This window comes from Pyrus communis, chromosome 5, assembly GCF_041283825.1.
Source record: "Pyrus communis isolate YQ-2024b chromosome 5, ASM4128382v1, whole genome shotgun sequence".
NCBI lineage: Eukaryota > Viridiplantae > Streptophyta > Magnoliopsida > Rosales > Rosaceae > Pyrus > Pyrus communis.
This window is the reverse complement of record NC_142569.1, coordinates 35,017,230-35,159,285: the sequence shown is the minus strand read 5'-3', so window position 1 is coordinate 35,159,285 and position 142,056 is coordinate 35,017,230. Positions and strand designations below refer to the sequence as shown.

Below are 142,056 nucleotides of genomic sequence, written 5' to 3'. Positions count from 1 at the left end.
CACAATCATGTTTACAACTAGTATATGGTCGCATCACTTTAGCTAGATCATAGAAATGTCTGGAGCATCATTCTGAAAGGTAGAATACATTGCACTTGCTTATCATACTTGTGTGATATGGAGATCAGGATAAGACATAATGGGCCACATCCACGCTAATTTGTGGCGTTCTTAAAAGACATCGACATTCTTATCTCCCCTAGTGTAAGGAAGATTGTCCTATTAAAATGACAATCTGCAAGATAAGAGGAAAATAGATCGCTTACAAAGGCTCTAAAAAGCTAGTGCAAAGGAGAATTGATAAAGATTCACATTCTTCTTTGAGGACCCATAATGATACGTTGCATCGTACAACTTGGTATATAGGGTGCACACCTAAACACATAAGTATGAAGCGTTAAGTCATACCCAGTAATCAACTTTAACACCAAAAATAGTTGGGTGGCAATAAGATTCAGGCAGACCAACATACTGTCGCACAGCTAGCAAGTAGGCATTAGAGGGGCAAAAGAACTTCCAAAATGTTTCATTGGTTATTGACCAAGCACTCTGGGGTTAGGAGTAGGAAAGACATGTGTCTAAGTAGGATACACTGCTCTAGGATTGTAATTTCTGAAGCCCTGATTAAATCTACCTTTGCCTTTGTTCTTGTTCCTATTATAAGGTTTAAAACCTCCCAAAGCAAACTGAGACTGACCAATGGTAGCAGGGAATTGCTGAGAAGGAAAATTTGTCCTTTGGACCCATATTGATTATTATTAGCAACCATAGCAATTAGAAATGGTGCATTAGAAGAACTCTCCACAATTACTTATTCAGCAAGTAATTGTGATCTAAAGACTTTCAGTGATACGACACTCTCTTTTCCCTTCACTAAACACCTAAATGTGCTATACTCCACAAGTAATCCATTTAGAGTTAGAATTACTGTATCCTCATCAGCAAAATATACTCCAACAGCAGACAAGTAGTCTCTAGCCTCCTTGATTCTATGAAGATGCTGAGATAAAAGGTCTGAGCCCTTTTTAATTGTCTGCAAATTAGATTTCATCTGAAAAATACTAGTCCTAGACGCTGTGGAACATTGTTCCTTTAACCGAATCCATAGATCTTTGGAACTTGTACTACTAATAGCACATGACATCGCAATAGGACTTAATGTGGCATTAATTAACTGCATTATAGCTCGATCATGCATTTTCCAAACAACAAAGTCATCATTCTCAGCAAAAGTATAGGAGTTTTGAGAATTAGTACCAGATTCACCAGATTAAGATGCATGTTAAGGAGGACAAGGAGTGAAGCCATCCACAAAGCATATAATTCCATTACTTTCCAGCAACAGTTGCATCTAAAAGTGCCAATTGAGGTGGCGTTAACAGATGTGGAAATCGAAGAAATGAGAGCTGTGATCGGAGATTGGGAAAGCTGAAGTTGAGATGTAAACACCATCTTTGCTAGATCAAAGATCGTAAATTCTTGAATTTAGAGAGAATCTCAACTGGGAATTGCAACAAAATCCTTCTGCACACAAGAATTAAGAAGTTGAAGAAGAAGAATAGAAGTCGTCGGGCAAACAAAATGAAGATTATTCAAAATAATCGAAGTCTAAAGTCATAGAAATAGAAGCAAGAGAAGATTGAAAATCATACGTCAGCAACAATGGCTCTAATACCATGTTAAGCTATATGAATTGAATCAATATGTAATTTGTAATCTTTACAGAAGATGTAAGAACATGAGAGAGAGAGAGAGAGATAGAGAGAAAGAAAGAAACAAGAGGGAAGAACAATTCTTGAATAATTTTCTTAATGAGGAAGTTAAACAAAGAAATAGACTTTATACTCTCTTACATTACAAGCTTCATAACTAACTAACTAACTAAACCTCTAAGATGAAGACAAGTGTTAGAATCTAAACATCCATTCATATAGTCTAACATTGTGTGTGTGTGTGTGATTTTTTTTGTTCTTTGGTCAAATGGGTGGGCTTGGGTTGCTAATTACTGTATACATATGTTCTTAGATGTTTGTAGGCCCATCTTACATAGGTATACCAATGAGGATGTATCATTGGGTTCTTGGTTCATTAGACTTGAAGTTGAGCACGCCAACGATCACTCCATGTGTTGCGGGACCCTTCCAGCCTCCTGGTATGACTGTGCTAATCACGGAGTAACACTAATGCTTTGGCTCATTGGATAAATTAAAGAAGAATTAAAGTATAAACTGTGATTATGATGTGATAATAAATTGAATTTGTGATTCATGTGTTAATTAATATGGGTTATCAAGAAAAGAAAAGAAAAATAGCACAAGTGGGATTTTAAGTAACAAATTCGTCAAAACTGCCTGTGCATATCAGCTGACTTTGGAAGCAAGTTGCAAACAGATCATAATGAATTAGAGAATGAGCCTTAGCTATAGATGTCTATTTTTTGGAGAATTTCTTGGATTATTAATATCATTTTCCTAGAAGAAGTTATGGCCATTTTAACACTGAAAGGTTCACAAGAGACTGGGCAACTTGTAACTGCAATGAAAACAATAAACCCAATAAATCTAGCATCCAAAACTGATGCAGCGAAGAACAAGCCAGGTGACACCTATTCAAATATCAAAGGAAATGGAATTAAGTTCGTTGACAATGATCACATGCTGCACAAAACTCGTACGCATCCTTAAACAAACTAGGCCAATAAAAACCACTCTCTAACACCTTAAAAGGCTATCCTCTTTGCTCCAAAATGGCCGCCACATGCATAAGAATGACAAAAGTTTGAACAGATTTAATCTCAGATTCAGGGACACACCTTTTAATCAATTGATCAGGGCAATATTTCCACAAATAAGGATCATCCCACTCGTATTATTTGGCGATTTTGACAAGCTTATCTTTCTGAGCACGTGTAAAATCATCTAGAATCTTTTTGGTGACCTTGTAATTGATAATATCTACATACCAAGGGTCATTGGCCTTTAATGAAAACAATTGCTCATCCAGAAAACTCTCATGTAAAGGGATGAGATCTTCCTCTGTGTTTGAATGCACAAGTCTGCTAAGATGATCTGCTACAACATTCTCACTCTTTCTTATCCTTGATCTCCAAGTCAAACTCTTGAAGCACAAGTATCCATCGGATGAGTCGCGGTTTTGCATTATTTTTTGTGAGTAGATACTTCAAAGCTGAATGGTCAGAAAACACAATAACTTTAGTCTCAATCAGATAAGATCTAAATTTTTCTAAAGCAAATACAACAGCTAGAAGCTTCTTCTTTGTTGTTGAATAATTCAATTGTGCATCATTGAGTGTTCAAGATGCATAATAGATGACATGTGGCACTTTGTCACCGACAACATAGTCTAAAGCATTGGACATCAACTCAAAAGGTAAACTCCAATCGAGTGGCATAATCACATGACCTGTTGATAACAACTCCTTAAGCATGTTGAATGCTACCACACACTTTTCATTCATATCAAATGTTGCATCATTTTGAAGCAAACGGCACAAGGGTCTAGAAATCATTGAGAAGTCCTTCATAAACCTACGGTAGAAACTTGCATGTCCAAGAAAAGAACGAATCTCCCTGACAGTAGTAGGGAGGGGTAAAGAACTAACAAGTTCTACTTTAGATTTATCAACTTCAATTCCCTTTTCAGATATGATATGTCCCAGAACTACTCCATGCGAGACCATGAAATGGCATTTTTCCCAATTTAAGACTAGATTAGTTTCTTGACAATGTTTTACAACTAGGGACAGATTATGTAGACATGTATCAAAAGAATCACCATAAACTGAAAAATCATCCATGAACACTTCAATGATTTTCTCAATCACATCAGAAAAGATACTTACCATACACCTTTGAAATGTGGTAGGGGCGTTGCAAAGTCCACCAAACCTGCTAATTGACTCATTTGGCGCTCAGGGATTTCAATTGCAAAGTCCACCAAACCTGCTAATTGACTCATTTGGCGCTCAGGGATTTCAATTGCTTTGTCTGTTTTCTGTTGATGAGATTAAGTAGAGTTAGCTAAAGAATGAATTAAATCCTCAAAGAGACTTACTTGGAGCTTATTGTTGTTGAAGTTGAAATGGTACCTGCGGTCTTGCTTGAAAGAAGCCAAGTGGACGGTTATAGTTGTTGGGAACAGATTGTTGTCCGTTGTCTTGATTGTTCCACTTTAAGTGTGGATGATTGTGCCACCCCGCGTTATAGTTGTTGGAGTATGCATCATACTTTTGCCTTTGTTGTCCCTAAAACCCTCTTAACGCATTAGCTTGGTCAAGAAAATAAATAGCTCAAAAATATAAGGAACTAACTAAGAAAAAACAAATGGATTTGATGTAAAATATATATAAATATGAGCTTAACAGCTTCAAAGCAGCCCCTAACTACTAAAAATTTAGTTACACATAATTCTTAAATTAAACCAAAAGTACAACATGGGTTTGAGAAGATAAAATTGAAAGAAATCGAGTAAGGCCTCCTCTTCTTTCCTTCCTTCCCTAATGTTGCTGCCTTGCCTTTTTTTCTTCCCTTGCACTGCAACCTGCTTTTTTTTTTTTTTTTTTTTTCAAAATTATTTATGTAAAACCCTCCTTTATTCCCTCCCCCAATGTTCCTTTAAACCAATTCTTGCTGCATCATTTTCTTCTCCATAACTCCACCCACTACTAGCAATTTAGTGATGACAATAAGTGAGAGAAAATGGTAAAACAATTGTAACTCTTTGGGTAGCCTTTATTCCAATTACTCCCACTTAATCCTCATCTTTAATTCCATTTCCTCTTATATTTGAATAGGTGTCAGATGGCTTGTTGTTGCCTGCATTAGTTTTGGCTGCTAGATTTATTGGGTTTATTGCTTTCATTGTAGTTACAAACTGCTCAGTCTCTTATGAACTTTTCAGTGTTAAAATGGCCATAACTTCTTCTGGACAAATGATATTAACAATCTGCGAAATGCTCCAGAAAATAGACATATGTAGCTTCCAAGCATATAAGGCTCATTCTCTAATTCATTCTAAGTTGTTCGCAACTTGCTTGCACAGGCTATTTTGACGAATTTGTTACTTAAAATCCCACTTGTGCTATTTTTCTTATCATTGCTTGACAAATCCTACAAAACACAAAAACAAAGTATATAGCTCAAAAATATAAGGAACTAACTAAGAAAAGACAAGTGAATTTGATATAAAATATATATAAATATGAGCTTATCAGGTTAAATGTATGTATGTATGTACATACATACATGTATGTACATATGTATATATGTATGCATGTATGTATGTGTGTGTGTATGTATGTATGTATGCATGTGTAGATTACGGAAGGAGTGCAAAAGCAGGGAAAGTATGCGTGGTGTCATTTGATTGGAAGTGAAGTGGAATATGCAACTCCTTGGCGAGGATGAAGGACGTAACTTGTGCGGGGAAGAAAGTGGTGCTGTTTGGAACGTTAAACTTTGAGTTTTAGCTTTCACTAGAAATTGAACCCGCACGATGCTGCGACTTTTAAAACTATGTTAAATGTGTAATCCATGTCAAAATTTATTTACATCCTAATGTTCAATAAAGAACCAAAACAGTCCACAATCATGCTATTTGGCCCCTCAATATGCAGACGCCATCCCCATCCTCATTCTACAAATGAATTTATTCATTTTTCTATACCGAAATGAAAGCTTTCTTAAAAAGCATTAATTTCATGAAAACCATTCTTACATGATGATTTTAGAGATATATGCACCATAACACAACATTCAGACATCCAGTAGTTGAAAGTGCAATAATCTGTTGCAATTGGTAAGTAATACTTAGTCACTCAACAACTACCAAATGGACCAAATAATAAAGAAAAAACAATCTTGGTTAATTCATTTTACTAAGAAGAAAGGCTATGAAGTTCCTAAATGAAAATGCAACAATCTTTTGGAATGTCAAGACTTATTCATAATATTTAACCATGATATACAGATTCTCTATGTTTTCATCTTCTGGATTACATGGAAAGTAGTGTTACAAAATATGTTAACATCAAAACTCATGATTTGGCCTGAAACCACTAAAATTCTTTGGTTATATTGGAAAAGGGTTTAACAAATTAGGCATGATTGAGGACACTAATTCAAAGGATGGTTAAAACTCTCTGACAACTATAAATTTCATACAAAAACACTTTAAAAGCTCAATAAGATTACACAATATCTCAACACAGATCACACGAATGGAAAACATCATTCAGACTTGCAATGCCCAACACTACACAATCCTACAATACTGTGTGAAAACCCGACCAAATTGTTCAACATTATCAAATTGAGCACAGTTCTGATTGATTTTATACATAATTCAATGATCCAGAACACCGCAACCATAATTTGAACAGTCTGCATTCAAATTTCAGTAACTAAATAAATAAATACCTTTTTCCTCCTTTTTCCCACCCATATGTTATATATTCACTTTCTAGAGAAAAAAGTACCAGTGAATTGAAAAATTAAGAAAAACCGGAATGAAAGAACCGGAATTTTCATGAAGAGGTCCGAGCTATGCCACCTTTTGAAACGGTTGTTTCAAAAATCCTTGTGGGCATCTTCAATTTGCTGAACCTCTTTTGGTGTTACAATCTTTGGGTGGAACTCCCACACCTAGGACTTGCAACCATGTTTCCAATTGCTGCATCTCGTGCATCCCATCCCTATTGCTTAAGGGAAACATGGTTGCAATTGGAAACATAGCTGCAAGTCCCAGTTGTGGGAGTTCCACCCAAAGACCTAAGCATCTTAATTGGATTCCCTACAATTTGGTAGAGGTTCATTCCAAGTTATTGGAATGGATTTTTCCTCTCATTGTACCCTTGGTAAATATAAATAATCATTGGAGACCAAGCAACACACACTCATCAATAAAAGATTAGCAACCTTTGGCTCAGGATAAACATAATGCATACAGAAAAATAAAACTATAACAAAAAACTTGCACACAAACTTTTGCACTGAAGATGATGAGAATTAAAAATATCACACCAGAACTTCCACTTTCAAAAACAAATCATGGACCTACAGATTAGGGAAAAACCTTAAGGCACTTCATCGCATTTGTCTGGGTCTGATATCTGCGAGCCGTTCACATATACCTATCAAGGTGAACAACACCATTAAATGCTAGGGTTGACATCTATCTGTACATCCACAAAATAGAAATAGTGAAGGAGACACAAAAAGCAAACCAAAAGTAAACGAACTCCAACCAGGAACAGCAGAAAGTAAACGAACTAATATCTCAACTGATTGGTTAATGTCCTGTAAACCTTCCACTTGTTGTTTATATGAGGATATCACTGCAACAAAATCAAATATAGTTATAATAAATTCAACCAATACGGCATGAAAACCATGGGAATTAATCATATGAATTGAGTCAATTGCCTGAAAAACACAACACAAAACATATCAAACCACCAACAAAACAGATCGATGTCCAAAGTTTGCAATGAAAAACACACAGAGACTTAAAAATTAACAGGAAAAAATAGTGACAACCATTGTTAAAAATACACTCAAAGTGTTGGTAAGATTAGATACATAACATATAAGCATTCATAAAACAACATGAATAAATAGAGGAAAAATTAACAACTCACCCTATAGAAATTAATCAAACATTGTAAGCCTGCAATGAACAAAACAAACAGTGAAAATTTAAAATAAAATAAAAAATCAAACATGCAAAAATTCAAAACAAATCAAACATGCAAGAATAAAAATTAAATAAAATTAAACACCACATCAATCCAAAACCCAAATTTTATTTCTTTTCTTTTCCTCCAAATCAGACCCCCCAAATCCAAAATGGATCGAGCCTAGGGGAGCTGCAATTTCTCACCGGTTCCAGAACTCGCATGCCCTGCAGTGCTGTAAAGGAATTGTGACATCCCACATCGCCCAGGAGTGATTATTATATGTATATTCCCATCTCTACCTAACACGAGGCCTTTTGGGAGCTCACTGGCTTCGGGTTTCGTAGGAACTCTGAAGTTAAGCAAGTAGCACGCGAGAGCATTCCCATGATGGGTGACCCACTAGGAAGTTCTCGTGTGAGTTCCCAGAAACAAAACCGTGAGGGCATGGTCGGGGCCCAAAGCGGACAATATCGTGCTACGATAGTGGTGCGGGCCTGGGATGTGGTGGACCCCAGGCCAGGATGTGACAGTTTGGTATCAGAGCCTAACCCTGGTCGTGGTGTGCCGACGAGGACGTCGGGTCCCTAAGGGGGGGTGGATTGTAAGATCCCACATCGCCCAGGGGAGTGATCCTTATATGTATATTCCCATCCATACCTAGCACGAGGCCTTTTGGGAGCTCACTGGCTTCGGGTTCCGTTGGAACTCTAAAGTTAAGCGAGTAACGTGCGAGAGCACTCCCATGATGGGTAACCCATTGGGAAGTTCTCGTGTGAGTTCCCAGAAACAAAACCGTGAGGGTGTGCTGGGGGCCCAAAGTAGACAATATCGTGCTACGGTGGAGTCGGGTCCGGAAAATGGTCCTGCACGGGTCGGGATGTGACAGGAATCATCACATATTACTCAATGAATATGCATACTATAGACTACAGAATTTCTAGAAAATAAACTTCATAAATTATGCATAAAAACATTTACAAATGGCAAAGATTCATATTTGCAAATGGAAAAATCCACAAATTCATTCAAGCAAAGAAAGCAATAATTTCAAAAGAAATGAAAAATTGTAGAGACCAATGATTTATGGTAATAATTATTATGAAGAAAGAAATTGTTTTTACTTTTCTACTGGCTATCAATGCTGTTATAACCATTGATAAGATTTTTTAAGAGCTTTCATAGTTGTTAAACTAATTGACTTTTGCTGTTGAGAAGGGTGCCTTCTATAGGAAGAAAACAAAATATAAAGTTAGTTATAAACTTAATGCACAATATAATGAATGTGTGAAATTACATTAACTGTGAACTTACCATTGATACCATTAAAAAGGCATACGGACAATAGTTTAAAAAATTGTAGGTTGCTTTCTTTCTTCATGTGTTTTAACAAATTCAGTGATGAATGGTGTGAAGGTGAGGCCATAAAAGATGAAATTACCATCAGGAGAAGCTTCCTTTTTAAAGTCTTGAATGAAAGTAGAAAGAAATAATTCATACTGCACATCATGCCAAAGCTCATACAAATTCTCATGAACACACATCAATTTCGTTTTAAAAAATTACACATGAATTTCAAGAGAATCTAATAATCCACGAATAAACTAATCTCAAGCAAAAAGAGTTCAGCCATAAGTTTTACCTCCATGGTAATAGACAGTAGGTGGATAAGCGTTCGAGAGATAGCAAATAGCGGATGTACGAAATCATGTAACAAAGGGGTAACAGAGTGCTCTGATGGGATCTGTCCATTTGCATTATTGATTTACTATGTGATTCCAAGGTCTTTCCGGTTCTGCATAATAGAGAAGATCAAATAAAACTCCTGATTACCTGCTGTTGGAAACAGATAATAAATGTACAGGGAATTTTATAGAAAATTAGGATTAGCTTTTAACGGTTCTTACCCAAATTTGGCCAAATTCAAGCCTACCCTCAACAATTCTAGTTCCTATAGCCTCAACTCAGCATCACACAGAAGAATGTTAAACATGCAACACGAAAATGAACCAATTCCCTAAACTTTCGAAATTGGGGATGATCTGAATATGAAATAAAACCTAGAATAACTTACCATGAGTACAGAAGGTTTTAGAAAACAATTGAAGCCCATGATTTAACGCAACAGTGGCCCCTAGTGGTCGTGGTGGTTCCGCTGCAAGAGAGAGTAATTGAAATATGCAGAACAAAAAATCATAGAAACAACAGAAAGAAAAACTTAAATTTTTAGTAAAATTAAAAACAAAAATCACTAATCACACAACCAAAATTAATAGAAATAAAAAATCAGTATGCACGAAAGACCATAATAATCTTTGTGGGGGAGGAAATCGATGAAACACCGAACCTTGAGAACTTGATTTTCAGGGCAGTGAGTGGAAGAGCAGAAACGGGCTTGAAGGGGGTGAGTTCGGTTGGATTCTAAGGCTTGATAGGTGTGGATGCAGTCGAAATCGGTGATGGGGAGAAAATTGATTTCGTGCAAGAGATTTTTTGTTTGAATCAAGTCGAGCAGGAAGGAATAGAAAACTGAGTTTCTCGCTTCAGGTTGCTAATCATGGTTTTTAGCAAGAAAGGGAGAAATAGAGAAAGAGAGAGAGAGAGAGAGAGAGAGAGAGAGAGAAAGAGAAAAATAGATAACTGGAGATCGGAGAGCCATCAGAACACAAAGAGCTTTTGTTAGGCAGAGATCGAAATCGGAATCAAAAAAGGAAGGCTCGAGAACTTCTGTAACCATGCAACGCGTCGACGTCTCATAGAAGCAAAGGACTCGTGGATGATATTAGGGGCTCGGCTTCCTGAAGAAATCGAGAGACTTCTATTGCACGACAGGGACAAAAATGCCATTTTACTGTATAATAAACACAACAAGTTAAACTTAAAGAACAACTAAATGGCAAAAACGGAAGAACACTAGTTGAATGAACAATAAAAATGACACAAAGGGAATTAATCAGAAAGTTAGGCGTTTAGTATATACTAGTAATTGTGTCTGTGCATTGTTTCGGGTTTTAAAAGTGTGTAAAATTTGTAAAAAGTTGTACATATATGTATATGTGTTAATCATATTTATAGCAAGGAACAAACATATAGGCATAACAGATGGTTGGGGAATTCATACAGATCGAAAAAACCTTACTCACATCGAGATGAGATCTTTTGGAAGCCGGACAAAGTAGTCATGTGGAAGATCAAAGCTGTTATGTAAAGGAAATAACAAAAAACTGAAAAAATCATAACTTTAAATTACAACTAAATTAAGCAATGTCAATAATTAAAGGTTAAAAATTTGATCTAAAGGATCAAAATTTGAAATGGATATGGATGCTTGCGGGTAATTGTTGTAGGATAGATCGAAAATTTGGACCATTGGGTTGTATGTAAATTCCTTTGCACAAAGTTTAAAAAATATGGCAGTTTGTGGCATCTGTTGAATGACATGGTTGAAAGATTTAAAACTGATATGTACAATCAATTTTTATGTCTAAAACTATAACATTAGCTAAAGATGTTGGGTCTATATACCAATATCAATCATGTGTTATTAAAAGTTTATCGACCTATATAGATGATTTCAAACATGTGATAACAAAGTTCCCTGTAAGTTTGCTAGGAGCGGGAGATGTATTCAGTTTTTGGAGGTAAGACAATTTTTAACTCTGAGTTTATTAATCAAAAAACTCTATTTGCTTCCAATTGCTTTATTGCTAACTGAATCCAGTTCTTCTCTTCCTCTTTCTCTAATTGAAATTGAATTATCTAGTGAAGTTTACATAAGCGTCAAAAATGAACTTCTTTGCAAGAGAACACAATAATTTATGATGAAAATCTATAAGTACCAATCAAAATTATATAGGGGAAAGAAACCTTATCAAATTTAAGGCACAAATGATCAAACTTTGAAGCCCTTCATTTCATAGTTTTTTTTCCACAAACCAAATAAACTTTAAAAAAAAATCTATAGAATCCAGAGCAAGCATGATAACAGAAGGATATAAAAAAAATGATTTACCAAAATATATATAGGACAATCACATCTTTACCTATCCCTATTACAAAATTCAAGATACAAAACTAACAAAAAGTCCTAAAAAACTGTAGTTTTAATGAAAAGGAAAAAATAAAGGTGTAAGTGAATAGTATCAGGAGTGACTTTTAAAGATAAAAATGTCATTTTCATTAAAAGTGAACAATACTGGGAGTGTTTCATTAAAGATCCTATAAAAATACTGTGTATAACATTCTCTCCAAACAATCCATTGTCAATATTGGTAAGTATTGTTTTTCTACTTGCTCTTTATTATATATTTGTTCACATTCTACTATTTTGGAAAACATTTTGCTATTATAAACCAATTTGGTTCATTTTTGACAATTTGATATTTCCAATTCGATGGATATGTTTTATCAAGAGATCTGGCCACAGTTGATCGTCTATGCACAGCTTTCAAATTAGTTAAAAAAAGAAGAAAACAAACGCTTGTTTAAACCTTGAAAAAACATACAAACTATTGACCTACACACAGCTTTCAAATTGGTTCAGCAAAAACAAAGCCAACACATTCTTTCAAGTTTTCAGCCAACTATTTTGTTATCTAAATCTTACCCTGAAATAGTTTAAAGATTGAAAAGCCTCAGCAGGGGGAGATTGCTGCGAGTAGTGCGAGATCTTCGAGGCAGACTGGTCAGCCTAGTCAAGAGCGTGGTGCACAGAGTTGTGGTGGCTAGACAAGTAAAGGTCGTGGTGGACGGCAGCAGACCCAGGGGCGTATTCACAACATATCTCTGCGGGACACTCAAAATAATCCAGATTTGATCATGGGTACGTTAAATATCCTTGGTTATTTTGCTAGAGTATTAATTGACTGTGGTGCTACACATTCTGTGATTTCTCATACCTTTGCTCAAGTGACGCAACCTCACCCTACACCTCTAGGGTAAGATTTAGAGTTTGCTATGCCTAGAGGGGAGAGATGTATTGTTAATTGTGTGTATCCAGGGTGTCCAATGATGGTGGAGGATGTTATTATGCCAGCTGATCTTATCCCGTTGGATATTGTTGACTTTGATGTGATTTTGGGCGCGGATTGGTTGCATTTCAATCGTGCCAATATTGATTGTTACGGGAAAATAGTGACCTTCCATCGTCTTGGATTACCTATGGTTACTTTTGTGGGCGAGCAGAGTGGGGTGAGATATGGCATTATTTCTGCTATGCGAGCGAAAAGGTTGTTATCGAAAGGTTGCCAGGGATACTTAGCTCATGTGGTGTTGAATGTGAAGGATTATTTTGAAAGATGACATGTTCATTTAAGCAACATCATTAGCATGCAATTAACAAATTAAAGGCGGAATCATGCTAGCATGCACTTAAAAACAAAACATTACCCATGAATGTTCAAAGCCTAGTAAAATGGTGAACCAATAATCAACTCAAAACAAAGTGAGTTGAAATATATACCTTTGTAGATTCCTCTTTGTATTTAAACAAAGGCTAATCACCCAAAGAGAGGGCCTTCATTCCTTGCATCTTAGATCTATGGATTTGGATGGATGAAAAAGGTTTCTCCAAAGTTCCCAAAATTGAGAACCTCTAATGATTCATCACTAAGGCATAATGAAGAAGAAATGAGTGACCTTGGAGGAGTTTGATTGCTAGATGATCCCTCCAAGGTGGCCGAAATTTTAGAGAGAAATGAGAGCTTGTGTTCTCATCCTTTCCCCAAAAACAACCCTTTATGAATTTTAGGCTATAAAGTCCTTTATATAGTCCCTTCAAATAAGTGACCTAATGGACCAAAAGCCCTATTCTTCTAACATGGCCGGCCTATAGGGTTTATTGGGCTTTCAAGCCCTTTGTTTATTCAAGTTGTCATACAACTTGAGATAATGGGCTTGACATTCAAATCCCATTGGGCCTTGCGGCCCAAAACTAACCCGAGGTCTTTAACGAACTTATTCGTTTGATTAATTAACATATTAATTAATCCTAGCCTTAGATAAATAATTAAACCATTTAATTATTCTTACTCATCTCCGTTGTTTCTTCAAACTCTACCTTACTCGGTGAACGATCCATTAGGTTCCTTTTAGCGAGGCAGTGGGCGATTAAAACTCTTTCTAATCGATTGTGAATTGAAACTTACTTTCGATTCTCCCGTTAGTGATAATACACTTTTAGGGCTTCCACAAACCATGGTTGACGCCTAGCAACATGTCATGGTTACCCAAGCTAATCAGAAGAGGTGGAGAACCTATTCAGTTTTAGGATTACAAATGCAATACGGTCTTTCTCTAATACAATACTCTTGACCACATTGTTTGGTTTGATAGTTTATTCATGTCTACTATCCAATGTGAGTCTTGTGCTTATATGATTACCTTGAATGTGATTTGGAACACATTCCTAAATCTCATTCATACTTTGGCCAAAGATTCTTAATCATATCATAGAGTATTCTCCCTCAAACAGTTTGAAGGTTAGAGATCCCTTGTTGCGCATTCACTTGCCTCCATGGCTAAGTGGCTTAACCCCAACGATGCCGTGGACACCCTCCTGATGGAGTGACTTTGACATAATCAAAGATTAAGGACCTAACCACAAGACAACTGTGATGCCTCAGGTCAAAAGACTAATTTGCATTATCCCAACCATGAGTTCTCATGTGACATGAATATGAGAACTCTTTGTTGATCGTGTTCAGTGAACTCATTCTCTATTGAGCACCTACGTACTTGTCTTGATGTCACACACACCAATGACTCGAGACTAGTCACTCTCCCTGAGAGAAGACATAGCACGTACTGATCTTAACGGACTGTCAATGCCCAATTGACTATCCTATGATCAGGAACGTTTAGGATGTGTCAACGAAAGAATGGTCTCATGAATCTAACTTCTTTAGATCGCATTCTTCCAATCACATATTCCTTGGACTTATCGTTTAAGCATATAACATTTATATGAGACAGCTCAAACAATAATCTTTGCCCTTTACATTTAAACTACATTAGTCTAACTTTGTGAAATGTCCGTAAAGTATCATCATATGATTGGTTTTATGGCACATTTCCAACAGAATGATGTTGCTCCTAGTAGTGTGGAGGATGTAAAGGTAGTCAGACATTTTCCTGATGTTTTCCCCGATGATTTACCTGGTTTGCCGCCAGACCGAGACGTGGAGTTCACCATTGATTTGCTTCCAGGTACTAATCCTATATCCTTGACTCCTTATCGTATGGCTCCTGCTAAGTTGAGGGAATTGAAAGTTCAGTTGCAGAAATTAATGGATAAGGGTTTTATTCAGCCTAGTACGTCACCTTGGGGAGCTCCAGTGTTGTTTGTGAGAAAGAAAGACAGAACTTTGAGGCTATGTATTGATTACCGGCAATTGAATCGGGTAACGATTAAAAACCGTTATCCATTGTCGTGTATTGATGATTTGTTTGATCAGCTTTGAGGTGCTTGTGTATTTTCCAAGATTGACTTGAGGTCTGGATATTATCAGCTGAAGATTAGTAGGGAGGATGTTCCTAAGACAGCTTTCAGAACTCGTTATGGTCATTACGAGTTTCTGGTTATGCCTTTTGGATTGACGAATGCACCAGCTGCTTTTATGGATTTGATGAACTGAGTATTCCAGCCATATTTGGATAGATTTGTTATTGTCTTCATTGACGATATTCTGGTATACTCTAAGTCTAAATCGAAACATGTTCGACATCTTACTTTGGTGTTGAAAAGGTTGAGGGAACACCAACTGTATGCTAAGTTTAGCAAGTGTCAGTTCTGGTTAGATCAAGTAGCATTTTTGGGGCATGTCATTTCAGTTCAGGGTATCTTGGTGGATCCTCAGAAGGTGGCAGCAGTGGAGAAGTGGGAGCAACCGCGAACCGTCACTGAGGTGAGGAGTTTCCTTGGTTTAGCGTGGTATTATTGACGGTTTGTGAAGGATTTTTCCGTGATTGCTTTACCACTAACGAGGTTAACGAGGAGAGATGTTAAATATGAGTAGGATGATAATTGTGAGCAGAGTTTCTAGCAATTGAAGTATTGTCTCACTCATGCACCTGTTTTGGCACTCCCGGACGATAGTGGTGATTTTGAGGTTTATAATGATGCTTCCTTGAATGGTCTAGGATGCGTGTTGATGCAGCATGGTAGGGTAATTGCTTACGCTTCACGACAATTAAAGCCTCATGAGTTGAATTACCCTACGCATGATTTGGAGTTAGCGACCATTATCTTTGCGTTGAAGTTATGGGGACATTATCTTTATGGAGAAAAATGCAAGATCTTTACTAATCATAAGAGTCTTCAGTATCTTTTCACGTAGAGGGATCTTAATCTTCGCCAGCGGAGGTGGTTGGAACTGCTTAGTGATTATGATTGCACGATTGATTATCACCCTGGTCGTGCAAATGTGGTAGCTGATGCACTTAGCAGGAAGTCACAGGGCCGTATCAATGCGTTGTACGCTAGCCATGTTCCTCTTCTGGCAGATTTAAGATCAACATGAGTGAGATTAGAGGCAGAAGATCAAGAGGTGGTTTTACTTGCTAATTTTCAAGTTAGGCCAATTTTAGTTGATCATGTGCTTGAAGCTCAGATAGATGATGAGGAGACTCAAGAAATAATCTAAGCAAGGAATCAGGGGAAAAGGAAAGACCTCAGAGTTCGTGAATCGGATGGCATGCTTATGCAAGAGGGTAGGATGTTTATGCCTAATAATTTGGATTTAAAGAAAGCAATTCTCGATGAAGCACATATCTCGGCTTATGTTATGCATCCAGGAGCTACTAAAATGTATCATACCATTCGACCATTTTATTATTGGCCAAGTATGAAAAGGGAGATAGCTGAGTATGTGAGTAGATGTGCTGTTTGCCAGCAAGTTAAAGCTTAAAGGAAGAAGCCGTTTGGGTTGTTGCAGCCGTTTCCCGTTCCAGAGTGGAAATAGAAAAACATTACTATAGATTTTGTGTACAAGCTTCCGCGTAGACATAATGGTTTTGACGGCATTTGGATGATTATTGATTGGCTTACTAAGTCAGTACATTTCATTCCAGTGAGGAAGAAGTATTCTTTGGGCTGATTAGCTGAGTTGTTGATCTTGAAGAACGTGAAGTACCATGGTGTCCCTGTGAGTATTGTCTCGGATCGTGACCCAAGATTTACTTCTAAATTTTGGGTGGCTTTTCAGGAAGCTTTGGGTACAAGGTTACTTTATAGTACGGCATATCATCCTCAGATAGACGGACAATCAGAGAGAACCATTCAGACATTGGAGGACATGTTGAGATCTTCGGTGCTACAGTTTGGCGATGATTGGCACAAGCGATTGGATTTAATGGAATTTGCCTACAACAACAGCTTTCATTCGAGTATCAACATGGCACCATTTGAGGCATTGTATGGTAGATCTTATCGTACATCCTTGTGTTGGTCAGAGGTCGGAGAAAGAGTTTTGGTAGGCCAGGAGATTGTTGAGGAGAATACTCAAAATGTTCAGGTAATCAAGTCTAACTTGAAAGCGGCCCAGGATCAACAAAAGAGCTTAGCGGATCGGCATGCTACTGACAGAGTGTATGAGGTTGGCAATTGGGTATTCCTGAAGCTTTCACCGTGGAGAGGTGTTGTACGGTTTGGAAAGAAAGGTAAACTGAGTCCCAGGTATATCGGACCGTACATGATCACTGAGCGAGTTGGTAAGGTAGCTTACAGACTAGAGTTGCCTTTTGAGCTAGCTAAAGTACATAACGTTTTTCACATGTCTATGCTTCGACATTATGTTGCGGATCCATCTTATGCAATACCTCCTCAACCCTTGGAAATTAATCCGGATTTGACTTATGATGAGGAACCAGTGACGATTTTAGATTGCAAAGAAAAGTATCTGAGGAACAAGACTGTGAATTTGGTGAAAGTTTTGTGGAGGAATCATACAGTGGAGGAGGCTACTTGGGAGACTGAAGATCGGATGAGAGGTTTGTATCCTCGGTTGTTCTTTGATCGTTAATGGTTGGTGTGAGTGGTTGTTATGAATTTTGGGACGAAATTTTATTAAGGTGGATAGGTTGTGATAGCCCGTCTCGGATTTTTCGTACCGTAGGGGTAAAATGATGGTTTTGCCCCTAGTGTTTTGTTTCGTTGTGTGGTCATTTTGGGGTTTTGGTGGGCTGATTTTGGACCACACACGTACCCACACACTTTCAGTCTCATCTTCTCCCTGTCCCGAGTCTCTCTCTCTTCCTTCTTCTTCATTTGTGTACGGACATGAACCATAGTGCTCAAAAACGTGGTAGATCGAGGAAGAAAACTATACATTTATGCTTATGAGGTTCATAGGAGTTCAACCATACCCATTTCAGGTAAGGATACCTTCGTTTTCACGTCGAACTCGAGATGTTCAAATCGGGGTATTGTTCATGCACACGTAAATTCATGTGTTTTTGGGAATTTCAAGCTTGTAGGAAGCTTGGTAAAGTCCTTAGGAAGCTCAGGGTGGTTTGTTTAAAGGTTTTGGATGTTAGGATCGTGAGTTGCAGGTTTGGCCGGATTTGGTGAAGTTAACTTTAACGGAATCTGTCAAATGTAACGAAATATTCCTAACGGCATTAACTGACGCCGTCACTGTACCAGGCACTTGCCTACGCATGTGGCCGTGCCTTGGCCGGCGCGTGGGGGCGCGTGCAGTATCGGAAAATTATTTTAAAAATATGGGGATGTTCGTGAGGTTGAGTAGATCACGTTGGTGTGTTCATACACCCCATTTGAGCATTGTATGAAAAGTTTTTACCTAGTTTGGGTTATGTGCTTTAAATTAACATTTTTATAGTTGTTTCGCATATAGGTGAAACCTATCCCGAGGACGAGCGCAGTTACTCGAGGCAATGGGGTTACGACCCTTCTACATACCAGTGAGTGGGCTTTTGGTTTTCCATATATACCTATATACTTGTGATTTTCCCAGAAAATGAAATGAAACGTTTATGTGTTTTAAATGCCATGCATTGCGTTTGCCTATTTAATTATGCATTAGTAGTTGCATATATGTATGTTTGGTGCTGCGGACGCACGGGTAAGTGCCAGGTAAGTTATGTTTTATGATTGTGATTAGTAGTGATGTGAGATGCGTACAGAGCTCATAACCTGCACCCCCGGTGTTAGTGCTCCCGCCCAGAGTAGGGCACAATCCTTCACGTGATGTTCACCTCTCGCACCACATGCTCATCTTGGATCCAAGTTAGGTGCACAGTCCTGTCGTACATACCACTATAGGTGGTTTCGACTTGTAGGTGACCCGTGATTATTCGCCCAGTCTTCACGTGATCGTAGCACTTAAGCGTACTTATTTTACACTCAATCCTGTCGTACAGACCACTTGAGGTGGTTCTGACTTATGTGCAAGTATAGTTAGTGAGTTGGGGATTTGAGCTTTAGATTCAGCAGTACAGGTCACATTAGGTGACTCCGGCTGACAAATTATATGGCATTGATTGACATTACCTTAGTACTTGCATTTTATTTAGAGGCATTCGTCATGGCATATTTTTGAGAATGTTTTATATATATGTGTATATTTTATTTTCTGGGAAATTATACAGGTTTTACGGCGAGGGGTTAGAACTTTTGTTATTGAAATGATTTTGAAAAGCTTTGTTTTTGCCTACTCACGCTTTCTGTTTTGCGCCCTTCCAGGTTCTATTTTGGATAGCTCTTTTGGTGGCTCTCAAGGGATTCACGGCATATCTGACAGATTGTCACCAGAGTAAGACCACCTCTGGGTGTGTTTATTTAGTGTTTGTTTCTCCCGGACTGCTCTAGGTCTTCCATCCTCTGAATATTGTTTTCACACTTTCGCTTGCACTTGTATGTTATCTACTTGGTGTATAGCTTAGTTTTTATTTATTTGTACTTTTATTATTCTTAGCTTCCGCACTGTGCACATGGTTACATCACCTTCGCGTGACGGCTAGCACGCCCTGATCTCGGTCGGGGTGTGTCATCAATGTTCTGGAAGGTAAAGATTTTTTCATGTCTTTATATTTTTCTTGAACAAAATTATTGGGGTTTTTTTTTTAATAATTTTCAAAGTTTTCCATTTTTAATCTCTTTTCCTTAGAAATTTTTTTTATTCCAAACTTGGTTTGTGAAATGATTAGGTTTTGATTACCCAGAAATATGAATTGCTAGGTCCGAATTAATAATTCTCTAGAGGCAAAAACAACAATTTCTTGTAAAGGACAGATCAAAAGAGCAGAAAAATATTTCGAACCCAACCAAATAGCAGCAGAAATTAACAATTCGAACAGATAATCGAAGACAGCAAAGCAAAAGCCTCAAGATTTTGAACAAAAAAAACCTACAAAGAAAGAGGGAACAGATTTTAACAATTAAAATTGAATAAAACCAAGTCCACAAATTTGGAAAAACAACTGGCAGATGCAAGAATCGAATAGCTCATAGGAAAATGATGAAGTCGCAAAACCACTGAGATCGACATAGAAGACAGCGAGAGAGAGCAAACGACGGCAAAATCCGAGAACCAAAAAGAGCGAAAGAATAACTGGACTTGATCGTTTTTTGGAAGAAAGCAAGACAGAGCGAGAAGTAGAGGTCGGAGAGCAAGGCAAACTAGTAGGAGGCACCAAGGGAGGACAAAACTGTAAATTCAATGTTCAAAACAGAAAAAAATAAAAAAATAAAAAAAAATAAAAAAATAAAAAAATCCTCAAAATCACCAGCAGGGAAGGGCTTTTTTGCCATTTTACTGTCCATAAACAGTACACCTGAGTTTGGGTTTTAGTATATGAATAATATAATATAATTTCATTTCATGTATAATTTTAAAGAGACAAAGAGGGAGAGTTGAAATGAAATCCTTAACAGTATGGGTCCCGAGGTTTTTGAGGCCCAGGACGATGCCAAAACTGTGCCCTAACTTCAAATGAGAAAAATGATTTATTTTCACACGTAAGATTTCAATAAAATTATACTTTGAAAAACACTTTAAATTCAATAATTTATAAACACAAAAAAACCCAATTTATTTTGTATTAACAAATGTGACCAAAAATGTTTTCACACGTAAGATTTCGATAAAATTATACTTTAAAAAATAATTTGAGGCACGTTAATACATTTTTCTTAAAGTGATATTTGTCAAATTACAAGCTAAGGTTTCTACAGTATTGGAAAAAATACATGATGCAGTTGTGAAATGTAAATCGACCACTGTGTTAATTATCATCATGCTCGTTACCATAAATCTTGTCTATCACGGAATTGGATTCCATCTAAATCCACTTTGTAGGGATCCTAAGGATCTCTGCATCTTAGTCATTCATCGTGTATCGTGCAATCAAAAATCATTTAATTTTTTTATTTAAAATTAAACACAAATAGTATCTAACAAAAACTGACCGTACATTATATAATAAACGATTAGAATGTGAAAATCCCTAGGATCCCACAAAGTTAATCCGAAGAGGATCATCTTCCGTCCATCACCATCCATCAACGCGCCTTATTTACAAGAAGTCTGGTGGTGGTGGGTGGGGGACCGGGCCCCGGGGTTGTTAATTCGACAAAGGAAAACATTCAACACTTTCTTCTCCCTTTTTTTATTTTTTTTTTAACTTTTAATTTATTTAATTTTGGTGGGTGAAACGGGGACCCTCGCTCCTCAGCCAGAGGGATTTGGATCCTATTCTAAATCGTGAAGATTTTAAGAATCATCACATTTTAGTCATTCATCGTGTATCATATGGTAAAAAATTATTTGATTTTTTTATTTAAAATTAAATACAAATAGTTGCACGATGTACGATAAACGGCTAAAATGTAAAAATCCTAAGATTTCTGAGAGAGGATCCTCTTCCCAGCCAGAGTGCCAAGCCACTACAAACAAACCAATCCCGGTCTACCCACAACCCCTTGAATAAAGGGTGGTGTTGGACCAAAACTAAAGCAACTGATCGAGATTAAGAGAGGTGCATTTTAGTCATTTTGTACACAGTCATGACTTCATTTGCTCCCTCTCAAATTTCTGCGCTGCGCTGCTCTGCTGAGATCCACAAAGAAACCCTCTCTCCCGCCATTATAAATAAACTCATGGTCGACTATGTATTTTAGTTTAAATGATGTTACAGCCAAATACAATACCAACAGGCAACAACCGTCATCTTATCCATTACTCCAATCTGAATCTGCATCTGATAAATGTAAAAGGTTGTATTTGGTCCTTTCTTTGTGTTTATTTATTGTCGTTATATCTAATTTCCAAATAATCTATTCATCGCTTCTTATTTTATTTTTTATGTTTATGGAATTTAAAAACTCAAGTCATTATTTTAAGTAGGGTGGTGCTTTCCAAACACCCCATTTTTTTTATCTTTCACACATTTTTATTGACCGTCAAATCGAATGAATTGAAGAAAATAAAAAAATTTAAATTAACAAAATGTGTGTTAGAGGTAAAAATGAGTGCGAATAGCACCACCCTTCTAAGGATAAGTCTCTTCAGGCAGGAGGCTAGGAGCACATTGCGTCCAAGAACTACTTATTATCCAATAGGATCCTCTTCAGATCCTTTTGGTGAGGATCTTGGGGATCCGTACATCGTGTGGTCGATTTTTATCAGGTACTATTTATATTTAATTTTAAATAAAAATATTTAAAATGATTTCTGATCGTACGATGTACGATGAACAAATATGATTCATGGATCCTCGCGATTCTCACAAAAAGGGTCTAACGAGGATCCAGATTCTACTTATTATATCGAAGAATTTATTTATTTATTATAATAGGATGCTAGAACAAGGCCTACTCACATAGAATTAGACAAGATTAAGAGGAACGAGGATTCTCTTCAGATCCTCTTTGTGAGGATTTTCTCGAGGATCCTGAGAATTCTCCAATCACATTCGTTCATCGTATATCATGTGATTAGAAATTATTGTAAATCTTTTTATTTAAAATTAAATATAAACAGTACTTGGCGAACAGATGTGATTGGAGAATCTCCAGGATCCTCACAAACAATTCAAAGAGTAGAGAGAGGGTCAAATGGAGAAAAATATAAAATGGATTGGGATTGTGTGCAATGACTACAAATGTTTACAGATAAAGAAATGCTAAAGTGATTATTTTAAAATATGACTTTTCGCTATTTTATATTTTTAATACAATATTTTATAATATAAAAATTATGTCAAAAATATAAAATAACGCATAATATATGAAGAATTTTACTTTTAGATACTCTACTTAACATTCTCTTAAAAAACAAAAAAAAGAAGAAAGAACACAACTTGTAAAAGGCACGCACACCTGACACATTAGAGGCTTTGGGTAGTCTCGTCTGCGTGCACTTAGTCAACATAGTACAGGTGCACAGAGAAAGGATCGGGATTTCCCCTCACTGCGCTTTTTTTTTTTTTAGGATAATTCATAATTTGAAGTTTTATTATGATTGTTTGAAGAATATAAAAAATAATTCAAGAGCTTATAAGTTGAGAAAAAAAGCTCGCATTTCTGTATTTGTCACGATATACTTCATTAATATGAGTTGTGTAATTACTTTGATGTCTACATCTCATTACCAAATTTTTCCTAAAATATTATGTTCAAAATGTTAGGTTATCAAAAGAATAATTGTAGGTAAGTGGCGATTTATTAGAGCAAGCCCAGCATTGCTGGTTGCTCGGGGGACGAGCAAGAGAAAAGGGGCCCAAGGCCCTGTGGACCGGCCCCAGCGTTGGAGAGCCCGAGTGGAGGTGGAGGCCCGAGCTCCGGGCCCGTGGAGAATTGCCAACCCAAGAGCCCGAGGCCCTGTGACGCCAGTGCTGACGTCAACCTGACGTCAGGCCTTTTTTAATTTTTTTTCTGTCAGGCGCGTGCACCTCACTCGCGCGTGGGGGCGCGTCGCTGACACAAAATCAGAAAAAAATTTGTTTTTTCAGTTACCGTTGGGAAGCCACGTGGCTTCCCACGGTCCATTCGATCTCAATGGTCAAAAAAAAATTCTTATTTAATATCCACCGTTCGATCTGAGATCAACGGTGGATATTAATATGCTTTATAAATAAAAAAAATAAAAGAAAAAATAGTTTTAAAATTAAGAAAAGTTACCGTTGTGACACGTGGCACAATCTGGAGTGTTGGAATTCAAAATTTTTAATATCCAACGGCAGAGATTAATTAGTTGAATAAAAATTTTAAAAAAAATTGTAAAAAATTCAAAAAAAAAAATCTGAAATTTTTTTTAAAAAAATCTGAAATTTTTTTTAAAAAAAATTGTTTTTACTTTTCTATAATTTTTCTATAAATTCGAAGTGGGGAAAATTACTCGGATCAGGTAACAATATATTATTTATTTGATACCCAAATTTACATTATAATAATTTGTTTGTATTATTTATTTGTTACCTACTTACATTATAATTATTTGTTTGTATTATTTATTTGTTACTTATTTTCATTATAATTATTTCTTCTCCCGCATTGTGTAGGAACTTCAAGCACAAGCTTGGTACGCTGCCAAAACCAAAAGCAAAAATAAATCATTCAACCGGCGGGAATGTTGGAATATTGTCAAAGATTGTCCTAAATTTAGAGTTGTGCCAGTCGGTCCAGAAGTTTTCATGAACAGTACCCCTCTACACTCTACAGCCGATCATGTCTCGCATGTTCATGAAGATGATGTAGAAGAAGTGCCCGAAACGCCCCTTCCTGAACAAGCGTCGGGTTCGACCTGTTATCCAATTAGGCCTCAAGGTAAGAAGGCTTCAAAGAGAAAAATGAGTGCTTCCAAGAATGATTATGCAAAGTTCATGGAAGAACTTAATTGCCAAGGTGAATTGACTTTGGCGAGGGAACTGGCGAAATATGAGGCTGATAAGCTAGAGAGGACGCAAAAGCTGCAGCTATTGAGAGAGAATTTCAAGCTAATGAGAGAGAAAGAGAGCTACTTAGGCAAGAAAGGGAACATGTTAGAGAAGAAAGACGGGCTCAACGAGATCGTGACATTATGAACATGCCTTTAGAAGGGAAGTCTCCAAATTCTAAATTTTTTTGGAAGTCAGAGAAAGCGGACGTGGTGCAAAGGAGGCGTGCAAGAGAAGCGAGAGCAAGCCAAGATGGTCCTAGCACCACAAGAGAAGATCATCTTAGCACCACAAATTGGTTAAGTGATGATGAATAAAGTAGTTTTTGTAATCGGAGCCCATAATTTTCCAATCACTTTGGGTTGTAATTTATTATTTATTGAATATAGGTCTAGGTCTTGTTGTTTCCAATTTATTGAATATTTATTCAAATGAATTTCGTAAGTTATTTATACTAAGAGAATATTTATTGAAATGACAAAAACACACCAAATAAAATTACATAAGCATACCGAATAATAAAACACACCAAATAAAATTACATAAACATACCAAATAATAAAAAACTCACTAAAAAAATTACATAAACATACCAAATAATAAAACACACCAAATAAAATAACATAAACATACCAGATTCAAAAAAACACACTAAATGAACTTAATTATCTTCAGCTTGTTTCAATGCCTACTGGTGCTCTATCAAGTCAATTTGCCGGGCATTGTGCATGTCTAGCATTTGAAATGCAATATATCGTTGAATGAGCTTTTCATTGTAACGTCCATCCCTTTATAATGGCTCATGTTGCACGGGCTCATCGGTGGCGTCATGAGCACAATATATACGTGTTCTTGAATTGTTCATCGTGTTTGGCTCATATTCATCAACGGCTTCATAATCGTACTCATCTTCCACAATCATGTTGTGAAGAATGATGCACGTCATCATGATGGATCGAAGCGACTCTGCATCAAACAATCTGGCAGCACCCTTGACGATCGCCCAGCGAGCTTGGAGGATACTGAAACAATGCTCCACATCCTTCCTGCACCCCTCTTGACAACTTGCAAAGTGTTTTTCCTTTGCACTTCGCGGACATGGCACTATTTTAACAAATGTTGACCATCGCAGGTAAATGTCGTCAGCTAGGTAGTATGGCCCGTCGTATATACGTCCGTTGACCTCATACGTGACTTTTGGTGCCTTTCTTTGCAGGACATCGTTGAACACTGGGGATTGGGCAAGGACGTTGATGTCATTTTGAGCTCCCGGAACCCCGAAAAGGCGTGCCAAATCCATGTATCAAAAGATGCCACCGCCTCCAGAATGATACTTTTTGCTCCTTTTCTGTCCCCATAAGCGCCTTGCCATGCACTTGGACAGTTTTTCCACGTCCAGTGCATACAATCAATGCTTCCAATCATCCCAGGAAAACCACGCATCTCGCCCTTCTTCAGCAGCCGTTCCAAGTCCATGTTTGTAGGTTTGCGGAGGTACTCAGCGGTGTAGATAGATTCGATTGCTCCGCAAAACCTCATCAGGGACTCAAGAATGGTTGATTTCCCCATCCTCGTTATCTCATCCACTTGGTCTGCAGATGCTCCATATGCAAGCATCCGCAAGGCAGCAGTAATTTTTTGCTGAGGAAGGAGACCCATAACACCAAAAACATCCTTCTTTCATGGTTGCAAACAGCAATCATGATTTTGTTGAACAAATGTCGTTCCATTCTAAAACGACGTCTAAAGTACGTATCAGGGAATGCACTATTAGGGACAAAATAATCGTCCAAGAGTTCCATACCTCGTCGTTGCCTGCTTCTATCAAGGTTTCTGGAACGGCTGGGCCTGCAGATCTGAGCCACAGCTTGGATGACTCGACGGGAATGTGAATCTCTGCCTATTCTTACTTCGTCATCTCTCATTTTACGCTCATCATCCTCTTCCCTCTCATTTTTTGCCCCCTGGTGATTGAACATTCCTTCTGATTGGTTAAACAATTCTTCCTCTTCCTAATCGAGTTCCTACATCATCCTTGAGGAAGAAGAAGACATTGTAAGAAAGAAGCAGAAACTATGAATAATGATACAGAAATTTGTGAAGAAGAAAGCAGAAACTATGAATAATGATAGAGATCTTGAGAAAATTGGTGTGAGATTTGTGAGGATGGATGGTGGATTATATAGAGGATTCAGAAAGGATTAGGTTGTACATAATGCCACGTGGCATGCCATCATTCGTTAAAAATCTGATGGAAATCTATCCTCAAATATTGTAAACAGATTATGACACGTGGCGCAACGTGATTGGTTAATAATCTTATCAGAAATCCATCACCAATAATTGTATTTTCGGATAACGACACGTGACATAACGAGTACGATTAAAAAATTTATCGGAAATCCATCCCCAAATATTGTTTTTTCGGATTTTATGACAAGTGGCGCAACGACAACGATTAAAAATCTTATCCGAAATTACAAATAAAATTATTTTGTATTATTTAATAATACTTCGGATAATGACACGTGGCGCAACGAGAACGATTAAAGATCTTATCCGAAATTACAATTAAAATTATTTTGTATTATTTTATAAATAAAAAAAATACTAATATTTTATTGCCTATTGCTTGTCAGGGCTATTGAAGTGTAACGGTGGAGATGCAAATGCTATTGCCAGAGCTATTACTGTTCATTAAGGGCATTTACTGTTCATAAGGTGGATTGAATAGTGCATAGCCTGGGGGGAGGGCTCTAACGCTGGAGTTGTTCTTACAATGATGAAAATACATTGAGATTTTGCATGACGCCGTGAGTTAGAACTTCGTCAGTGAGGATAATCTAACATCTAATCTAATAAAAATTTATTGTGACAACCCGTTCCGAATTTTACGTTTTTATTTTATTTTAAAAGCGTGAATTTACTAAATTGCCCTAGAGGCAAGGATTTTGACTTCCGTTGACCATCGACTTGAGAGGTGTGAGACTTATTCTTTAAGCATATCCTCGTAGTACTCTTTGGTACGAACGTATAGGCGAAAACCGTTTGCGCGTCCGGATTATAACGGTATAGTTACGGACGTTCGAAATTGGTTATTCAAGGTTTAATGTGTATTTAAATTAAACCCCAACTTTGTGGGGGAAGCCCAAAATCAGTAACGGAGGGAGGAAAAAAAAAAAAAAAAAAAAAAAAAAAAAAAAGGAAGAGAGCTTCCCGTGCACCCATACCCGCGCCACCACGAGACCATCTTCCAAGGCCGATTCCGGCCAACTCCGGTGGAGTTTTTCGATGCCACCACCTCCATCTTGAAGCTCTCATTCCCCTCTACAAAACCCACCCAAGAACCACCTTGATTGACCATGGTATGAGGCGGTTTGAGGCCACGAAAGTTGACGAAAATCAATGGTGCTCCGGCCACCCTTTTCGATTTTCCGGCAAATCGGCAAAGCAATGGCCGATGCCACCACTTGGGCTTTGTAGCCCATCATCCCAGGAGCAAAACCCAACCAACCTTGACCCCGTTGGACTACCGTAGACGACGAATCGACGTCGGGAAGTTTTAGGCATCCGCCGGCTTCGTGGGCAAAATTGACCATCTTCCGTCCACTTTTGGACTTCGTGGCAGGTATAAACGTTGCTCCACTCACTGAGATCTTCATTTCTGTAAAGTTTGAGAATTTTTGGAAATAGTTGGATTTTCCGGCGAGTCGGGGCGGCCGACCGCCACCCGCGGCGGCGCGTGCGGCGGCGCGTGGCCAGTGGGCCGCCAATGCTATTTTTAGGCTATGTCAAATGTCTTGAATTCAGTTTTGTCATTTGAATGACGTAGGTTGATAGTTGGAACCTAAATTCGTTACGATACGTTACTTGATAAAAATGTGAATCGATGATCCGACCGTTGGATCATCACCAAAATGGGATATATTATAATACGTAATATTTAAAGATTATAGGAATTTACAGATCGGGAATCCGACTTACGGATCTTCCTGAATTGGATTTGTAAGTTAGTAAAATAAATGTTCATGGCCACTTGTTTTAGGCAATTGGCGGAGATCTGACCGTTGGATCGTAATGAAATTTTAGTATGTTATTCTTGAAACATATTGTGGATCGTTGGGAGTTGCGGATTGGAAATCTGATATGCGGATCTTCCGGGTCAAGTTATACAGGGTTGTAAACCCTACCATCGATCTTTGATCGACGGTTGACTTGTGGTCAATGGGTATCAAACTATTTTAGAATGTCGTTGAGGTTGTGTTTTATGTGAATTACGTACTCTTCGGATAAGAGTTCTGAGATGTGATTTGATAATTGGTCACAGGGACCAATCATTCAGGACGCCTCGATGTGTGCGCTAGAGAATCATAGCGTGGACTCCAAGTAAGTGGATCTTTTCCTTTTTATCGTACATATTATTGAGACTTCTATCGACACTTTTAAATTGATTAGGTATATTACTTTCATATTTAATTATTGTGAATGCTTGAAGTACGATATGAACTACGAATGGCTTGATCCCTATTTAGGGTACGTAGGCAGTCTAACGAGACGTTAGATGCAGCCATAAAATATTTGAGACCAAAGCCTTGCTTGGGAAATTGAGTAAGGCGAAGGAAATTGGTAAAGGCAAGTTTTAGTTTTATGAATTAGTTAGCTAAATTAGTGTTAATTGGGTCGTCATGGATAATTATCCCTGAAAATAAGTAGTTTGGGAGTAATGCGTTATTGATTGTACACTTCTCACTGTATTGTTTATAATTGAACATGCTACGACATGGTTGAGTATTAGTTTGCATCATAGTATATCAATATGTATATTACTTGCATATAATTATTGGGAATGCTTTCAAGTGCAAAGGTGAACTCAGGACACCCAGGTAAGTTCAGGTGAGGTTATGGTACTAGTTGAATCGATTGCGTTATAGCATGACTACAGTTATGTGTTAGGCAACTTCGATACTGTCGTACTGGTTGCCATGTGTTGCACATGTTATATTGAGATGCATTGAGAGCTCATAAACCTGCACCCCGGTGTTAGTGCTCCCGCCCGTGGCCAGGGCACAGTCCTTCACGTGATGTTCACCTCCCGCACCTTATGCTCACCTTGAATTCAAGGTAGGTGCACAGTCTTGTCGTACAGACCACTTTAGGTGGTTCCGACTCGTAGGTGACCCGCGATTATTCGCCCAGTCTTCACGTGATCGTAGCACTTGAGCTTATTTATTTACACACAGTCCTGTCGTACAGACCACTTTAGGTGGTTCCGACTCGTGTGCAGGTATACTTATTGAGCTATATGCTAGCCAGGATTGATGAGATATGGATAAGTCGTACAGGTCACTATAGGTGACTCCGACTTATATGCTAGCCAAGATTGATGAGATATGGATAAGTCGTACAGGTCACTATAGGTGACTCCGACTTATATGCTAGCCAGGATTGATGAGATATGGATAAGTCGTACAGGTCACTATAGGTGACTCCGACTTATATGCTAGCCAGGATTGATGAGATATGGATAAGTCGTACAGGTCACTATAGGTGACTCCGACTTATATGCTAGCCAGGATTGATGAAATATGGATAAGTCGTACAGGTCACTATAGGTGACTCCGACTTATATGCTAGCCAGGATTGATGAGATATGGATAAGTCGTACAGGTCACTAGAGGTGACTCCGACTTATATGCTAGCCAGGATTGATGAGATATGGATAAGTCGTACAGGTCACTAGAGGTGACTCCGGCTTATATGCTAGCCATGATTGATGAGATACGGATAAGTTGTACATGTCATTTTAGATGACTCTGACTGATATATCACTTTGTATTGATTTAGTTAATTTGGCCTACTTATTAATGTATGGTGGAGTTAATGGCAAACCGTGGTTTTGGTCATTTCTGAGTATGGTTTGGATATATGTATATATGTTGTACTGTCTTATGGAAAACGATACGGGTTTTACATTAGGGCATTACTTTTAGAGAGGTAATAACTTTGGGAAGCTTGGTTTTATTGCTTACTCACACCTTCTGTTTGGTGCCCTCCAGGTTTTAGCTGCTGAGTTTGTATCGACAACAATCTGTGGTGAATCTTAGTATTAATGGATATTTTTTAGGGTATGATTCTTACCCATACTACTGTACCTTACTTATGCTCTGACATCGCGTGTGAAATGGGTTCGCTCCCACTCGTAGCGCACTCTGGTACTTAGACACTTTTAGATTCAAATTTATTCACTTTTTATACACTATCACATTTTATGGCTTCGTCACCTTCCAGGTGTCGGCCAGCACAGCTCGATTCAGGGTCCAAGTGGACTTTCTGGGTCGGGGTGTGTCATTTATCATTTGACAAAAAAAATTAATAATTATAGAAAATATTTTCTCATTTAATCCTAATTTAATAAAAATAATACCATTAACACTTTCATTTTGTTTTTTCTAATGAGTTCAATAAAATTAATAAATAAATAAGTAAAAATAAGAGTGCGATCAGCACAAGAATGAGAAGATAGAAAAGCAGAAATGTAGAAAAGTGGGGATGGAAAAAGAAACAGAAAACAAAAGAAAAATCAGGAACCGCCTTTCGAAACCTTACCAATTCTAAAATTTAAGATTATTTTCTTTTATTTAATATAAATAAAAGTAAAAAGCAAAGGAAGCGACCCAGTCAAATCAAACATCCAAGATTCAGAATTCAGTTGCTCTTCTGCTCTTGTTTTAATTTAATCTAAATTCTTAAAAATACTAGTGCGACTTGCCTCGATTCGATTCGATTCGATTCGTCTCGTCTCGCCTCGCCTCGCCTCCTACCTCCTACCTCCTACCTCCAATCTTGTTAATATAATTTTTTATTTTTTATTAAAGATGTTTATTTGAATCTGTGAATCTCTGTGTGTGGAACTCTGTGAACAAGGTTTTCGAATTTTAAGGCACCAAACACCAAATCACTCACAAAATTAAACAAACAAACAAAAAACCAAACTACGAAGCCAGATCTACCATGGTCATCAACGACAGACCTTCCAAGCGCGCCAGGAGGAGGGTCACCGCCGATCTCCCCGACTTTTTCACCTTCCCCTTCCCCCAAAACCACGAGGTCGAGCCCCTGCCCTTCCGCGACAGCGTTCGCCGCTTCCTCATACGCCACGCGCATGTCACGTGTCCATCCTCCTCGCTGTTCCCTTCCCTGGTGACGTCGCAGATCTCGCTCCGGCTCGGGCATCCGGGCGACCCGACCGCCGTGCTTCCCTTGGACGTGGTGGAGGAGGACGTCACCCGCTCCAGACGATCCGTCTACTGCGACCAGTGCCGAGTCGTTGGTGAGTCCACTCACCCACTCTCGTTCTCTCTCTGTTATTGATTAATTTATTAATTAATAATTATGTTTAGGATAATGTTTTACTTAACGTTGGTTTGGCAAAAATACAAACACGAAGGTTGGAGCGGGCATCCGGTGTGCAAGAAGCGGTACCACTTCATAATAAGAAGAGGGGCTGAGAGCGGTGAGAATGAACAGATGCAGAGCAGCGGCGGCAGCAAGTGGTGCAACTCTATTAGTGCCACCACCACGACGGCGGAAATGGATGCTGTGGAAGAGTGGGCGTATATTCAGCTTCATGACAACACCCACCTCCTCCACGCCGTCATTCACTCCAATGGCTTCGCCCACCTTCTCACCCTCAACGGTAGACAAGGCGGCTCCGCCATTCTCTCTGGCCGTCATATTTTGGACTTTTGGGATAGGCTATGTCTAGCCCTCTCCGTCAGGTCCTTAATTCTTTCCTTTACTTTGTTATATTATTCTGCAAATTACGTTTGATTTGGAGATCAATGGGAAACTGAATTGCATTACTTGTGTTGAATTTGGAATTACATTCGACAGGAAGGTAAGTGTGATGGATCTGTCAAAGAAGTACGGGATGGAGTACCGAATGCTGCACGCTGTCACCAGCGGCCGTTCTTGGTATGGCAATTGGGGTTATGAATTTGGTGCTGGGAGCTATGCTCTCACCCAACATTTTTACCAAAAGGCAGTGGATACCCTGTCCAGCTTGCCTCTTGACCCTTTTCTATTCCAACCAAGGAAACCCCGGACTCGCCTCCAGTCTGTTATTGCCTTTTACCAATCTTTATCCAATATCCAACTCCTAACAATCAAGGATCTTTTTACGTTTATGTTGAGTCTCATCCATAGAGCCCGTGTGCATACATCATCTAACAAGAAACCCGAGCAGCTGTACCCTTCCAATGCTTTATGTGCATGGACGGTCAATGATGTCGAACATGTGCAGCAAGCTATGATCAAGCTGCTGCTTGCAGCAGTTGGTACTGGTGGGGTTAGCTGGGTGTCAAAACGAGCTCTCAGGGGTGCATTGTACAAGAATTCCTCTCTGGAGCTTCTTGATTACTGCCTTAAACACCTAGGAGGGAAGTTGGCACCCAATGGTATGGTAGTTAAGGCCCGATTTAGTCCTGCTTCAGTTGACGTAGAATACAGGTAATTAGAGACCATCATTGTTTGGTTCAGTTGCTTTTGTCAACTTAATACATTCTTTGAGTGTTGTCCTGACATTAATTATGGTAACAGGCTTGAGTCATCAAGTGTTCAAAATGTTGATGGATCTGAGTCGGATTTGAATTTTCCATCAGAAGAGCAAATCCTTTGTGACCTCAAATTTTTATATGATTCCATTCTCCACCCTGACACCATGCTAAGTTATACACCCCAAGTGATGAGGGAACGCATTATCGATGCAGCAACTAAGCTTCTTGATTGCAAGCAATTCGTGAAGGACTATAAGCCTTACAAAATGGCAGAGGAAAGCTCCTTTGGGATTCACCTCTGGTGTCATGTAGCGCTTTCAGACGAGTCCAAAGATGATTTTGTCCTGCCTCCGGAACTCATTGTCTTGCCCTTGAGTGCGACAGTCGCTGACCTTAAAAGGGAAGCCACCACAGCATTTCAGGAAGTATATGCCATGTTTAAGTGGTTTGAAGTAGAGGAATTGCTTGGATATGGCTCCATAAAGGATTCATTTACAGTAAAACTTCTGCTTGGATCATGTGGCTCAATTCCATTGAAAGGGAGATGCCTTGCTAAACATGGGCTGAACCGTTTCCGGATGGAGAGAGGAATTGAAAGCTGGACCGTTGATTGCACATGTGGGGCCAAGGATGACGACGGGGAGAGGATGTTGGCTTGTGATACATGTGGTGTTTGGCAGCACACCAGGTGTGCCGGGATTCATAGCTCTGATGAGATGCCTGCAAAGTTTGTTTGCATGAGATGCGTGAGCCAAGAAAGCCCAAAACACCCATGAACAAGCCAAGGGAGTTAGCAAGAGTGTTTCTCCAACTCGGCTTGCGGAGCAAAGCAACTGACGGTCCCAGCGTGGCATCTGACGTGAACATGGCATTCGGTGTTGGTTGATTTGTAATTGTAACCTTCTGTACAGTTAACATTCGCGAGTTTTTGGATGGGGGCAGGTTTTTTGTCGTCTTAGCAGTTCCTTGCATGGCAGTTCCTTGTGAACTTGCCTCATCGTGAACCTTTTATTGAGAAAATTTCTCTGTAAATAGCTGAATGGAGAAAGAAAAGGCTATTTATTCATTGTGTGCCTTGCAAAACTTTGTTTGTCGTGATTTTGAAAAAGGTAACTGATCTTGAAAGTTGCCCCTTCAACCTCTTTGATCAGAATTCTTATCTGTTTCCTCCGACTCTGTCAACACTACATTTCTGGCTTCTAAACCAGTGGCATGGGGTTCAATCCTTGAAAAAGAAAGGTTTCCAACAGCCGCACAGAGGCTCGTGTACTTGGTAACCACTTCCTTATACGCGCTTAGCAGTCTTTCGACGTCTCCAACTGTCAAATCTCCAGCCTCTTTGTCCACACAAGGGTAATTTGATGAACCTGTAGTTTTCAGCAGAATGTTTAAATCATGGTCGAGAGTCTGGAAGGGTAACTAGCAGAAACAAAATAACAAAGTATATAAACTCAACGGATAAACATATTTTCACAATGGTGGATGCATTTATCTGTTACGTATGGATTTATGGATTGGAATATGACACCAAACTAAAAATATACGGTCCAAAGCTCCAATTATTCGAGCATACAAAAGCAAAAATAAAGCATGCGGCAGTGACGAAGTCAGAAATTCTGTCAAGGAGGGTCAAATCAAATTATGATAAATTGACCTTATAAATGAAACTTGCTTCAGAAAAGATCACAAGTATCAACTTAATTAGCATAAAAATACTCCCAAGTTTCCAGCCTTGGTATCGTTATCATTTAATTAATTAACATTATAGCAAATGATGCTTTCCAACAATGGCAGAAAGCAATCATGCCTATGCATTTTGGTGCAAATTCGAATAAAAGTAACTGGATATGAGTATGAGGACAAGAAATTTAATATCTTTTATTTGATTAAGAGGCAAAGAATGATATTATGAAATTATGTATTGGACCCTCAACTATGAGCAAATTACATTTGTGAGGAAGGCCAAACTATAACTATAAAAGCCAAGCTACATGAATATAGCACATATAAATACAACATTTCCAAATTGTGAGAAGGGTCAGGGTCATATGACCCTCCTAGGTTTTAACTGGCTCCGCCAGTGGCAAGTGATATATTATTTTGTTGTTTGCACACCGTTATACATTGAAATTCATCTAACCCAATCCAATCCAATGCAGCAAACAAAGCCAAACTAATATTGGATTACCAAGATAAGGAATCAAGGTTGTGAATGAATCACAAGTTGAAATAGATATCCTCATTCAATTACATACTTTATGCAACGAAGGTAGATCATTGATTAGTCATGCCTCATGAACGTAACTCTTCCCTTCTAGCTTGGTAGGATTGGAATGGATTAGTTCCCTACATAACTAATCCATCTTCTAACTTCAACTTGGACAAGATTTTCAAGTTGATATTCATTTTCTTGCTTCAACATACATAGAATCTAGTGAATTATGCAAACCAACCCAGTCCAATCCAAAACGAGGCCTTAAAGTTATCAGGCAGTGTTGATTAATGCAAACACCTCAAAATTAAGGACTGACGAAAATGTAACATTTATGGTGCGTTTGGATGAGGAACTTTAAAGTTCCATGGATCTAAGGGCAAATTGTTTAGGAATTTAAATAGAGACTTCAAAATGACTAAATGCAATACATTTGAGACAACTTTCAAATGACTCCTTGAAAGGTGTCATTTGGAAGTCTTTTGTTTAGCGTCTTTGTAGTGCATTTGTAGTGGTTTAGTAGTAGCTTTGTATTGCTCTAGCAGTTAATTGGTAGTGCTTCTTCTCATGCATTTTTAACAATTGAGTCTCAAGTTCCTTGAGACTTTAAAAGTTCCTCAAGACTTTGAAAGTTCCTCATCCAAACATAGGGTTAGGAAAATGAGTTATAGTTTGAACCTTACCGCTTCTTCCTTTATAATGTGATGCCGCTGATGAACCAGGATCTGTCTGACCTTGTGAGGTTGTCATTTCTTCCAAAGTGTGCGTGGTGCCCTTTTCTGTAGCATTATTGTCAATCTTGCAGCTTGCATACTCTTTTCAAATTCAATTTCATCAATAGAAATAGATTTAGCATTTAACTCAAAAATAAATGTTTTGGCCGAGACAAGATTGGTGAAGTAATAAGCCGGTTCCGACACAAGTTTTGTCTGCCTTCGATATAACTGAATAAATTTGAGGTTGGAATGCAACTGTGGAGGATTGACCTGTTAGTGCAAAGCTGAAAGAGTTAGTAAATAGTGATGTAGCATATGGAAATCAAGCTTTACAGCTAACACAGCACTTCTTATAAAACATGAAAATGATTGATCAAAAACTAGCATCAAATAAAATATCTTACTTAGATAACACAAAACGTCTATGAACACCAATTGACAAGTTATGACCAACTAAAACACTCTGATGATGCTGACAAGGCAATCAATAGTAAGGAAAAAAAATTAACATTTAACACACTCCAGGACCAAACAAATGAGGTAATAAAACCAAATATCTTTAGGCATGTACGATGTGACCTCACACTGTTAAAATCTGAAAAATTAAAACTGGCACGATTGACAGAATGGCTTATTACCAAGGGAACCTTGATCATGACATATATAAGGACAGGAAGGAAGTCATCAGCTCCTGCTAATACATGATTCTCTGACATTGATGCATTCAGCAACAGATTGTTAATGACCTTGCAACAATTCATAATACACAGAAGCTTTTCACTAGGGGCTTTGAAGGCATTGATTTTCCTCAATTCTTTTTCTGCAAGCTGAGTAGAAAAGAGAGAATTTGTGGCTAGTCCTTGGTTCTTACAAGGAATAAGTACAACATTTTTATATCAAATAAAAACAATTTACAACTCTAAATTGATAATAAAAGGAAAATAGAGAAGCTGAGTAATGCAGTTATAAAAGATCTTGAACAATCTAGTTCTCTGGATGACCATTCATCTTCATAAAACCAATCCATTCAAGGGGAGAAGGATACTATCCAATATTCTCTGCAATAATTCCTACCAAGGAATTTCTGTTCAGATTATTTATTATCTCTCAAACCACACATTCACCTCCAAAGGAAAACTAAAAGGAAAGAGCAGAAGCAGAAATTCCTTTTATTATCAATATCGGAAATGGCTGAAATCAAAAGGCACTGTTAGGATTTAAAAAGTGTGACTGCATATGTATATATACACGTATTTAGCTTGAGTTTTCAAGTCTGATGCTATGCACATTCTTTCATATGTTAGTTTCGTTGTGTATCAGGCAGGGCAACAAGGCTGTTGTTTGGTGCACATAATTAATAAAGAATTAGAGCAGCTCTGCTGGAAAATGAATTGCAATTGAGGACTACTAATCCTAAGAAAATGTGTCTGCTGAAGTCACAATCACTCAAATTCAAAATACATGATGAATACATTCAGTCCTGAGCTGGGAACGAAAATTTCGAAACTAAACCTGATTCAGTATTCCAAGGAAATATAATCATTGAGATAAAAGTGAAAATGTGAGCCTAATTGACATGTCTTTTATGGTTGATTTACTTATTTAAGAACAACCAAGTATTTAGCTGGAAGTCATGACCTTCAAATTAATATAATGACCTCTACTACAGCGCTTGGTAAAACAGAGATAATAGAATAACCTTGTAACTATGAATACTAAATCTAAAATGACAAACAATATACAGAACATTGTATTAGCATAACTAAATGGAACTAAATAAGCACTAAGAAGGAATGCAGTGCCAGCAGTTCCAACAATCAGTGCAAATGCAGCACACACACCATCCCTGAAGCTTCGTTGCGCAGAACTACTGGAATATCCAGATGCTCAGGCTTCAAGAAGGTCTGCAGCAAGTGTATTTTGTGCGAGGTTTCAAGGTCAATCTTTGCATCCTCGGGTGAAGAAGCAAAGGTCCGGGAAAACAACTTTGTCATGACATATTTCTCCAAACCCTGCAGTAGCCATAGGCAGACACACTCCAAACTCAATATTCCACATGTTAAAAAGATAATTTGGTTGTACATTCTACATTGTCTTCCCTTAATTTGTTAACCAAAAGGGATGCGATGTAAGGAGAAACTGTTTATTGGGTGAAGCGAATTTTGAAATTCTTAAGAAGACCAATATAGACTGAACCAAATTCGTCCACCGTGTTTGAATTGAAACAAACAAGGAGCGAGTTACAGTACCTCCATTGCACAATTGAATTCCTCATCAGTGGCACCTGCCCACAAAGGATGATCCCTAATAATATCTTCCATCTTTGCGTAGAATTCCTGAACCTTTTTGCCATCACTTTCAGGGTTGGCCGCGTAAAACGACAAGGAAACGATAAAACTGAAACAAATATAAAACCAAACAATTTAACTGGTGATTCGATTCGATTCCATTGATTAGGGTTTAAGTTTCAGGCAGTACCTTTTGATAGATCGGACGAGATCGAGGGAAGCAGGGTCTCGCATTCGATCGAGAAAGTCGTAGAAAATAGCGGATGAGGAGGATGAGGATGAAGAGGACGAGGATCCCTCCATTCTCTCTTTTGGCAATGGACAAATTCAGTTTCAGAGGAGCACTGCCGCCAAAAAAACCACCGCCGCTGCCGCCATCACTCTCTGTCTCGAGAATTTGAACAAAAGAAGAACAAGGAGGAGGAGCAGCATAGTCTTTACCAGCGTATTAGATTAGCGGTTGATACGACCAACCACCGTTGAAGGAGAGAGAATTGAGAACTAGGAAGAATGTTAGGTTTTACTTGCGGTTAAATGTTAAATACTACCTTTTCTTTCGGTTTCTTTCGCTAACTGATCTGTGAGACTGACAGGGGAAGGGGGCGGTGGCATATAGAGAAAATACAGAGAGATGTGTTTGTAAAGTTGTGTAGAGGAATGTGTGTTATTTTTTTTATGCAGTATCTTTATTTATAGTAAGCGAGATTATATTCAAATCTCAAATTACTTCTCCCACACTCTTTTAATTTTTTAATATTTCTCTATCAAGTGTTAGTGGTGTGTAGAAAATATTAAAAAATTAAAAGGGTGTGGGAGAAGTAATTTGGGATGTGTGAATATAAAACCCTTCTTCCCCAAAGAATATCAGTCCATATATGAAAGAATAACTAGAATCAAATTTAATCTAGGATTTACAGAATCATACTTAAACTAGAAGTTTACAACACTTCCACTTGAGTGTGTAAATACTCAAGTAGATTTGGCATCATGTAGAAGTTGAGGAAGTCAACTCGTTGGCACTAATTGTGGGAACATGCTATTCTCAATAAGGTAGGAACTTGCATAAGGAAGCAAGTCTCACAATTCCAAATAGAACTAGCAATGTTACAACTCAGAAAGTTTACGCATACCTATGCTTATGAAACGTCGCCTTAGGTAGTGATTTGTTGAAGAGGTCAGCCACATTGTCTTGTGAATGGATTTGCGTGACTTCAATCTTCTGATGCTCTTGTTGTGGATGTGAGAAGAAGAACTTTGGCGCAATGTACTTGGTATTGTCTCATTTGATGTAACCCTTCTTGAGTTGTTCGATGCATGCTACGTTGTCTTCATAAATCGTCATCGGGACATCAACAACGGGGTAAAGATCACAGGAGCTTCGAATATGGCCCATAACTACTCTCAGCCAAAAGCATTCCCGAGTTGCTTCATGTAAGGCAAGAATTTTAGCATGGTTATACGAAGTGGCAACTAAGGTCTATTTAGTTGACCTCTAAAAGATTGCGGTGCCTCCAACGGTAAAGACATAACCTGTTTGAGAGCGCGCCTTGTGTGGATCAAATAAGTATCATGTGTTGGCATAACCAACAAGGCTAGGATCGACTCGAGATAAGGGAGGTGCAGCATCATTCGAGGATTTGTGGGGATAGAACATGCCCAAATCCATAGTACCCTTAAGTTAGCGGAAAATGTCTTTAACACCAATCCAGTGTCTGCATGTTGGTGTTATTGACCCTAAAAATTACAAAGCCTACGTGGCGCACAGGCCGAGTAACTAATGAGCTAACTACGTCTTTCGGTTGATGCGAGGTGTGCCAACTCGTCGACCGAGCTTGGCCGAGGAGTAAAATTTGTTGATGTTGTGTTGAACGCACTACTGACTTCTTAATCTTGCAATTGCGACCGAGGAAAAAACACATCTCGGCCTTCAGGTTCTCGAGCCTAAAGACAAGGCTACTAGTTCTGCGAAGTTCACGAATCGTCGACACCGGGTTCAGTCACGGGGATTATATTCGTAAGAGTATAAGCAAGTCGAACTGGCTCCAAATTATACGGACACAGGTACTCAAAAGAGATGCATGTCTTGATGGTAAATGTGGTTTTGTAAGATCCCACATCGCCCAGGGGAGTGAACCTTATATGTATATTCCCATATTTACCTTGCATGAGGCATTTTGGGAGCTCACTGGCTTCGGATTCCATCGAAACTCCGAAGTTAAGCGAATTCGTGCAAGAGCATTCTCATGATGGGTGACCCCCTCGGAAGTTGCTCACGAGTTCCCAAAAACAAAACAGTGTAGGCATGGTCGGGGACCAAAGCTGACAATATCGTGCTATGGCGGAGTCGAGCACGGGATGTGGTGAGGGCTCGAGCTGGGATGTGAAAATTTGGTATCAGAGCCTAACCCTGGTTGTGGTGTGCCGACACGGACGTCGAGCTCCTAAGGCGGATGGATTGTAAAATCCCACATCGCCCAGGGGAGTGAGCCTTATATGTATATTCCTATATCTACCTTACACGAGGTCTTTTGAGAGCTCACTGGTTTCGGATTCCATCAGAACTCCGAAGTTAAGCGAGTTCGTACGAGAGCATTCCCATGATGGGTGACCCCCTCGGAAGTTGCTCATGAGGGCGTGGTTGGGGCCAAAAGCTTATAATATCGTGTTATGGCGGAGTCGAGCCTGAGATGTGACAGGTTCGGCCGTCAGAATGCCGAACTTTGAAACTCACTTGTGAGTATCCAATCATAAAATCACTTGGCGTTTAATGTGCCGAATGTAGTAAATTGTAACACCTTACTTCGCCGAGAAAGCTAATAAGATGACATCTGCCAATAAGGATCGGAAACCCTTCTCGACCGAGACTTGGATAGGTAACCAATCGGCCCCGACGCAATGCTGTTTATCCAAACTGAAGGTGCTCCGAGAACAACTGATTCTACGGCAACAATGTTTTTTATCCAAACTGAAGATGTTCGCCGGTTGCCTTCACAGTGCTGTTTATCCAAACTGAAGGTGTGTTGGCGAAAAAAGAAAATAAAAAATCTCAAGATGTTTGAGAGGTTTACGTAGGGCAGTTGTGTGTTGAATTTGGAGAGGGCTTCTTCCGTTGCACCAAGTCTTGTATTTATAGGCAAATGGATGTTTGACGACCTCATTGCAATTAGTACGAAAGCTGCCAACAATATTCCTAAGAATATCCTTTACTAACCCCACGGATTACCATCACGCCATTTGGCTTAGTTTGTGGCCATGTGCATGCAATCCAATTTTTATTTTCAATTCTTTCATGTGATGCCATTTAACAAGATTCTTGGCAGGATGCCAAAGATATTCGGTCCCACCATCACTTTATAATCTTTATTCATGCATGCAAGCTAACCTTCTACCACATCACATCACCATTTCCTTATCCTATTTGTAGGCTAAAGCCTATCATGACCCACATCCCAGCCATGCCACGTGATAAGAGTGCCAACTCGAACTGTGTTGTTTACTACCAGATCACATATATAGTTTGCATGGAACTTTATGCGTATGACAACTCTGTACACTTTAAGGATATTTTCAAGATAATTACTATGATAAAAATCATAATATTATCCTTGAATAATAACAAAATTATCTTCACTTTTTCATTCGACGACTGAAAGCTATACTCAATCAACGACCTTGATTGCGCGGGCCAATGGTGTAAATTTGAGTATAAACATTGCCCCTCAGTTTCCTTGAGCTTCAGCTCATAAGCCGAATGGTCAAGGAAATTACTTGTCAACGCACATCAAAAATTTCCTCAACTTCGGCTAGATGGCTTTAAAACTCACAACTCTGCTGAATGACCAAGAAAAACATATGGCTGAGAACTACTGAGAAACCACGGAGATATTAAAACAAATTCCCCATTTTCAAGCAGGCTTTCAGGGGCACGAACTCCAAAACTGGCCTCAATTTTTTTATTTTTTTTTAGTTCGGCCAAGCCCCCATTGTGGGGATCCCATTCGATTTGCAAAAACACAACCAGACCACTAGCATCTTCCTTTTACTGTAGAAACCATGCAATGGAAAAAACCCCATGATTTCATTGCCGAGCACCAACTCATGCTCGCCGAGCTAGGCAAACATTGGCATACATATGTATATATATATATATCCCAAAAATTGGTGAAACCATACCATAAGGGTTCTGTCTTCCATTATTCGAGAGGATGCCGCGTGTATACACTGAATGGCCACAAAAAAGTGGCCTATTTGTTAGCAACAACTCGGCAACTTCTACTAAGATTTTATTGACAAAGGCATGGTATTTTCTTGGTCGAGACGTACACACCAAAAATATTGTTGAGCTCAACAAACACCCATCAAATCAAACATCAAGTTTATCATCAGAGAAAAGGCTGCTTCGAGCAGCAGCAGCAGCTGCACTTAACCTTTAAAGTCGAGCTCGAGTAACTTATCATCTCTATCTTCGATGACCCAAGTGTCAACAAACAAGAAAGAAGCATGATGGCGCTGCTAATTATATATATATATATATATATATGTTTGGGCCCAAAATAATATTTTGGGCCAAGCTTAGGTTCGCCCCAAAGCTTTTCCAAATATATTATTGCTGCCTGGTGGCCCCGGGGCTGTTCAGTAAAAGTGGTCAAGTTCTATTGCAAGAAAGAGTAGTTTGGATGAACGGATAGGCCGAAGAAGTCTTAATACAATAAGGGGTCTTAGTGCAATATGGATTTTCGACCGGCAATGAATATGGCCTGAAAAGGGGGTGAGTTCAAAGTCCTAGTAAGAGTAGGGTTGATCGAGACAAAGTTGGATTAAAATAACACAATTGCCCTGTGCAAACCTCTCAAACATCTTGAGATTTTTTTATTTTCTTTTTCCACTGACACATCTTCAATTTGGATAAACAACACTGTGGAGGCAACCAGCGAACATCTTCAGTTGGGATAAACAGCACTGTTGCCGTAAAATTAGCCGATCGAGGAACACCTTCAGTTTGGATAAACAGCACTGCGTCGAGGCCGACTGGTTACTTATCTAAGTCTCGGTCGAGAAGGGTTTTTGAATCCCTGTTGGCAGAGGTCATCTTATTAACTTTCTTGGCAAAGTAAGGTATTACAAGTTACGACATTTAGCGCATTGAGCGCCGAGTGATTTTATGATTGGATACTCACAAGTGAGTTTCAAAGTTCGACATTCTGACGGCCGAACCACATTTACCTTCAAGACATACATCACCTTTGAGTACTTGTGTCCATATAGTCTGGTGTCGATTTGACGTGCTTATACTCTCACGAATATAATCACTGTGACCGAATCCGGCGGCGACAATTTGTGAACTTCGTAGAATTAACAGCCTTGTCTTCAGGCTTGAGAATCCAAAGGCCGAGACTTGTTCCTTCCTCGGCTGCAATCGTAAGATCAAGAAGTCAGCAACGCGCTCAACGCAACATCAACAAATTGTACTCCTCGGCCAAACTCGGCCGACGAGTTGGCACGCCCCGCATCAACCGAATGACGTAGTTAGTTCATTAGTTACTAGGCCTGCACGCCACGTAGGCTTTGTAATTTTTAGGGTCAACATTTTGGCACGCCCAGTAGGACCCAGTGCTAAACCTTCGGAGTTCATGACCATTGAGACACGGTCCTTAAAAAAGAAAACAGTCATGGGAAAGTCAACAACCGACCTGCCGGTACAGGGCCCTAGACAAGATTTGTCACAAGAACAAAATCCCCTCATTATTGTGCCACCCGAGGCTGCAAGTGCGACACACCGAGAGAAGGAAGTTTATCTCGACGGACAGCCTCGCCACCCAAAAAATCCTAGCAAAACTGCAGGCATTTTCATTGAAGGAATAGTGGAAGATTGCGACGAAGATGGTGGGGAAGGTTCTGATCCCCCAACTAGGTTGTTTTTTCGAAGACGACTTAATGAATAATCTTAGCAGGTCGACCAATCGATTAGCCAGAAAATGAATAATTTGCTCTAAGCAATACAAAGTAATAGCGATACGCAGACCAAATTGCTTGAACTATTAGTCAATAAAGCCTTCAAAGATGGCCATGTCGACCAACCTCGGCAACTTCCATGTAAGAATATTCCACTACAAGCTGAGATAAGATCCGCTCAGCTCCAACCAATTGATCTGAAAAAAAAGAGGGTTAAGCAGTAGATCTGATGAACTCGACCAGGGAGAGGAGACAACACCCATCAATATGATCGAGGTCCAAAGGATGATAGACTCGGCATTAAAAAAAGGGTCGAAGTTCCCAAAGTTCATCCATCCGTACCCGGCTTATGTGGAGAGGTTCGAATATCCTAAAGGCTTCAAGATCCCGGACTTTAATCTTTTCCCTAGAGAATCATCTTTATCCTCGTTGTAACATGTAGCTCAATTCACTGCGCAATGTGGAGACGTTTATAACGACTTCCATAAACTACGGTTATTCAACTTCTCACTAGTAGGATCAGCATTTGCTTAGTACATCAACCTTCCACCTAACTCCGTCCAGAGTTGGGAGGAACTGGTCGAAAAATTCCATGAACAATTCTATCGACCAGGGATGGAAATGTCATTCTCATCATTAGCTAGAATGGCTCAAGCCTCAGACGAGTCGCCAATGGAATACTTGACAAGGTTCAAATCGGCCAGAAATTGTTGTCGAGTACCTCTCCCTAAACTTAAATTCGTCAGAATCACTATAAATGGCCTGTATGTGGAATACAAAAAGAAATTCTTGGGGGCGAATATCCGAGATATGTATGAATTGGCTCAACACATTAAGCAGTATGATTATTTGCTTTGAGGGGAAAAGGTCTCAAAGTCCCCATCCCGGGGAACAATATACAAGAGTCCTACAGTTAGTTACGCATTGGCCGAAAGCGCGGATCCCCAATACGCCAATGTAGATGAGGCTGAAATAGTTATAGACAAACCATATGTTTGCATTAGCTTAAATCAATTCCAATGATGCCAAAACCCGCTTAGCCTCTAAATGGACGATTAAAACATCAAAAGTCTATACTTTCGATATCACTAAAGCTGATGCAATTTTCGATCAGTTGTTATTAGCAAAGATCATAAAACTTCGGCCAGGACACAACATCCCTAAGGTTGAAGAGTTGAGGGGCAAAACATATTGCAAGTATCATAATTCAAGCAAGCATACCACTAATAATTAAGTCGTGTTTCGTGACGTGATTCAGAGTTGGATTGATAAAGGTAAGTTAAAGTTTCCTGAGAAACAGATGGCGGTTGACGTCAATCCCTTTCCATTAACAACAATTGGCATGGTGGACGCTTATCTACCTAAAAACAAAGGGAAATGGAAGGCCGAGTTCGTCCCGTTACAACATATCCGTAAGCAAAACTCTCAGCCGAGGCTCAAGATTGATTTATTTTCAAATGAACCGTCCACGGAGTCTTCGGGACTGGCCATAGTCGAACCTATGTTAGGTTCTAGTTTCGAAGAAACCGATGAACCAATGGTTTTGTGCGGCTGCTGTAAAACATGAGTTGCCCTAATTGAACTTAAAGAGATAACACGTCAGGCTACAACTTCATGTTAACCATCCACGGCCGCAGTAAAACCTCTGAAGGAACTCGATGCGAGGCAACGCCGACAAGTGTTCGAGAGACTCAGCCCACAGGTACGAACAAAAGATCCAACCCCAGTCAGACGACGTCTTGACTTTAACACGCCATTCTATAATGAGGATTATTACTCGCGTAACTCCAGCAGTTTAAGTTCATTGATGGGTCAAAATACCTTCAAGCCACCTAAGCCACGCGACCAACGTTGGTACAGTTACAATTCTCTGACTGGTATGTATACGGTGTTATCCAAGTCTCAAAAAATTTGTCGCCAGCGGATAGACTGCATGGCCCGACAATAGAAAGCACAAGCTAATTCGACTACCCGGTGGTAGCCAAAAAAAGCAGCAAGAAGCGGTGACGACCGACCTACCCCGACCATTATGGCCGAATTACTTCAAGAGAAAAAGGCAGTTGGTCGTAACTTTGAAACCAACATTGAAGAGTCTAAAAAACGCATCAAACTCCTTCTTCAGCCTGGAGAGATGAAAGCTCATCTCGAGCATTTCAAACAAGAAGCCGAAAGCAAGCTTCCCTCGTTACCATCACAAGAACCGTTAATAAAAGTACAGCAAAATCTACACCCTCCATTTCTCGGTGAATCCTTGGAGTACATGTAAGAATTTCATAAGAAACATTCCGCCAATGACTTGTACAGACTACCCAAGGCATGTCACGAAGCCCTTGACCTAGCACTAACTTGTCCAAATGCTGAACAGATTATCCAGAAAACCATTGATCTAGCAATAAAAGCTAGGTTCCAGCATATACGTGAAGCTCGAGTCCTCGGCTTGGAGGTCTACCCATACATAGATATAGAAATTGTCGAGCTACCGGTTTTCCTCGAAAACCTTCAGCACTTACAATATCATTTCGAAGTCTTCTCGGCCATGTCTCTCTTCGGCTTTATGACCGATGAGGAGGAATGTGTGTTGCGTTTAGATGCATACCTGGACACAAGGAACGCCCGAATCGCCTACGAAGAATGCGCCCGTAAAGCATTACAAGAACAAAATCACTCTTCAGCAACAAACAAGTTCGAGGACGACGACCATAATGAGATAGGTTCAGTCAACGCGCACAAGAGCAGGTACATAACGGGGCAAAAGATGATCCGGTTGAGGTTACTCCAAATACTGATACCACACTCGCTAACCTAGAATACGACAACCAAGACCTGATGGGTCCTTCGATCCTTGAGCACATGGAAATCAGCATGGTCCATGTCCTACCGGCTGAATTTCAACCAACCCCCCACCAATCAAACTTCTTGGATGGGGATGTGGTTGCCGAAAAAGCTACACAAGTTGATTTCATCGTTACCGAAGAGGATGGGGAAATCAGTAAAGAAGACAAGCTTAAAGCAGCCTTGGCCGAATTGTTTCCTCGCTCTCCTTCTGTTAATCTCCAACATCTAAAGCTGTTATACGTTACGGCTCATATTGAAGGATACCCCATTTCCAAGGTATTTATCGATTGTGGAGCCACAGTCAACATCATGCCGATTTCCATTATGAAGGCATTACGCCTCTCCAATGACGAGCGCATACCGTCAGGAATAACAATGAGTAGCTTCATTGGTGACAAGTCCCAAACCAAAGGAGTGCTCCCGTTAAAAGTAAGTGTTGCAAGTCGCAACCACATGACTGCATTCTTTATAATGGACTCAAATATCGAATATAATGCATTGCTTAGCCGCGAATTGATCCATCAAACAAGTTGCATTCCTTCATCGCTATACCAGGTTCTTATCTTTTAAGACGGTAAATTGGTGGTAGTCTATCCAGCCGATAATCAGCCGTTCGAGACCAACATGATTCAGGCCCGTTGTTATGATGATCACGTCGGCTACATTACCCTACAGGGTTTTAATGAGGACGAACGGCTGACTCGGATCTCAGTCCAAAAAGCCATCGAGGTAGGCGCCGAGACTATACACCAGGATTCAGCGAGACTCGGCTTGGCAGACCTAATCACCAACACCGATGACTGACGCCGCCAAACAAGAAAGGGAACGTCTGCTGGCTCATTGGTATGCTACTTCCAAGCAACCACACTTAGGCATAAACTTAATCAAATTTTTTGCCGAGGGAGATAACGGCCCAGTTTTATCGTTAGACAAAGTTCAGGCTGCACTAGCCGAACTTGAAGACAGTGGGCCCCAAGTCAAAGACCCATTAGAAGAGCTAAATGTTAGCACAGTCGATGAGCCTCGACCGTTATTCATCAGTGCGTTGTTGCCTCACCCCATGAAAGTTAAACTTAGTAAATTACTCAACGAATTTAAAGATTGTTTCGCGTGGAATTATCATGAGATGCCAGACCTTGATCAAAACCTCATCGAACATAAGTTACGCATCAAAGATGGTTGTAAGCCTTTCTGACAACCCATCTGCCGATTCTCGATCGAAGTACAGCTCAGCATAAAAGATGAATTAGTTAGACTTTTAAAAGCCGGGTTTATTCGGACCGCTCGATACGTCGAGTGGTTGGCCAATGTCGTCCTGGTGCTAAAGAAAAATGAAGCCTTAGGCATCGGCATCGATTTTTGTAATTTGAATCTGGCAACTCCCAAGGATGAATACCCGATGTCGATCTCGAATTTGTTAATTGATGATGCAGATAATCATGAAATATTGTCCTTCATGGACCGCCATGCCGGCTATAACCAGATCTTTATCACTGAAGCTGACATTCACAAAACCGCCTTCTGTTGCCCGGGGGCACTTGGCACATACGAATGGGTCGTCATGCCATTCGGCCTTAAGAACGCCGGTGCCACATACCAATAAGCTATGAATACCATATTTCATGATTTGATCAGTACGGTCATAGAAGTATACATAGACGATGTGGTAGTGAAATCAAAGAGTCGCCGAACACATTTAGATGATCTTCGGCAAGCATTCCTTCGTAAGCGCCAGCATAATCTCAAAATGAACCCAGCCAAGTGCGCCGTCAGTGTCTCGGCTGGTAACTTATTGGGTTTTCTTGTGCACCATCGAGGCATTGAAGTAGACAAAAATAAAGCTCGTGCAATCATCAGTGCCCCAGCTCCGACGACCAAGAAGCAACTCCAGTCATTACTCAGGAAGATAAATTTTCTCTGCCGATTTATAGCTAATTCGGCAGGGAAACTAAAAGCGTTTTCTACGCTCTTAAAACTTAAGGACTCAGACAGGTTTGAGTGGCGAGAAGAACATCAGGCGGCTTTCACGTAAATCAAGGTTTCCCTTACAATGCCACCAGTCCTAATACCGCCTCGACGTGGTAGACCTCTCAAACTGTACATTTCGGCGGCCGACAAGTCCATCGATTGCCTCCTCGCGCAAGATAACAATGTTGGGCGTGAACAATCCTTCAAACATAAAACCATGCATGTTACATGCATCTCATCTCGATCCCCAATTCTTAAACATACATATATACACATGAATCCTTTTGAATTCGATTGATAGATCGCAGCGGAGTTAGAAGTTCTCTTCCTTAACCAAGTCTAACGATGCAAGTGCTTGCAAAAGTCAATATTCCAAACCATAAGTTTCAGAAGCAAACCAACCCAAAATTATTAACCAACTTTCACTATAAAACAAGCAATACATGTATGTATGTATGTATGTATGTATGTATGTATGTATGTATGTATGTATGTATGTATGTATTCTGGCATATATAGAATTGTAAAGAAAAACAAGTTAATTGTGATATAAAATGGCCTCAGGCACAGAGAGTTGTAAACGGAACTTGGGGCCATCATAGTGGTAGAGTATTGGCCTAAATGCATCCTCTTCTAGTGGCTTGCACATTTCCTTCACTCTAGTTCTAAACTGAAATTAATCAAATCCAATTCATTCTCAATTTCAAATGACCAAATCAAAACCTTAAATAAATAGTATGTCAATTGAACTACTAATTGACACCTACTAGCACTAGACCTGTGCTGGAAATTTTGATTCTCCTTTGCACTTCTTGTCTTGCCATGTCGTTGGGTCAATGTTTGATCCTCCAAAGCTTACAACCTTTTTCACAAAAGGTCACACAAAGGTAGTCAATCCAATTTCTCAAATTAAGGATATATATATATATATATATATATATATATATGCAGTTGATTATTTGATTATATAGATATAGTATTATACTATAAAACTTCCCGCGTGTTGTTGTGGGTTTTGAAACCATAATGTAGGACAAGCATAAATTATTTCGACAAAAATATTAATAGATGTATGGTGGAGATTGGTTTATGATTGAATGGTGGAGATTGGTCTAGTAAGAGTTTGTTAGAAGATTAGAGTTAGTTACTTTGTAGGCTAGTATAAATTGTAAATTGTCTCTCATTTTCTGTAATTTGTTCAACTATCAAATACAAGCTTTGATTTCCTTCGAAACCTGCTTCTTCTTCTTCTCTGTAATTTCGATAGTTTCATGCCTCTTCCAATGTAGTTAACATGGTAGGTTCGAGCCCGTGCAAGCCATCGAGCTTGTCACCAAGAAGGAAACAAGCTAGGACTCTTAACATAGAGCCGGCCACTGAGTTTTATTGAAAACAAGTTTGGACTCCATTGGAGCCGACCTCTAAGTTTCAATTACCGATGTGTGGATCTCCACGTGTGAACCACTAAATGGGGTTACACGTGAAGGGGAGTCCCACATCGATGGGTGCAAAAGAAACAAAAAGGGTTTAAATAGGATTACCCTACTCTAACTAATACCACCGAGGCCTTTTGTGATAAAACCCCACACCTGACGGACTGGGCAGGTGATAAAGTTGGGGACAGTATTGGTGTCGTTAGAGTGGGGCGGGGCCGACGATCCAAAAATCCAACACGGTATCAGAGCAGAAGAGTCATATATTGGAGTCTGAACCGAGTGCAGGGTAGACCACTTTGGAGATTGCAAAGAGAAGTAGATGTCTCAAATTGTAGTGCTCAATAGTTTATCTCATACTCACTTTGCTGCAATCTCAAATTGTGATACCCTAGTTGAGATTGAGGGGGAGTATTAATAGATGTATGGTGGAGATTGGTTTATGATTGAATGGTGGAGATTGGTCTAGTAAGAGTTTGTTAGAAGGTTAGCATTAGTTACTTTGTAGGCTAGTATAAATTGCAAATTCTCTCTCATTTTATGTAATTTGTTCAACTATCAAATACAAGCTTTGATTTCCTTCTAAACCTTCATCTTCTTCTTCTTCTCTGTAATTTCGATAGTTTCATGCCTCTTCCAATGTAGTTTACAAAAAAGACAGAAATTGTTGATGATGGCATGTTTTAACGAATCATATTCAAACGACGCCTTAGAATAAGATTTGAAAGTGCATTGAAGATGTCATAGAGTATGGAACCATCACAAAAATTGCACCATTCTAAAACTTGAAGACAATCCATAGGAAAGTAGAACCACAAAAATAAACACAACATTGTAGAATCTGAATTCAAATGTAAAACCAGAACCATAAATAGACATTGCATTGTAAAGTCTGACTCCAAATGTAAAAGTATAACCAAAAACGGTGATTGCAAGGCAGAGTCTAAATCCAAATGTAGAAGATAAACTAGAAATGAACACTACAATGTAGCGTCTAAATCCAAATGTAAAAACAAAATAAAAAACAGAACCAGGAGACAAACGTATTGCAACGTAATATCTGAATTCACAAAGTCATGCGAGGTGTGAAGTGTAGGAGATGTGTAAGTGATGCATAAGATTGACCTGATTCGAAATCAAAAGATTTGCACGCTAGCAGCTGTAGTGGCATGAATTAGTAAATTTTGTTGTTATAGTGTACCTTAAAATCTCATTGAAATTTGATTAAATATTGTCAATATCATAACATTATATTAATTTTATAAAAAAAAAAAATTACTCTAGAAAATAGCCTAGGCAACAAGAGCAAAGAGTAGATGATGATCAAAGACAAAGTAGATGAAATGGATGAATCTTGGAGAAACGGAGCCATATGCATTGAGCAAATTATTCATGTCATGCATGTGGCATACTATAATTAACTAGCCTAAGCCTACACTCGTGGTTGGTCTCATGCATGGCTTGATAACATTGTACGTCAAAGAAAATGAAATCCTCAGATTAAACAGCTTAAGATGATAAGTAGAGAGTAGACCCGCACAGAAAGGATAATAAATAAATCAAATCACAATAAAACAGAAAGGAAGAGTGCAGTTCAATCAAGTGACTTGTTAATCTGAAGCCCTTGAAGTTGAAGGTCATCCCCCTACATACATCATACATGTGCGATCGATCTCTAGCCTCGAGCTATGGCGACTGCGTCTCCAATTGTTTGATATTAAGATTTAAGACCAAACCCAATACCATTAAACCTAATATGAATATTGCCAATAATGCATATAAAATTGCAGCCGTCCAATCAAATGCGAAAATCCCAAGAAGGCATAGTAGCTGGTTTTCCAAGCATTGCTTTGGAAACAATCAAGTATCCCATAGTTAAATTTTGCTTCTTATTTTCTTGGGATCGTTTATTGCTTTAAATATATAGTGCCCTTAAACTAACCAGAAAACTAGTTAACAAGAGCTACTCCAAAGTCACAATGGAGCGCGTGGATTGTATATGATCAATAAGGATCAAAGTTCAAATTTGATGGGGCTCGTTGGCTTAAGTCCTAGTTTGGTACTGAGATGATTCTGAAAAAAAGTGGCTATCAAAAAAAGTTGGGAGCTTTTTTATGTTTGGTAAACATTCAGCTTTAGCTTTTTTTCACAATTTTGGGTGAAAAAAAGCCAAAAACACAAAACTGCAAAACCCAACTTTGAAAATCCAGTTTTTTTTCACATTTATTTTACATAAAAGTTTATCAAACACTATAATATTACTCCTTTTTTTTTTTCAAAAGCACTTTTACAAAAAGGTTTACCAAACACTCTGCTGCTTTATTTCACAGCTGCTTATTCTCACAACACAGCAAACCAAACCAGCCCTAAGTCTTGATTTAATTACTTAACACTTTTTGTATGTGCTTACTTGAAAATGGAGGAAATCATATGAATCGACATGAGTAGGTATATGGAACAGAAATGAGTATGGGTGGAATGACATCCCCTTACAGGATGGAAAATCCTTGTATGGACACTACATTGCATCCTCTCTAATAAAAGTTAGACCTACTTATATTGGTGAGTCGTAAATCTATTAGAGAAAGAGTACGTACAATATAGGTCTTCCTAATATATCATATGTTTGATTGATAAGTGAAGCAGGTGATTATGAATGATGAACGTTGATGGAAAGTTTGGTACAGATAATCAAGGCTTGATAAAGACTTGGTGGAGTACTCTATTGAGAGACAGACCTTCTTTATGTTCCTAAACACCAATAGCAACACCAATGAAACAAACAGGTCGCCAATTGTAGTTGTATTGCCTCTAATGATAGAAGGAGACATGCTAATTATGTCTCTATAAACAAGATAGAGACAGTTTCACATATGTAGCTATGTCATGAGTTGAATGGATTAACTGATAGATCAAATCAAGGACAGTTAACAAATATATACCACATATGAACCTATATACGTACATCGAACCGAAGCTAAGAGTTTTATTTCTGAAAATAATGTTCCTTTAAACTTCAATTGGTAACCAGATCTCTACATACCACATGAAGCTGTGACCCAAAATGCCGCATATTGTAACAAAAGGCCGAAGAGTAAGGTTATCTTGGACAGTTCGAACTAAGAATTACTTAGTCTCTTATCCATCACGCAACTCGCGTTCAGCATTGGGCTTAACCCCAGTAGCTTGAAAGGTAATCTTTTTGTTTTTAAGTATTATGAAACAAAAAAAGAAAAATTAGTATCCGGTCCCTAATTACTAATGTTTATTGACTGATACCTTATTACTTAACAAATTTTGATTGAAATCCCTAGCATTAATGTGATAATGAATTTACATGTTAATTACATAATTTTTTTAAATAAAAATTAGTAATTGATTTAGGGTTTTAATACTCACACCTCTATTAAACTCCTAATTAATTTTCGATTCAAACATTTCCAAAAAAATAATAATAATAAATTAGAATAAGTTTGTACCCATTAGTTTTTTTTTTATAAAAAGATTCTCAATTTTTTAATCTTAAATATACCCATTCATATAATTTTCAATTTTTTTTAATCTTGAATGTACCATTCTTAAATATATCAATTTGTTAAATGTAAAATGTACCCTTTTTTAAAATAAAATTTACCCAACTTTTTAATATAAAATCCATTCAAATTTTTTTAATCTATTTTTAAAATTATATGGGTACATTCCTTGTCGTTGATTTGAGAATGTATCTATTTCAAGTTTAATTGAAGAAATTTACTAATGTTATTAAGCCTAATATCTTTTTTTTTTTTTTTTTGTGGTTTTTGAAGAATGTAACTGACACACCCCGATCGAGATCACGGCATGCTGACCGTCACGTGGAAGTGACGTAACCATGTGCACAGTGCGGAAGCTAATAAAATAATAATACGAATAAATAAAATAATAATACGAATAATTAAAAACCAGTTTTACACAAAGTAATAACGAACAAGTGCAAGCGTAAGTGTGAACACTAAGTTCAGAGCACGAAAACCTAATGCAGTCCGGGAGAAAACGACACAACAAAAGCACACCCGAAGGTGGTCCTACACTGGTGCTAGTCTGTCAGATATGTCGGGGAAAATCCTCAGGGAAGCCACCAAACGTGCTAGCCAACTAAAACCTGGAGGGGTGCAAAACAAAAGTGTGAGTGGGCAAAAACAAAGCTTTTCAAAAATCATTTCATAAACAAGTTCTAACCCCTCGCCGTAAAACCTGTATACTTCCCAGAAAAATAATATACATATATAAATCATGCTCGGAAAATATGCCATGCCAAACCTCGAATGTAAAATGCAAATACTTAGGTAATATCACATCAATGCCATGTAATCTGTCAGCCGGAGTCACGTAACGTGACCTGTAAGGCTGAATCTAGAGCTCAAATCTCCATCTCACTAATTATACCTGCACACGAGTCGGAACCACCTAAAGTGGTCTATACGACAGGCCTGGGTGTAATATAAGTACGCTCAAGTGCTACGATCACGTGAAGGCTGGGCGAATAATCACGGGTCACCTACGAGTCGGAACCACCTAAAGTGGTCTGTACGACAGGACTGTGCACCTAACTTGGATCCAAGATGAGCGTGTGGTGCGGGAGGTGAACATCACATGAAGGACTGTGCCCAACTCTAGGCGGGAGCACTAACACCGGGGGTGCATGCTATGAGCTCTCTATGCATCTCAAATCACTACTGAATGTAAATATAAATCACAACTCACCTGGCACTTACCTGTGCGTCCGCAGCACCAAACATATATATATATATGCAACTAACAATGCATAATGAACGGCAATATAATGCATGGCATATAAACGAATAAACGGTTTAAATCAATTTCTGGGAAAAGTATAAGTATATAGGTATATACGGAAAACCAAAAGCCCACTCACTGGTATGTGGAAGGGTCGTAACCCCCTAGCCTCGAGTGACCACGCTCGTCCTCGGGATAGGTATCACCTATATGCGAAACAACTATAAAAACGTTAATTTTAAAACACATAACCAATCTTAAGAAATAACTTCTCATACAATGCTCAAATGGGGTGTCTGAATACACCAACTTGATCTACTCAATCTCAGGAACATCCCCATATTTTTAGAAAAAAATTTCACCGTTGCACGCGCCCCCACGCACCGGCCAAGGCACGGGCACGCTGACGGCGTCAGTTAACGCCGTTAGAAATATTCTGTTAACTTTAACGAATTCCGTCAACGGCATTAGGAATATTTCGTCGTCTTCTCCGGCGAGGCTCCGGCCAACCTCGAAACTCACAATCCCGACGTCCAAAACCTTCAAACGAACCACCCCGAGCCTCCTAAGGACCCCACCAAGCTTCCTACAAGCTTGAAATTCCCAAAAACATAAGAATTTACGTGTGCATGAACAGTAACAAAATCGGGGTATCCCGAGTTCGACGTGAAAACGAAGGTATCCTTACCTGAAATGGGTATGGTTGAACTCATATGGACCTCACGAGCATAGATATGTACTTTGTTTCTTCGATCTGTGAAGATTTGGGTGGTTTCTATATAGGTCCGTACAAATGGGATAGAAAATGGGAAGGGAAATGGCACGGGACAGGTGCAGGGATAAGGGGAAGGGTGAGGGAAAATATGGGAGAGTGTGTGTGGTCCACAATCAGTCACACCAAGCGCAAAACAACCACACAACGAAATTTCACACTAGGGGCAAAATTGTCTTTTCACGCGTACGTTTTAAAATTTTCGGAACGAGCTGTCACAGTAACCATGTGTTGATACAATAATTTTTTTTTTTTTTTGTTAATTTGATGAATGTACCTCTATATATATATGTGTGTGTGTGTGTGTGTGTGTGTGTGTGTGTGTGTGTGTGTGTGTACACACAATATAATAGAGAGTATAATTTATATTTTATTATTTTTAATCCCACAAATTATGCGTTTTATTTAAAATCTCATTAATATAAACAAGTACACATTTCAATTTTTAATTTTTAATTTAAAAACTATAGTAACTTACATTATTACATTAATGTCAGGGACTTCGATCAAAATCTAAAAATAGACAAGGTTTCAATAAAAAAATATTGATAATTAGAGACCGTATCCAAAGTGTTCCAACAAAAAAAATAATACAAAGTAAAATCTCCAAAGGTGCATGGCGCTGTTATTGATGAGTAGATTGGACGAGAGTGTAGCCACCCTCCAAGTTAAGCAGGTGAAGAAGATCGCACAAAGTGTAAATTATGGCGAAAAAGCCATCCTAGTCGTCTCATTCCGTAGACTTGAGCTTTACGATACCTTTAACCATCTCCGTTGGCGTCGTCACCGGCCGTCAACCATTTCCCATAAATCATAGCCCCCGTTGACAATTAGAATGATATTTAAGCCCCATGACAACATCCCCACATAAAATTTGATTCATTGCTCAAACTCAGAACACAGAGAGAGAGAGAGAGAGAGAGAGAGAGAGAGGAAGAGAGAGAGAGAAGAGCTAAACCTCTATAGCACGAGCTAGCTAACTTAATTGTTTAGTGCAAATATCTATTTTACATTGAGATTGAATCGTATATACATATTTGAGATTGGTATAAGTGAAGATTGATGGCTAATTCATCGAGTGGTGGTGTGCCTCCGGGATTCCGATTCCACCCCACGGACGAAGAGTTGCTTCACTACTATTTGAAGAAGAAGGTGTCCTTTCAGAAGTTTGACATGGAGGTCATTAGAGAGGTGGACTTGAATAAGATGGAACCTTGGGACTTGCAAGGTATGAAAACTTGTTTATGTTTTTGCAATTATATTAATTCTACTTTGAGCTCAATTACGATCTAGTTAATTTGCTCAAGAGCTTCGTTTCTAATTAATAAGCTGGTCGGAAACACCTAATAAGCTTCGCTTCTAGTTAATTGAGATTAATATATTCAACTTTGAACTTTGTTAATGTTTTTCTTCAAGATTGTCTTTACTCGATCTTAATTGGTTTCGGTCAAGATTTTTTTAACATAATTGTAGCTGGAGTAGAAAAAAATTTGATACAAAGAGGAGGAAAAAAATAACGTTTAAAAGATTTGAACAAGTTTCTCAATTTATGCAATTCTATTAAAAGTAAAAGGGTATGCTAGAGAGGTCAAATTCTTAAACCAAATTTTGTAAATCGAATGATGTGATTGTTAATGATTGGATTATTATTAAGTGTTGACTAGCGTGTTTATTTTCTATTGGTGACACATTATTTAATTTGCAAATTTATTTTAAAAAAAGTAAAGTTAAGGAGGCTAAATTATATCAATATTGGTTGAGTCTTGACTAATAGGCTTTGACAATTAGATTCAAAGAACACCTTGGTTTGGTTGAACAATTTATGTCTGATTATAAACCAAGGAATATTAACAAATGCATCATATAACTTGACACTCACGAGCGGGAATTTACACGCTAGAAAAGCTGATGGAATTAGTAAACAAAAATATTATTTTTACCATTTATTTATACCATTATTTATTTGTACTATCTCTATTCCATATATGTTGATGAGTCACATCTCTAATAGTGAGATAATACACATGATGGTATAAATAAATCGTAAGTATACCATTTCTTGTAAACAAATAATTAGCTGGTCTTCCTTGAAGGTGTTTCTGATGCATTTTTAACTTAATGACACACACATAATATATGCACACACAATAAAAACCCTAAATCCTATATAATCTGTAATTTTTTTTTTTTTTTTTTTTGGTGCAAGTACACAGAGAGATGTAGGATTGGGTCGACTCCACAAAACGAGTGGTACTTTTTCAGCCACAAAGACAGGAAGTACCCAACAGGGTCGAGGACAAATAGGGCTACAAAGGCTGGGTTTTGGAAGGCAACAGGGCGGGACAAATGCATCAGAAACACCTTCAAGCAGATTGGCATGAGAAAAACCCTTGTTTTCTACAGAGGCAGAGCTCCCCACGGCCAAAAGACTGACTGGATTATGCACGAGTACCGCCTGGAAGATAGTGATGATCCTCATGGAAACCTATCTAGTGTATGCACTACTATCTCCATCTCCATTTCATTTTCATCAGTCTATATGTTATCTCGATCGTCACTTTATGTTATATTATATATAATAAGGAAATTAATTAGATAGGGTTTAGGATTTTTGTTACCTAATATATCTTTCTTTAATTCGGAGATTTTAATTGGAAACGATAAATATTGCAAACACATGCAGGAAGATGGGTGGGTGATCTGCAGGGTTTTCAAGAAGAAAAATTTATTCAAGGTTGCAAATGAAGGAGGAAGCTCTAGCATGAACTCTTCAGACCATCAGCAGCTCAAAAATACATCAAGCAACAGCCAATTGCAAGCTCGCTCCTTCATGCATAGCCACGGAGACAACCAGTACTTACTACGCCAACAACTCCATGCAGCAACCCAAGCATTCGAGCTAAACAACAACCCAAGCCTTCACTACGCCCACCTGCAGCCACCCCCTCACTACTCTCCTTTCCAATCCCAAGCTCTTATCCCGACCCTCGCCCACAAGCCCCTTTCCGCCTACGACGACTACTCATCCCAGCTCCCCTCCGACGATTCACCTAGCCACGGCATGGTCAAGCAGCTCATGACAAACCCTAGAGACTGTGAAAGTGGCAGTGAGGGCCTCCGGTACCAAGCGTGTGAGCCAGTGTTAGAGGTTGGCACGTGCGAACCAAACCATCAACTGAATACGGTTGCAGGAGGAGCTGGAGCAGCTGGCGGAAGAGATAATAATCATGATCACCAGGGGATGAGTGAATGGGCTATGCTCGACCGCCTGGTTACTTCTCATGACCTTGGAAATGATCAAGATTCGTTGTCCAAAGGAGCAGCCAGGTATGAGGATGCAAATGCACCCTCTTCTGTCAACCAAATTAACCCCCAGCACCTCTCATTGCGTGGAGAGATGGATTTTTGGGGCTATGCAAAATAATATGGATTAGAGCTAATTAGCAAACCAAAATGGCTCTAACCATGCATATTTTATATATAAAGGGAAATATACCAAATTCGCCAGCCATGGAAGGAATTTATAGTTGTTCCTTTTAGAGAGAAAGTAAAATATTGGACGTTTTTCTGGTTCCTAATGAATTTATTGTGAATTTTCAATTAATTATTTTAATACAAAAGCACTTGATTGAAATGGTTGTCTGCATAGGCCCCTGCTGTTTGTTAGGAGTATTAAGTGAATGGCTAAGATGTTGCCAAATCTCAATAGATTAGTCTTGCAGTTATAAGGTTGGTAGAAGATAGCTTAGTTAGTAAGCTACCTTAGATAGTATAAGTACCCTTGTAATGAAACAGTTATAGATGATGAAAAACATTTCAATACAATTGAGATAAATCTTTCTCTCTGAGTCTTCTCTCTTATCTCTCTCTCTCTTTCTCTCAATCTTCTTCTTCTTCTTCTCTAATATATGTGTAGCTTGGTTTATATGGTATCTTCGCCGGAATAAGCATAAAGCTTTACGGTTCATCGATCTGGGAATTCTGTATCTGCTTCCGCTTCTGCTCACACATGTATGCGATTCTTTCCTCTATATCTTGCTTCTTGATTTGGGGTTTTTTCTGCTCAAATTAGGGTTCTTGAATTCGTGTTTGGTTTTACGCACACCAAGTGTTCGACCTTTGTTCTCTGTCAATTTCAGTGAAGCAAATTTACAACAATGGTGACCGTCTCTCAGTTGCAAATCTTGCAATCGCCTATTACATCTCTTATCTCCTCTGTCTCTACATCTGTAATCATGAAGTTGGATGATACCAATTACTTGACCTAGCATTTTCAGATGTTGTTTTTGTTGGAAAGTTATGGAATTATGGGGTTTGTTGATGGGTCTACTCCTTGTCCTCCTCAATTTTCCGATGTGATATCTAGGGATTCTAAAGTTGTTTCTGATAGTACTACTACTCAAGTTGAATCTGATGCCTTCAAGATTTGGAAAAATGCATGACAAAGCTTTGATGCAACTCATTTTTGCAACCTTTTCGCCTCCTGCAATTTCTTGTGCAATTGGGAGCACCAATTCTTTGGATTTATGGACCCGTCTGATGGAACAATTTTCCATAGTTACTCGAACCAGTATTTTCCAAATGAAATCTGAGCTGCAAACTATCAAGAAAGGTAATGATTACATCACTTTGTATCTTCAAAGGATTAAGGAAGCTAGAGATTATTTGTCAGCTGCTAGTGTTTATTTTGAGGATGATCATATTGTAATTCTTACATTGAATGGTCAACCTTCTGAGTTCAATACCATTCAATCAGTCATTAGGGGTCGAGATACTGTTATTTCATTGAAAGATCTTCATTCCTAGTTACTTGCTGAAGAAGTAATGCTTGAAACTATGAATGTTGCCCCTATGTTTACTGCTTTGGTTGCTTAACAGTTTCCTTCAAAGAACTCTGGTGGTTTTCCATCTCAGAATACTAACTCCAATTATTAGTATAACAGTCATCGAGGTTTCAATAACAAGAATAAAGGCAGGGATAGGTTTAATTCTAATAACAGGTTTGGAAATAAAAAGCCATTCTTTCCCAATTCTGGACTTGGAATTTTGGGAAACTCTCCACAACAGTTTGGTTCTTCTCCGTTGATGACTTGTCAAATATGTGGCAAGCATAATCATCTTGCAGACACTTGTAGATTTAGAAATGCTCATGTCTCTCAAGGCTGCCAAATCTGTCGAAAAAATAATCACTTTGCTAATATTTGTCGTTTTCGAAATGCTGGGGGTTAATTCAGGGTGTCAAATCTGTGGGAACTTTAATCATAGTGCTACTTTTTTCTTCTAGAAGAATTCTAGTGTTTCAATGAATGCCATGTATACTCACACCAACTCTGGACCTTAGTCTCATTCTCCACAGCCATCTGCTTCATCTCAGCAAGTATGGCTCACCGACTCAGAAGCAACAAATCACATGACAACTGAGTTGCAGAATTTGTCTCTTGCAACACCTTACCCATCAAATGAGACTATGCAAGCTGCTAATGGTGAAGGTTTAGGCATATCTCATATTAGCTCCATAGTTCTTTAAACTCCATTACATTCTCTGAAATTAAATTCCGTTTTATGTGTACCCAAATTAACACAGAATCTGCTGTCAGTTCATCGAATCTGCTTGGATAATAATTGTTGGTTAATATTTGATGCATTTTGTTTCTAGATTCAGGATAAAACCATAGGGAGGATAATCTACAAAGCACTGTGCAATAATGGGTTGTATCATATTATCTCACCAACATCCAGTGCTTCTTCAAAACGTGCCTATGATGCTGCTTACCTTGGACAGCAACTCAATTCAAGATTATGGCATAACAGACTAGGTCATCCCTCTAATCCTATAGTATCTCAAATTTTAAGAAAGTCCAAAGTGTCTTGTAGTACTGATTCACTGTCTATGTTGTGTTCTACCTGTTTGGAAGGAAAGTTTACAAAACTTCATTTTCCTGTGTCTCAGTTTAAGTTTGTAAAACCTTTTGAGATAGCTCATAGTGATGTGTGGGGCCTAGCTCCTTGTTTGTCCATTGAAGGGTTCAAATATTATGTAACCTTCATTGATGAGTGTACACGATATACTTGGATTTTTCCAATAAGCAATAAAAATGATGTTTACCCTACTTTTGTCTCCTTTTATCAATACATTACAAATCAATTTGATGTCTCTGTGAAAATATTACAAACAGATAAGGGAGGGATGTATATAGGGAAATCCTTTCAAGCTTTTCTTTTGAATAAAGGGATTCTTCATCATATGTCTTGTCCTTATACTCCTGAGCAAAACGGCTTAGCCGAGCAAAAACATAGCCACATCATTGAGACCTCTATCACACTGGTATAAACAGCTTCCTTACCACCTTTATTTTGGTCATATGCAGCTCAAACCTCTGTTTATCTTATCAATAGAATGCCATCTTCTACATTGAATAACACATCTCCATTTGAGCTACTCTTTCATGTAATTCCAGAAATTCAACATCTTAGAATTTTTGGTTGCTCTTGTTACCCATAACTTAGACCTTATAACAGTACCAAACTCTAACCTAGAACTACAAAGTGTACTTTCTTAGGGTATGCTTCTAAGTTTAAAGGGTACTTATGTTTTGAGGTTACTAAGAAAAGGGTTTATATATCAAGGCATGTGATCTTTGATGAATTTGACTTTCCTTATTCCAACCTAGTGTCTTCTGTTTAACCAATCACTTCTCCAGTAATTACCTCAATAGTTTATCATCCTGTTTTGGTGCCAAACAATGATAATGTGATGGTTATGCCTTCTGCTTCTTCTCCTAGTCTTGTTCAGTCTAGTTCCTCAGAGTTTGATTCAAATAGTTCAACGGACTGTTGGAAATGTGCCCTAAAACCAATCATATGATGATACTTTACGGACATTTCACATGTTAAACTAATCTAGTTTAATATAAGGGGCAAATATTATTGTTTTAAGCCGTCTCATATAAATGTTACATACTTAAACGATAAGTCCAAGTAATATGTAATTGGGAGAATGTGATCTAAATAAGTTAGATTCATGAGACCATTTTCTTTTGTGTACATATCCTAAACGTTCATGATCATAGGATTGCCAATTGGGCATTAACAGTCTGTTAAGATCAGTACGTGTTATGTCTTCTCTTAGGGAGAGTGATTGGTTTCAAGTCATTGGTGTCACTGACACCAAGACAAGCATGTAGGTGCTCAATAGAGAATAAGTCCACTGAACATGATTAACAAAGAGTTCTCATATTCATGTCACATGAGAACTCATGGTTGAGATAATACAAAGTAGTCATTTGACTTGAGGCATCATAGTTGTCTTGTGGTTAGGTCCTTGATCTTTGACTATGTCAAAGTCACTCCGTCAGAGGATGTCCACGACATAGTTGGGGTTAAGCCACTTAGCCATGGAGGCAAGTGAATGCGCAACAAGGGATCTTTAACATTCAAACCGTTTGAGGGACAATACTCTATGATATGATTGAGAATCTATGGCCAGAGTATGAATGAGATTTAGGAAGTTTTTCCAAATCACATTCAAGGTAATCATATAAGTAAGAGAATCACATTGGATAATAGGCATGAATAAACTATCAAACCAAACAATGTGGTCAAGAGTATTGTATTAGAGAAATACCGTATTGCATTATAATCCTAAACTGAATAGGTTCTCCACCTCTTCTGATTAGCTTAGGTAGCCATAACATACTATTAGGTGTCACTCATGGTTTGTGGAGGCCCTAAAGGTGTATAATCACTAAAGGGAGAATTGAAAGTAAGTTTCAATTCACAATCAATTTGAAGAGTTCTAATCGCTCACTGCCTCGCTAAAAGGAACTTAATGGATCGTACACCAAGTAAGGTAAAGATTGAAGAAACAACGGAGATGAGTAAGGATAATTAAATGGTTTAATTATTTATGGCTAGGATTAATTAATATGTTAATTAATCAAACGATTATGTTCGTTATAGACCTTGGGTTAGTTTTGGGCTGCAAGGCCCAATGGGATTTGAATGTCAAGCCCATTAGCTCAAGTTGTATGACAACCTGAAACACAAAGGGCCTTAAAGCCCAAAAAACCCAATATGGCGGGCCATAAGAGTGAGGGATAGTAAACTTGGCTTAATTGCAAGTTTGCCACTTCATTGTGAGGTGGTATAAAGGCAACTTTATAGCCATTTCATCCTTAGGGTTTTCTTTAGGAGAAAAAGATGAGAACACGAGCTCTCATTTTCTCTCTAGGAGGCTGGCCACCTTGGAGAAATTACTAGCATCTATTTCATCCAAGATCACTCATCTCTTCATCAATGCTTTCCTTAGTGTGAAGACTTAAAGGTTCTTCATTTAGGGAACTTGGAGAATCCATTCTACCATCATCCTTCAAGAAATCCATGGAGCTAAGAAGAAAGGAATGAAGACCCTCTCTCTTAGGTGATTAGCCTTTGCTTATGCAAAAAGGAATCAACAAAGGTATAAGATTTCTTAACTCATTTTGTTTTGAGTTGAGTCTTGGTTCACCATAACTACTAGGTTTTGAATTTCATGGGTTAAGTTTTGTTTTTTAGTGCATACAAGCATGATTCCACCTTTTAATTGTTAATAACATGCATAGATATTGCTCAAATGAACTTATTTTCACAAATATTTCCTTCATGGACACTAGGAGTCACCCTATACCTACAAACAACCTGTCAAATGAATCTAGTCTGTCTATGCCATCTGTCACATCAATTAGCAATTACCTCACTGGTGATCTCAATGAAGTTGTAACCATTACTGGCACTGCAGATCAGTCATTATCCTATTCTATCCTTGTGGTACCTGAATTCCAGCCTGACTAACTCCAAGTAGTCATACCTGTTCCAACATTCAATTTGCATCCCATGCAAACTAAATCGAAGAGTGGCATTTCTAAGAAAATTGCATTCCTGTCTGTGATACATGAACATGGAGGGGCTAATCTCACCAAAATGGAACCTACTACCTATAAATCTGCTTTAAAATCTCATGTGTGGTGTGATGCATTGAAAAAATAACTCACAGCACTACATAATCAAGGTACTTGGTCCTTGGTACCTCTTCCTCCTCACAAAAACTTAGTGGGGTGCAAATGGGTGTTCAAAATAATAAAAAATGTTGATGGATCTATAGGAAGATATAAGGCCAGATTAGTTGTAAAGGGATTCAATCAAGAAGAATGAATAGACTATGGGGAGAATTCCGATCCAATGGTAAAACCAACAACTGTGAGACTAGTTATTGCTTTGGCTGCACACTATGGCTGGTCTTTAAGACAATTGGATGTGAAAAATGCTTTTTTACATGGCATTCTTCAAGAAGAGGTATATATGTCCTAACCTCCTGGATTCCTTGATTCTAAACATGGTGATTATGTTTGCAAGCTTCATAAGTCATTATATGGTTTGAAACAAGCCCCTAGGGCATGGAATGAAAGATTTACCAAGTTTCTACCATTATTGGGGTTTCAGTCCACTTACTATGATTCTTCTCTATTTGTCAAGCATGGTGGTGGTTCTATTGTGATCCTCTTATTGTATGTTGATGATATCATCATCACAGGCAGTGCAAGTCAATGTGTTAGTGAGGTTATTCATGCCTTGGCAAATGAGTTTGATATCAAGGATTTAGGACCATTGCATTACTTTCTAGGCATACAGATTGTACAACAACCAAATGGGATATTTTTGTCTCAAGATAAGTATGTCACAGATCTTCTCACCAAGTCTGACATGTTGTCTTCCAAGCCGTGTGCCACTTCCTGTTTACCTTACAATAGGTCATTGAAGGATGATGGGAAACCGTATAACAATCCAGCATTGTATAGAAGTTTAGTGGGTGCTCTTTAGTATCTCACTTTCACATGGCCTAATATTGCTTTTGCAGTACATCAAGTGAGTCAATTCATGCAGGCACCAATGCAATCTCATTTTCTGGTAGTCAAGAGAATTCTTAGATACCTTCAGGCAACATAGGGTTGTGGTATTCAATATGTTAAGGGAGACTTGGATCTTAAAGCTTTTAGTGATGCAGATTGGGCAAGGGATCCTAATGATAGGCAATCCGCCACTGGTTTGGTTGTTTTCTAGGGTTGAATCTGATATCATGGTCCTCCAAGAAACAACAAACAGTCTCTCGGTCATCCACAGAGGCCGAGTATAGGGCATTATCTTCTTCTGCAACTGAGATTGACTGGATTAAACAGTTATTGAATTTTCTGCAGGTTTCAGTTTCTGATACGCCAACTTTGTACTGTGACAATCTTTCAGCTATAGTCTTAACATTGAATCCTGTTCAACATCAACGGACAAAACATATAGAGTTTGACATACATTTTGTGAGAGAAAGGGTTGCCAATTAATTACTCATGTCATGCATGTCCTAATTTACTACCTAAGCCGACACTTGTGGACGTGTCTGTAATGAAATGGCCCCTCATCGCATGCATAATATGTAAAACAAACTCTTAAGAAGTATATCGAAAATCAACTAAAAAAAACAGTTTTAGGGCCTTACGATTTAGTGGTATTAATATCTTCTCATGTGTATGTGAGAAGTTCAATTTTAGTCAAAAGCGAATCAAATCAAATTCAATATATGCCTTAAGTTTTTTAAGGCCCGGATCAAAATTTCAAATGATGCCCCATTGTAGATAGAAGAATTGATATTTTTTTCAGCAAATTGATATTTACTTTGCAAAACAGAAATTTCTAGTCCATGTAGTTGTAATCCTTGGAATCCTCGTTGTTATCGTAAATCCTATTGCTTTTGGGAGAATACATAAGGGATTAAAGGGGCGAGTCAAGGCTCGGTCCATCTTGTCACGGGCCGGCCCGAACAAGCTCAAAAAGCCCTGGCTCGTGTGGACCGGTTGAGTCGAGAAAAACGGCAAGTCGTCTCGATATTTCAAAGGTATCAAAGCAGAAGTGCAGAAGCATGAGCAGTGGCATTCCCCACCTCTCTCTCTCTCGAGCAACAAAGATGTTGAAGGTGTTGCGCGTCTTGTCCTCTTCCACCGCGAAATTCAGGTACCATTTCTCTTCCCGTTTTTTCTTGTACGAATTTCCTTTTTTCTTTGAAAGAAAAAGGAAAAACCCTTACAATTTATCTGTTTTTAAAACCCTGAAAAATATACCCTTCAAGTTCAAAACTACCTGATTGATCGAATCTGGCTGCCAAGAAATGAAAATTTGGTTCCTTTTTGCAAATCGATAGGTGTATTGGATGTGAAGGCTGAAACTTTGAGTGGCAATGTTTTGTTAATTTCAAAATCTAATTTAATCTGGTATCATTAAATTCTGCCAGTTTATCTGTGTTGATACTAGATACTATCTACTTCCAGTTATTTCTGGTTCCCATTGGTAAATCCGTAAAACCCAATTCTTGTAATAGAAGAACATCTCCAGCCCTTTTGCTGTTGTTTTAATTTAAGGTGAAAATCATGCGATAATTCTTCTTAAGAATGTAAGTTTTTGAATGGTTCTTCCATTGAATCCCGTTCCTAAGATTACGCTCCATTCTTCCGTCTCTCTTATTATTGTTCTGATTTTCTTTGTGGAAACCAGGAGCCATTTCTGCACTAGAGATGCTTTATCAATGTATGCTTTTACTCATATCACCAGATTTTCAACTGCCACTCAGAAATTTTCTGTTAAAGGTAATTAGTTTATGCAGTTAGTATTTCGAGTTTTACCTCTTATATGGTTTTCTCCTCACAGATCAAGTTTTACCTTTTGATCCTGAACCTTCAGGTCCCAGTTCTCATCAAGTATATGCTTCTTTTGATATCTTCAAAGGCAAAGCTGCCCTCTCTTTGACTCCTGTTCTTCCAACATTCACTAAATTGGAAGTACGCACGTCTCTTTTCATTCGTAATTTCATTGATCTCATGTCTTTTGAAGGGAGACAATACCATATCTCCTCATTCGTCTCCTTTTGTATTGCATAGTCTGGAAGTCTTGTAGTTGATCGGCGTGGTTCTGTCATGTTGAAGTTCACTCCTGCCATTGGTGAACGTAAGTATGACTGGGAAAAGAGACAGGTAACTTCTGTACCTCTTCTTATTTACATTATGTAGATTTATATATTGTTTACTTCCCGAACTTCTCTCTCTTCATTCAATGACATTTGCTTCCAGATGTTTGCTTTATCAGCTACAGAGGTTGGCGCTCTGATAAGCTTGGGTCCCAATGATTCTTGTGAACTATTTCATGATCCCTCAATGAAATCAAGGTTGATTTTCCTCCCACTATTGTGGAAACATATGTAACAAGGGTTTATTTCTTTTTTCATACGTCATGGAAAGAACTGGATTTTGATCAAAGTTCAAACCAATTTTCAGATGGCATAATATCGATCATGGTGCTTTAATATGAAAGCGTCACTTTTTTATCCTTTCTTTTTTTCCTAAAATTGTTATTATTTTTGGAAATAGATAGTTAGACTTTAATGAGCAATCCGTGCTACAGTAATGCTGGTCAAGTGAGGAAGAGCTTATCGATTAAGCCTCATGCGGATGGCAGTGGCTACTTTGTTTCCTTAAGTAAGCATGTTATATCTTCTCATATTCTCGTGTGTACTTAATGAATGTGAAGTCCCTAATAAGTGGATTATCTTCTCGTATTTGTTACTTTGTACGTGCTTTATATATAATAAGAATAATATTTGAAGTTGCGATATATCCAGGCATCGACTTAAAATCTGACCAAGTGACTTGGAAGTTTTGATGTATTGATTATCACATACGTGTGCTTTTTGGTTACTGAAACTTAATATAAAATTAAGTTTTTGAGTCATTTGCTGATGTGGGGATTAATGCTATCTGAGTTTGACATTTTCCTCCCGTTTTCATTGGCAGCTGTTGTCAACAACCTGCTAAAGACCAGAGAGAGTTTCTCAGTTCCTGTCACGACTGCTGAATTTGCTGTTATGAAGACTGCTTGCAGTGTATGACATGACTATAAATTTGAAGTTTTCTATAACTGGAAAAACAATGATTGATATGCACTTTAATATTTCAATAAAATTGTAATGCTTGTAAGAAAATGAATATTTCTCATGCAGTTTGCATTGCCCCACATCATGGGTTGGGATAGATTGACGAACAAGATGCCAGCAGGTGGTGGTGGTGGAGGAGGGCAAGAATCAAAGGCGGTTCCACAGCTTTTGGAGGAGTGGGATAGATGAAGTCCGCCTCTCGAATCTCATCTTTATGACAAGCTAAAGGAACTTGGACTTGCAAATTTGGGTTCCTACTAGGATGGACTTGTTATGGACTTATGGTGGTGTATGGTGTATTTTGCTGTGTTGCCAAAAGCTTATTTGACCTGGTGTAGGCTTTTCTTTTGGCTTAGAACGCTTAAGTGATTATTTTCAGCATGATATATATGTAACTTTAAAGCTAAAAGTAGGGGGTTTAAAGTGAGTTAATAGATTCGGTTGGTATCTAATTATATGATATTATGTACTTGTTGAATTTTGATAGTTCAAGTGCCACCAATTGTTGTTATATATCCAACAACAGGAAGCAAGAAAGTGATGGAGTGAATTCTTGTGAGTCAATTGAGCTCTCAATGCATTAAGCAATCGAAAGAAAACAACAAAACTGCTAATATGTTTCAACGATTTTAGTTTGAGTGACCCGTCGGATAACCCACCAATCCCAATCCCTCCTGACCAACAGCCCACGGTGGATGCCATTGCTTCAGTCATACACCCTAACTTTGCCAACACTCTCGTTTGGTAAGCTTGGTTTCCTTTACTGCCGGCAGGCTATGTCCCAATTCTTTACATTCTTTCTTACTATTGTTTGAACCAAATAGCGCCGCAGGAAAATCTCCGACACCTCAAGCAGGGTGCACAAGAAATTTGTTCAAGGAGGTCTCTCTCTCTCTCTCTCTCTCTCTCTCTCTCTCTCTCTCTCTTTTATCTCTTAAACCCTAAACCCCCTTTTATGAGAATTAATTCCTTTCCAATTCAATTTTTACAAACAACAAAAACAAGAAACCAATTCAGTATAGTTGATGCATTGAACATCTTTTTACTGCGAATTGTGTTTTTCGGTCTATACCATATGCAGTTTATTCTGTGATTCATTAAGTATTCATTTTATTCACTGCAACTTTTCTAATTATTTTGAATAAAAATGATAAATCTTAAATTTATGCTAGTTAGTTATTAAAATGTTATGTTTGAGTGTGACCTGGACTCGATTAAAAAGGGTTCATCGGTAGCAAATTGGAGATGTTCATATTCTTAACCAATGAACAAGATTTTCTTCATTGCATTTCATTGGTCAGACAAAAGATTATTTACTGAGGGAAGGGCCGTAGAAGATTGCCTAACCACAAGGCTCAAAGCAATTAGTCAAACAAAACTACACCTCTCTATGGTGGATTGGGGCGTTATGTCCTACGTTACCTTTAATATCCTTGCAAACGTGTCTATCAGAACACAATAATCATCAGCTTGACCAAATGGGGTATGAATCTCTTGTTATCCTAGCATATCTACAAAAATCTGTCTAACAATTGTGCACATTTCCAACTCCTACTTGATATTGCCCTGATGTGGGGGGTCATGGTGACCACATTGTTCTTACTATCTTATCTTTGGGGTGTATCAAATACACCGTTGACTATCAGTTTACTTTACAGGAGAAACTCAGTCGTTTGTGACTATCAGTTTACTTTGCAAGTATGCAGCATCATCAAAAGACGAGTGGGAAGAACAGTGCAAGGTATGGCACAAGTATAAGGCATTATATGGGATGGATAGATAAAAGTTCTTTTTTATCTGCACCTCTGCAGTGTGGGTTTGTTACTTCCTTTTTCTGCTGGGGGCTCCTCGTTCTGCATTCCCAGAACACAAATGCCAAATCATATTTGTTTAATATTGTCCTGACTCGTTTTTTTGTTTGTCCTTTACCTTTTAAATACAGTAATATCGAAGGCATTACTGGATTCAGTGAAGAGGACTCACATTCGGTCTTCAGCTTCATGAAGTATGCTATTCAGTTGGCAAAGTCTGGTGATAATTCGGTAAAGTATTACTCTCTCTCTCTCTCTCTCTCTCACACACACACACACACACACACAATTATATTTGCTCGATCTCATATCAGCAATGTGCTTTCAGTAGTATTTATGTCATGCTTTTCTGATATGCTTTTAAATATTCAAAATGACGCTACTATTTTAAAAATTCCTAAATGAAATGGAAGGGTTAGGATGAATTTATTTTTGTTCTCTCTTGCAGTCTTGTTATTTACTTATTTTTCAGCCAGTACCCTGTTGTAGTCTTAGTGCTACTGCTGTTCGACATGCATGGATCAGCATCAGTTTGAGGACAATAATAGCATACAATTGAGGAGATATTTACTTTTCCATTTAAGAATAATGATAAAAGATAATGACCTTAAAGGAGTTGATCATAATCTTGATTCTTAGTTTATTCTACGCTATGAAACTAAGTTTTATACTAAACTTGTAAAAGTTGATGTAACGCTTTACAACAAAATGTTGACCGACTAAGTCTGGTAATTCCTGACACGACCCAATAATCCAACACGACACAACACAAAATGAAAAAGTGTTCGGGTCGACACGATTACAAATCGGATCGTTATCGGATAAACCTGATAAGCACATGTTAAGATAACGGATTGTTTGGGTATATAGGTGGATAACACGATACACGATAAGCAAAATATTAATTTTATAATTTTATACCCCTAAAAAAGTACTATAATAATTATATATATATATATATATATTAATTTAACAATTTTATACCCCTAAAAACTATAATAATTATATATATAATTAAATTTAAAAATTTGGTGACCATTAGATCGGCTGAGATTTAATCTCAGTCGTCCATTATGCATTAGGTCGGAGGCTATCCTACTCTTCTCTCTCATTCACTCTAATCTCTCTAGTCCAGACTTACTCATGCGCCGTCTACTTAATCCGCATCTCTCTCGCATCCTCCTCCGTTCACTTCCTTCAACTCGACTCCGGTAGCCACAAGAGAACCACGCACAAGCAAGCACATGCTAAAGGTATGAATTTTGTATTTTTGAGGATATGTTATCAGGGGATTGGGGAGGTTAGAATTCAGGTGGCCTGTGAGGCAGGTAATGACAGAGTAGTGACGCCCCACCTATTTTTGTTTTGTTGTAGTAGATGCAATGTCTTAATTATTTGTATGGAATTATTTGTCCCAAGTATTGACAATTGGTAGGCAGGTCCTTTTTTTTATTGTGAACGCCGCGAGTTTATTTGTATCTATGTTTCATTTGGGGTCTATTTACTTGAAATTAATAAGTGGGGTCTATATTTGTTTTCCAACTTTGGAGATTTGGAACAAGCAAAGCAATTAAGCAAGGCTGCAACCTGCAAGTGCAAGGTATTTTTAATTGAATTGTGAATTTGAAAGTAAATTTGAATTGGATTGTGATTTGTGGATATGTGAATTGGATTTTGAAATTGAATTGGATATGTGAATTTGAAATGGATATAGATAGGTGAAATTGAATTGGATATGTAAAATTGAAATTGAAATGGATATGTGAATTTGAATGGATATGGATATGGATATGGTTTTTAATGTTTGGTTTTTTTATACTTATTTTATGCGGAATAGAGTTTTGACGTGGAAAACCTTATTGAAAACATCATCAACATAACTCTTGAAGGCAATAGATCAAGCCAAAGTTCCAATACAATTTCCTCATAATGATCGATGAAAATTGAGGATTTTGTAAAAGGAATAACATGCAAGCTTTGAATTCCATTGGCAAGGTTTAAACTTTTGAAAAAGACGTCACAACCTTGAAAATAAAAACTATTTCATTTTGCATATCCTTGCACATTTAATATTTTGTAATAGACTAGTAGTGTATGGATATTTTTTTTATTAGGCTCTTATTTTCGAGTGTAGATGTAGTACTCAAACGACAAATGTGTTTTAATATTTTGAAGTAATATTTATGTGGCAATGTGTGGTATGTGCAAATTTAAGAAAACAAATATTTTTTCATAACAAGTCGGGTCCCGACCTATTAAGCACCCATTAAGATAATATGTGTTATACGAACACGACAGACACGACCCGTTTGCTAGGCCTATTACCGACGCATCCGTTCCCAAGTGGTTTCCCTAAGCAAAACACGTGGATTGGGTGATGTAAAACATGTGTGACCAAACTGGTCTTAGCACGTGGATGGATTACCTGATATCATATCTTGTGAAAGTTAAGCAATCCAACCTAAAACTAAACAGCAATGGGTGGAGGGTCCAAGGAGTTCATTTTGTGCAATGCAAGGCCTTAAATTTTCGATATAAGATTTAACATTAATTGAAACTTGTTTTAAATTCTCCCAGGCAGAGGCACCCCCTCTCTCCCCCACTCCCCCAACGCACACAGAATGCCACCTCGTGTAGTTTTTCTTTTTCTTATTGACTTTTTAAGTGTCCTTTTAGGAGTTTTTAGAAGAGTATTCATTTCCAGATACCCCTTCTGGCTTTGGATTGGACATATAAGCAGGTTTTCCTGAATGGTTTTTTGGTTCAATCTTACACTGAAACTTAAGTCTGGGGTTGCAGGGGATGTCTCTACTTTTTCTTGATATTAAATGAAAAACAATGTCGTCGGAACATTTGAACAGGTTTTTATGTTTCAATTTCGTCTAGCTGACCTACATTTGAGTCCTCATCTGGTGTATCACTTGTATTGTTGACTGCCAAGTGTTCATTAGGTTGAGTGATAGGGAAGGAGACTAAGAATTCATTATTAGCACACCACTGAGTCTTTGCTCGGTGCTTGTGTCATAACTGTTGAGGTCAATGCTGCAGTTATAAACAGGTAATCGCTAAGGCATATGATCAAACTTGTTCTTGTTATAATCCCAAAAACGAGATCACCCTTGACACCAGCTGCAGTGGAAAGCGGGAAACTTGTGTTTGTCATAGCAATACGAACGGTGTATTGAGCCGTGAAGAGCATTCAAATGGCTTTCCAGATAAATCAGAACAATTGTACAGTGATGTTTCTTGTTTGAATCCTTGAGGATGGTCTCAGCAAGAATCAGACACGAGTTTGCATTATTGCCACCCTTTGCGTCACACTGCATTGTTGCTATTGAATCTTCTGCTGCCAGGGACAGACTTCTTTTCCCCAGCAGTCTTCTTCGGCAGGCTCTCTGGCAAAAAAACAAAAGGCCAACTGTACTAATGTGAGTTGTTTCATTCTTCTTCACATAATTTAATTTCTTATGTCCCTGATATTGCTACCTCACAGTAGTTATTCTTAAAGAGTCGTCTTATCACGTATTCATCAGGTTAATGGAGACGACAATCTGGATGTAGATAGCAAAGGTTGTAGCAGGTCATTATCAGCGAGGCCTTGCCTGTGCACAGGTTTCCACATGTACCTAGTTTGGGAGCCATGCATATTGTAAGTTATTGAAACTGATCGAGCCCTGAGTTTAGATTCCTTTGTCTATATGGTTCAGTAATAATAATAATGATGATGATGCTGCTGTGATTGTGAATGTATGAAGGTGTGAAATGGCACTTGTACACCAGAGGATCATGTGGATATTCTTCGCATGCCGAAATGCAAAAGCAGGAGCAATGGGGAGTGTCCACAGACTACAAGGCCGAAGAAGCTTGAATCATCACTATGGTGTTTTCAGGGTCTCATTAGGGACGGACGGTTGAAACTTCAACTCCCCCATTTTAGCACTGCTACAAACCACTGACTCTCAGCAGACTGGACTGAAGTGGATTGGATCGGATCGGCCCAGCTCGGCTCTTATCTAAAATATTCAGTTCATGGTTTGATGGGTTCATGTTACTTTGCATTCCTCTCCATTGAAAATATGTCGTAAAAAATCCGATTCCCTCTTAACAACTCTTTTAATTTATTTGCAATATTATCGATGCCGCATCATCATTATAGTAAGCAAATGTTCCCTTTGAAACGGTTTGCTCGAACGGTTGTGCATGCCAGCCACCCTTCTCGGGGCGAGGAACATGACCGGTTAATGCAATGGTCGGAATGCAAAGATTATAAGTATTTGCCTTGTTGGTTGGAAGCCATCCATTCTTCCCCGACGGTTAGGTCAAGGAAGAAACCAAGAAATAGGAAACATAGATGGCTTTAAAATGAACAAATATTAAACAAGAAAAAGGTTAAGCAAACGACTTTCCAACAGAACGCTTCATTCATTGCATGGTGATGATGATACGATACACAAAGCACTACCAAAAATCCCAGCAGCAAGTACAAGAGAATATTATGAAATTGCATAAAGGCATCCAAACGCTCCCGACTGACTCACAAGTTTATAATTTTCTAAATCTGCATATGCACAAGAAGCACAGAAACTGTAGAACCAACTATACAACAAATTCCTCCACCATCTGTACCTTCAAATCAAATAGACGCAGAAACATCATTCAGAAGGTTAACATGCGACTCCCGTAGACTTCTCTGCGACAACTGTTTCTTGATGACATGATTTTCCACCTCTCCAGTCACGATCTCAAGCTCCACTTTAAACACCGATCACAACATATTCAACGGATGCACTCGATACCATGACAAATAAGTAACCAAATCACAAACAGTATAACACAAACAGCTGCATCAACGGCAAGGACAATTCGCACTTGGCGGCACCACTTCTTTCGAATGCTTTGAGACCTAATCCTCATTGATCCCAAATCCTTTTGTAATGCAATTGAAGAACCTGCTCCAGCTTGGTTATTGGAACCCGAATTAGCTGAGTCAATACTGACTCCTCTATCCGTAGATTTCCTATGTTCCTCCAACTCGATGTCTCTCATTGCAATCACATGCTCTTTAGCCTTCTTCTTGTCTTGCTTGCTGGACTTCCCCAACAGAGGGGCTTTTGTAGAATTGGCAACTTCAATTTGACCATTTGCACTACTTGGTGAAGGAGAAAGACCAGCATGAAGTGACGGAGAAGCTTCAGCTGTCCAATTACTACCACCATGAGAAACATTCTCCAAGGAGGTGATCAAGCGGTGGATAACAGGAACTAGCTGTTCTTGTATGCCAACAGAACTCATAACACTCGACAAACTTCCCCTTGCACCCTTCCTGGCTACCTTCTTGAATTCGTCTCTCAAATGCTCTAAAAACTGAAGAACCCCGGTATTGCCCAGACTATCATCAACAATTGTGAAATAAACATAGGCATCTTCAATTAAGAAACCATAAGTCCTTTTACCCACCGTCTCAAAATACCACCTATGAAAAGGAGGAGTCTTTTCCAAACACAAGGAAGCCAAGTTCTCAATTTCACCATCTCCGCCACTATACACGTAGAGGATCCGGTCACCCCTTGACACACAACAGTAGTAAACTGTATTTTGAACGGAACCCATCACTAGTACACCGTTAGAGTTGATACTCAATTCCACTTGTGGTCTGCAAGCAAGTATAGTAGAACCTCATGCTCAGCATCACCAAAACCGCCCTGGTCTTTCATTCTTTTTACCTAATGTCAGACGATGATTTGAAAATTTGATTCCTTAAAGGGGGCAAGATATGTTTTTATGTTGAACTCAAACTCAAGGATCCGAAGACCATAAGCTATTTTCGTCATCAAAGAAGCAGGACCAAATGAAATGCAAACAACACATCCGCTACAGAATCAAAAGCATATCCAGAAAAATGCAACAAGGGTTGTTGTTCAGCTAAGTAGTTGACGTCGGGAATGAAGTTCAGGGTGCGTCGTTGTAGGCTTGTCTGACTCTCAGGAGCAAGATGAGAAACTAGTCTCCGAAGGCACTAATCCTAATCCGTGAGTACTAGGAAGAGAGAGCAAAAGACAATTACTAATGAAATCAACACAGGACCCTAAAGTCTAATTGAACTTATCAGTACAAGTTAAACAAAGACAGGACATTGGAAGGAAGGTTTCAAATTAAACAAAGACATCAGGTTTGGGGTTTTCCACAAGTCTAAACCCCAAATTAAGTAAAGGCATGATACGAAATCGAATCCAATGCTAAATTCAAATTGGTTATTGGTTGAGAACAATATAGCAAGATGGCAGTCAATGAGTGTTTGGTAATTGGTACGGAGAAATAGTACAAACACAGGGCGGTGTGAGTTTACAAGATTAGAAACAGATTTCTCATCGACCAACCAAACAGATCGAAAAAAGGTTCTAACAACACAGAGATTCAGATTTACCTCCCAACAAGACAAGCCTTGAGGATACGGTGACACGTGACGGCTGACTGAGGAGACAGACACCTGGTGCCTCCTGCTGCTGCTGCTGCTGCTGCTGTTCAAACTTCAAACGCCAAACTCCAAACTCCAAAGTTCAATCTGAGAGGATTATAACATGCGATGCGATGCGATCCGAGTTACAGAAGAAGTGAAGTTATGTAGTATGCTACGCGTTCTCTCCGGTTGACATTTGACCTGTCTTGCTTTGGTTCGTCTTCTTTGGGTTTGGCGACTTTGGTTGGGTCTTCTTACTAACACAAATACAATACGGACGCGTAACTACGAATTGAAAATGACATGATAAATGCTAGCTTTTCACACTCAATATATTCGTTGTTTTTTGTTTGATTTTCGCTATTCTCCGTAAAAATCATTTTCATGATTTAACGAAAAAATAAAAGAAAGACGAGGGAACGAAATGACCATATTCACATTTTGTAATTACAATTTGAGATGAAATTGTTCGTTTGGAAGATTTAAATGGTCTTATTTGGGTGTCTAATCTAATCTATGCTCAATGCTCATGAGTCTGAGAGAAACATATATCTTCTGATTGTCGATTGGAAGATTTAAATAAGACAATATTCTCAATTAGTGAGACTACGCAATCCTTGCAAAATACCATACAATGCTCGCTCTCAGTGCACAGTAAACCCTTGTTCAAATCACGTCTTTATTCTCATACGCCAAACCACTGACAATCACATAACAGTGGATATCGCTTATACTGTTCATTCAGCAAATGAGAATCGTACCCGCTCACAATGTTCTTGGGCACGGGGATAAACTTACCTACAACCAAACCAAATTTGTTAACTACGTTCCCACCCAAGCAAGACCAATGCCAGATCAATTTGGAAACTCCGCAACGAAGATGTGGTTTCCTGTCTGAAAGCATCGATATACTTGATTGTTCCTGCATTCATCAGTTGTCCTTGGTACCTCCCTCCATGCTGATGCGGACGTCTAGGATGTCTACATCAAAAGAAACAACATCTTGTTTGCTTTACTTTAGCTGCTTCTTGGCTTCTACATACAGAAGCACATGGCCAAATATTCTCTCAACATATGGCATGTTTGGAAGCTTTTATACTCACCGCCGCATCTCACTTGGATACTAGCATGCAGAATGCAGCAATTGAATTCTTGATGCTACCATCAGCTCTAATGCCTCAATTCAAGTCCATCTGCATGGATAGACAGACAACCAGATGTCATTAGCTGAAAATTTATCATATGGAATAAAATTAGTATACTGGTAGGGAAGGAGACAATTTGGACAATCTTCCTGACAACTGGTTTGGGAAATGACTAAAACCAGATTTTATTATCTGGCGATCTACCCAGACAAACAATCAGCAGTGGAGGCCGATGCTCAATTAGATAAACTCACTCGACTTGGGGGATACAACAGATTAATTACTTTATTACTTTCTGTACTACTTGCAAGTGCAAATGAGAGGCATTTGTTAAACATATTCACAAATGAGAGTTAGTACAAGAAGTTGTGTCTCATAATCTTAAAGTTAAAGACAAAAAATAAGAAAAAGGCACAATGCGCATCACCATACGACGTTCAGTGGAAATGTAATAATCAAATTATGCTAATTGCATTTAAATAATAACAGAAAAACCTTTTTTTAGCAAACTGTTCTGAAAAGGGGGGGCAAGAAGGCAGGAAAAAGAAAATCAGTTAAGCTAATCTTCAGCAAATCACAAATTACCAGATGATCCACCAGTATGCTGATGTACTTGAGTTGCATTTCCTGCATCCCTCAATCCTCTCTTGCAATCAACCCACTCAGAACTTGCATCTTCTTTGGAACTGTTTTGGGGGCTTGTTGGTTCTCCATTCCTCAACCCAGAAAACTCTGTAGCTTTTGTTTCTTCACAAGCCTGAGGCATCTGTAGAAGAGATGTTACACTACTATTCACCGCAACAGAAGATTCATGACTTGGTTCCACTAGTACATCAGGCGATTCATTTTGATATTTATGGGCAGAAAGGAGGGATGAGCGGCACAGTGGACAAGTGCTGTGGGTAGAAAGCCAGCTGTCAATGCAATCAATGTGAAATGTATGGCCACAGGATGGTATCTGTTGAAGTCTATCCTCCGCTACATAGTCACCCAGGCATACTGAGCATCTGCAAAAAAATACAAAAGGTGCCTCATTTGTTGAGAGAAAGCTTAGATTTGAAGGCACTATTTTCATCTAAAAATAGCACACTATATTGGAAGTAAATTTGAAGCTATTGTAAACTACTGCAAACACATCATGCTAAATATAAAATTATGGACAATAAGCGTTCTAGTTTAAATATGATAAATTATTCCAAAGTCTAAACAACCAAAAGATGTCACCATCACCGTTACTTTCCTATTTTGTTTTGTTTTATAGTAATATCCTGAAAATATAATTCCTTATCATCAAGTTTCAGTACCGATGAGAAATCAAGTTAGGGGTGAGGGGTTGGCTGGTTGGTATAATTGCATCGCAGGAAAATGATTCAGAGAAATTAAATCATACTTATTTGGAAACTAAAGCCTGTGCCTCAAACAACTATTGATTTTGCACAAACAATCATTCACATAAGTCATTACTATAGCATTGTTTGTTTCAATATTCCTTCTTATGGATTTTCATACAGCCAACCCCACTTGGTGGGATAAGGCTTGGTTTTTGTTGTATGAAGTACCTATACGCTCATTGTTTCACAACTCTTGTGATGTAGGACAATAAGAAGGAATAGAGAAATAGAACAGAACTCACTCAGGCCTGTGGCATCACACGAAAGGTGTATTGAATCACTCCAATACAGAAGTTAGAAAAATTCCGGCATCACATCAGCCTTCAACTTCACACGGAAGGTGCCTTGGAATCACTCCAAGGTTGTTGTGCTTCACACACAAGCAGGAAACCTAGAATTTCCGTTCTCTAACACTTATTTCAAAAGCTTACAAAGTAGCCCCTTTTATAGGCTAATTGGTACATGAATCTGGAAAGATTCGCATTATTATCCTTAGGAATTCTGAAGACTAATTTGTGGATAGTCATCTTGTCAACTAACTATATCACTCTTGGTCTCTTTCTGTGGCATAATATGAGATTACTTAGAATAACATAATGACTAGTGATCTCACTACTGGAGTCAAATCTCCACACACGAAAAAATGTCAATAACTCATTGTTATCATATTGAAATCAATGAAACGTAAAAACAGTAGCTTTTAAAATGTTATAATCAACTGAAAACTAAAAGATGAGAAAATATAAAAAGAAGCAGCTCCATATGATTCTTTCCATGAATTACACAAGACAAATTGTTAATGCTCATCAGGAAACATCCAAATATGGACCCTTTGCTTCAGTAAAGTTCTTCCAAGCTTGAAGAATGAGATTTACACTATGAATCTATGATATTCCTTTTTGGCGACTACCAAACATAGCATATGTCAAGAAGGATGAACCGATACGCAAGCTATAACTTTCTATTATCCCCACACCAAAAACTGTACTTAAAATACCAAACTTGACCTCATCTGTATTGCTTTTACCACGTTCAATGAAAAGCATTTCTGTCAATTTCAAATTCTAATCATATTAGAACTCATCATCTATATTGCTCTTACTGATTATATCATGTTGAAAGCCAAGCTGATAATTTTCTTATGAGCTTGGCCTACAATTCAGTTACCTTATCATAAAAATGATAATTCCATTGATTCATTCCATGTTTCCAGGATACTGAAACAATCAATTGCATTCCGATTCCTCCAAGTTAAATAATAAAAAATAAAAAACAATATTAACTAAGAATTAAGGAAGGAAAAAGAAACCCCACTCACTGTGTATCTCTGACGGAGAAGCTCTCCTTATATACAATAATGGGCAGCATCTCCCTGAGCTCTTTCTTCAAACCCAACTCAACCTGACAGTTGCAGGCAGGAAGCCAATTTAAGAAACATATATAAATAGATGAATGAATGAATGAAAGAATGAGGTAACACTTACAGTGGCAAATATGTGAGTGTGATTCCCTGGAGGCGGAAGAGATGTTGTCGTTCGGAGGGAGGACCAATGGAGGCGTCGAGGGCGAAAATAGAACAAGTAGAAGACGAAAAGGAGGATGAAAGTGAACAGGATGGGGACGCAAAACACCAAGAATTGGTACATCTTGAACCAACTTTCCTCCTTTGATGATGATGACTTACTGTTGTTGCAAGATTCTGAATTAGCAGAAGAAGACCTCGGTTATACATGATTATAACACATCCCTCCTTCTTCTTCACTACAAATTTAATCTAATCGAATCCAATCTAATTATTACTAATATCTTGAGAAATGTTTGTTGAAAAAAGCAGAATGAACGCATATATACAAGTGTGACCAAGATGTCTGATGGAAGTGTACACAGACAGTCTACAGATTCACAGGGAAAGAAGCAAAGAAAGAAAGGCAGGCAAGTGGGAAGTGAGAAGTAGCAAGTGAATAGGCAGGCAGGCTGGCAGATCTCATCTACGGATACGATACGATGGCGGTCAAAACTCAAAATATTCATGACACAAAGAGTATCAAAAAAAAAAAAAAACGAACGAGGAGAGAGGTGAAGGTGGGGGGGGGGTGGTTTTGGGTGGGTGGGTGTGGGGATAGTGCTCCTGTACGAGCAACTCCACTTAAGGGCGGTAATTGCTCAGGTTATCATGCAATCGGCAATTATTGTCTTTAGTGAACCTTAATCGTCAAAAGGTATTTTTACTCTGTAAATGAATTATCCGAACAATTGGCATCCAAAAAAAAAAAATTTAATTTGAGAAAGATTAATATTATATATAATTTCAAACTCTCTTAAGTTTAGATATTTTCTCACTTTTTTGTGCTTTTTTTTAATTTTTTTTTTCTAAATGAATAACATAGACAGTTGGATTATAAGTTTTTGCAATCCAACACCCCAGGGTATGCCATGTGGGCTCAACCCTGTTTTAGATTTTTTTTTTTTTTCTAAATTAAAAAAGGTAGATTAACATGGACCATCAGAATAGGATTCTCTCCCTTCTTCTTTTCATCTCCTTTTATCCCCTCCTCTGTCACATCCCGGCCCGGACCCCTACCACATCCTAAGCTTAACTTCACCGTAGCACGATATTGTTCGCTTTGGGCCTTGACCACGCCCTCACGGTTTTGTTTCTGAGAACTCACGCGAGCAGAGCTTCCCGATGGGTCACCCATCCTGGGAATGCTCTAGCCCCTTTCTTGCTTAACTTCGGAGTTCCGATGGAACCTGAAGCCAGTGAGCTTCAAAAAGGCCTCGTGCTAGGTAAAGATGAGAATATACATATAAAACTTACAGGATCCACTCCCCTGGGCGATGTGGGATGTTACATCCTCTCACACTCTTTATTTTGTCTTTCTCTTTCTATAAAAAATTAATATAAAATGTTAAAGTGGCTTAATCGTGACCGTTCAAATAGAAGGGAACGGAAAAAAAAGAAGAGAGAGAATCCTTCTCCAGTTTTGATTCAAACTCTCCCTCCCTAGCCTAGTTACCTAACCCAAGGTGATCATTATCACCCTCTTCATGTCATTGTCATGTGTCAATTTAACTATCCATAATTGCCTATGCATTTAATTAAATATTTTATGAAAAAGAAAAACAATTGAATGACTTAAAAATAAAACTTACCATTTATTCTTTCATCTATATCTCACCTACTTCATTTGATTTTTTTTTTTTTTAACAAGCAATATTATGGTAGGACTAAGCCTCACAATAAGCGAGTCATAATAATGTGATTCAAATTTGCCTTTTGCGAGAATCGAACTTAAGATCTTTCACTTATAAGTAATGAGGAATACTACTAGACCATAGTACTAAATGACATCTATTTCATTTGATTTGATTTGCTTAGTTTAATTAATTTAGATTTATGTCCAAATTGTTGGTTTTGATAACCAGAACTGAAGAACCCTAGCAATGCCCTTAAGTATGAAAATTCACGTAAATTATTGAACTATTCTTCTCATTAATTTGTTGAAGGAAGATTACAATTTTAAAGGGAAAATACTGAAAACAAATAACAACTTCTCTCCCACGATCACATGCTGATTTCGTGGAGATCTCAACCCTAAGCAACGCAAGCAAACCTAATTGTGGCACGACTCCTAAAAACTAGGAGTTGTGCTTGACTAAGTCTCTACATAATTAGTCAACATTATTTAATTAAAAAACTTAATTAAAACTTAACTAAAACTCTTAACACCCTCCCTTAAACTGATTTCTATTGAAAACAATTTAGGGTTTAGACACCATCACGAAATCTTCATCAGCTTCTTCAACCATCACATATCTTGCCAGGTTTTCAACCCACTCATTCTCAAGATGTTTGAGTGAATGCACTTCAAGTAGCTTCCTCAATTTCTTGGAAAGGGGTTGCTTGAGTGACTTTGTGAGTATATCAGCCAATTGATTTCCACTCTTGCAATACTCAAGCTCAACTACACCATCATTGCATAGATTTCTCAGAAAATGAAAGCGAACATCAATGTGCTTACTCCTTCCATGCATTACAGGATTTCTTGATAACTTTATGGCAAAAATATTATCACAGAAAATGATTGTTGAACCATCTTGCTTGTCACCAAGTGCTTCTAGCATCCTTCTCAGCCAAATAGCTTGACATGCACATGAGGCAGCTGCCACAAACTCAGCCTCAATAGTGGATAGGGTCACGATTTGCTGCTTCTTTGAGGACCATGTAATTGCTCCATAATTTCATGAAAACATGTCCTGAAGTACTCTTCCTATCATCAATGTCCCCAGCGTAGTCACTGTCAATGAAGCCAACAAAATCTGAACCTCCTTGACTATTATAGAACACTCTATAATTGATTGTTCCCTTTACATATCTTAGAATTCGTTTTGCTGCATTCAAATGCATTTTAGTTGGTATATCCATGTACCTACTGATGACACTTACACCATACACTAAATCAGGTCGTGTCAAAGTCAAATACATAAGACTTCCCACGAGTTGCTTGTAGAATGAATTATCCACTGCTACTCCATTGATATCTTTACATAACTTCATTCCAGGCTCTAATGGTGTTCCAATCTCTTTGCAATTAGCCATTTTAAACTTTTCAAGGATTTCCTGTGCATATTTCTTCTGAAAATAAAATTCCCAGCAACCTTTTGAATGACTTCAACTCCTAGAAAATAATTCATAAGCCCGAGATCAGTCATCTCAAATTCCTCCATCATAGACTTCTTGAACTCTTCCATCATCTCAACATTGTTACCAGTATATATCAAATCATCGACATATAAGCAAAGAATTAACATTTTACCTCCAATTTCACTCTTAACATGGAGTGAGTGATCATAGGGACATTTCTGAAACCCTAGCCTTCCAAAATGATCATCAATTCGACTGTACCAAGCACGGGGTGCTTGTTTCAGTCCATAAAGTGCATTCTTCAGTTTATATACTTATATACTTTTTCTTCTTCTCCCTTCTTCTCATATCCTTGTGGTTGATCGACGTACAATTCCTCATGCAGTTCTCCATGCAAGAACATTGATTTTACGTCCAATTGATAAATCAACCATGAATATTAAGCTGCAAGTGAGATTACCAACCTTATTGAGTCTTGTTTAGCCACGGAAACAAACACTTCTTTGTAATCAATGCCATGATTTTGCTTGTATCCCTTTGCCACCAAATGAGCCTTGTGCTTGTTTATTCCTCCTTTCTCATTGACTTTGGTTCTGAAGACCCATTTCACGCCAATAGTCTTGTGTCCCTTAGGCAAATGTGTTAGCTCCCATATATTGTTCCTTTCAATAGACCTTATTTCACTTTCCGTCGCATCTTTCCACTTCACCTTCTTTGAAGCCTCTTCAATAGTGATCGGATCACTGTTTACAAACAGTGCAAAATAAGCATTGTCATCATCTAAGCTTATGTAGCTTGTATCGTAATCCATCATCCAAGCTGACCACTTTCTCAAATATTTACCCCTTAGATTGTATCTCTCTTCTTCAACTTGTTATGGTACTTCTTCAATTTGAGGTAAGGTTTGAGCCGTGGTGTTTTTACCATCAAAGTCATCATCAACTTGTATATGTTGCATGGTTGTTTTGTTTGTAGACCAACTCCATTTTGCATTCTCATCAAGCACCACATCTAGACTAATAATGATCTTCTCAGTTTCACGATTGCATAACCTATAAGCTTTGGATAAATCACTTACACCAAGAAACACACACTTTTCACCTTTGTTGTCCAGTTTCTTCCTTTTCTCATCAGGAATGTGTGCATATGCTATGCACCCAAACACCTTGAAATGCTTTACGGAGGCCTTTCTCCCATTCCAAGCCTCTTGGGGTGTCATTTTTGACAAAAAATGTTGGACTTCTATTAAGAACATGAACTGCCCAAAGAACTGCTTCAGCCCAAAACTATTTTGGAACTTCTCCTTTTGCTAGCAAGATTTGAACCATGTTGATATGGTTCTATTTTTCCTCTCCGAGACCCCGTTTTGTTGCAGCGTGTAGGCTGCAGTAAGCTACCTTTTTATTCCACTTTCATCACACAAGGCTTCAAATTCTTTTGAACAAAACTCTCCTCCACGGTCAATACGCAAGCACTTGATTTTCTTCTCAGATTCATTCTCAACAAGAGCCTTGAAGCTCTTGAATGCATCAAATGCCTCTAACTTCTCATGCAAGAAATACACCTATGTTTTTCTGCTGAAATCATCAATAAACGAGATAAAATACCTATTCCTTCCATTTGAACGTGGATTGATTGGTCTACATAGGTCCGAGTGAACCAATTCCAAAACTAAGTGAGCTGTTGTTGCTTTCTTACTTGGAAATGTTTTTCTTGGCTGCTTTGTTATGGCCCTCACAGACTTAGTTTGGTTTGTGATTTTAGGCAAACCAGTCACCATTTTCTTTTGATAGAGTGTTCTTAGTCCATTGAAGTACAAGTGACCAAACATGTGATGCCACAACCATGTTTTCATCATTTTCCTTTGCAACCATACAAGTGTTTACACTCTTAAGCTTGAACGGGAACAGCCTGTTTGGTAACATCTTCACCACAGTGATGGAGCTTCTCTTTGCATCATATATTTCACATTCTCCTTGAAATATGGTGATCTTATACCCTTTATCTTGAAGATGTCCATCACTTAGAAGGTTTGTTTTCAAATTAGGAATGAAAAAGACATTTGTCAATGAAATCATTTTTGATCCTAATTTGAACCTTTCATTTTCTCATCACGTTCACTGTTGACTTGTCTCCAAAGCTTACAGTTGTACGAAAGCTTTCATCCAAATTCACAAAGGATGTTTTACACCCACTCATGTGATTGTTGCAACCAGTGTCCACATACCAAGTCTCCTGGTCAAAGTTCTCCATAACATGAAATGCCATCAACGGTGTTTTTTCCTCCTTTTTCTCAATAAAATTTGACTCCTCTCCCTTCTCCTTAGGAAGCTTGGTGTAGCACTCATTTTTGTAGTGCCTATAGTTACCACAAATGTAACATTCAACTTGTGATTTGTCAAACTACTCTTTGCCTTTGCCTTGACGATCATCTTCCTTCTTGGAAACATAAGATGATTTGCTATCATCTATATTCCCAAACCGTCAACCATCTCAATTTCCTCGACCTCCTCTTCCACGACCACGTCCTCTTCCTCCTCTTGAACTTGAAGATTCAGTGAAGGTGGAAGCCTTCAAAGCTTGCTCTTGGGAGCCTCCACGGTTGAGCTTCTGCTCATAAACAAGCAAGGAGCTTTGTAGCTCATCAATTGACATATCCTCTATGTCATTTGACTCCTTAATGGAGCAAACCACGTAGTCGAACTTGGGAGCCATTGATCTTAAGATTTTCTCCATGACTTCATTGTCTTCAATCTTGTGACCATGGATTCTCATCTTGTTAACCATTGACATAGCTTTTCCAATATACTCATTTACAGATTCTCCATTCTTCATTTGAAGAGTCACAAAGTCTCTTCTTATGGCTTGAAGTTGTGCTCGCTTCACCTTTCTTGATCCTTGGTACTTCTTCTTCATTGACTCCCATATTTGGTGGGAGGTGTTCTTCTCGAGAATGGTTTCAAGAATGGATCTATCAATCACCTGGAATAGGTAATTTTTTACCTTTAAATCTTTCAGTTTCAGTTCATCAACCTTCTTTTGTTGTGCCATTGTCAAGATATCTTCAGGTATGTCAATTCCCGTTTCCACAAGGTCAAAGTACTATATAGACCTTAGGAAATTTTCCATCAGCATGCTCCAATGGTCGTAATGACCATCAAACTTGAGAATGACTGGCTGCACGAAGCTTTCAGTTGCCTTCTCACTTGACATTGTTTCTTGCTTTGCAAGTTCACTTTCTCACTTTGTTTCTTTCTAAGATCCCTAAAAACTGGCTCTGATACCAAATGTTGGTTTTGATAACCAGAACTTAAGAACCCTAGCAATGCTCTTAAGTATGAAAACTCACGTAAAATATTGAACTGTTCTTCTCATTAATTTGTTGAAGGAAGATTACAATTTTAAAGGGAAAATACTGAAAACAAATAACAACTTCTCTCCCCCAATCACAGGTTGATTTCGTGGAGATCTCAACCCTAAGCAACGGAAGCAAACCTAATCGTGGTGAACATCCTCATCCACGACTCCTACAAACTAGGACTTGTGCTTGACTAAGTCTCTACATAATTAGTCAGCATTATTTAATTAAAACTTAACTAAAACTCTTAATACAAATCATAAAAGTTTGTTATATGCTTATGAATTTTGTGAATGTCCAAATCATTGAGGGACCATTGCTCCAATTGGGTTAAAGTTGAAGAACGATTTTTCTAGTTGGATTAAAGTTGAGGGACCAATGGTAATGGATTTTTAGTTGAGGGACCATGATTGCACGTTTTGATGAGTTGAGGGACCAATGGTAATGAATTTTTAGTTGAATGACCATTGCTCTAATTGAGTTAAAGTTAAAGGATCATTGGTATGAATTTGGATTTTTTTAGAATTTTTAATGAAATATCATCCATATTCTATTTTGGGTTTTTTTATTTATTTATTTTTTATTATTATTTAGAAATCTGAATTTGTCTCTTGTACTAGAAATTTATTTAAAACATAATATTTATTCAATTTAACATAATTTTACTATTGTATTCTCTCTTTTTATTCATATTGTGCTACTATTTGCTATTAAAATGTTGGCTTTTTAGCGAAAATGGTCATTGATATTTGCATAACACAACGCCTTGGTCCATGAGATTGAAAATCAATAGGAATGGTCATTGAGATTGTCCACCATCTATTATTTTGGTCATTTCCATTAAGTGTCCCAGAGCTCTTGGCCGAAAGTTTGGGCAATTTTCAAAGCTTCGTAACTCAACCGTTTTTTAACCAAATTCGATTCATAATATATCAAAAAGAAGATAAGAAAGTGTAGAACAAGATTATACCTATTTGGAAGCCCAATGGTTGCCGGAGATGGCCAGAAAATAGCTTGAAAGGTGACTGGTCGGAGGAAAACTGGAAAACTCGCCGGAAATTGGGTAAACTTTAAACGTTCATAACTTCTTCAATACTCAACGAAATCGAGTGATTCAAGAACGAAAATCATACTTCTCGACGAGACGAAGAGAATGGTACATTTCTCAACGGCTAAATCGTCTTGGTTTGGCCAAAAAACGGCTTGAAAGTGGCTGTCATGGTCTCAAGTTAGCCACTTTCGAGCCGTTTTGCAGCCAAACCACGGCGAATTAGCCGTCCAGAAAGGTACAATTCTCTTCGTGTGGTTGAAAAGTATGATTTTCATTTTTGAATCACTCAATTTGATTAAGTATAGAAAAAGTTATGAACGTTTTAAATTTACCTAGTTTCCAACAAGTTTTCTAGTTTTCCCTCGCGGACCAATCACCTTTGAGGCTATTTTCTGACCATCTTCGGCAACCATTAGCTTCCAAATAGATATAATCTTGTTGTACACCTTCCTATCTTCATTTTGATATATTATAAGTCGAATTTGATTAAAAAACGATCGAGTTACAAAAATTTGAAAATTACCCAAATTTTCAGCCAAGAGTTCCGGAACACTTCAAGAACTTTTTAACAAAATGACCAAAATAATGATGGTGGACAATCTTACGGACACTTTCTATTGATTTTCAATCTTAAGGACCAAAGTGATGTGTTGTGCAAATCTCAAAAACCATTTTGGATAAAAAGCCTAAAATGTTTTGATGACATTTTTTGGTGTTAATTAAACTTAAGCTTAGCGCAGGAAGGATTCTAAGAGATTATAGAAATGGATGAGTTTTGGCTCGGTGGTTGGGGCTACTTGGTCATGTCACAAGCAGCATATATTATTCAGCAAAATCTAACATGTTTGACAATATAATAAAACAGATGTCCCCTTCTACTTATCCATTGCCATCTCCTTCTCCTCCTCCTCCTTGCAAGCAACACTGTAGATAGCCAAACAGTCTCGTATTTACTTATTTGTTCCCCACAGTAATTTGTCAACGTTGGTAAAAAAAAACAAAGGTTAACAGGCTACAAAACGGGCAGTATTGTGAAGTTCGGAAGTAATCAACTAAACTTTCACTTGCAAAAAAAAAAAATATATATATATATATATATTCATCCATATTCCATTATTGTGCGCCCAACGCTGAAACCCCCCCTCCATCTCTCTGTGATTATACATTAATACCCATTCCGTGAATGAGATGTCTTGCACCGCAATATATCCGGTGATGCAGAGCAATAGAGAGAAATGCATCAGTTTCCCTGTCAATTAGTTAATCACATCGTCAGACTTTGATGGACTTCTGCTGTCCAGAAGCCACCTTGGTTAAAATATGAAACAGCAACATCATAAAGCATACGTATACGAGCAGAGAGCAAAGTAAGCATAGTGCCATCAGTGCTGGTCTATGTACATGGGGTACTATAAATGTCAGAAACATGTGAACACAGTAGCCTGTTTATGCCACGATAAATAACTGTATGGTTATTACAATGTTAATCAGGCGTCTCTTACCTTAAGCCTGACTTCTGTGGGTGAAATTGATTTCTTTGGGCTCAAAGGAACAGCACTGAACTTGGGAACCAGCACCTTAAAACATGGTAAAAAGACTATGTACAGAGCTGCAAAAATTAAGGGAGCTGCAACAAGCCATCCCAACAACTGCAAAGATTGATACGAGTTAGACGTGATGGTTTCATAAACATAAATAGAGAGAGAGGTTATGACTACAAGGTGTTATGTTGGCAACCTACCGCATGCGCAATACTTATTAAGACCTCATGTGAAGCTTGGCCAGTTAACACTTTCTTGAAAGCGTCAGAAGTTAAAGGAAAATGAGCTCCACCAGAGATAAGTTCACCAAAGCGCAAGAAAGGTACAACCAAACTTGAGAGCAAAACAACAACAAAAAAAAAAATAACCAATAAGATAACAATCGTATATGTAGCATAAAATGTAACAGGCATGGTACAAGAGCAACCGAAAGCTTCAAGACAAGTTCTTTTGTATATGCTGTTTCTATTCTCTAAGGCTTCTATCAACATAGAGACGAATTTGTGTACCAAGTCCGAGACCAATCCACAATCAATGATTGTTTAAACATTTTATGAAGGACGCACAAACACAATTGGTCACATGCACAGCCATTACATAAACGTAAGAATATTACAAGATGCTAGGATAAAAACACAAGTACCTCAGCTCTATTGGTGTAGCAAGGACATTAGCCAGCATGACAGTTGGAGCATGGCAATGCGATCCCAGCAATGCAATTACCATTCCACACAGAACCACAGTTGTCCCTATTAATGAAACATCAGTTAATATGAGATACTTATGCACATTTCGAGAAGCCAACACTAGTTCTGAAAAAAAACTCCAGAAATACCAGATCCATTACAACAAATACAAAGGGGGAATCATATCAACATCAGCCGAGTTATATCCAGCCTACAATTGCCTACGCGAACCTTCCACTCTCAGATAGCAATTCCTTTCTGTTCTCTGAAGTGAAAAAAGGCGGCAACTACTGCTGGTAAGTTTTATTTAAGGAGGGTCCTATATTGCATATTATTGCCACACTGCTGAGCCACGTAAATATTCACTAATGAATGATGGAATGAACAAGTAACAATGAGATATGTTGGGCATTTAGAAGTGAAGTGTGACACGATAAAATTGTGAAATTGTTTTTGTTGGGGGCTAAATAAATCTGTTCGGATGAGTGTAGGAATAAGAGAAAAATCTGTTCTGGTGGGGAATCAACCTGTGTTAAACTAAAATAAGAATAATGGTATGCAGAATTACTAGATTGTATTGAAAGAGGCAGCGCAGCATGGGATATGAGAAGATGAAAGATGCATACGTACCGCATATTGGAAACAATCCAATGGTAAGGCCAAGAGCTGCAGAGAAGGCCAACAGCTTAGGTTCTGCACCCCTTCAAAATCCAAATCAAATTTTACGACTTTCTTTCTTTCTCAGCAACCGCCAAACCAAAAAAAAAAAAAAAAAAAAACTACGAAGTGTGAATCTGAAAATCAGAGAGAGAGCGTAAAGGCCAGGGTACCTGCGGAGGATTTCGAGGAGGGGATCGACCACCTTGTTCTTGAACCAAATCGACACCCCATTACCAGCTGCCGCCATCACAACCCCTTTACAAATTGAATGGATTCAGGGTTTGCTCAGGAAAAGAAAACCTCTAGTCTGTCTGGCAGATCTAGTACAAGCCAAAGAAAGAAATACAAAAACAAAACAAGAGATTTGAAAAATAATTCAGAATTCAGATTGATTCTTTCTCCCACGGTAGATATTTTTGCTTTTGTTTTAATCAAAATTGAAATTTTGAAAATACTGGGTTCCGTTCGGTTCTGAATTTCAGAAAAGCAGAGAGATATTTTCTGCTCTAGGCTTGCCTTTTCCTTCCTTCTTTGTCCTTGTGTTGAGAATTGAGAGGTCCGTACTTGGGTGTGAATTTGAATTACAACTCAAAGAGAGTTTTATTCCAATGCGGACAACACTACGGTGTATGGATGTGCCCCAGAACCAGAGGATAATCACCTGCAAAGCAACGTGGACGTTGGAATGCCGCTAAAATTAACCAACGTCAAGTTGATGCTCTATGCTTCTTTTTAAAAAAGTAAGCCTCTGGATTTTTTTGTTATTTTATGTTTTTTATATAATTTTCATGTCGACATTATAAATTATATCAAAAACACAAGTGGTAGAGAATTTACAAGAGTTCTATTTTGACGGAGTTCCATTAGCAATTCTATGGAGTTAGATTATCACCCGCATTAAAAGAATTTTACTAGGATGTTTAATAAAAGAGGAAGTTTTTTAGGTTTAGAAGATGAGACATGTGGTAGTTAATAAGATCTCAAGGAGAAATATGTATATCAAGTATTATAATATAAGTAGTTATAAAAAAAAATTTAAGTATTCAACTACTTATATTATGACACATGATGTATGGAGTCATGTTTTCCCAACCTCCTTATCTATTGGCAGCCGTTTGATTGACTCCCATCAATCGTCACATTTCATTTTGCGTACGTGTCACTAATGATTTTTCAAAAATTCATAGCATTACAAAGAGTTAATTGTAAGTGCATCGTATTCAGTCATCAAAAAAGGAGACGGTAAATTGTTTTTAGTTTAGGTAGTACATTGTATAAATCTATGCCATGCATTGTTCAAATGAAGGGCATGAAGGGCAAGATTTAAACATTTTAAACGAAATCATCATATTTGCCTGTCTAAACAAAACGATTCCAAACCACAATGTATGACATGAAATACATTGGCGTATTGAACAACTTTCCTAGGGACGGACGTACAGGTGATATCTTGAGATTTTCAGAACAGTCCAACACCAATTTCCCTTTTTGTTTTTGGCCCAAATGTTCCGCTACTTGAAATAAACAGGTACTATTCTGATAAGGAAAAACCGTGCTCCAGACACTCTCTTTTGATATCTTGCATTATACCTTGAAGTACAGTTGGGTTGCTCGTTACGACGGCATCAATGTGCTCAGACAACATTTCTTGCATGGAATCCACATCATCGACAGTCCACGCATACACTTTCTTCTTTCTCCTGTTAGAAACCCAGACGTAAAGCATGAAATCTCATTAACATGCATCTATACACTCTAGGTATCTTACAATGCTAAAGCGTCTAAGTTGAAGTCATACCCATGCAGAATTCTCACAAGCTTCTCATCAATCAATGGGTGGTACACACCAACAACGCCTGCACCCGTCATCCTCAGTAAGTTGCTTCTGGCCCCGGTCAACGGATCCATCATAACAATGTACCCGACCTGCAGTAATATCACCAAATGCTCATTCAAAACATAACATAACTGCCTTTTGAACTGAAACATCTGGTATTAGTATCAATATTTTTTCCCACTACCCTAGTGCGTGACTACAAACAATTTCATTGACTAAGCCCTGCCGGGACATGCAACAACAAACTGAAACAAAATATACTTAAATCTATAAAGGTGTTCATAGACTAGCATTTGCACTGGACAAAAGAAGGTTTTGGGCCAGGATAGTGCTGTACATCAGGTTTGTTTTTGAAGATCTAGAAACAGTAAGCAAGCTGTTTTGCCACTCAGATGTGCACAATCTGCAGATTTTTTTAATTTTCGTTCTTTTATTACTCAAAAACAGTTCAAAGAGCAAGAAAAGGGTTTCAAATGACAACCTACAAACAAACTAATATATAATTATTAACATCCATCTGTGTAAGAGAAAGGCCATTCTATCGCTAAGAAAACAAAAATAGAATGGACCTGGTTAGTAAGAAAAAGGCTGGTTCAGAGTACTTGAGAGGTCCAGAAGCTTAGAGACCTCATCAAATCCAAATACCGGAAAGGAGAAACAAAGATAGAAGAATCGCTTCCTTGTGCCAGCAAGTCTTAAAACATTTATCAACATCTGCTCAAACTCTTGCAACAAGAGTTTACATTTGTCAGCATAAGTGGTGACTTGCTGTGGGCAATGACAATCAATCCCAACTCTTGGTAGTACTGTTACTATAGTCGTTACTATTTACTGCTTTGAGAAACAAAACTATCTAACTTACAAAGTAAATAAAATATGATATTTTTGTAAACCACGCCTAGCAATATTTCATATCATGGTTAGCGTGCTTTCTTCCTAGCACACAAATCACACACCAACTTATACTTTGTTGGTTAGTTTAACTCACTCAATGCAGGTCTCCCCACACTCAAAAGGCCACATGGCGCAGTGATGACTCTAACTGTACACCTGACGAGTTGAAATAATGCAGAAAAATAAAAGAACAGAGAAATAAACCTTCTAGCTCTTAAACAAACATGTTTACAAGAAACTTTATTTAACATGTAGACCCCTGGTACTCAAGATATGCGATGATTGCAGTTAAATGGGAACCTACAACTTGACCACAATTATGCACATAAAGAAACCACTCTCTTGAGATAAAATTCCCCAACTAATCAAGTTATCAAATTCAGAAACGAACACAAACCAATAATATCCTTTAATTCAAAACGTGTTTCTGCAGAAATTATGCAAGAGACCAGAAAAAGAAAAATCACATGTTGCTGGTTACCGTGACATCTGATGAGAGTCTGATTACATCCCTTGCTAAATTGTCACTTTTAGCCCATACAAGGCAGTTCTTACACTGCACCCTCTTAACCTTGAAAAAGTTTTAGAGAAGCTTGAGGTTACTTGGATAATAATGTTAACTGAAATTACAAATGTACCTGAATAATAACAACAATAACAATAATTATAAAAGTAATGAAAAATATTTCATATGACTTCAGTAAACATGAAGATGTTGACTACTTTGGGGATTCTAAGTGTAAATTGTGATTGTAACATTTTAAAAATAAAGAATAACAAGGGCAGAAGATGAAGCAGACAAACTTACAACAGAAAGTAGATCCTTAGCAAGCCCTTTTTCAAATGAGGGAGGCCCGACCTTTACATCTAGAATCACCTGCCGAACTGAACCTGAAACTAACTGAAACAACAATCAGAACCAGAGTCAAAGAGCAATTCGAGGGAGGGGGCTGCTAAGGCACACCAAAAGGATCATTTACATTGATGTAAAAGCAGATCATGAAAGATACCTCCAAAGCCTCTTCAATTGTAAGAATATTTTTATCAGGGACCTTTCCAGAATGATCCATGGAACCAAGATCTTTTATCTACAACCACAAACCAAAAGTATATTCTCAATCAACGTTATCGCAACTACCTAACAGTATAATTAAAAATGACGACAAGATGGCGTTCTCAAGAAATCCAGGATAGAGATATTTATTAACATAGTTCAAACGAAAGCTTGATAGCAAACTCACCTCTTTCATACTTAAGTGCCCAACCTTAGAAGTATTGTTTCCAGTTATCCTCTGCAAATCCCTGCCTGTGGCATTTGAGAATCAAATCTTTCAAATAAAATTCTAACAATGCAAGGCATAGCGATAGTTCAGAACTTGAAATCAAACTTTTAGTTGACATAGTATTTCAACGTCGCATCAGAGATCCAATAACACTAGTCCACATAATTCAAGTTTGGTTGGGACCATTTAAAGCCAAGCTTCAATGTTTGTTTAGTTACAATTACGTCTAGACTTCTGATATGATGAATGATAAGGATTTGACTAGTAAGAGGTATTCCAAGGATGCAAATGCCTGTATTGCTGGAAATACCATACGGATACAATATGAAACTTTTTATACAAGCCAAATCAATTAATAATGTCTCGATTGAACATTTAAAATTTATACAATAGCATATCTTTGATAAATCATGTCCCACGAAGGGCAAAAACTGTGCTCATTACTGAAGCATGTCTTATTAATATAATTTTTCTTATGTTTATGAAATCACACAGAATAATATTTTGGTTTGATTTTGGACAGTAGGATGGTCATCTAGTGTCTTATTATATAGTAAAGTAATAAAGGGAAGTTCATCGCAGACTTTTTGTTGTTAGAAAAAGAAAAGCTCAGTGAAAATCATTGTTAATATTTATGACAACAATCAGATATGGAGTCAAACTAGGAAAATTACGTGAAGTTTGTGACCCACTCTACCTGTCATGGAGCGCAAGCAAAACTCCATCTAAAGAACGAGAAACATCAATCTCAATGCAGTCTACTTGAGAGTGAAGAGCAAAACGATATGCAGCCATCTGTGAAGTAGTGAACAAAAGGATAAAAATGTGTGAGAGAGACAGGGATAGCCGGATAGGGAACTCAATAGTCAGAGCTTTAAGTTAATATAAAAGTTCCAATGAAACTAATTAATTAAGATTGGGAGCTTACCGTGTTAGGAAAGGCCTTACTAGAGTCACCTCCGTGCGCACATACAAGAGGAGGCTCATTTAGCCAACCACACTTTCTCGACTGCATCTGTAGAAAGATTAAAAACCTAGACGGTAAATTATCTGAGCCTCCGGAATGAAAAATGTTACGTCCTTCGTAAATACCGAATTACGGGCATACACAACTTGCATATTTATGGGGAAAATATGCATCAGTCAGTTTGTCGCTGGCGTCAGATTCTATGTAGCTACAATCAAACTCTTAACACTTGATAATCTAAGCAGTTGGCAGCCAAACTAAAAGCACCCATGCCGTACAATAAAGCCTAAATTACACAATTCCTTGTCTTTTGTAAAACGGTGAGTAACTTTAAGAATTCTCCCAAATCAAGTTAAACCTAATGAGATATTACGGTTTGTTGTCTGGTGGCACTCAGCCCTACGATTCAATTCCGGCATTCTCAATTTATAATATGAATGAAAAATGTCAAAATTAAGATATTGATGGGTATTTTGTGTTAGTAGATAAAAGAAGAGGAAGGAGGTGGAAAATGTAAAAGGAAAGAGTACCTGATGAAAGAGTTTGAGTCTGAAGAGGAAGAAAATGGGAGGGACAAAAGCGATGAAGGCCACGCTTACGAGAATCGCGCGAAACAAGACTCTCTTTGAAGAAAATCTCCACTGCTGCCGTCTCTGAAGACTCTGATGCAGCAACGCTTGCCTCCTCCCAACTCTCGTTGAGATCGCCATTCTGGGCATACGACTCGTACTCACCTGAAACATCCACATATATGATATATGATAGGAGAATAGGCTATTTCAATTTTTAATTTCCCAATTTCTAATTTTTATTTGATAAATTAATTCCATTTTCATTTTTCATTTTCTTGAAAACTAAAAACTAGTTTGTTTTCAACGTTTAAAACTTTGAAAGTTGAAAGTTTAAATTAAAAGAATAAAAGTCAAATGTGAGATAAATTCTCAATTATTTTGTTTTTCTTTTAATTTTACATTTTAAAAATTGAAAGTTGAACTTGTTTTTTTGGTTGACGAGGGGGCATAAGCCTGAAAGGAAAGAAATATTATATAAGAATATTACCAGGTCATAATACTCCAGCTATATCTGCAGTTGACAACTGATAATAAAAAAGAGGAGCTTACTCAAAAAAGACTAGACCCAAATGAGCCAAATCATCACCAACAAAATTCTTTTGATGATAGATATGATGAATTTCACAAGACCAACTTTGGTGTATAAGGGCACGACAACTTAGTACCAAACTTCCTAGAGGGTGATTATCCACTTTTGCATTTGAAATCAATTGAACTGCAAGAGCAGAATCTAGTTCCACCATAATCTTCTTAATTCCATAATTTCATGCAAGTTGCAGTCTAATAAAAACACCTCGAACTTCAATGCATAGAATCTCACCTCAACCAAGATTAGCACAAAAATCAGAAACCCATGCCCCCGACAAGTTTCCTGAGGACACCACCAACACCAATGAAAACTAAAAATGAAAAAGTTGAACTTTTTAAGAAAGTTAAAACTAAAAATAAAAAACAAAATAGTCATCATAAGGCTCCAATAAATTTATCTTACAATTCAATTTTATTGTTTTGAAAATTAATAATAACAAGTGAAAACACAAGGCGAAATTTTGAAAATTAGAGAAACTAGTTGTTGGTTTTGGTTTTTAGTTTTTACTATTTTGAAATTTGTCGATTTTTGGAAACTTGGCTATTTATAAAGTTAAGAGGGTTATTGGCTAAAATCAAAGTCCAAAGAAAAATGGTCAACTTAATACAAGTTCGGTGGACAAATAAATAAATAAGTATTTTCGAACTAAAAATTAAAACTAGTTACCAAATGATATTTCAGTTCTCCCTGCAATACTTACCGGCCTTTTAGCTTGAAACCATAAGGTTAAGTGCTAATGCACTTTTCCACAAGGCCGAGAAGAAGACCGGTTTTGTGTGAGGTGAATAAGGTGTGTCAAACGACGACGCTATGTATAATTATATACAAAGTTATCAAATCATTAAAAGAGAGTTGTAACGAAATATTTATAATATTGTTTACCTTTAACGTTAATGATATTTTTACTTTAAAAAGTCACTCATGGTACTATTCACTTACAACACATTTTTGTTATTTTGATTAAAATTCAAAATTTTCAAATCATTTTCATTAATTTTCATTTATTAAAAGTGTATGTGACATAAAATGAAGTTTGTAAAAATCACCACCTAAAATAAATTGTGAGCGGTCAATTGTGTTTGGGCCAGTAAAAATCAGCAAAATTTGTTTGGGCCCAATAAAAATCAGCAATGTCTGTTTGGGCTGGGTTAAGTATGGGGATGTATCAGGCGACCAGAACCTCGATCTTCTCCTCAACTTTCCCTCCAAAAATCGGCGATTCCTAAATCCCAATCTTCACTTCACAGTTGATGGTTGACACTCTCGCTCTCTGTGAGCTAAAGCTGTAAAGAGAGAAAGAAAGTAAAGAAGAAGAAGAAGAAGAAGAAGAAGAAGAAGAAGAAGAAAATGGAGGAATACTTGCAGTACATGAAGACGTTGCGCTCTCAGATGAACGGTGCATTTCCATTTCGAATCCCTCTCTTTTCAATTTGTTAATATTTTCCTTTTTTTTTTCTGAATTAATTACGCAAATTTCGACCGATTGATCTGTTCTTTTTTAATTCGAAAAATGTATAGATGTGGAAGATCAAGCTGCAAAGGTCTCAGTGGAAGAGCAAATGCAGTTGACCACCATTCAGACATTGGAGAACGATCTCAATTCTGGTTCTTCTCTTCTTCTTCGGATTTACATTTCGTGCTTAGTTTGACTCCATTTTTGTATGTTTGCAGGCAGTTTGCTCATTCTTTTAATCTGTGTTTAAAATTAATGAGTGCAAAATTTTGATTCGTTTCCCTTCAATCTAATACCTGTATTTTTCTCAAATGTTGGAACATCGAATTTTGCTCCTAGCTTCCTCCTACAGTAGACTCGTTTTAAATGTAAATTTAATGCTAATTATATGACCAAAATGCCATCCATTTATAAAGAACAGCCTTCAAACTGTTGAATCAAGTCTATCTTGATTCTTTGCTGCTACCCTATGGTTCTCAGACACGCGAGAAGTGAGATTGAGGCACGAGATGCATTCAATTGGATTGGATCTGCATTCAACTTGTTTGAATATTCTAGTTATTCAAGGATTTCTGTTGATTATAAGTCCTTTACAACATTTCGAGCAATTTAATGTATTCAGGTCTACATGTTTTGGTCATTAAGGTTTCCTTTTAATTTGTAGTTAGTTGGGAAAGTAAAATCCAGCATCTTCCATTTGAACATTTCGGGCAGTTTAATGCATTGAGTTCCAGATATGAAACTACTTTCTATTTGCCATTTGTTCTTCAGTTAGTTGCCTTTTACACTTTTGAATTGTGACTCTTTTCTGTTGCAGCAATATCAGAAACAAAACGATTCATGGAAGACATTGAGCAGATGAAAAATGCCAAGGGTCAAGTATGCTCGCTAATTTTGGAAAAGCAGAGAAAGATAGCTTCTTTGGAGTCTGATTCGTCCACACTGATCCAGGTAGCCATTGTGTGTTTGTGTGTGGCTCTGCTGGTGTATGCTAATCAAGATGAGGTTAAAACTTAAAGCAATCAACTTGGCAACATGTAGTATCTACAAATGGAAGTTGTGAGGTGTGCAAATTATTGTAATAATCATCAATTTTCATAAAGTAAAACAGTGAAAAAGGTAGAAACATTTTAGATCCAAGTGGACAGCTGCATCATCTTCCGCATTTCTTCTGTTTTAACTTTTGAAAAAGTCATTTTCTTCCTTATGTCTTCTGTTTCAGATGGAATTTCTAATTGCCCACCAAAGTTCCAAACACATGGCTTAAACTTTACTTGAAATAGAAAACATTGACCTGTTCTGAGTAGCTTCACGTCAATGGTATAACTATCTTCTATCAAATAGAAGCCTGTTTGATATTACACTTGTGTTGGTGTTCCATTTTCAGGTCAATACTTGGACTTGGGTCATTTTATTTTGCTTTAGTTTTCTTTACGTGTTTAACTCATAATCAGAAGCCCTTTCTTCTCTATAATGTGCGGTAGCCTTGCTTATATTCAAGTGTGTATAAGCCATGCTTTTCTGTACATTTTGTTAATACCATGTTGATAAGTTTTTTAGTTCTATTTTCCGGCCATGCATGTCTGATTGTAAGAAGTTAAGAACGCAGGGACTATCTAACAAGTTAAAAAATTCAAAGTTCTGATATACATTACTATTTTGCTGATTACACTTCATTTGGGAGTCTGGGTTTATCTGTTTCGTATAAGACAAAATTTATTTCATAAAAATATTTCGTTTGACTCTTTTATGGAATAGTAAAGGCGAGTTGAATTATGCATGTAGTGTTTATCATTTAACATCCCTGACTAGTATCCATTTTACTTTCAAAGAGAAATGAATAAGTTTATCATATGCTCAATTGCTCATGAGTCATGACAATAAATATTTTGGTACCTATGTAGACTCTGGAGCTTATCGAACAAGAAAGAATCAACTTATCTTCCAAGCTTATAGAAAAGAGGTATTTCAATACGCAAGCTAAATTGTTTAACTTGAAGCTGATATTATATATCAACTTATTCCCAGCGAGGACACACATAAATCAAGATACAAAAAAAACTTATCGACTTTCCATGTTTGTCATAACAGCACTCACTACGTGAAGGTTAGAGAGGATGTCAATGCCAAATTGCAGCAGCAACAGGTTTGGCTTTGGAGTCACCTTCATTTATATTGTGCTCTTTCTTCATTGCATTTATTGTTCCCTTTTTCAATATTGGTTAGGATTGGGTCTATTCTCACTGCACTCACATGGAACTGGGAGAGCATGGAATGGTACAACTTCGTTCTTTTTTGTCTTTCTTTATTTACACATGTGATAGCTTCTTAAATGCTGTTGGCTATCTTTCTAGTTTACTGTAATACATATGTGTACAATTTCCTCACTTCTTTGACTTGATGTCTTGACTCTTGATTGAAGAAAGAGTAATTTTTATGCTATGGAGGTGGGACTCCTGTGGGTAATGAGAAGCTTAAATATTGAAGCCCATTTCTTTAAAATCCCACTACAGTAATGAAATAGATTTTAAGGGTGAGCCGGTACTCAACTGGAGGCCCATAATAACCCATGAATCTATGTTTCCAACTGTGGCAAGTCCCTTTCCCCCTTCCTTCATAAAAACCGCTTATTTCTTCAGACTTGGACTAAATAAAAAATTTGGATTTTGGAGATATGAAACTCATGCGTAATTATGTATTGCTGGGTCTTTTTTATCTTTCTTGCTTGTGCTTCTGACATAAAGTTTAAAGTAATGCAGATAGAAGTTAATTGTGTTACAGGACTTATTAGATTTTATGCAGGTTAAGGATAGATTTGATGAGAAAAGAGGCGAGTTTCAAGGTATGGCCCTAGACTACTTAACTACATGCTCTTCTGAGTTTGGGGTCTCTATCATCAACTTTCTGTTGTGCATATAATATAATGGCAATGAGAGCAAATAAAATGTGATCTGTTAGTGAAGTTATTTATGCCTTCTAAGGTGAAGTCCTGAAAGAAAGCTGGTGATTTAGAAATTATTGCATTCAAATTGTTAATATTTTGCAACACAGTTGAACCTAAAAGCATCATGCTGGAGCTGATGAAACCTCTTTACGCGTGCTGCCTTTGCAGTTTGCACCCTACCTTCCAAATGAAAATATGTAATAATCATTCTGTAAGAAAGAAGCAAGGCCTTCCTTGCCAAAACAAATTTGCCAATCATAATTGATGATCTGTTTCTTTATTTTAAATTAGCATATAAACTGCAGTCTATAAAATGGGTTATGAACAAGCTGTACCACTACCAAATTAGGTATTGTAAGAGCAACTTGCCTCAGTTATACACCAGTGATAGGGAAAATATATCATGCTCCATATGATGCTAGCAAGGTGTCTTTAATTCAAGACATGCCTCTGATACATGGTGATTTTACTCGTAATATTATTATTTTTACTTGTCTTATACAGGGAAGGCTAGTTTTGATAACCACCTCATCATGGACAGCCAGGTATGGAACTACTTTGGTTGATCCTTAAGATGTATGGAGTTTTATGTAGTGGCAACCTTTCGATTTATTTTGTAATAACAGGGCAATGATGCAAGGAAGAACCTAATGAACATGTTGGATTCTGCTAAAGCCAAGCTTGATGAGATTTTACAAATGAACTCTGAACTTGTTATCAAGAACTGCAAGGTTGCCTCCACAGGATTTTTTTGGTTCCAACTTCCATTAAATTAGTATATATTGATTCTTTCTTTTAGGTGGGGTTACATAAAGTATATGTTGCCAGAAAGTTTGACATGCTACATTCTTAGACAGTCAATTGAGGTGATATTTAGACAACCTAACAACAGTCTAGGCTTGCAGGTTGGCAACATCACATGTCAGAGTCTGACAAGTGAAATTTCTCTCTCTCTACATGTATATGTAGGAAACATTCTCTGGAAGGCAGTATGATATAGTTTGTCGCTAGATTGTTTGAACCTTTATTTAGATGGATTCTCGTTCTATGTATGATTCAGATTGACACTCTGAAAACAGAATATTTTGTACTCTTTGCTCAGAGATTATGACCTGTCTGGCCGTTTATATACATCAGTTGATTAGAGTGGATCTTGTTTGCACAAAGTTTTGTTGGTTTTCTGTTTTTTTCTTTTTATTTGGTATGTTCAGGCTTACATATTTAGCTAAAACTGACAATGTATTTTCATGAGAACCTACTGATATGATAAACAATTTGACTTGAAAGGAATCATATTAAGTTTATTCTGCTTTTCACATCACATCCTGTAGAACAAATTCCTTTATTAAATTAATATTGCAACTATTCGACTTCTCTTTGAGATCTGCTTCACAGTTTGAGTTGTGATTGTTTCTTATGCTGCTTTCTTGTACCGATTCAGATGAAGCAGGCTATTGAGCAAGTAAATTTGAGGGAAAATGATTTTAAGGTCAGTTGTTTGCTAATACAAATAGGTTGATGTCTTTGTGGATGTATACATGCCTGTGCGGGTGCTTTCAGAAACATAGGATTTAAAATTTGAAGCTAAGATATGCTCTGGGAAGTTGGTCTCACATGATTACTTTATTTTCTGCTAGTGTGTGTCCTTGGTCTTACTGTCCGGAATATGGAGTTTTGGTGGATTTTGAATTGAGTGAACTAATTTTTCATTTCTCTTCTCATGATGGGTGATTCCAGCCAGAGCTAAGGGCAATGGATATAAAGACCCTGGAAGAAGAATACAATGCTCTTCTATCAGACAAAGCTGGAGAAACTGAGTACTTGAATACTCTGCAGGACCAAATTGAGAAACTGAGGGTAAACTGTTTATCGGGTTTTTCTTTGGTGTTTACAGATTTACAGAAATTTGTAACCATGTGACCATTTGGTGATATGGCCAATCAAAGTGCCAAAGCTGGGTTTGTTGGAGAAAGGGTTCTCACTTAAATAGACATGAAAAGGAATCATCTGGCTTTTGGTGCCTTTGTTTCCATGGAAATTTGATGGTTTTGAAATGTAGGATAATTGAAGTCTATCTTCAGTGAATATTTTCTGGAAAGAAGATGATTTTATTTGAATAAGAAAAAATTCTGTGTCCTTCCTTTCATTGAAATATGCTTTTGACAGGGAATATCTCATGTGGTTAAATGTGCTTGCGGAGAGGAATACAAAGCGGAAGTGGGCATCTGTGCATAAAAAAAAAAACTTGAAACACATGCATGAATTGCGGAAGATGGAAGTCTGAGAATGAAATCATCAGTTGGCTCATGGCTAGAGCCTAGAATACTTGGCTTGCTTTTCAGGTAACTGTTCAAACAAGAACCGAAACCAAATCTAGTTCCTTTCTTGCAACAGGGACATAATGATATTTGCTTTAGTTGAAATTAATTTGTCTTTTTGTGCATTGGCGTTGGTTAAAGTTGTACAAATTTCCGTCACAAACACTATACAATAAGTGAAAATGCTTTTGTGTAAGTGAGAAATTAGTTCTCTTAGATATACACTAACGGAAAAATGTCTTTGACATTCACCTAGCTAACTTGGCTTTGGATAGCAGTCTATCTGCCACTAACTCACCACATATACATGGGTAAGTTCTGTAACCTTAGGTAGTTCTTATGTTCCATGCTAACATGGGCTTGTTAAGGAATCTGCTCCATCAACTGCTGCTCCACCAGCTCCATCAACTGCTGCTCCACCAACTGCCGAATCTGCTCCATCAACTGCTGCTCCACCAACTGCACAATTGGAATACAACCTGGACAGCAGACCTCATGTGCTCTGATGTGTTGCAGCATGGGCACGTGGCTGCAATATTCCTGACAGCAGCATGGGCAGCAAGCATGTGTCTTTAGTTTAATATTCCTGACAGCAACATGGGCAGCAAGCATGTGTCTTTAGTTTATTGCATGTGTGTCTGTGTAAGATGTATATAAAACATCTGACTATTATTACAAGATAGATAATACAGAAAACATATCATTTGTATATGGTATCAGAGCCCAAAAACTCCAACGAGAAATTTTTTTTCTGATCCATCTCTTCCCTGTCTTCATCCATGGCCACTGACGCCTCTACAACCAACCCTCTACCAGACCTCAACTCCACTACTCCCACCTTGATCACCATAAACGCTACAGCCCAATTACCTGTGAAACTCACACCCACTAATTACCCATCCTGGCGTGCTCAGTTCAACGCCCTTCTTTATGGCTACGATCTCATGGGTTATGTGGATGGTTCTCATCTCTGCCCATCAACCACTCAAACCGTGCTTCGCACCTTTTGGATTCGGCAAGATCAACTCCTCCTTCATGCGATTCTTGCTTCCGTCTCCCCACAGGTCATCTCCCTTATTGCCTCTGCCAAGACATCCAAGGAAGCTTGGGACAAGCTTCTTCATCTCTTTGCTAGCAAAGCCCGTGCCCGTGTTCTTGGTCTCAAAGAACGCCTTACTCTCCTGCGTCGTGAGAACAAGCCTGTCTCTGAGTATCTACAAGAAGTCCGCATTATTGCAGACGAGCTTGCCATCATTGATGTTCCCCTCTCTGATGATGATCTCCTCCTCTACATTCTTAATGGTGTTGGCTCGGACTTCAAGGAAATTGCTGCGGTAGTTCGCTCCCGCGACACCTCAATCTCTTTTGAAAACCTGCATGACAAACTGGTTGAACATGAAGCTGCTCTCAAGCGTGATGATACCACTGTTCTACCCCCAGTGATCACTGCCAATGTCACTCAGACATCTCGCTTCCACACCTCAAATCGTGGCTTCCGCTCTCACAACTCCAACTCCAACCGTGGGTCCTTTCTCTCTCGCAATCCTTCTCGTAGTTCCTTTGAGCACCCCCACACATCTTCCACTGCCACCAATTCTCGTGGTTCCTACAAGTCCATCCAACAATCCTTCACCGACAATGGTCGCCGCTCTACCAACATGAACAACACAGGTTATCGTGGTTTCTGTCAATGGTGTGGCACTCAAGGTCATAGTGCCAAACGCTGCCCTCAACTCCAATCTGGACCTTCCAGTACGCTCGTGGCCAATCCTACCACCCATGGCCGGTCCACCTCTTCTCCAACATGGTTGCTTGATTCTGGTGCCTCTCACCATGTTACCTCTAATGTCAACACTCTCTCTGGTGCAGCCATATATGATGGTCCTGATGAAATAATTATTGGTAATGGTTCAGGTTTGGGTATCACACATGTCGGTTCAACCACTTTACCCTCCTCATCCTCCCAATCTTTCAGCTTATCAAACGTTCTATGCGTTCCTTCTATGAAAAAAGACATTATTTCTATCTCTAAATTTAATAAACAAAATAATACCTCTATTGAACTTTTTCCTGATTTCTTTCATGTCAAGGATCTGAGCACGGGGGCGGTTCTTCTTCGAGGCCCGAATAAGGATGATGTGTATGAGTGGTCTCCTAAATCTAAATCATTTCATCAACCACAAGCTATGGTGGGTGTGGTGGTCTCTCCCAACCTCTGGCATCGTCGTCTTGGTCACCCCAGCCATCAAACTCTCCAACAAGTCCTTCGTATGTCTTCCATTAATGTGTCTTCCAAGTTGTTCAAGTCTGTTTGTCATTCATGTCTATGTAATAAAAGCCATTGTCTCCCGTTTGGAACTTCGTCTCTCACCAGTCATGGTGCATTAGACCTCGTTTATAGTGATGTTTGGGGCCCTGCTCCATACTCTTCAATTGATGGTTTTTCTTACTATGTTATCTTTGTTGATCATTTTACAAAATATATATGGCTCTACCCTCTCAAAAAGAAATCTGATGTGTTTTCCACTTTTGTCACCTTCAAAGCACTAGTTGAAAATTACTTCAAAAGAAAAATCACTAGGTTATACACTGATGGTGGGGGTGAATTTATCAAACTCCAACATTTTCTCTCATCCAATGGCATCACCCATCTTCTTACACCACCTCACACTCCTCAACACAATGGAGTCGCCGAACGACGACATCGTCATATTGTTGAAACTGGTCTCACACTTCTTCATCAAGCTTCTTTACCTCTCACCTATTGGTCTTATGCCTTTAAAACAGCTACCTATCTTATCAACCGTATGCCCACTCCGATTCTTAATAATCTCTCCCCATTCACTCAACTATTTGATGAACAACCCAACTACTCCCGTCTTCGTACATTTGGGTGCTTGTGTTTTCCTTGGTTACGTCCTTACAATTCCAATAAATTACTCCCTCGTTCCCGCCCATGCCTCTTCCTTGGTTACTCATCTAATCAAAGTGCATTTCAGTGTCTTGATCTTTCCTCCCACAAAATTTTTATCTCTCGGCATGTTCAATTCGATGAGTCCACTTTTCCTCTTGCTAACCTCCCTTCCTCCACTCCCCATGTCACGGTTGATAACTCTCACACTTGGGTCTCTTCTCTTTCTCCAGTTACTCATGTTCCCGTCCACTTACCCACCAGGCCTGTTGAGTCGGCTGTTTCTTCTTCGCTGCCACCACACGTCACATCATCATCATCATCATCAGAATCTGCCCCTGTCTCAGAACCGTCACCATCCGCTGCACCTATATTCACCCCACCACATTCTCCAACCCAAACTGATCACGTCCAGCCACCTCCCCCCAACAACCCCGTTCGTACATACACTAGAAACCCTCATAGGACTGTTGTCACCTTTCCATCCTCTAACCCAACCTCCCCCAACCCCCCCGTACCTCCTGTGCTCCCCAATCATTCCATGATCACCCGTGCCAAAGTCGGTATCCACAAACCCAATCCTCGGTATGCTATGACTGCTACTAAACATCCCATTCTCTCCTCAGTTGAACCGACATGTGTCTCTCAGGCTGTCAAGGATCCCCTTTGGCGACAATCAATGTCCAATGAGTTCAATGCGTTAATTCGCAATGGTACATGGGAGCTCGTTCCTTCCCTTCCCTCTCAAAATCTTATTGGTTGTAAGTGGGTGTTTCGTATCAAACGGCATCCTGATGGCAATATTGACAGGTACAAGGCACGCTTAGTTGCCAAGGGTTTTCACCAACGTCCTGGTATTGATTTTTCAGATACTTTCAGTCCGGTGATCAAACCTACTACCATACGCATTGTTTTGCATCTTGCCGTGACTCATAAGTGGCCAATTCGTCAATTGGACGTCAACAATGCTTTCCTTCATGGCACACTCCGTGAAAATGTCTATATGGTCCAACCACCTGGTTTTGTTGACTCCAATCATCCATCTCATGTGTGTAAATTGAGGAAAGCCCTCTATGGCCTCAAACAGGCTCCCAGGGCATGGTACAAGGAATTACACTCATTTCTGCTCTCCCATGGCTTTGTCAATGCCATCTCTGATGCCTCACACTTTCTCTTGAATAAAGGGACTGCTGTAATTTATTTTTTGGTTTATGTTGATGATCTTATTAAAGGAAACGATTCCTCACTTATAGCAAAGTTCATTCACCTGTTGGCAACTCGGTTCTCCGTCAAGGACCTGGGCTCCTTACATTACTTTCTTGGTGTTGAAGTCCTTCCCACAGCCACTGGCCTATTTCTCTCTCAGCACAAGTACATTCATGATCTTCTTGTCAATGCCAAGATGGATGGTGCAAAGGCTGTCAGTACGCCTCTCTCCACCACTCACTCACTCATGCTCCATGATGGCTCCTCCCCAACGGATCCCACTCCCTACCGTCGTCTTGTTGGTGGACTTCAATATCTCAGTCTTACACGCCCTGACATCTCCTTCACAGTCAATAAGCTCTCTCAATTCATGCATTCTCCTTCCGAGACTCACTGGCAGGCACTCAAGCGTCTTCTCCGCTACCTGAAGGGTACCATTTCCTTTGGCCTTCATCTTTGTCGTCGCCCCTCTCATCGTCTCTATGCCTTTTCCGATGCTGACTGGGCTGGTGATCGTGATGATCGCAAATCTACGACTGGCTATGTTGTCTATCTTGGTGGCAATCTCATCTCTTGGAGCTCCCGAAAGCAGCGGTCTGTCTCTCGCTCCTCTACCGAAGCCGAATACCGGGCCATTGCTGCCACCACTGCTGAACTCATATGGATTCAGTCCTTACTGTGTGAACTTGGCATTTCTCTCCCCACAACACCGGCTGTTTCTTGTGATAACATTGGAGCCATGTTCTATTGTGCTAATCCGGTTCTCCATTCCCGTATGAAGCATATCGATATTGATTTTCAGTTTGTACGGGATCGTGTCACTCGTGGTCTTCTTCAAGTCTCTCATGTCTCCACTACTGATCAGCTTGCAGACGCTCTAACCAAATCCTTGCCACGTCCACGTTTCCATCTCCTTCGTTCCAAGATCGGTGTCTCCGATGGTGCCACCGTCTTGCGGGGGCGTGTTAAGGAATCTGCTCCATCAACTGCTGCTCCACCAGCTCCATCAACTGCTGCTCCACCAACTGCCGAATCTGCTCCATCAACTGCTGCTCCACCAACTGCACAATTGGAATACAACCTGGACAGCAGACCTCATGTGCTCTGATGTGTTGCAGCATGGGCACGTGGCTGCAATATTCCTGACAGCAGCATGGGCAGCAAGCATGTGTCTTTAGTTTAATATTCCTGACAGCAGCATGGGCAGCAAGCATGTGTCTTTAGTTTATTGCATGTGTGTCTGTGTAAGATGTATATAAAACATCTGACTATTATTACAAGATAGATAATACAGAAAACATATCATTTGTATAGGGCTAACGAATGCTTAAACAAGGCACTTTAAGGTGCGTTTGAATGTCCAGTAGACATCATTCATGAACGGGAGGGTGCCCTTTTTGTAGTAGTCAGTAATGAAATTAAAAGATATATAGGGAAGGGCGGAAACGGAAAATTCAGTTATTTTATATGTATATGCTTGCTTGCACAAAGAGAAATTACTTACAGGTAGTTGAGATGTATATTCCCTTATATGTGGCACTCAGACTTTTGCTTGAGTTGTCGAAATATATTCCCCATATAAAGTAAAGGAGAGATAATGGAAAAAACTAAAAGCACTTGATCCCAAGTGCTTCAAGGGCTGCTGAGATTTCATGGGCTTGGTAGCTCTCCACGAGGGCAATGTTAGGGCTATCCTGTGGGACTACAGCTTCTCTTTTGAAACTATCTTTACCGTGAATAAGCGTCTCACTGCCATACTCAACAGAGCCTCTTAGAACTAGGGTCTTGTGGAGGCCGGCCAGCAAGTCTTCATTGTCTGTATCTCCTTCTTCCCCGACAAATACAACCACTTTCGAAAGATCAATGGCCCACCTGACGGAAAGATATCTACATAGGAGAATAGAAGAGCAACTAAGTAATACCTAAATATTCTGATGCTTTCATCAGTGTAGTGTTGCATAGTAACAGTATAGTAAGCAAATGAAACCCAACCTTAGTGCTTGTACTCTTGATGCAAATAGGGGTACAACATTTAACCTTGAAGCTACACGAGTGTAGACAAGGTTGCATCGGAAGCCTCTCATCCGCAGCAATTGGTGCAGGTCGTCAACCCGTCGAGTCTACAATTGTTACAGCAGAACATAGATATTTTTTATTATGAAACTACAAATATGTCTTAAGGAACCACTTTCCATTGAGGTTGGTAGTTTCTGTACAGTATACAAGTTTCTCACCTTGGCTCCTGGTTTCACACTATAAGAGTAGCACCTAGAGCTACTTGATCTGGCATACTCCACGACATCATCCTCAGCTCCAACTTCTAGCCTGGCTAGCCTTGGAACCATGGACCTCACATTCTCCCCAGGCCATCTGTACTCGATATGGGTTTCATAATCTGCGTCAGCTGCTAGATCCCTCCATGGTAGTACATTTCACTCCCACTTTTGCAGACCAACGCGTCAAAATCTTCTATGTTTACTTGGCACCCTTTAAACGCTTTCATGATATCTTGTAAGCTGGAACCAGTTAACAACACAATGCCTACTCGACCCTGGCCATAGCCTAAGCCTGCTGCTTTCTTTACATTCACTAGAATTTCTTGAAATACCTGGGTGCCATCTCCATTCTGGTCATAACAGTCGATGGCAATTACAAATAGACTCTGCTTTCTGCCAGGACCATAAGTAGCACCTACATTGCTAGTGGACGAAGACATTCTAGTTATGGCTTCAATCAGTTCCCTCTGTCTAGTTGCTGCATCGAGCTCTCCATTATGCTTGAAGTCTCCTTCCACAGAGAATCTCAAAGAAAGGTCTTCCACATCTTTTAGAGACTCACTCAATGGCTCTTCAGGAATTGGCGTGATCTGAAGACGGGTAGTGGGGTGATGGTTTCTGGAATGTTCAACATGGGAGAGGTAGTTTTGGCAGTGTTCTAGCCACGAAAAGCGGTGGATGTTCTTCAGGCCGTTATATCTGCATTCAAGCCAGAGGTTTTTTTCTCCGACAAGTTTGAGCAGTGCCTCTTCTATGGCTTTCTGGTCATGTGGGTCAACTAGGAGGCCGTTGTTTAGTGCCTGGTAATACAGAGTCAACTATCCGTTAGTTCATTAGACACAAAGCAACAATAAAGTATTCCACGTCTCTGATAGTCGTGAGAACCACTAATACAAGTGAGCTTCACCTCTGTTTGTGGAAATAATGCAGTAACTAAATGTGGTATAAATAATATAATTACCTTCAAAATATCCACAGGCCTTCTATTTTTGGTGGCGACCACTGGTAAACCATAAGCAGCTGCCTGGAAACAAAACCACAAGAACATTATATACACTGTTTGCAGTGAGGAATTTAGGACAAATAGTTACCGTTTCATAAGATTTTCTGCACTAGAGCCTAGAAGTGAAACAGATGATCATGAAAGCTCACCTCTATAATTGTGAGCCCGAAAGGTTCCACGAGAGCTGGGTTGATGAAAACTCCCTTCAATAGAAATCACTGTAATTTGTTACTCTCAGAAATTGAAGTGTTGAAAAGAAATGACCAGCAGGTAACATAGTACGAAAACAGATTATTTGGGGACGATGATACAAGGGCCATCTGACCTTGTGAAGCCAACCAAGGCTCATTTTTAAAGAAATAATTGAAGCCCTATATGATACAGTGTGTGTGTACCTTTGTTTTTGCAGCTAGACAATAAATGTCTGGCACATCTAATTGCTTGTGATGCTTAGGATAGGCCACTTGCCCATACAGATCATACTTGTCAATGAGCCTGAGTACGGTTGTAAGAACAACTGAGCTACTATTTGACATTTCTTCAATGTCATCTCTGTTACCAAGTATTAGTGTCTGCATAAGCAACAGGTATAACCCAGCATTAGTGTATAGTTTAAGAATACATGATCCAGTTATCGGAAATCAAAGTATGAACTTTACCAAGTTGGCTAGCTCCCGAAGAGCTCGGCATTCCCCAAAGGCCTTGAGCAAGGTAGTAACATTTTTCTTGGGGTCAGGACGAGACAATGCAAGTATAGTGGGCTTGTGAGGGTTGGTAAAAAATCGCATTACCTGCATTGCAACAAACGAAATCAGCATCAGCAGGCAATAACATGCCTATTGTAAGTCAGTCTAAGCCTAGTTTATTTATAGGAAGATCTCCATTCACTCTTTCCGTGGAGGATTAGAAATGCTATGGAGGAGATGGGAGATTGTTTTATTTCCGGTGGACAAAATGCATATATACCTGTATAACCAATTGAAGGGAATGGGAATATGTGAAAGGAGAAATAGGTGGAAGAATATGCAACCTCAGACCAGATTGGAGGCAGATGCCTTTTGCTTTGACCTCTATCAGAGCCAATCAAGGATTTGAGATCTCCATCTCCTTCGGAATCATGGGCAGTAACATAGCTGAAGTCCATGCCTGGCGGTATAACCTAAATGTCGGCACCACATAGTGATTAGTCTGTACAAGACTTTGGGAAGAAAAGAATGAAATATGAGACATGACGTTAAGTCATTAATCTTTCATTTGGAAATCCACAATCATTGACAGTGAGAAGGAGAAGAGAATGTGAGTGTTGCTTACCACCATTCTTGGCATGTATCGTCCAAGGCAACTGACTCCACGACGTCTCCTAACCCTAAGTTTCCTCTCCAACTTGAGGTCAAAGCCATCGTAGAGCCCCCATTGCTCTTCGATTTCTTGCCTAGTGCTGGTGACCACCATTTCAGCAGAATCCAACCCCAGCTCCTCACCCTCGATCCTCCTCATGATTTTGTAGGTTGCGTTGATGTCCTCCTTTGTCAACCTCCCTTGTTTGAGCAATTGTTCAAACTTGTTTCGGCCTAAGGAATGCCCATTGGCACATTCAAAGCTCCGGACAAGTGAGCAGCCACCTCCCCACCATCGGCATAGTGGCCATGGATCACATAAGGCCATGTGGGTTTTCCCCCGTTGACTTCTTCACCAAGAGCTCTTGCCATGTTCGCAATGTGGCCGAGAGCCCCATCAACGAATTCAGGTATGTGAGGCCAAAGTGACTCTTTGGGTATATACCTGCAGGCAGCATGCCTCAATCAAAATCATGTTCACATCTGGAGTTGGACTAGGTCACTAGACACATACTAGGGCAGTAGGATCAAGAAAAAAAGGATTGAAGAGTTACTTATCGCAGGGTCCACAGGGGAGGCGGACAATGTAGGCTCCGCAGCTGCCACTTCCATCAGGTGGACATATGAGCATCTCATTGGGTTCACCGTAGCTGGAGTCTACCTCCGATGAAGTAATTTGTCTCGTTAGCAGATCAACTCGGTAGACTCCCTTTGTATTAGCCAGAGCACGAGCAAGTTCAATCACATACTTGACCTGAAAATCGCAGGTACCATGCATACGTAAATCCATATACATTCCATTAGTATTAATTTCACACAAGATATTACTTCTTGATGAATATATTATCATTCTGAATCAACAGATCATTGTTCTTACCTGGCCGCCTGTATTGGAATCTCTTCCGAGTTACATGTTTTCTCCACGCACCAACCCATGCATACTACAACATGTCATTGATGTCAAGAACAAGAAACGCACTATGAGTGATCAAATTGTACGATACACTTTGACTTTCAACTGCATATGCAAAAATATATACGTACCTGATCAGGACAATGTAAAGATGCCTAGACTAGTTAACATCATCGGACCACACAGGCATGTCGGATTTACTTCTTAAAATATCCTTCACTGTTGGTTCTGCAGAACTCACGTCCCCCTTTTCCTTCTCGCCTTCAGACAGCTCGGAAAGGTCATCCTCCGCGTCATGGCGCCCTTGCTCCCTGTCCAGACGTCGTTTGACAAGCCTTCGAGCGTCATCCCATGCTATCTGCACTCACTCACCCACACACCAAGTTCGAACCAGATTCCTTCTTTTCCTTCGTTAAGTAGCTAGTTTTAGTTGAGCACTTGATTCACTCACCTGTTTCTTTTTACGGGCGAGATGCCAAATGCGCCAGCACATATTCTCAAGCCTATTGCTGCGTTCTTGGGTATTCCTTGTAGCTATTACCTGCGCCACCATACCCATTAATTTAATACCTCTCACATTAATTTAACTTTTAAAACATGAGTTTTATTAGCTAGTTAGTTTTTTTTTATCAACACTAAACAAATACAGAATATTGCTTCCACCTTTCATGAGATCAGAGTTTTAGGATTGGACCAAAAAAATGGGAACATATATGTACATGAGAAATGCTTTAGTGTGCCGAGAAGACAGCCTGGTACACCAAGTGTATCAATACAATTATTTGAATTTTTTTTTTTCAAGTTTCTAACCAATTATATTATTATACTTGGTTGAAAATATATAGAGTTAGTGTATCAGACCATGTTTCCGGCACTTTAAAAAAATTGTCATATTTACGTACATGTGTGGGCCCCAAATAGTATACAAAAACCATTTGTTAACATGGGGTCTACTAAACTTTGGAGAAAATCAGTGTAAACCCATCTGTGGCCCCCACAAATCGCAAATATATGCTCATCACTCATGGCTCATCACATCCCCCATCCCATATTGAAACCATTTTCGTGAATCAGATTCTCTCTATTTTATATGTCACTCAATTCACTAAATCCTTACAATTGTATATACATCGAGTGAAATAATCAATTCACTGCCTTTCTTCATTTCTTTGTGGAAATGCATTGTTCATGAATTCAGATTTAAAAAAAAAAAAAAAACCCTGAAGTTTTGCAGGAGATGTGAGACTTTGAGGGCCACAAAACGAATGTTAACTAAAGTTAGTACAGGGCTCTGATATAAGTTTACGAAAGACAGCCTGAACTGCAAAACCTCAGTTACTGAATTAATTAAGTGTTAATTTTACATGAAATTAAAAACAATCGGTACCTTAACCCATGTCCTGTGGAGTTCAGATTCATCAAAGCTATTCACAACTTCTTCCACAAAGTACTTGGTCGGATTGAACAACTTGTCGGTCTTTACTTGCTCTTCAAACTTTGAAATTTTCTGCCTCCCGTCGTCCCTCTTCCTCATGTTATTTCCCGCATCCAAAATTGCTTCCAAATAACCGTTTAACCAGTCGTGTCCGGCCATCTCCCTCCCTCGCTTCTCCCTCTTTGCTTTGAGACGGTGGAAGACTACTATTGATTCAAGCTTCTGGTATGTGAATTAAGAGATGTTTGATTATGTGTGCGTGTGTGTGTGTGTGTGTATATATATATTTCAGTAGATGCTACTAAAAGTAGTGAGAACTGAGAATACTATACTTGTAAAGTTTAATTCTTGGAACCTTGCAACTGTGCAATAGGAGAAAATAAAATAGTGTAAATACTGGATTTACAATATATATGTATGTATGATACTATCGAATATATATAGTTTGATGCTGTTTAAAATTAAAAAAAAAAAAAAATATATATATATATAAGGGCTTCAACTGTCAAATTGGCACTAACTAATTTTTCAGAAAGCATATACCTACAAATATGTCAAATGTGGATTGGGTGGGTTTTCGTTCTCTCATTTGCTTGCAGAGGGTTTACTCAAACATCCACATTTTTTTATTATTATTTTTTCCTAAATACTCAAAAAACTTTATCCCAAAAAATGTTATTTAAATTTACTGGAGAATCCAGTTCCATTTGTTTACAATATAGCAGATTTACATTCTCCAATCCAATTTGAATTCAAGATAGGGCCAAAATTAAATCGAAGGAAAATAATTTAAGGTCCTTAAGGGTGGGGATAGTTTATTGGGCGATTTCTTTGTCATTGAGAAGACCAATATTATGATCTCAATAACAAGGTAGTCAAAGATCAATAGTCTATGTATGCAATTTAATATTTGATGCTGACAAGTTTTTGTAGATACACTCAAAACCAAATGTCCATATGTTAAGTGTTTAGAGGATGTGAAGTTAACGTTCCATATTGGAGGACTAAGAAACCTTGCATAAAGTTATTGTTGAATATTTATATTTAAGGCTAGTGAGTCATGGCTATGTGGTGGATTGTCATGGTAGTTCGGCCATTCCTTTTTGACTCATTGCATCCCGAGTTCAAACCTTCTCCCTCCTCCTCAGTGTAGATTAGTGTAGAATACCGTTTGTACTTAAAAAGGCTTATGCTATTTGTAGACAATTCACCCCCACAACATGTGTGCCAAAGGAAGTTACGAATTTTTGTGGATCCAAAGCTTAGTTAAGGTTGTGCACACTCCTAATACAAAACCCGGACCAAAAATAACAAGATCATCAAGGTTAAACAAGAACAAAAGTTGCAAAATTTTGTTGTTGGTGCGTTTGGATATCAATGAAATGTTGGAGAGAATTAAAAGCTTTTTCTTGTAGCACTTGTATATGATTTATAGGGTAGTAAATGAATTCGTCCTTTATTTATAGAGGTTTAAGTGTCTATTTCTGAAATGGTTCGACAATCATGCCAAGCCATATACCTCTTGGTTTGCAGCTGCACCCATTTAATAAGAGGCACGTCAGATGGAACATGTCTATATACATGAATCGAACTATAGCTTGTCGAATATGTTTCTGAAGTGTTTCATATTAAATAAGGGGTTACAAAGTTTAAAATCGAATGAACGCCTCTTTACTTTCAAAAGGGTATACGAAGAATTTTGAATTGCAGAGCAGAACCCACCGGTTGTTCGACACCTCCGACTGATCGATTAGATCAAAGAGCTACTTGTGAATTTTGTGTTGTTTTACTGGTCGTTCGAGGTAGCCCTTGTTACTTTTCTCAAAATCTAATTTCTGCTTTACTCATTTCAAATTGGTTTTGGTGTGGAATATCATATTTTATGATAATAGAGCAAGTTTGTCCATATATGAAGCCAACAACCACATATACTCCACGCGATTGGTTAAAATTGTTCACGTGTTAGCAAAAGCGGATGCATTGAGGGGCAGGGGTGTCAGCTGACCCCTGAACATCGATGAATGTCCATAGATAACTCGAGTGCTGACTCTCCGAACTTCGGTAAATTTCTATTGATAACTTTGGTGGTGCTCCTTTGAAGATTGGAGTTGGCTTCATACATGCCCTCCAACTGTAAGAGTGGCTTATTATTATTATTTTTTAATAAATATTACTTTGTCAAAACGACATAGTTTTGGACCCTTAGTTTAATAAAAAATAAATAAACACCAAGAGCCAATTAAATAAACGCATGGATGATGGATATGTTACCCGAGGAAGATCGCAACGTGGAGCTCAAAGAATCATAAACTTCCATCATTATCATGTGGAGCTCTTTGTTGCTATCGTTGATAAGCAACTTGTGGAATTAAATAGTCGTTTTGATGAGGTAATTACAGAGTTGCTTCTTTGTTTGGCAAGTTTGAGCCCGATGATTCATTCTCGGCTTTTGATGAACAAAAGCTAATATGTTTTGTGCAATTTTATCCGAATGAATTTACTACTTGTCAACTCTTGGCACTTGAAGATCAAATTAGGCATTATATTCTTGATATGCATTCGAGTAGTGAATTTTCTCAATTGAAAGGAATTGGTTGCCTTGCAAAAAAATGGTGGACACGGGGAGGAATAGAGTATATAATCATGTGTATTTGCTAATTACATTGGCTTTGGTTCTACCAGTTGCTACTACTTCAATGGAGAGAGCTTTTTCCGCTATGAATCTTGTGAAGACTCCATTGCGTAACCGAATGGGAGATCAATGGTTGAGTGATAGCATGATGGTTTATATTGAGAGCAATGTTTTTTCTTCTATTGACAATGAATCTATAATGCAACGTTTTTAAAATATGAAAACACGTCGGGGACTATTGTAACTTGTAGTGTTGTTTGTTCTATAAGTTACTAGCAGAGAGCACACACTTTGTGTGTGTGAATAATTTCTCTTAATAAGTGCATATTTCATTTAATATTACATAATTACTGTTTTGTCATTCTCATGTAAATATTGTGTATCAAAAGTGAGGGTAAAATTGGAAAAATAAGTATAAAAAGAGGGTAAAATAGGAAAAATAGGGATATGATTGTCATTTTGTCAAAAGGTACAAAATTATTATTTTGCCCTCCTTTTGTCAATAGTGTGTATCAAAAGTGAGGGCAAAATAGGAAAAAAAGGTGGCAAAAAGTTGACAAGGAGGGTTCTCTTAATAATAGTATAGATGAATGATGGAATTATAGTTTAATTTTTAAGGTTATTATATGTCTAAAAAATGTTTGTAGTGTGTTAAGTTGGAGAGGGCTAGAATGATGCACCCCCATCTTATTTATAGCAGCCAACCTCATCATGGCCGAAACAGAACTATACTTGGGTTAGGATTCCTCCTAATCTAAACAGATCTCAGCCAATCCTTCCTCCATTAAGACTTTGAACCAACCTCTTTATCCGGCCACATTCACTTCTCAAACCTCAGCATCGTCATTCCATTGAGACTTCTTATACTACTAGGATTCGACTCATTCACTCCTACCCAGATTAATCCTTCTTGTAATAGGACTCGGTCAACCTGACTAGGCAGCTTATGACCACTGGACGACCCATAGTATTTTGGAAGAGCTTTGGACCGAACATAAACCTAAGCTCGGCCCAATAATATTATTTTGGGCCCAAACAGGTACTAATAGATGGTTCTCCTCACTTTCGATGTCAAACTCAAATGTGGCTCTAACCTAAGCCCCCAAATTCCAACATAGCATGCAGGAACACTAATGTTTTCCTGTGTGATCTTCATACAAAGGTACAAAGAACTAGATATGGTTAGTTTACTTTTTTGATGCTTAAAAATATAATTTTAGCCAAGTCCCAACATGAGGTTGATGTTATAAATTTTTAAATAGAAAAAAATGGCATTTTCATCAAATAAGGTTCTTTCTATTTTGGATTGTGGGTCGAAATTATTAAGACACTGACGCTTGAGTGTTTGAAAAATAGGTGCAGGACATATGAGCGTTTTGATCAAGAAAGAGCTGCTACAATTACTGTATTATTTGACTTATTGTATAATGCTTCAAAGAGGAAAGTAGAGACAATTAGTTATCATTAGAGTAACTATGTAACCGATTCAATGGATCATGTACAATTCTTTCAGTCTAACTCTTTAGATTCTTTTTTTCTTTTTATCACACAATAATAGATTCATTAATGATGCCATGTACAACTCTTTGAATTTATAAGAGCTCTATGTAAAGTTACAATGACTGTATCAAATCATCATACAATCAGCTGTTTATTAAAATATTATATTTTCTATTTTTAAACACATGTAAAACATCTTAAGAGGCTCGTAGCGCCCGTGATTAAAAAAAAAAGCTTGGTTTAAAAAGAAAATGTTAATTAAGCACAAAGCAATTCTTGAATAGACTAATGTATATAATTATATTTGAAAAAGAATTTGTAGTTTGATTGCAAACAATGTAAAAATTCACCAAGGATTTGAAGCAGCAAAAAAGGATACGAAATCCACCAAAGCATCTCGAGGACTTCTTTTTGTAAACAATGTGAGCCTTTCTTCGTTGGTTGATGTGTGTTATTTTTTATATGCTAGCTTTTTCATGTAATTTTGTTGTTCAATGTATTCAATTGGGGTGGTTTTTCCTTTTCTTTACAGACTATTTGATTTGGTTTGTATCATTGTTTGTTTTATTAGGCACAAGAGACCTATGATTGGCAGTCTACCAATTTTTTTTTAATAATCTTAATTATGCTTTTACGTGTAGAATATAATATGACAGGAAGATAAATGTGAAAATTTGCTACCAATAGAAAATAAAAGAAGAAATCAACAGAGAAATTACACATTATGGATTAATCTAAAGTAAAAATAGAGGGAGTTAGAGCTAGATTACATATAAACATTGGATATTTAAAAGATTTTAGGGCCACGTAGCCCCTTAATAAATAAAAGCCTAACAAATGAAGAAATCAATAGATAAATTACACATTATGGATTAATCTAAATTAAAAGATAAAGGGACTTCGAGCAAGAAACGTTGTACGTAGTACGTAGCTACGCGTGATGTAAAAAAGGACTTTCACACACACAAGGCATGAAGAACAAGTATGAATTGTTTTTGTATATGCATAGATGCGAAAGGAAAAAAAACTCTGAATGTCGTGCATAGTGCGCCGTGATGTAAAAAAGGCCTTTGGCACGCTTAAAGTGCGTGCAGAAAGGCTAGTATAGATATATGGAATGAGAGCCCCAAACAGAATAACTTCTCCTCCATTTTAAGAGAAAATATTAATCTAACCAAATTATATTAAAAAAATATCTAAGAAATTTATATTGCTCTCCATTTTAGGAGAGATATATTAAGCAGAGAATTAAAATTTGTTTTATTGAAAAAAAGGAAAAAAAAAAGGAAAGGAACATGAACGTATCTCTTTCATTTTAGGAGGAGATATTAATATCTAACAAAATTATATTAAAAAAAAAAAAAAAAAAAACAATGTGGGAGAAAAAGGGTAGAGGTTGTCGTAAGTTTTAAAAAAAGGGTAAAGTTTTCCCACTACCAAGCAGTAACTTCCCAGTTCCCACATACATTCCCTTTTTTTTTGTTTTGGCTACATTATTATTATATGTACTCCCCATCTCCTCCGATTATGTGGCCTGACACACCCTGACCTCAATTGAAGCATGTTGGCCATCACGTGAGTGTGATGTAACCATGTGCGCTGTGCAGAAGCGGTAATGATATGAAAATGCGAATAAATAAAAACCACTAGTTATCTTACCTTAGACTAGCCTATAAGTGTGAGTGAATGTGATTAGAGTAAAAACACACACAACCAGAGCATAGGTATCGAAGTGCAGTCTAGAAGACTAAGTAATAATTATACAGATCATAAAAGAAACCCTACACTGGTGGATGTTTGTCAGAACCGCAGTGATGTCCTCGCAAGCCACTGACACAAACTTCTATCTAGAACCTGGAGGGGCTCAAAACAGAAAGTGTGAGTGGGCAAAAACAAAACTTTCAAAACCATTTATCTTTTCAAATGTAATAACCCTCACTATAAAACCCGTATAAGTTTCCCATAAATAATACTGTAAACATGTATGAAAACTATCCTCAAGAATAATCGAACCATGTGTATGCCATGACAACTATCTCAACCATGAATAAGTAAGCCAGGTGAATTGCACTAATATAAAGTGACATATCAGCCGGAGTCACCTAACATGACTTGTACAGCTGAATCAATAACTCAACAATCAAATTAAATCCTACACACGAGTCGGAACCACCTATATGGTCTGTATGATAGGCTAGGTGTAAATAAGTACGCTCAAGTGCTACGATCACGTGAAGGTTGTGCGAAGTATCGCAAGTCACCTACGAGTCGGAAACCACCAAATGTGGTCTGTACGACAGGCTGGCACCTACTTTGGATCCAAGGTGAGCGTGTGGTGCGGGAGGTGAACGATCACGTGAAGGCTAGACCCTACCCTCGGGCAGAGCATTAACACCGGGGTGCATGATATAATTCACTAAAAGAAATTCATTATAATCATACACACTACCATCACAACTATCACTATATACTCACCTGAAGCTTACTTGAGCGTCCACGACATCGAGCAGTAATATGCACAGCTATATTATAACATATACTAATATGTAATGCATGCGACACGGTATTTAAAACGTAAAAACCATTTAAACGGTTTCTGGGAAACATAAGGCATATAATATATATATATATATATATATATATATATATAACCAAAAGCCCGCTACATATATATATATATATATATATATATATATATATATAACCAAAAGCCCACTCACTGGCATGTAGCCAGATCATAACCCCCAAGTTTCGCCTGATTGTGCTCGTTCTCTGGAAACGTCTCACCTATATGTGAAACAACTAATTTAACATTATTTTAAAGTACATAACCATCACTATGAAATAACTTCTCATACGTTGCTCAATTGGGGTGTTTGAATATACCATCGTGGCCTACTTAACACCACGAGCATCCCCATATTTTCAGAATAATTTCTGACGTTCCACGCACCTTCACGCGTCGGCCAAGGCACGGCCACACGCTCGGCCACGTGCTTGGCACGTTCGACGGAATCTTTAACGCCGTTAAATAATATTTCGTTAAATAATGGAATATACTGCTAAATATACCTGACGCCGTTAGGTATATTCCATCAAACTTGATGGAACTTTCGCCTTCTTCCCCGGTGGTTTGCCAGATTCCGTTGCCGGCCGCCGACTGTGTCACTGGAAACTGGAAAAGCTTAAAACCTTAACATCTTCATCATTTCTCAACCAAATTTCATGAAATTTATATGGATTTAAAGCTCTCAACAAGGGGAACACATCCATACATGTTAAAACTCCAAAATCCAACTGAAAATGGCCGGAAAAATCCTTGAAAAATCGGCTATTCCTGCATACCCACTACCAAGCTTATTTCGACATCCAAACTTAACCAAAACTAGTCTAACGTGTCAGGGAAGTTGAGTAATTACCTTACCAAACCTCAAAACTAACTAAAACCTTCGTGATCACGTGGAGAAAATTGCATCCCTTGCCGGAGCTAGGGTATCTCGAGTTCTACCAGTCTTTTCCTCAAACTAAGGGTACGACTCGACTCGTGAGGTCGAAAGAAGCACGATGATGCTAACCTTACACTCGATTTGTGAAGTTTTGAAAGGATTTTGGGAGCTGTGAGCTCAGGTTGTACGGAAAGAGAGAGTTCGAGAACGAGAGAGCATGTGAAAGAAGAAGGACACGTGTGGTGTATGTGTCTGTGACCTTGTCCGGATTGGGCAATTTTAAGTTGCCATAATTTCTATTGGGCTACAACTTAGGGCCACCAATTTGGTCCTAAACAACCCTACAATTTTAATTGGGTCCCAAGAGATAGGAAATAAGGTAATTGGTCCATTGTCTTGGCCCTTTTTCTATTTTCTTAGTCCGCCTATACAACCACCACACATCGTTTCAAGGGCAAAATTGTCATGCCCACGCTTTCGAAGATAAAATATATTATAATTCGGGTCGTGTCGTCACATGGCCAAATCTTATACTCCCCATTTTTTTGCTTTGCCTTCTTCGCATGCGATGCTATTTGAATTAATTTGGTGAGATTCTTGACTAAAAAGGCTTTTGCCAACCATTCATATCCATCTTCTATAAAATCTTGGTGCTTTTTATTTCAATTTTCTTATTCCTTCTCTCTCCCTTTTGTTATAGTGTCAAGACGATTCTCAATCTAAATTTGGGTAGCTTTGGGTAAATCTCAATCTAAGGTTCAAAGGTTTGAGTAACTTTGGGTAAATCTCAATCTAAATTTACCTTTTCAGTTTTTAGGTTTTTTTTATGGTTTATCTTTTAGGTGATGAATTTGATGCGCTCTATTGCAACTTTGAAGATGTATATATGAGTTTGTATTTAGTATTTCTAAGTCAATTTTAGTTTTTTTTTTTTAACTTTGTCCTTTGAAATCTTCATTGTGTGTTTTTTATATTTTGGTCAGATTATGAGTTTCAATTTTGATTATTTTAATGTGCTATACGTGTGCTATGGTAATTTAAAAAATTATTTGTTATCATTATCAAGATATTTACAAGAATACCGATAAAAAATGGAGAATGAATTACCTATTGATAAGATCCCAAACATACGTGTCCCAATTTTTACACTTGGTTGGGAGATATCTATCGGAGTAAAAACTACTGATCTAAGCCAACTGATTCTCAATGAGTGGAAAAAGAAAAAGCATGAGCAGTATGTATTCTAAATTCTTTATTAAATTTGTTACAAGAAATTCTAACATTATATTTACCTTCAATATATATGTGGCGCATGAAAAAGGTTGTAGAAGAATTAAAACCTTCAACAACTCCTCACATTATACGTATTTGGAATAAAGTCCAACAAATTAGGTACAACACCATTTCTTACCTATTTATTTTTAATGTCATTCTCTATATCATTCTACAAATTAATTATCTCAAATTATAAAACTAAAAAAAAAAAAACAATTTATGGTTGCAAGAAAAAGATTAATAGTGACCAAACAACTTTTCTAAATACGGTAAGTCTTCTCTTATTTTCATACGGAAGTATACTATAAATTCAAATTGCATTCAATTTTCAAATAGAAATAAAATTGCATTTTTGTCAGTTTTACAAGCATCACACCCGTCTCAAAGTATAAAGTTGAAGTACAAGATTAAGATAACATTTCTTATTATTTAATTTTGTAAACATGATTACAATTTGTTACCTCAAACTTGACAAATTATTTATCTTTCAGTATTCTAAAAGTAACTGGAGTAAAAATATTGTCACATCCCGGCTCAAAGCGGACAATATCGTGCTATGATAGTGGAGCGGGCCCGGGAAGTGATCCACCCCGGGTCGGGAATGGTAAGCCTAAAGAGGACAATATCATGCTACGGTGGTGGAGCGGGCTCGGGAAGTGATCCGTCCCGGGTCGAGATGTGACAATTTGGTATCAGAGCCTAACCCTGGCCGCATGTGTGCCGACGAGGACGTCGGGCCCCTAAGAGGGGTGGATTGTGACATCCCACATCGCCCAAGGGAGTGATCCTTATATGTATATTCTCATCTCTACCTAGCACGAGGCCTTTTGGGAGCTCACTGGCTTCGGGTTCCATGGGAACTCCGAAGTTAAACGAGTAGCGCGCGAGAGCATTCCCAGGATGGGTGACCCATCGGGAAGTTCTCGTGTGAGTTCCCAGAAACAAAACTGTGAAGGAATGGTAAGCCTAAAGCAGACAATATCGTGCTACGGTGGTGGAGCGGGCCCGGGAAGTGATCCACCCCAGGGCGGGATGTGACAAATATTTGCCATGAGAAAATTGTCAAAGTTAAAGGTATTTAGGTTAAATTGCTTACAACCTTTATATTTGGGATTGTGCATTATAGTTAGACTTCTTATTTTATCATTATTACTTGCAGATAACCATGAAAATCTAAAGTATCAAGTGCAAGCAAATGCGTGGCAATCATGGCTTTGATTTCACACATAGACGCTATGTTTACATATGTACAAGTTGACACACCCCGACCGAAATCAAGACGTGCTGGCCGTCACGTGAGGGTGACGTAGCCATGTGCACAGTGCGGAAGCAAAATAATAAAACCAATTACAAATAAATAAAAACCAAACTACTAGAAAAACTAGTTAAAGTAATACGCAAGTGTAAGATTAAGTGTGACAAACATAATCAGAGCACAAAAAGCCTAAGTGCAGTCTAGTAGGACGAATACTAATTACACAACACCCAAAGGTGATCCTACATTGATGTTGTTCTGTCAGAACCATCGTCAAAGTCCTCGTGAGCCACCAAAGCGCTTCTACCTAAAACCTTGAGGGGTGCAAAACAGAAAGTGTGAGTGGGCAAAAACAAAGCTTTTCAAAATCATTTCAATCTCAAAAGTTCTAATCCCTCTCCGTAAAACCTGTATAATTTCTCAGAATAATATATATATATATATATATATATATATATATATATATATATATCGAAATCATGCTCAAAATAACAACATTCGTAAATATGCCATATCGAATATCTCAACATAAGATGTAAGTAATCCAGGTAATGTCAATCAATGACTATATCGAATATCTCAACATAAGCCGTACAGGTAACATGACCTGTACGGCTAAATCTAGAGCTGAAATCCACATCTCAACAACTATACCTGTACACGAGTTGGAACCACCTAAAGTGGTTTGTACGACAGGACTGCGTGTAAATAAATACACTCGAGTGCTATGATCACGTGAAGACTGTACGAATAATCACGGGTCACCTCAAGTCGGAACCACCTATAGTGGTCTGTACGACAAGACTGTGCACCTAACTTGGATCCAAGATGAGCGTGTGGTGTGGGAGGTGAACATCATGTGAAGGACTGTGCCCAAACTCGGGGCGGGAGCACTAACACCAGGGTGTAGGTTTATGAGCTCTCAATACATCTCACATAACCACTAATTCATAACCATAAACTATAACTTACCTGGCACTTACCTGTGTGTCCGCATCACCAAACATAAATATAGGCAATTACTAATGCATAAATAAATAGGCAAACACTATGCATGGCATTTAAAAACGTATTAGCATTCAATTTCATTTTCTGGGAAAATTCACAAGTATATAGGTATATACGGAAAACCAAAAGCCCACTCACTAGTATGTGGAAGGGTCGTAACCCCCGACCCTTGAGTGACTGCGCTCGTCCTCAAGATAGGTTTCACATATATACGAAACAACTATAAAAATGTCAATTTAAAGCACATAACCAAAACTAGGTAACAACTTCTCATACAATGCTCAAATGGGGTGTTTGAATATACCAATGTGATTTACTCAACCTCACGATCATCCCCATATTTTAAAAATAATTTTCTGACCACCCACGCGCCTGCTAAGGCACAGCCAGACGTGTCGGCCACGCACGAGCACGTGCCTGGCACACGTGTGGAAACCCTAATGGCGTTAGGGAATATTTCGTTCAAAAATGGAATATACCGTTAAAACTAACCTGACGCCGTTAACTGCCGTTATGAATATTCCGTTAATCTTAACGGAATATTCCCCTTTCTTCTCCGGCTAGTCACTGGACTTCGTCACCGTCGCCGAAAACTGGGAAAAACTTTAAACCTTTAAATCTCAGTCATTTTTCATCCAAATTTCATGAAATCAGTACCAAATTAAAGCTCATAACTTGTAAAACATTCCCTTACCTATTTGAAGCCCCAAAAACGATGGGATATCGCCAGAAAAATCACGATATTCCGGTCACCTCTGCAACTCATTATTCTCAAGTTTCTTGACGTCCAATTTCTTCCAAAATACTTCTCCGAGCTTCGTGAGAGTGTCTTAAAGCTCACTATAACCTTAGAATCCTTTGAAACCTTCGTATTTATGTATGCATGAACAGTACCTCGAACTGGGATCTCGGGTTTTAGGGTTTTCGAGGGTTTCAAGCTCTAAAAATGGTATGGATGTACTCAGGAGCTTGCCAAGAACTCAAAGACACCAATTAAAGCCTTGATCCGTGAGTGGTTTATGGTGTTCGAAGGTTGTCCGTACGGTTTGACGGAAATGGAAGAAAGTCTGAGAGAGAAGAGAAAGAGAAAGGTCCACATGTGTGTGTATGCGGGTGTGTGGTCCTAGATGAGTCAACAACCAAAAAGAAACAACTAAACAACACCCCACAATGGCAACTAATAACCAAGGACAAAATCGTCATTTCACACCTACAGTACAAATAATTCGGGATGGGTTGTCACACATGTTGTCCATATTTTGCTTCGCTTCATATATTAGGAGTTCATCCTTAGCTAGCCTATAACTTTGACTGAAAACTTATGAATCTGAAAATTTTGATTTAAGGACTTGGGTAGATATTTGACATTTTGCATGAGAAAGAGAGGAAGAGAGATTTATTATGTTCTCCATTTTGTGTTTTTCCTTTAATTTTCACTTATTGGGTCCAACCTTCATGTTGTTCATACCCTGAATTACATCATTTAATAGAGTGAGTGGGGCAATGTGGCAACTTATTAGGTTTGACCTTACTTGAGTTGTTTTGTTTGTTGTTGTTTGGATTGGAGTAGAAATATATTGCATTGTAGCTGAGCAGCAGTCTTGAATGCCAGGAAAGTGAGATTAGGGATTGAGGCCCATCAAATTAAGCTTTAGAAGAAGTATAAGGCCAAAGTCCCTTACTTCTGCTATCAAAAGCTTCACATTAGAGCAACTCCAGCGGGAGCTAGAGCCTGATGGACTAGCGACATAAATGACCCAATAGCCCCAGCAATCTGCTCTAGCCTATTCGAGTAATGGGGCTCGGGGAGGCCCGAGTGAGTGGCCTGGCTCGAATTGGTGGCCTAAGAGCCTGAGACCACATGATGCAAGGATGATGTCAGCCACATTATAAAATTAATAAAAAATGTAAAAAAGCAATTAAAAAATGTAAAAAATAAATAAAAAATGTAAACAATTAATAAAAAATCCAAAAAATATTTAAAAATTAAAAAAAAAAATTTAACTTTTCTATAAATATCTTATCATTATCTTCCATCTTACACCACAATTTTATATTTTCTCAAATACTTTGGGTTGTAATTTCTTATGTAATGAAACATGGTACAACGAGACCGATTAAAAATCATATCCAAAATTTGAAATAAAACTATTTTTTTATTATTTTATAAAATAAAAAATAATAATATTTTATTGCCTATTGCTATGACTATTTAGTTTAAGGGTGGAGATGCAAAAGACAGTTACTGTTCATTAAAGGTAGTTATTGTTCACTAAGGGGATTCAATAGTGAGTTGCCCTTAGGGGTCTTTGCAACGCTGGAGTTGCTCTTACAACTCCCCTTATGCATTGATGTTCACATCCTCAAAAAAAAAAAATGACACCATAATAATCAGCAAGCAAAAAAAAAGTGGAATGGTTAGTGTGCAATTCATAAGTTTCATTTTTTCTGTACAATGGGCAGGTGCAAAAAGACTAAGTTAGATAATTGAAAATAATAGGAAATTTTAAATAATAAGAAATTGTTGTGATGGACACACACCCACAATTTATAAAATAATCGCTTAAGAAATATAAGAATATTTAAAACAACATATCTTTGGGACGCATAATGCCCGTGATGCAAAAATACCTCTCGCACACCACATGCGGAAATGCTAGTAATAATTAATGTCATAAATACATCTCACATGATACGGTGAATGTGAATGTGATAACAAAAAAAAGATTTAGCTAGTGTTTCTTGAAAGAAATCTCCAAAAAGAAACTTAACAAAAAAAAGGAAAAAGATGAGAATTTGAGTGGGGAAAAAAAAGAAAAAATTTGAAATAGGTCCAATTTTATAGACTATCTTTTGAAATAGATTCAATTTTTAATAACTTTTAACTTTTGAAATATGTCTAATTTTTAATTACTTGAGTCTATTTCAAAAATCCCAAAAAAAAACAGAGAGAAAAATAGGGGAGCAAATTGAAAACATTGAAAAGGACCGGAACCGAGCTAAATACTTGAAAACAAGATTCAAAATAAAAGAAAGAGGAGAGAGAGAGCGAGAGAGAGAGAATGGCGAGAAGAGTGAGATTTCAAAACGCAAGAGAGAGAAAGTGGGAAGAAAGAAAGAGATAGAGAGAGAGTCTAGAGAGAGAGAGAGCTTCTCCCACATTTCCCCTTTCCTTGCATTCGTTTTCTTGCTTGGCTCGCAGTTCGCTCGATATCTCTTAATCCCTCAATTTCAGTTTCCTCCGAGAGATAGAGCGAGCGAGAAACCCACCCACACCAAACGAGATCGTTTTGGTTCCCGAATTCCCAATTCCTAGGGTTTCAATCAGATCCGTCGGTCTCCCTCTCAGATCTTTGATCCTCAACCCTCTGCTGCGATGGAGGCGATCGAGGAATTGTTGCAGCTATCAGACTCGATGCGGCAAGGAACCGCTATCCTTGCCGACGAAGATGTGGACGAGAACACAACCTCCTCTCGCAGGGCTTCCAGTTTCCTTAACGTCGTCGCTCTCGGCAATGTTGTAAGTCAACCAATCCCCTTTCGATTCGATTCGTTCGCAGTTTGATCTCTTTGAATCGGCTTGCTCAGTCTCAATCGGAGATCTTTGAATCCACGCTGCGTCTTTGGATTCCTAATTCATGTTTCGTAATCGATGTGGGTTACAGTCTGAGTACCCTGTGCGTTTGTCTCACTAACTGATGACTGAAAATCATAGCTCCCAGAAGACAGATATAATGAATCTGAAATTTAAACGGTTAATGGAGTTTGATTTGAAATTGCGAACTTTGAGAACGACCACCAAAAGCGATTATGATTTCACAGTCTCGGGCAGTTCTTGGCGATCTGCATCTACTTTGCTTCCACGATTCGCCATACTTTGTTGCTCTGAATTAACTGAAGAAAGTTACATTCAACAGTTTTCACTGCTTCTATTCTTATAAATTCCTTATATATAGGGAGTAAACTTTTTCTTAATTGACTTGTTCTCTAGCTGTGCTTATGGTGTGCATTGTTGGGCATGCCTGGATATGTGCATTTGTTTGTTCATTGTTTATATATGTTTTATTCAATGGTTATCTATTCTCTTAAGCGACAATAAACAGCTTGAAGATGAATTTACATTTTCTTTTTTGAGAAGAAACAAAGAGATGAATTTACATTTGAAAGATATTAAATTTGAATGTCGTCTTTCTTAATGTCTGGAATTAATCTTCCACTTATCCATATTGAGCTCACTTGCAGATTCTGATATATATTTACTTTTCTCATGGTTGTTATTGTCAGGGTGCGGGTAAATCAGCAGTTTTGAACAGTTTGATTGGACATCCTGTTTTGGTAAGTAGGATAAAATATATAAGGTTTGTGTGGCATGTGACCTAATAAAAGCTCAAATTTGTCCTAAAGTATGTTTCTCTTCTCCGTTCAGCCAACTGGTGAAAATGGTGCTACTCGAGCTCCCATTAGCATTGATTTGCAGAGGGATGGTTCCTTGAGCAGCAAATCTATTATATTGCAGATTGACAATAAATCTCAGCAAGTTTCTGCAAGTCAGTCACTACACTTTTGTGTTCTTACATTAGTTCAAGTTCATGTTTTACTGTTGCTTGTGTTTGGAAATATTTGGTCAACATTAGGAATCCCCTTTTGAATGGCCTTTTAACTCATGCTGGCTTATACTCAGCTGAAGCCTATGTGATACTAGAAATACTTCATGATGTATTGAATGCATAATGTGTCATAACCATGCTAATCTCATTCTTATTGTGTCAACTTTAAACTTTAATGTGCTTGTTGTTCAGGTGCTTTACGGCATTCTCTGCAAGGTAGGCTGGGAAACGCCACAGGAAAAACCCGTGATGAAATTAATTTGAAGCTACGAACAAGTACAGGTTAGTTTAGTTATTACCTATCTTCCAGTCTCTTCACTCAGTAATTAATGATAAGTGGTTATTGAAATTTTATGGTTACTAACATTATTTTTATTGCAGCCCCACCCCTCAAATTGATTGATTTACCTGGGCTTGATCAAAGGATCATGGATGAGTCTATGGTATGTGATTGTTTGCAGTTCTAGACTATTTGATGCCTCAGTGGCGCCTCCATGCCCATTACTGAATTTCAACTTGGTACTGAAATGAAATTCTTTAACTTTTGTAGATTAGTGAATATGCTGAGCACAATGATTCAATTTTGCTCGTTATAGTTCCTGCATCTCAAGCACCTGAAGTTGCTTCATCTCGAGCCCTCAGAGTCGTCAAGGAGTATGATGCAGATGGTAAAAACATTGCTATTTAGTTTGTACGACCCTTTCCCTACTTTAGGGAGTGGGTTGCTTATTCTTTGATCTCGAATTGTTTTAATAATTATCAGATCTGTTAGTAATGCTTCATGTTAGAGTTCCTGTAGATTAATTGACTCCCTCCAATATCATTCCTCTTCGTCCCCCCATTATTTTATTATAGTGTTATGTTTAGTTGTTTGAAGTGATTCAAAGGACAAATCAAACATTGATTACAGGTACCAGAACTGTTGGTGTTATTAGCAAGATAGACCAAGCTGCTTCAGATCAGAAAGCACTTTCTGCAGTCCAGGCTCTTCTGTTAAATCAAGGACCATCAAGAGCATCTGATATCCCCTGGGTTGCTTTAATAGGTCAATCAGTTTCAATAGCTTCTGCACAGTCTGGAGGTTCTGAAAGTTCTCTAGAAACCGCCTGGAGGGCTGAAAGTGAAAGTCTGAAGTCTATTTTGACCGGAGCTCCTCAAAGTAAGCTAGGCAGAATAGCGTTGGTGGATGCTCTGGCACAGCAGATTCGTAGCCGTATGAAAGTTCGACTTCCAAACCTCCTTTCTGGGTAATTTTTCATGAATTCTGTTTAACTTGTTTTATAATATTTTTATACATTTCTCATATTATTCAAAACACACAAATTGAGAATATGTTTGTTGCCATTTCACAAAATGGTCCCTTATGAACTGGCTATTGTGCCAGTATCTGAACCTTGAACCTAGCTTCCACTAGAAGAAAAAAACCTTGGCTTCAGTAAAAATGAAGAAAAGCTTAGCCCACCTACAAGTTGCCACCCGCTCCCTTCATTGTCCGCTTCTAGGGAGATGGGCCCAGTCATGGTCACATCATACCTCCTATTATTTCTACGTTTGGAGACTTTTTGCTGCTGTTTGGTCAGGGTTATTTTCTTGTTACCTCGCTCTCGGATTCGTTTTTCTACTGGACTGATCCACTCCATCCCAGATGTTTTGTGGGGGATTGTTTTCTAGTACCTTTACTAATTATGAGATACACATTCCTCAAAAGATTTAGGATAATTTATTAATTTACCGTGTTATGCATTTCTAAGTGCTTCTCAGATCTCACTTGGCCATTCCACTTGCATTGACCTAATAAAGTTAGATCAATCACCACTTTAATATATCTGTAAGTATCAGTGTAGAACATGAAAACTTACTGATCGAACTGCTACCTTGAATAATATATGTTCCCTGCTTCAACTTTGGTATTTTTTTTCCTTCATGAATTGGTCAGTTTCAACTTAATAGTTATTTTTATTCTTTTCCAGGTTACAAGGGAAGTCTCAAATAGTTCAGGATGAGTTAGTAAAGCTTGGTGCATCTATGGTGCAGAGTGCTGAGGGTACCAGATCCCTAGCTTTGGAGCTTTGCCGTGAGTTTGAGGATAAGTTTCTCCAACACATTACAACTGGTGAGGTGAGTTCTTTAAATGGTCGACTTGTGTGTGCTAAGTATTTTTGGTATATATATCTTTTTATTTCCTTTAAATTTTTGATAAGTGAAAAAACAAGAAATCGAATAGTTCATAACCTCATATATGAAAAGTAGATGAGTGGCAACAAGATAAAATTCCTCCCAAGTCAATTTCCCACCTTAAAAGTGTATATTTAATTTAAAATCTTGTAATGTATTGGGCCTTCTTTTTTAATCAAGAAGTTTGTCCGATCATTGTTGGACTTTGAGACCTTCTTGAAGGTTGGCTTACAATCTCATAATTCACTCCTTGCTTTGGGTTTATAGACGTAGGCCATATTGTACTTATAGAAGAGTCAGTCTTAAGTATCTAAGAATAATGTTTTGTTCTATTCCCAAGCTTCTATCAGTTGGACATTCAATTTATCTTTTCCATTGAAATGGATCGTAAACCTATTAGCTTCAATTTTTTTTGTAGTTAAACTGGTCTGTTTGTTAATACTTTGTGGTTTATCACATTTTTTATGATTTTGTGAATGGTTGAATCTCTTAGGGTATATAGTACTATTTAGTTTCATATGATGAAATAGAATGTATCTGGTATATGATTGTCATGGATTTATTTGGATTATTAGTTCATATGGTTTTCAATCTCTATGCAGGGTTCTGGATGGAAAATTGTTGCAAGTTTTGAAGGAAATTTCCCAAATAGAATAAAACAACTCCCATTAGACCGACATTTTGATATCAATAATGTGAAGAGGGTATGTTTTGTCCTGGTTTTGTTTTTCTGAGGTTTAAAATTTCTTAACTTCGCATGACCTTTTGCTATCGTTCTATTTAGATTGTGTTGGAAGCAGATGGTTATCAACCTTATCTCATATCCCCTGAAAAGGGGTTGAGGTCTTTAATAAAAGGGGTCTTAGAGCTTGCAAAGGAGCCATCACGTCTTTGTGTGGATGAGGTAATTCTAGCTATGTGCTTCTGCACTTGTTTGAATTCCATGTACCTTTTCCGTTTTCGAGTCTACAGAAGGCTAACCTTTCCCTTCATTCTTTTCTCCATTTCTTATTGAGTTAATTAAAATTTGATTTTCTGTGTCTGGAGCCATTGAAATGATGAAAATCGCTTACTTTGATCTATTTTTTTTTGTCTTCAAGATTGTATTTACAGTATGCTTTCTGTTTTAGACATTATTTGCTCTAAACTTCCTTGGGTTTATTCTAATATCAAGTAATAAAGAAGTCCCCTTTTTTTGTTGATTGATTAAACAGGTACATCGTGTCCTGGTGGATATAGTTTCTGCTGCTGCTAATGCTACGCCAGGTCTTGGAAGATACCCTCCTTTCAAGAGGGAGGTACGAAACCTTAAATATTGTACAGTCTTTTTGCGTTTAGCTCTGTATTTTACAGCAGTTAATCTAATGAATAGCTTCTGTACTTCTTAATTTCATTTCTTCAATTCTTTCAAGGTTGTGGCCATTGCAAGTGCTGCATTGGATGCGTTTAAGAATGAAGCAAAGAAAATGGTGGTTGCACTTGTAGATATGGAGCGTGCTTTTGTGCCTCCCCAACACTTCATTCGCTTGGTGCAAAGGAGGTAGTCTCTATTTTTCTGTTTGACTGTTGGCACATAATACCGGTTCCAGGCACAAAATGTTTAAGCTGCTTTTCTTGCATTTGCAGTCAATTCCTTTTAATTGCAGCGTTATGGCATGTGTAGTTGATTTTTGCCTGTGCAGATGGATAATCAAGAAGTGGATACCTTAATGTCATATAGTTTATGAGGGTTCATAGAATGTCTGCCTGCTCATGCTCGCAACACATTTTGTTCCCGTGGGCTAGTTTATTAAAATTCTTTGTTTTTGAGTCAGTATTCTGATGTGTGTTTATGCAGCTTGTTATACAATATATTAATTCTTGGTCTATTACAGGATGGAGAGGCAGCGTAGAGAGGAAGAAGTGAAAAATCGATCTTCGAAGAAAGGACAAGAGGCAGAGCAATCAATAATGAATCGGGTATGGACTGACTGACTCTTTGTAGTTATGTAAACCAAAATTAATGAAAATGAAAATATTGTGTAGACATGAATTTCGTTTGCGTACAGAGCTCATTTCTCTTGACCTTTAATTATCTAAGCTGCTTGTTCTTACTGTTCATTATCCGCTTTTTTTAGGCAACTAGTCCTCAAACAGGGGGGGAACAAGCTGGTGGAAGCATGAAATCAATGAAGGATAAGGATAAATCTGGTAAGGACGGCAAAGAAGTACAGGAGGCAACTGGTTTGAAGACTGCAGGTCCTGAAGGAGAAATAACAGCAGGTTTGTATGCAGTTATATTTTATTGATATCTTTGGGAAACAGGATTGCAGCTGCCATTTTTTTTTCCTTGAGTTTTCCTAATTGAATGCCCTCTAAGTGGTATTTAATTTTTCATTTAGCTAAACACCAATACTTATTATATGTAAAACAGTTCTATTTTATCTTGTAACTTAGAATTACCTAAACAACGTTCCATGGAGGTTTTTCTTTTTCTATGCATGTTGTTAGTGCATTATCCTGAACTTAGAATCCTTGAAAAATATTTGGCAATTAGTAGGCAATTACGTCATTTTTTGTATAAAGTTTTGCAAAAAATGCATGAACATATTCTTTAGAGACCTTTGAGGGTCACCCAGGAAATGTTGAAACAAACATGGCAGGTCTTTTATGTTCTAATTCAATCACCCGTCCGCTGATTCGTAATTAATAAGATGATGATATTAACTCTGAGATTTTAAACTCTGTAATTAATCAAGGAACTGTAATGTGTGATTCTGGTCATGTATTTGTTATTGCCTTTTCTTTTTACAATTTTACATTAGTATGCTAGGCGTGATAACTTTGAATTCTTGAAAGAAGCTGGCAACTTAAACCACTTTTAATTTTGAAACCATCTTGGGTTGGTTTAACAGGGGTTTGCTTAACCATGTAGATTTCTTAAGTTTTATAAATTGCATGTATTAATGTTGTAGTTTCAAATATCTGCAGGTTTCTTGTATAAAAAAAGTGGCAAAACTAATGGATGGAGCAAGCGATGGTTTGTTTTGAATGAAAAGACTGGAAAGGTTTGTAAAATTACACTCATACACCTGAGAAATCCAGGTGTACATAACGCTTATGGATTATTGTGTTTTGATGGATATGACGCATCAAATAGGTGACACATGGTGGTGTGATCTTTGTATATTTTGATATGCATGAAGTTTAAGGCAGTGATCATTTTGAGTTTGTTTAAACTATTATTATTTTCTTTTGTTGGTGTGTGGGGTTTGTTCATGTTTGGTGCATGATTTACAATTTTGTGACAATATGTTTAATTTGTTGTAAAAATGCTGAGCAATCATCTTTAAAATGCCCCGTACCAGTTTACATCTTTTTCAAAGAAATAAAGAGCAAAATAAAGTTTAGGAGTTAGTCATGCCTCATCTTTTTTTGGGTGAAGAGTGTGCCTCATATTAATGAAGAAGATAACAAGAGTTGTGATTTGTTGGAGAGTCTTGATCTCCATCATAAATTTTTCTATGCCTTTAATGTTCTTGCGTCTCTTTCAAATTTCTTATTGCTAGACAACAATTGCTAGCTTGCAGATTATATACGTGTTGCAATATGTTGGAAATGGTGTCTTTTGTTTGCTTCTTACATTATTTATCTTTATTTCACTTCTGAACTCTAGATTGTGAATGTGTTGATATTATTGATGCTGCTTTTACACTTGCAAATTGTTATGTTGATATGTCTTGGCCACCCTTCCTTTATTTCACAGCTTGGTTACACCAAAAAGCAAGAGGAGAGACACTTCCGTGGTGTCATCACTTTGGAGGTATTGGAATCCTTCAATGCCTTACCTCGTCAAAATTCATATAATTTAATTATCATACTGCCATCTGTTATACTTGCATAGGATGTCCTCTGGAAGGAATATATAGTGTAACCCGATGACTAGAAAGTGATGTTTTGATGCTGAGGTTTTTTTTTTGTTTTTTGGTGAATGTGTTTCCATGATGTTATATACTACTGTTTTGACCGGGCTTGAGATTAGCATATACACACGGTTTGAGCTTTAGGAAACCAAGTTAATCCCTAGAAAGTATAATAGAAATTTGGAATAGTGAAATCGTATGTATAGAACTGAATGCTTGTCGTGGTTAACAATGTGACCAGCATTGTGCATGCACAAAACATTATATTAAACATGTCAAAACAGCATGTATGTGCATGTTAACAGCAATTATGCCAGTGGCGGCAATGACCAAGCCCATAATTGTATTGCAGGAGTGTAATATTGAAGAGGCTTCAGATGAGGATGAACCACCTCCATCAAAGAGCTCAAAGGACAAAAAGTCAAATGGACCAGAAAAATCACCCAGTCTTGTGTTTAAGATAACTAGCAAAGTTCCATATAAAACTGTTCTGAAAGGTATATCCTCATTTTTGGTTGTCGTAGGTGTCTGCCAGTGGCTTCACCCAGTCTTTCCGCATGAGTTCATTATCATCTCTCTAAAATCCGTTTTTTCTTGCAGCGCACAGTGCCGTTGTGCTAAAGGCAGAGACTGTGGCAGACAAGCTAGAGTGGATAAATAAGATTGGAAAGGTTATTCAACCTTCTAAAGGACTAATGAGGGGTGCTTCAACTGAAGGCGGTCCTACAATGCGACAAAGTCTTTCTGATGGTTCTCTTGTGAGTTGTTGACTTCGATAACTTTTATAATTGTGATACTATGAATGGATGCTTGTGTATGTGTGTGAGTGTCCTTTGTGAATTTTGATATTTATTCTTTCAGTATCTTCTGAGGCTTGCCTATTTCTTTGTAGTTGCGATTCCTTATGGCTTTGTGTGGGTGAGGGATCTCCAAGTTCCAAGGGATAGAGCTCAGTGGATCGCAAAAAATTAGATAGGAGGGATTAGAAAAACCCTCCATCAGCATTACAAGGGCATGTAGGAGGGATTTGCAAATGACACCTTCCAAGTAGGGTTTTGCATTTGCTTCTAACAAACCTTTGTAATGCTCATGGAGGGAGTTTCTAATCCTTCTCATCTAATTTTTTTGTGATCCATTCCTTGGTAACTTGACCTCAATTCCTTTGGGCTAGGAAATTTTTCGCTCAAACATAGCCTATGTATGAATTTGCCACACTACAATTATGCACATAATAAAATATGGAATGGGAGCATTATTAGGCAACTTTGTTAAAAAATGCACTTAAAAAAATTCGGCCATTTTTTTGAAAATTTAATATTTATTTATATAAAATATCTATTTTTTTTTCAATAATATGTTAAAAATACGAAAATTTTATGTGTATTATTGAAATATGAGTCTAAATAACGTGTATTAAACATGAAAAGTACGTTAGTTCGTGTATCATACATTGGAGTTTTAAAAAACATGCAATTTAACGAATTATTAAGACCTGTAGCCTTAGCTTTGTATTTCTGAAGTGTCAAGTTGTCGTGTAACCTCTTTTTAGGATACAATGACTCGAAGACCTGCTGACCCTGAGGAAGAACTCCGGTGGATGTCTCAAGAAGTTCGCGGTTATGTTGAAGCTGTTTTGAATAGTTTGGCTGCTAATGTCCCTAAGGTAAGCTTGGAAGATCAGCTTTGTATTTGTTGTCCTTATGATTGGACACTTGGAAAATTCTTTAATGCATTTTGTTATCGGTTGAGCAGGCAGTTGTTCTTTGCCAAGTTGAAAAGGCCAAGGAAGACATGTTAAATCAGCTATATAGCTCTGTCAGGTTAACTTGATATTTTCTTTCCTTCTTTCCATCTATCTATTTATTTTTAAATATGGACTTGTTAAGCCTTGTTAGGCTGCTTTTCTCATGTTATTTGTGTCAAACAATAATTATGTTTGATAAGTATTTTCATTTTTCTGTGGGTAGTGCTCAAAGCACAGCAAAGATTGAAGAGCTGCTTCAGGAGGATCAGAATGTGAAGCGGAGGAGGGAGCGCTACCAGAAACAGTCATCACTCCTTTCCAAACTTACACGCCAACTCAGCATTCATGACAACCGAGCAGCTGCTGCATCCAGCTGGTCCAACGGTGGTAGTGGTGCACCAGGTATGCAATAGGAAATGTTATCGTTTTGTTTTGATGTGATTATAAAATTATATAATCTCGAGACTTGCTTATTAATATATAAATATTAGAAAGTGCTTATAATTTGCAACATATATTGCGAATATTACCTTTGTAATTCTAGATTTCCTTGCTTTTCTTGTCACCTGGGAAGACCCCAGATGGTGTTGGGCCAGGGAATTCTTATGCAAATTGTTGTTTTTCGCAACAATGGGGGACCTTAAAATTGATCTAAACTTTTACCTCTGTTCTTTTGACTTTTATTTGCTTGGTAATTTGTGGACGCTGTTGTTAATTTTGCAGAAAGCAGCCCAAGATCTTCATCCAATGGTGCATCAGGTGATGACTGGAGATCCGCCTTTGATGCCGCCGCTAATGGCCCAGTTGACCGTAGTTCTTCATTATCTAGATCTTCATCCAATGGTCACAGCCGACATTATAGTGATCCAGCACAAAATGGTGATGTGAACTCTGGTCCAAACTCTGGTAGCCGTCGTACTCCAAATCGGTTGCCACCTGCACCGCCAGGTTCTTCAGGCAGCAGATACTTTTAGATGCGCTACTAGACTGATATTAATTGATGATTTATATTTTGCTTTGCATGCATTATTGGTGGGTGAGGCGGCGCCGCCCTACTTAATGATTTTTCTAGTAGAATATCCTTTAGGCGAAGAGAGAGGGTGTGTACATAGAAGTTTACATTCCTGTCAGCTTCTTACAGCTTTCCCGAGTATCACAAGGATGGGTTCAAGGCTTACTTGAAAACATTTATCATGTATTTGTCGATTCAATTTTTCTTTCTGCTCGTAGAATTTGTTTTTTTTTTTTTTTTCGTCCAATTCATTTTTGGATACTAAGCTGTATTTGCCTGTCATGATTTTGATTTTTGATATGTATGTCCAAGCTTTTGATGGGTTTGTAACATTTGGATCTGGAGGATGGATATATATTATATTTCGCAATGTCATATATTTGGTCTCAAGTGGTTTGATTTCACTTCTTTTTTTTTTTATGTTTTTTTTTGAACAAGTAAATTTACGTTATATATAGGTCTTTAGCATATTCCTGAAGATATTAAAATACACTAATGTTTTAGATAAATCATTATTAAAATTAAAAAAGGGACCAATTTTTTGAAGGGTAAATATCAGTTTACTACATTTGAGTATAAATCATTATTACAATTAAAAAAACAGTTAATTTTTTTAAGGGTAAATATTAGTTTACTAATGTAAATGGAAGGAACCTGCCTAATGCCTATCAACCTCCTAGTTCTCATATATTAGAGAATTGAGATCCTCAAAATCTTGAATATATTCAAGTAATTCAACTACTTATGATCAAGTAGATCGAATTCAAATTTTCAAAACTTAAGCAAATACAGAAACATATATTCTTTAAGGAAATGTACATCGCTAGGATTCAAAATTCCAAAACTTTAAAATTTGCAAAATGATGAAATAATTCAACAAATTAACTGATCAATGCAGATCAAAACAAAAACAAAGCAAATGGGTTCGTCTAAATGCCATAATCAGACTCCAATATCGCATGCCCACATTCAAATTCGAAGTTAAGTCCAGAATAGATCTAGAAAATTCCAAAAAATATTCAGAGAAAAATACAAAATTTTCCACCTTAAATTACATAAATTTCAAATGGGTAACCATAAAATTAAAAACCCATAAACTGAAAAATAAATAAAACCAACAAACGGAGATCGAAGATTGACGGCTTTGGTTCAGAGCCACCATGTCGTCTCTTCTTCTCTTGCCGAGGTAAAACTGAAGAAGAGAGAGAGAGAGAGAGAGAGAGAGAGAGAGAGAGAGAGAGAGAGAGGAAGCAGCGGAAAGGGGAGAGAGAGTGTGTTTAAGAAAAGGTGAAAATTGAAATGGGAGTGAGTGACAGCTAGGGTTTGTAAACTTAAGAAATTTTATAAAGCATTAAATATTAGAAACCTATAAATAACTTACTGGTACAATTATAACAATACAAAGACTATAGTCAAGTTGACTTGAAGCAACAATCCCAACTTGGAGGTCAGGAACCTTGACACCAACATATTTTTTAGGAATTTATATATGGTTTTTTTTTTCGTTCAGTTCGGCAGTTTCAGTTTTGTTTTTTTGCGGCTTCGGTTCGATTTGGTTTTTGGTTTTTTTTGGTTTTTGGTTTTTTGAACCCACCCCTAAGATATACCTCATTTACGTCGAAACATTGCCTTCGAAATAGCCACATTTGCTACATGGCCTAGTACATTGGCAACTAGTCAATTATTTGCTTGTACCCTGAAGCGTGGCAGACCTGTTAGTG

At 38.1% G+C, this 142,056-nt stretch overlaps 10 protein-coding genes, 3 long non-coding RNA genes and 2 pseudogenes across 23 annotated transcripts; 7 read left to right on the top strand and 8 right to left on the bottom strand.

The window, feature by feature from the left end:
• Positions 1–4,905: 4,905 nt before the first annotated feature.
• Positions 4,906–7,215, bottom strand: LOC148697228 (uncharacterized). The gene is made up of 2 exons (XR_015963215.1): positions 7,093–7,215; positions 4,906–5,129 (listed from the first exon to the last, which is right to left on the bottom strand). It is a non-coding gene; the product is annotated as an uncharacterized LOC148697228 (long non-coding RNA).
• Positions 7,216–9,350: 2,135 nt separating this feature from the next.
• On the bottom strand, positions 9,351–10,424 carry LOC148697227 (uncharacterized). Its single transcript, XR_015963214.1, has 4 exons — positions 10,041–10,424; positions 9,768–9,848; positions 9,601–9,651; positions 9,351–9,488 (listed from the first exon to the last, which is right to left on the bottom strand). It is a non-coding gene; the product is annotated as an uncharacterized LOC148697227 (long non-coding RNA).
• A 17,308-nt stretch (positions 10,425–27,732) lies between these two features.
• LOC148697226 (uncharacterized) lies at positions 27,733–30,842 on the top strand. The gene is made up of 3 exons (XR_015963213.1): positions 27,733–28,214; positions 28,914–28,972; positions 30,643–30,842. It is a non-coding gene; the product is annotated as an uncharacterized LOC148697226 (long non-coding RNA).
• A 290-nt stretch (positions 30,843–31,132) lies between these two features.
• LOC137725779 (PHD finger protein At1g33420) lies at positions 31,133–34,207 on the top strand. Of its 2 annotated transcripts, none has more exons than XM_068464564.2 (4): positions 31,133–31,916; positions 32,034–32,364; positions 32,480–33,094; positions 33,185–34,207. In XM_068464564.2, exons 1-4 carry the CDS (start codon positions 31,598–31,600, stop codon positions 33,915–33,917), a joined length of 1,998 nt encoding a protein of 665 aa, XP_068320665.2. In that variant the 5' UTR covers positions 31,133–31,597; the 3' UTR covers positions 33,918–34,207. The 2 variants fall into 2 exon arrangements, with proteins under 2 accessions (XP_068320665.2, XP_088551256.1); XM_088695130.1 differs by having other exon boundaries at positions 31,157–31,916; positions 31,987–32,364.
• Positions 34,182–38,872, bottom strand: LOC137725780 (vacuolar protein sorting-associated protein 9A). Its single transcript, XM_088695131.1, is given in 7 exon segments — positions 34,182–34,508; positions 36,037–36,147; positions 36,150–36,339; positions 36,717–36,896; positions 37,911–38,081; positions 38,319–38,466; positions 38,548–38,872. Coding segments are annotated over 7 exon segments (1,146 nt in total). The 5' UTR covers positions 38,661–38,872; the 3' UTR covers positions 34,182–34,275.
• An 18,126-nt stretch (positions 38,873–56,998) lies between these two features.
• Positions 56,999–59,734, top strand: LOC137723596 (protein BEARSKIN2-like). Its single transcript, XM_068462797.2, has 3 exons — positions 56,999–57,321; positions 58,307–58,587; positions 58,777–59,734. Exons 1-3 carry the CDS (start codon positions 57,156–57,158, stop codon positions 59,515–59,517), a joined length of 1,188 nt encoding a protein of 395 aa, XP_068318898.2. The 5' UTR covers positions 56,999–57,155; the 3' UTR covers positions 59,518–59,734.
• Positions 59,735–66,969: 7,235 nt separating this feature from the next.
• On the top strand, positions 66,970–69,609 carry ATWHY2 (WHIRLY 2). The gene is made up of 8 exons (XM_068463041.2): positions 66,970–67,127; positions 67,665–67,756; positions 67,851–67,948; positions 68,048–68,140; positions 68,237–68,331; positions 68,568–68,641; positions 68,957–69,045; positions 69,163–69,609. The coding sequence occupies exons 1-8, from the start codon at positions 67,036–67,038 to the stop codon at positions 69,283–69,285; spliced, it is 756 nt and encodes a 251-aa protein (XP_068319142.2). The 5' UTR covers positions 66,970–67,035; the 3' UTR covers positions 69,286–69,609.
• Positions 69,610–70,796: 1,187 nt separating this feature from the next.
• Positions 70,797–75,067, top strand: LOC137725119 (tRNA-specific adenosine deaminase TAD3-like; annotated as a pseudogene). Its single transcript, XR_015962168.1, has 6 exons — positions 70,797–70,837; positions 71,039–71,138; positions 72,196–72,235; positions 73,943–74,335; positions 74,441–74,556; positions 74,663–75,067. The product of XR_015962168.1 is annotated as a tRNA-specific adenosine deaminase TAD3-like (transcript).
• A 242-nt stretch (positions 75,068–75,309) lies between these two features.
• LOC137724267 (phytolongin Phyl1.1) lies at positions 75,310–77,664 on the bottom strand. Of its 3 annotated transcripts, none has more exons than XM_068463037.2 (2): positions 77,332–77,664; positions 75,310–76,630 (listed from the first exon to the last, which is right to left on the bottom strand). In XM_068463037.2, exon 2 carries the CDS (start codon positions 76,515–76,517, stop codon positions 75,684–75,686), a length of 834 nt encoding a protein of 277 aa, XP_068319138.2. In that variant the 5' UTR covers positions 76,518–76,630; positions 77,332–77,664; the 3' UTR covers positions 75,310–75,683. The 3 variants fall into 3 exon arrangements, with proteins under 3 accessions (XP_068319138.2, XP_068319140.2, XP_068319139.2); XM_068463039.2 differs by having other exon boundaries at positions 75,310–76,560; positions 77,332–77,652; XM_068463038.2 differs by having other exon boundaries at positions 75,310–76,943; positions 77,332–77,651.
• Positions 77,665–77,930: 266 nt separating this feature from the next.
• LOC137724306 (RING-H2 finger protein ATL58) lies at positions 77,931–82,039 on the bottom strand. Of its 2 annotated transcripts, XR_015963212.1 has the most exons (5): positions 81,385–81,971; positions 81,219–81,301; positions 79,095–79,516; positions 78,468–78,557; positions 77,931–78,345 (listed from the first exon to the last, which is right to left on the bottom strand). XR_015963212.1 is itself a non-coding variant. In XM_068463051.2 (4 exons), the coding sequence occupies exons 1-4, from the start codon at positions 81,544–81,546 to the stop codon at positions 78,535–78,537; spliced, it is 690 nt and encodes a 229-aa protein (XP_068319152.2). In that variant the 5' UTR covers positions 81,547–82,039; the 3' UTR covers positions 77,931–78,534. The 2 variants fall into 2 exon arrangements, 1 of the variants encoding a protein (XP_068319152.2); XM_068463051.2 differs by having other exon boundaries at positions 77,931–78,557; positions 81,385–82,039.
• Positions 82,040–89,758: 7,719 nt separating this feature from the next.
• Positions 89,759–92,402, bottom strand: LOC137726204 (uncharacterized). Of its 3 annotated transcripts, none has more exons than XM_068465091.2 (6): positions 92,012–92,402; positions 91,812–91,882; positions 91,139–91,244; positions 90,696–90,828; positions 90,457–90,603; positions 89,759–89,878 (listed from the first exon to the last, which is right to left on the bottom strand). In XM_068465091.2, exons 1-6 carry the CDS (start codon positions 92,086–92,088, stop codon positions 89,834–89,836), a joined length of 579 nt encoding a protein of 192 aa, XP_068321192.2. In that variant the 5' UTR covers positions 92,089–92,402; the 3' UTR covers positions 89,759–89,833. The 3 variants fall into 3 exon arrangements, with proteins under 3 accessions (XP_068321192.2, XP_088551255.1, XP_068321193.2); XM_088695129.1 differs by lacking the exon at positions 89,759–89,878 and adding an exon at positions 89,886–90,262; XM_068465092.2 differs by lacking the exon at positions 89,759–89,878 and adding an exon at positions 89,886–90,203 and having other exon boundaries at positions 92,012–92,400.
• Positions 92,403–93,040: 638 nt separating this feature from the next.
• On the bottom strand, positions 93,041–97,595 carry GDPD4 (PLC-like phosphodiesterases superfamily protein). Its single transcript, XM_068465332.2, has 9 exons — positions 97,353–97,595; positions 96,784–96,870; positions 96,553–96,650; positions 95,814–95,874; positions 95,583–95,660; positions 95,381–95,473; positions 95,054–95,143; positions 93,640–93,767; positions 93,041–93,541 (listed from the first exon to the last, which is right to left on the bottom strand). The coding sequence occupies exons 1-9, from the start codon at positions 97,569–97,571 to the stop codon at positions 93,373–93,375; spliced, it is 1,023 nt and encodes a 340-aa protein (XP_068321433.2). The 5' UTR covers positions 97,572–97,595; the 3' UTR covers positions 93,041–93,372.
• A 1,543-nt stretch (positions 97,596–99,138) lies between these two features.
• Positions 99,139–114,931, top strand: LOC137725117 (uncharacterized). 3 transcript variants are annotated; one of them, XR_015963211.1, is made up of 14 exons: positions 99,141–99,379; positions 99,502–99,588; positions 100,254–100,387; positions 101,341–101,399; positions 101,528–101,582; positions 101,663–101,713; positions 102,239–102,278; positions 102,885–102,925; positions 103,007–103,111; positions 103,822–103,869; positions 104,118–104,237; positions 104,547–104,722; positions 113,995–114,198; positions 114,295–114,931. XR_015963211.1 is itself a non-coding variant. In XM_068463708.2 (12 exons), exons 1-12 carry the CDS (start codon positions 99,331–99,333, stop codon positions 104,613–104,615), a joined length of 858 nt encoding a protein of 285 aa, XP_068319809.2. In that variant the 5' UTR covers positions 99,141–99,330; the 3' UTR covers positions 104,616–104,894. The 3 variants fall into 3 exon arrangements, 2 of the variants coding, with proteins under 2 accessions (XP_088551254.1, XP_068319809.2); XM_068463708.2 differs by lacking the exons at positions 113,995–114,198; positions 114,295–114,931 and having other exon boundaries at positions 104,547–104,894; XM_088695128.1 differs by lacking the exons at positions 103,822–103,869; positions 113,995–114,198; positions 114,295–114,931 and having other exon boundaries at positions 99,139–99,379; positions 104,547–104,894.
• On the bottom strand, positions 110,260–116,030 carry LOC137726529 (sucrose-phosphate synthase 4-like; annotated as a pseudogene). Its single transcript, XR_015963210.1, has 14 exons — positions 115,732–116,030; positions 114,796–114,885; positions 114,476–114,702; positions 114,309–114,372; positions 113,986–114,185; positions 113,406–113,876; positions 113,125–113,253; positions 112,754–112,885; positions 112,490–112,666; positions 112,244–112,297; positions 112,053–112,115; positions 111,050–111,891; positions 110,808–110,935; positions 110,260–110,702 (listed from the first exon to the last, which is right to left on the bottom strand). The product of XR_015963210.1 is annotated as a sucrose-phosphate synthase 4-like (transcript).
• A 13,861-nt stretch (positions 116,031–129,891) lies between these two features.
• LOC137725171 (dynamin-2A) lies at positions 129,892–140,725 on the top strand. The gene is made up of 22 exons (XM_068463763.2): positions 129,892–130,415; positions 131,180–131,230; positions 131,322–131,442; positions 131,695–131,784; positions 131,884–131,945; positions 132,053–132,170; positions 132,413–132,749; positions 133,473–133,620; positions 134,280–134,381; positions 134,462–134,581; positions 134,892–134,975; positions 135,090–135,217; positions 135,552–135,636; positions 135,795–135,939; positions 136,648–136,724; positions 137,423–137,479; positions 137,932–138,076; positions 138,180–138,337; positions 139,129–139,242; positions 139,332–139,399; positions 139,547–139,725; positions 140,047–140,725. Exons 1-22 carry the CDS (start codon positions 130,272–130,274, stop codon positions 140,295–140,297), a joined length of 2,784 nt encoding a protein of 927 aa, XP_068319864.2. The 5' UTR covers positions 129,892–130,271; the 3' UTR covers positions 140,298–140,725.
• The last annotated feature ends 1,331 nt before the right edge of the window (positions 140,726–142,056 follow it).

Excerpts from the sequence above, each read along its gene's own strand:
- LOC137725779 (XM_068464564.2), top strand. The coding sequence starts at position 31,598 with ATGGTCATCAACGACAGACCTTCCAAGCGCGCCAGGAGGAGGGTCACC. Across the intron at positions 31,917-32,033 it reads CGACCAGTGCCGAGTCGTTG|GTTGGAGCGGGCATCCGGTG; the intron begins GTGAGTCCACTC and ends ACAAACACGAAG. Across the intron at positions 32,365-32,479 it reads TGTCTAGCCCTCTCCGTCAG|GAAGGTAAGTGTGATGGATC; the intron begins GTCCTTAATTCT and ends TACATTCGACAG.
- LOC137723596 (XM_068462797.2), top strand. The coding sequence starts at position 57,156 with ATGGCTAATTCATCGAGTGGTGGTGTGCCTCCGGGATTCCGATTCCAC. Across the intron at positions 57,322-58,306 it reads GGAACCTTGGGACTTGCAAG|AGAGATGTAGGATTGGGTCG; the intron begins GTATGAAAACTT and ends GCAAGTACACAG. Across the intron at positions 58,588-58,776 it reads CTCATGGAAACCTATCTAGT|GAAGATGGGTGGGTGATCTG; the intron begins GTATGCACTACT and ends AAACACATGCAG.
- ATWHY2 (XM_068463041.2), top strand. The coding sequence starts at position 67,036 with ATGAGCAGTGGCATTCCCCACCTCTCTCTCTCTCGAGCAACAAAGATG. Across the intron at positions 67,128-67,664 it reads TCTTCCACCGCGAAATTCAG|GAGCCATTTCTGCACTAGAG; the intron begins GTACCATTTCTC and ends TGTGGAAACCAG. Across the intron at positions 68,141-68,236 it reads ATGACTGGGAAAAGAGACAG|ATGTTTGCTTTATCAGCTAC; the intron begins GTAACTTCTGTA and ends ATTTGCTTCCAG.
- LOC137724267 (XM_068463037.2), bottom strand. The coding sequence starts at position 76,517 with ATGGGTTCCGTTCAAAATACAGTTTACTACTGTTGTGTGTCAAGGGGT.
- LOC137724306 (XM_068463051.2), bottom strand. The coding sequence starts at position 81,546 with ATGTACCAATTCTTGGTGTTTTGCGTCCCCATCCTGTTCACTTTCATC. Across the intron at positions 81,302-81,384 it reads ACACTCACATATTTGCCACT|GTTGAGTTGGGTTTGAAGAA; the intron begins GTAAGTGTTACC and ends TGCAACTGTCAG. Across the intron at positions 79,517-81,218 it reads TTCTCCGTCAGAGATACACA|ATGCTCAGTATGCCTGGGTG; the intron begins GTGAGTGGGGTT and ends ATTTTTTTGCAG.
- LOC137726204 (XM_068465091.2), bottom strand. The coding sequence starts at position 92,088 with ATGGCGGCAGCTGGTAATGGGGTGTCGATTTGGTTCAAGAACAAGGTG. Across the intron at positions 91,245-91,811 it reads TGGATTGTTTCCAATATGCG|GGACAACTGTGGTTCTGTGT; the intron begins GTACGTATGCAT and ends TTTCATTAATAG. Across the intron at positions 90,604-90,695 it reads TAATAAGTATTGCGCATGCG|TTGTTGGGATGGCTTGTTGC; the intron begins GTAGGTTGCCAA and ends CAATCTTTGCAG.
- GDPD4 (XM_068465332.2), bottom strand. The coding sequence starts at position 97,571 with ATGTGGATGTTTCAGGTGAGTACGAGTCGTATGCCCAGAATGGCGATC. Across the intron at positions 95,144-95,380 it reads CTAAGGATCTACTTTCTGTT|GTTAAGAGGGTGCAGTGTAA; the intron begins GTAAGTTTGTCT and ends AACTTTTTCAAG. Across the intron at positions 93,542-93,639 it reads CTTGTGAGAATTCTGCATGG|GAGAAAGAAGAAAGTGTATG; the intron begins GTATGACTTCAA and ends GGTTTCTAACAG.
- LOC137725117 (XM_068463708.2), top strand. The coding sequence starts at position 99,331 with ATGGAGGAATACTTGCAGTACATGAAGACGTTGCGCTCTCAGATGAAC. Across the intron at positions 99,589-100,253 it reads GGAGAACGATCTCAATTCTG|CAATATCAGAAACAAAACGA; the intron begins GTTCTTCTCTTC and ends TTTCTGTTGCAG. Across the intron at positions 102,279-102,884 it reads GAAAAGAGGCGAGTTTCAAG|GGAAGGCTAGTTTTGATAAC; the intron begins GTATGGCCCTAG and ends TGTCTTATACAG.
- LOC137725171 (XM_068463763.2), top strand. The coding sequence starts at position 130,272 with ATGGAGGCGATCGAGGAATTGTTGCAGCTATCAGACTCGATGCGGCAA. Across the intron at positions 133,621-134,279 it reads AACACATTACAACTGGTGAG|GGTTCTGGATGGAAAATTGT; the intron begins GTGAGTTCTTTA and ends ATCTCTATGCAG. Across the intron at positions 134,382-134,461 it reads ATATCAATAATGTGAAGAGG|ATTGTGTTGGAAGCAGATGG; the intron begins GTATGTTTTGTC and ends CGTTCTATTTAG.